The sequence below is a fragment of the Lolium perenne genome, chromosome 1, assembly GCF_019359855.2.
Source record: "Lolium perenne isolate Kyuss_39 chromosome 1, Kyuss_2.0, whole genome shotgun sequence".
Classification (NCBI taxonomy): domain Eukaryota; kingdom Viridiplantae; phylum Streptophyta; class Magnoliopsida; order Poales; family Poaceae; genus Lolium; species Lolium perenne.
In genome coordinates, this window is record NC_067244.2 from 27,479,785 (window position 1) to 27,623,963 (window position 144,179).

Below are 144,179 nucleotides of genomic sequence, written 5' to 3' on the forward strand. Positions count from 1 at the left end.
TCATGGAGGCAGCGATGGCGGTGAAGATGGCGGTGGAGATGGCTCCGGGGGCAATTCCCCGTCCCGGCAGGGTGCCGGAACAGCGACTTCTGTCCCCCGAATTTGACTTTCGCGATGGCGGCGGCTCTGGATGGTTTTCTCTGTTTTCGTCGAACTGGTCGATGTTTTTAGGTCAGGGACGATTATATAGGCGGAGAGTCGGAATCGGAGGGTCAACGAGGCGACGACACCATAGGGGGGCGCGGGCCACCCCCAGGCCGCGCCGGCCTATGGTCTGGTGGGCATGTGGCCCCCCTCTGGCGACTCTCGGGTGTTCTGGATGCTTCCGGGGATTCTAAGATCTTCGGCGTTGATTTCGTCCGATTCCGAGAATATTTCCTTACTAGGATTTCTGAAACCAAAAACAGCAGAAACAAAGAATCGGCCCTTCGGCATCTCGTCAATAGGTTAGTTCCGGAAAACGCATAAATATGACATAAATTATGCATAAAACATGTAGATATCATCAATAATGTGGCATGGAACATAAGAAATTATCGATACGTCGGAGACGTATCACGGCTCTGGATGGTTTCTCGTACCGTGGCTTTTTCGTATCGAAGATTTAGGTCAGGGACCTTTATATAGGCGAAGAGGCGGAGTCGGAAGGCTGACGAGGCGACGACACAGTAGGGGGGCGCGGCCCACCCCCTGGCCGCGCCAGCCTACTGTCTGGTGGGCCTGTGGCCCCCCCTCTGGTGGCTCTCGGGTGTTCTGGAAGCTTCGTGGGATTTTAAGATCTTGGGCGTTGATTTCGTCCAATTCCGAGAATATTTCCTTACTAGGATTTCTGAAACCAAAAACAGCAGAAAACAGGAACTGGCACTTCGGCATCTCGTCAATAGGTTAGTTCCGGAAAACGCATAAAATCATCATAAAGTGTGAACAAAACATGTAGGTATTGTCATAAAACAAGCATGGAACACAAGAAATTATCGATACGTCGGAGACGTATCACTGCTCCACCTTCTTCCTTCTCCCCCGCTCGTGTCGCGATCGATTTCTTCTAGCTGTTTTCCATCGTTTTGGAGCGGGAGCTTCAGATCGGGCCGGCCCCATTCCGGCCATCACCGGCTCCGGCGCTGTCCTGCTGTGCTCGACCATCACCGGCCCCGTCGCTGCCCTCCACCGGCCGACGGTGCCTGCCCCGCCCCTTGGCCGGCCGCCCTGGCCTGCTCTGGCCGCTCCGGCCGCCCTTTGGCCAGGCGCGTCGCGCCCTCCACCGGCCGGCTGTGCCTGCCCGTGTGTCGGCCCGCTCGGGCCGCCCCTTGGTCGGGCTCGCCCCTTGGCCTGCGCCACAGCCTGCTCTGGCCAGCGGCCGATCTGCTCCGGCCGCTCCTTGCTTGCCACGGGCGGGCTCTTCGTAAACCTGCTCGAAAATCTGGCTCTGCCCAGATCCAGATCTTAGGGTTGACCAAAAAAAGGAGAGATGGCATATTCCCCGTCTGGCTATGCAAGTATCCCTCGTTGTCCCGTGATCTTTGATGGTACCAACTATGGAGAGTTTGCTGCCTTTATGCGCATTCACATGCGTGGTCTACAGCTGTGGGGGGTTCTTACTGGCGAGGTCTCTTGTCCGCCGCACCCCACTGCTCTTGTGCCTCCTACTCCGTCGTCCATGCCACAGGACCTTGCTGAGGATGCTACCCAGGATGATCGGGATGTAGCCAAGTCTGCCGAGGCTGCTGCTGATGAGGCATATGAGGAGCAGGTACTTGCCTATTCAGAGGCTATTAGCTCCTACCGTGACAGTTTGGCTACTTTTACTCAGTGGTGTGATGAAGATGCTAGAGCTGCCGCTGTTCTTTCGCAGAGTGTTCAGACACAGTTTGCTTCTGAGTTTATGGGCCTCGCTACTGTTGCTGACATGTGGTCCCATCTTCGCCAGCGCTATCAGCCTTCTGGGGATTCACTGTATTTGTCTGTGTTGCGTCAGGAGCATGATCTTCAGCAGGGTGACTCTACTGTTGATGAGTTCTACACCCAGAGTGCGGCGATTTGGCGCCAGCTTGACTCCCTTCGCAGTGCTGCCTGTGGTACTTGCCAATGTTGCCGGACAGTACGTTCAGATATGGACTTTCAGAAGATCCATGAGTTCCTGTCTCGACTTCGTCCAGAGTTTGAGCCCCGTCGTGCTCAGTTGTTTGCTCGAGCCCGTGTTCCTATCTCAGAGGTGTTGACTGAGCTTCGTGCTGAGGAGACTCATCTGCGCGGTGCTGGACTGCTTGGGACACCTTCTGTTCTTGCTGCTCGAGTTCCCACTGCACCTGCACCACCGCTTCTACCCACACCAGCGACTGCTACTTCTGGAGGATCCCGTCCTTTTTGCGGTGGGGGTCGCCCTCGTCCTCCTCGGTTCTGCACACACTGTCGGCGGTCTGGTCACCTTGAGTCTGACTGCTATCAGAAGCAGCGTGGTGTGCCTCCTCGTGCTCCACCTTCAGCGCTCGTCACCACCGTTTTCACTGAGCAGGATATAGCGAGACTTCAGCGTCTTCTTTCCTCTTCTGGCTCTGCTTCGACAGGTACTGCTGCCTCCGCGGATGTTTCCTCTACTCAGTCAGGTAAATTTTCGTGGGTTCTGGATTCTGGAGCCTCTTTTCACATGTCTCCTGATTCTTCCTCTCTTTCTTCTCTTCGTCCTCTTCCTCTTCCTGTTCGTGTTCTTACTGCCGATGGTACTTCTCTTCCTGTTGTTGGTGATACGTCTCCAACGTATCTATAATTTCTGATGTTCCATGCTTGTTTTATGACAATACCTACATGTTTTATATACACTTTATATCATTTTTATGCATTTTCCGGGACTAACCTATTAACAAGATGCCGAAGCGCCAGTTCCTGTTTTCTGCTGTTTTTGGTTTCAGAAATCCTACACAGGAAATATTCTCGGAATTGGACGAAACAAAAGCCCACGGTCTTATTTTCCACGGAGGCTTCCAGAACACCGAAGAGGAGACGAAGAGGAGCCACGAGGAGGCCACACCCTAGGGGGGCGCAGCCCCACCCCTGGCCGCCCCGCCATATGGGGTGGGCCCCTCGAGACTCCACCGACATCGCCCCTTCGCCTATATATTCCTCCGTCTCCAAAAACCCTAACATAGTCGACGATATTCCACAAAGAGTTCCGTAGCCGCCGCCATCACGAAGACAAGTTTCGAGGGACAGAATCTCTATTCCGGCACGCCGCCGGGACGGGGAAGTGCCCCCGGAATCCATCGACACCACCGCCATCTTCATCGCCGCTGCTGAATCCCATGATGAGGATGGAGTAGTTCTCCCCCAAGGCTGAGGGCTCTACCGGTAGCTTTGTGGTTCATCTCTCTCTCCCATGGTGTGATCTTTATGTGATCATGAGCTTTGTATCACTATTAATCTATGTGCTACTCTAGTGATGTTATTAAAGTAGTCTATTCCTCCTCCATGATGTAAAGTTGACAGTGTGTGCATCATGTAGTACTTGGCGTAGGTTATGATTGTAATCTCTTGAAGATTATGAAGTTAACTATTACTATGATAGTATTGATGTGATCTATTCCCCCTTTCATAGCTATTGGTGACAGTGTGTATGCTATGTTAGTACTCGGTCTAAATTGCAACGGTCTATTATGCACTCTAGAGGTTACTTTAATATGAACTCCGGATTCACTCTCCACGGTGTGATGGTGACAGTGTGCGCATCGTGTGTGATTTCTTTATGATGTTGTGGAGCTTGTTTACTCCGGCTTGAGGTGTGCTTTTGTAGCCCTACACAATGAATGGTGTTTGTTATCCAACAAGAGAGTGTTAGAAAGTAGCATTTATTTATTCAATTATGTGATCATTGTTGAGAGTGTCCACTAGTGAAAGTACGATCCCTAGGCCTTATTTCTAAGCATTGAAACACCATTTCCAACAAGTTCTGCTACATGTTTCCTTGCTTCCATCTTTATTTCAGATTGCAATTACTACTTATAATCATCCATATTACTTGTATTTCACTATCTCTTCGCCGAACTAGTGCACCTATACATCTGACAAGTGTATTAGGTGTGTTGGGGACACAGGAGACTTCTTGTATCTTAATTGCAGGGTTGCTTGAAAGGGATATCTTTGACCTCTACCTCCCTGAATTCGATAAACCTTGGGTGATCCACTTAAGGGAAACTTGTTGTTATTCTACAAACCTCTGCTCTTGGAGGCCCAACACTGTCTACAGGAATAGAAGCGTGCGTAGATATCAAGCTATTTTCTAGCGCCATTTCCGAGGAGGTAAGGTAAAAGTATTCACATCCTCCGACTACTAAGCTATTTCCTAGCACTGTTGCCGGGGTGTGAGTGCTCGAAGTTATTTCCTTTAGATTCTGCAATTGCATCTTTTTGTTTCTTGTTTTTATTTTCACTAGTTAGGCTTAATGGAAAACAACTACAAAATTAGAGATCTTTATGAACTTTATATTGAATTAGGACATGGTGTGTTTGAAGAGAGAACTAAAAAACCCCATGGAACTTTGTTTGCAAAATAGTTGTAGCAATGTTATTAGCATGAACTCTTTGAACACTATTATTGATAATTCTATGGAAGAATTTAAGCTTGGGGAAGCTGGTTGTGATATTTTTAGTCCCCCAAGTTTTAAGGAGAAAATTTTCTTTGATGATACTTTGCCTCCCATTTATGATGATTATAATGATAGTGGTATTTTGGTGCCACCTACTATGGAGGATAAAGTTTATTATGATTATACCATGCCTGCAATTTATGATGATTACAATGATGGTTGTGATAGTTTTACTCCCACTATTACTAATAAAATTGATTATGCTTATGTGGAGAGTAATGATACTTTTATGCATGTGAATAAGAATGCTTTATGTGATAGTTATATTGTTGAGTTTGTTCATGATGCTATTGGAAATTATTATGAGATAGGAAAATATGGTTGTAGAAATTTTCATGGTACTAAAACACCTCTCTACATGCTGAAAGTTTTGAAGTTACTCGTGTTTTATCTTCCTATGCTTGTCACTTTGTTCTTCATGAATTTATTTGTGTACAAGATTCCTTTTCATAGGAAGTGGGTTAGACTTAAAAGTGTTTCTTATTTGCTTTTGATGCTCTCGTTTGCTTCAACTCTTATTTCTTGCGAGAGCATCATTAAAATTACTGAGCCCATCTTAATGGCTATAAAGAAAGCACTTCTTGGGAGATAACCCATGTTTTTATTTTGCTACTGTTTTGTTGTGCCTTGGAAGTTGTTACTACTGTAGCAACCTCTCATTATCTTTATTTTATTGTATTGTTGTGCCAAGTAAAGTCTTTGATAGTAAAGTTGATACTAGATTTGGATTTCTGCGCAGAAACAGATTTTTGGCTGTCACGAATTTGAGTTGATCTCTCTGTAGGAGAGTCTAAAAAATCTGCAAAAATTCATGAGTAATCCTCAGATATGTACGCAACTTTCATTCAATTTGAGCTTCTTCATCTGAGCATGTTAATGCCTCGAAAAAATCATCTTTACGGACTGTTCTGTTTTGACAGATTCTACCTTTTATTTCTCATTGCCTCTTTTACTGTGTTTGAGTGGATTTTTTTGCTCCATTAAATTTCAGTAACCTTGGGTAATGTCCAGAAGTGTTGAGAATGATTGTGTCCTTGCTGAACATGTGAATTTTTGATTATGCACTAGCCCTCTAATGATATTGTTTTGAGTTTGGTGTGAAGGAAGTTTTCAAGGGTCTAGAGAGGAGGATGATATAATGCGATCAACAAGAGTGAAAAGTCTAAGCTTGGGGATGCCCCCGTGGTTCATCCCTGCATATTTCAAGAAGACTCAAGCATCTAAGCTTGGGGATGCCCAAGGCATCCCCTTCTTCCTCAACAACTTATCAGGTCACCTCTAGTGAAACTATATTTTTATTCCGTCACATCTTATGTGCTTTACTTGGAGCGTCTGTGTGCTTTTATTTTCGTTTTGTTCTCTTAATTCTCTGAATAAATCGATCCTATCATGCTTGTCTGGGAGAGAGACACACTCCGCTTTTTCATTTGAACACTTGTGTTCTTCGTTTTACTTTTAATGTTCATGGCAAAAGTTGAAAGCTGCTGCACTTATTGCTATTTGGTTGGAAACAAAAAATGCTTCATGTGGTAATTGGTATATTGTCTTGAATAATTTGATACTTGGCAATTGTTTTCAGCTCTCAAGTAGATCATGTTTAAGCTCTTGCATCATGTGGTTTAAACCTATTAGTGGAGAACTACCGCAGAGCTTGTTGAAATTTGGTTTGCATGATTGGTCTCTCTAAAGTCTAGATATTTTCTGGTAAAAATGTTTGAGCAACAAGGAAGTCAGTGTAGAGTCTTATAATGCTTGCAATATGTTCTTATGTAAGTTTTGCTGTACCGGTTCATACTTGTGTTTGCTTCAAACAACCTTGCTAGCCAAAGCCTTGTACTGAGAGGGAATGCTTCTCGTGCATCCAAAACCTTGAGCCAAAACCTATGCCATTTGTGTCCACCATAACTACCTACTATGTGGTATTTTTCTGCCATTCCAAGTAAATACTTCATGTGCTACCTTTAAACAATTCAAAGCTTTATTACTCCTTATTTGTGTCAATGTTTTATAGCTCATGAGGAAGTATGTGGTAATTTATCTTTCAATCTTGTTGGGCAGACTTTCACCAATGGACTAGTGGCTTCATCCGCTTATCCAATAATTTTGCAAAAAGAGCTGGCAACGGGGTTCCCAGCCCCAATTAATTAACTTTCATTAATAATTCTCTTCACATGTTTTTCCCTGATTCATCAGTAAGCAACTTAATTTTGCAAATAGACACTCCTCCATGGTATGTGAAATGTTGGAAGGCACCCGAGGATTCGGTTAGCCATGGCTTGTGAAAGCAAAAGGTTGGGAGGAGTGTCATCTATAAATAAAACTAAAGTACATGTGTAAACAAAAGAGAAGAGGGATGATAACGTTCTTCATGGGAGCCGCTCTTTGAAAGTCTGTTTGACGAGGGGGTTAGAGTGCCCACTACCATTCATTGACAACAACAAACACCTCTCAAAACTTTACTTTTATGCTCTCTATATGATTTCAAAACTTGAAAAGCTCTAGCACATGATTTAATCCCTGCTTCCCTCTGCGAAGGACCTTTCTTTTACTTTATGTTGAGTCAGTTTACCTACTTCTTCCTATCTTAGAAGCAAATACTTGTGTCAACTGTGTGCATTGATTCTTACATGCTTGCTTATTGCACTCATCATATTACTTTGTGTTGACAATTATCCATGAGATATACATGTTGAAGTTGAAAGCATCTGCTGAAACTTAAATCTTCCTTTGTGTTGCTTCAAAACCTTCTATTAAGAATCTATTGCTTTATGAGTTAACTCTTATGCAAGTCTTATTGATGCTTGTCTTGAAAGTACTATTCATGAAAAGTCTTTGATATATGATTCAGTTGTTTAGTCATTATCTTTACCATTGCTTTGAATCACTTCATTCATCTCATATGCTTTACAATGGTATTGATCAAGATTATGTTGGTAGCATGTCACTTCAGAAATTATTCTTTTTATCGTTTACCTACTCGAGGGCGAGTAGGAACTAAGCTTGGGGATGCTTGATATGTCTCCAACGTATCTATAATTTCTGATGTTCCATGCTAGTTTTATGACAATACCTACATATTTTATATACACTTTATATCATTTTTATGCATTTTTCGGGACTAACCTATTAACAAGATGCCGAAGCGCCAGTTCCTGTTTTCTGCTGTTTTTGGTTTCAGAAATCCTACACAGGAAATATTCTCGGAATTGGACGAAACAAAATCCCACGGTCTTATTTTCCACGGAGGCTTCCAGAACACCGAAGAGGAGACGAAGAGGAGCCACGAGGCGGCCACACCCTAGGGTGGCGCGACCCCACCCCTGGCCGCACCGCCATATGGGGTGGGCCCCTCGGGACTCCACCAACATCGCCCCTTCGCCTATATATTCCTCCGTCTCCGAAAACCCTAACATAGTCGACGATGTTCCACGAAGAGTTCTGTAGCCGCCGCCATCGCGAAGACAAGTTTCGGGGGACAGAATCTCTGTTCCGGCACGCCGCCGAGACGGGGAAGTGCCCACGGAATCCATCTCCACCGACACCACCGCCATCTTCATCGCCGTTGCTGACTCCCATGATGAGGAGGGAGTAGTTCTCCCCCGAGGCTGAGGGCTCTACCGGTAGCTATGTGGTTCATCTCTCTCTCCCATGGTGTGATCTTTATGTGATCATGAGCTTTGTATCACTATTAATCTATGTGCTACTCTAGTGATGTTATTAAAGTAGTCTATTCCTCCTCCATGATGTAAAGTTGACAGTGTGTGCATCATGTAGTACTTGGCGTAGGTTATGATTGTAATCTCTTGAAGATTATGAAGTTAACTTTTACTATATAGTATTGATGTGATCTATTCCCCCTTTCATAGCTATTGGTGACAGTGTGTATGCTATGTTAGTACTCGGTCTAAATTGCAACGGTCTATTATGCACTCTAGAGGTTACTTTAATATGAACTCCGGATTCACTCTCCACAGTGTGATGGTGACAGTGTGCGCATCGTGTGTGATTCCTTTATGATGTTGTGGAGTTTGTTTACTCCGGCTTGAGGTGTGCTTTTGTAGCCCTACACAATGAATGGTGTTTGTTATCCAACAAAAGAGTGTTAGAAAGTAGCATTTATTTATTCAATTATGTGATCATTGTTGAGAGTGTCCACTAGTGAAAGTACGATCCCTAGGCCTTATTTCTAAGCATTGAAACACCGTTTCCAACAAGTTCTGCTACATGTTTGCTTGCTGCCATCTTTATTTCAGATTGCAATTACTACTTATAATCATCCATATTACTTGTATTTAACTATCTCTTCGCCGAACTAGTGCACTTATACATCTGACAAGTGTATTAGGTTTGTTGGGGACACAAGAGACTTCTTGTATCTTAATTGCAGGGTTGCTTGAGAGGGATATCTTTGACCTCTATCTCCCTGAGTTCGATAAACCTTGTGAAAGATCGAGATGTCGCCTAGAGGGGGGGGGGGGTGAATAGGCAATTACAAACTCTTGCGGATTTGTCTTGTATGAATGCGGAATTAAACTATCGTTTAGTTTACAAGCACAAACCCTAAATATGCTAAGCTCAACTAAGTGTAACAATAGCAACTAGAGCTAAGCAAGATAGGCACAAGATATATGTAGCACAAGTGATAGCAAGATATATGTACTTTAAGCACGATGGCTATCACAAGGAAAGAGAGCTCGGGTATAGAAATAACCGAGGCACGCGGAGACGAGGATGTATTCCCGTGTTCCCTTGCTTTGCAACAAGGTACATCACGTTTGGAGGAGTGGAGGTCCCACGAAGGATTCCCCGCGCCACGAAGGCTCACCCTATTCTCCGAACCACACCCACGAAGGATAATGGCCCTTTCCTTATGGTTAGCTTTTCCTCCGCTCCGGAGATGGCAAGCTCCACAACCACTTCACAAGCTCCACGAAGGAGAAGCCCGGGCCTCTTCACAATCTTCTTGAAGAGATCACCGGAGCACCAATCACCAAGCCAACTAGGAGGTCACCCTCCAAGAGTAACAAGCTCACGGTCTCTCACTCGAACAAATCGTGGTGGAGAGCTCAACACTATGCAATGATGCAAAGCAAGAACACCGGAGGTGTTCAAGTCCTTCACACTCAAATCCCACCAAAGCAACGAATGCTAGGATGAGATTGGAGAGGAAGAACAAGGGGGAAAGTCAACCAAAGACTCCAAGATCTAGATCCCAAGAGATTCCCTCACTTAGAGAAGAAACGGTTTGGTGGAAGTGTAGATCTAGATCTCCTCTCTCAAATCCTCAAATATGAGCAAGAATGGTTGGAGGAATCAAGGGGGAGAGCAAGTTCTTCAAATAGTAGCAATGGAGGAGAGAGAATGGGAAGAACTAGTTTGGCTCAAGGTGGAAGAAGCCTATTTATAGCTAAGGGGGAAATAGAACCGTTGGGGGAAAAAACAAGTGAAAAGGGGAAGAAAATCGGGCTGAAAAAGGCTCCAAAAAGCAGCCCAGCCGGCCTGGCAGCCGGCTGACCGGATTCTGCACTGAGGCAGCCGGCGGCCCAGCCGGTCCGGCCGGCCCAGCAGCCGGGCGGGGCGCGTGCTGCGCTGTGCGGCGAATAACTCTCAGACGCGCGCGGAGCGAGCGCTGGGTTGGGCCGCGCGGGCGGAACGGCCCAGCCGGCAGAGCAAGGCGGCCCGCAGCGCGTGGGCGGCGCGAGGGGAGCGGGCAGCAGGCTCCCGGTCCGGCCGGAGCAGTGGCCGGGCAGGCCGGTCGAGGACCGGGCCAGCAGCCGGACTTGGGCCAAAAGGCCCCGGTACACGGCCCGGAAGGCATCAGCCCAAGACCCGGCGCGGACCGGGCAGGCCGGCCGCCGGGCCGGTCAGGCCGGTCGGTCGGCCGGTCCAAACCTTTTCTTTTTCATTTTATATTTTGCTATTTCCTTTTTCTTTAATAACAATTGCTCCCGAACTCCGATTCGAATGAAACCAATTTTGTTTGGAAGATAACAACAAATGCTATCTTATAGAAAGTGAAAACCCAAGAATCTGTAGAAGGGGATTTTATCATGAATATAAAAGGTAGAACCTTATATCATGAATAACCGGTAAAATCACCCAACCTCGAAAACGCAATAGAAGATGCATGTGAACTCCGTTTTCGATGAACTTGGGCTTGTTGTAAAGCTAGCAACAAGCTCAAGAACCTCACACCGAGAAATACCAAGAAGCAATAAGAATGTGCAAAGTATGCAAAGGATTGAGCTCCCTAAGACGATGTGATCAAGTTACCCAACTGAAAGCCCCTCTTAATAGTGCGGCTATCTATCCTATAATCCGGTCTCCCATCAACCACCTCGAGACCGGTAAAAGGAAAACCTATCAAGGTCATACCTTTGCCTTGCGCATCCCGCTTGATCTTGATGATAACACTTCACGCTCCACTCAAGCCGGAATGCATCACTTGATCATTGTCGCTTCGTGTATACTCACAAATGCTCCCCCATACACCATGATGGGAAAGCTCCATTGATGCACATCTTCACATGTCCATCATCACCAAATGGACGGCAAGCTTCAAGTATGTGATCCACTCAAGATGCTCAACTTGAACTTGCCCAACTCAAACTTGTATCTTCTCATGCTCTATCATACTATCTTGAGGTGTATAAAGAATTCTTCACTTGGAATCAAGCTCTCAAGATCTTGATCATTCATTGCTTATCTCATTGGATAGAGCATGGCTAATATTGGGTTCCACATAAGAACACCATCTTCATTTCTTCTTCTTGATCATATCACATATGTATCTTCAAATCGATGATCTTGATGCCAATACACAAGGTATATCTTTATCTTCATGGCATCCATACTTGAATCCAACACATGGAGAACAAGTAGAACCTATGGAATATTCCTTCATATAAACTCAATGAAAACATTAGTCCATAGGGGTTGTCATTGATTACCAAAACCACACATAGGGGCAATATACCCTTACAATCTCCCCCATTTTGGTAATTGATGACAACCACAATAAGAGGGTTTATATAATGAATATTAGAGACAAGTACGCAACTTATCCGAGAATAAGTTGTATACAAGAGGTTGTATTTGATATGGTTAAGTAACACAAAGCTACTAGCCCATCTCAAAACCGACTCTACTCACACAACTACAACAAATGCAAGAGATGTGAGTAGAACCAATATATATAGAGAAAACTCCCCCACAATGTATGCACGTGTGATGAACATGAATTCATTGCATACATTGTCAAGATTAACCTTTGGGATAGTTTCCACTATATATATATAACCATGCAAGACATATAAATATGGAATGCATGAGAGGCAAAACACTTAAGCACAAACCAAACTTAAGTATAAAACCATTCCCTTACACCCTCTAAACTTCTCCCCCATTGGCATCGATTGTCAAAATGGGTGAAAAATTTAGAAGGCCAATATAATGTGAGTTCCTCCCCAAAGTGTGCACTTCTCATAATTTGAGTGGAATCAAATGCACATATCCAATGATGAATACTTGAAGGAAGTCAAACTATATTGAGGATCAAAGATTGCATAAGAATCACATGATGGAGAAAGTTTTCACAAATAAGGCAAGCAATCAAAGATCCAATCGGACAAACAAAGATATCATGATAAGAAGGATATAGTACTCTAAATAAGAAAGCTCCCCAAGGTTCGTGCACAATTTATAATGTTTGCATTTGAATACAATATGCACAAACATGGAATCCTCACTCCCTATATATCATTTAGAACACAACTAAGATAAAGTGAATATGCTTATCAAGAACAACTTGAGTCCAACAATTACGAGATATGAGTGCATGAAGAAAAAATAAACCAAGCACTCATAAATCTTCTTTACCGACAACACTAAAATCAAAAGGATAAGGAGATGGTTGGCAAAGAACAAGGATATCAAGGTGATGGATTAGCGCTCTTATGTATATGAGTTTCTAAAGTGGACAAAGTGATCCATAAAGAAACATGCACACACAAGAGGTTAATAAAGTAAATAAGACAAGATATCCAAGATGAAGTCATAGAATATACCAAAGGATGTTTGCTTAAAAAGCACATATAGCCTATGGCTCCAATTTTCACTTATGGTATATGAATGAGCTTCAACCAAGTAAAATCTCAAAAACATCACAACCATCAATGAGGGAAGTAAAGCTAGTTGGAAAGTTTCGAGAAAGGCAACAAGTGTCATAAATACGGATTTATTTCGCAATTTCATCAATATTGCACATAAGAGTTCTTTGAGGAATTGATATGCAATAAATTGCTAGAGGGCATATTTGGGATAGGTGAATCATAAACATGATATATATATATATATCCCCATCATATGCATCTTCTCAAATTACTCAAGTGTACAATAAGAAGTTTTCTTTAAAAGGATTTTTCAAGAACCTCAATATTTTCGAAATAAAGAATTTCATGCCAAGATGCAACCTACAAGAGGTTGGATGCTATATGAGAATGCATGAATAAGATACTTGTTACCGAGATAGCAATGGCTTGATGTAGTAGATAAGAGTTCATCGATCATCCTAGCTTGACTCCAATTCTCATATGGTGACAACACCTTCCTTATAGATGAGACAAGCTTCCATTGCATCTCCAATGTACCTAAAACATCATTCAAGTACATCTTGGTCCCCAAACTTATTGGGTCCAATATGGTTAGACTAACCACAATATATAGGACACACTCCATATAAACATGTGCATATTTAGATGAAATTTGAATTTCATGCACATCTTAGCCATTTAGGATTTGATGGAGTATATCCTACATAATGGATCAAAAGAAAGCAAGCATGCTATAAGTATAAACAAATTACATATAAGCATGCACCAAAACTTTTAAAGATCCAAGAAAGATATACTTTGGACAAAACACCAAAAGAATTAAATAAGGCATAGAGGTGTTTACAAAACAAATTTGTTGTCCAAATTATATCTAAGAAGCAAATCTCAAAAGATTTGTTCAACAAAGTTCAACAAATGAACTAAGAAGAACCATTGAGCATAAATGATGAAATAAAGCAAACATGCTCAAAGATATATCTCATTCAAGCAAATAGAATATGTAAGAAGGAATGAGATAGCAAACTCCCCAAAAGAGCAAGGTTCAAACAAATAAACCAAACCCTCTACACTTTTCACAATGGCACAATGTACCGTAAGGAAAAGGTTTGTATTTCAAAACAAACACTTGATATGAATCAAGAGAATTTATCAAAAGGTTTTTCAAAGGGACAAGGAAGACACATGGGAGCAACAAAGATTTCTTGAAAATAAAGTAAGGAAATAGGAAGCAATCCAAGATGAAGATGATCCATAAATTCAACCACATACAAGGTTATCAATTGTCAAAGACAATGAGAATATTGGAATTAACTTTCGGTGGTATATAACAAGGATAGTAAGGATCAACTTCACAATAAAAGGCATAGGATAAGTATATAGAATTAAGCACTATGCATGGATGAAGATTCTTGATAGCTTCAATTAGTCAAACAATCACGCACGGCAATGATTAGAATAACTTGAAGCAAATGGTGTCCCAAATAAGATATAGAGATATGTATTTGAGGAAAACCGTACCAAGAATCTCTTACTCAAACAAGAACCAAAAGATGAGCAATAAAAGCTTTTTTTTACTACAAGTGGAGCTTGTTTGAGCAAACATGCCACCTAGGAGCAAGATAATTAAGAGCATCAACTCTAAGTGGCAAAACCTCATATGTTCACATTTTCTAGGCTTGTGATATGTACAAAACATATTACTCCCCCATAATGTGATAAAACATTTCTTCTAAACACGAGGCAACTAAAAATCGATTAGAGATGATTAATGGACATTTAGAATTTGAATTTCTCATGAGTATGACACACCACATAGTGACTAGATAATCTTGCAATATCAATACTAAGTGGTACTACCCATATACACACATTTTATAGAAAGAGAGATGCACAAAGCATATCACTCCCCCAAAATGGGATGCTCCATTAATCACTCAAAGAGAGCCAAATAAGATATCATCAAGATGCATTAGGCTCAAAACAATACATAAGTATATGACGAGTCAAACAAACATACTTGAATACACAAGATAAGCAAGTAAGACACAACACATACATACACATATTTGGTACAAAACCAAACATGCAAAGGGGCAAGTAACTTACAATAAACATGAAGAGTTGAAGTATAAGTTACCGCAAAGAGGAACATTGGATATAAGCTATAGATGATAATCCATACGACTTGACTTGGTAAAAATACAATATATGAAGATCCCTTAATTCTTCATGAAGTAGCCAAATCTCCAATGCCCTCCACATGCACCTATTGATCAAGTTTGAGATTGTTGGTCCCCAACCAAGTTGGGTCCTAAGAGATTAGTCACAATAGGCTTGGCAACCCAAATGGTTCTTTTCTTGAAACCACTTTGAGTTCCAACAAACTTGGCAAACACATTGCCATCCTTATCCTTCCCTAGAGAATAATCATTATCAACAATTATAGGGTTAGATAAGGTACCACCTAAGCAAGAAGAAGCAAAGTGCCCCTTCTCACGACATAAGTAGCAAGTGTTCCCCTTTCTCTTCTTTATTGATTTCTTCTCTTGGGGAACAATATCTTGATTTTTCTTGGGAAGTGCCCTATCTTCAACTTGAGGTCGAGCATGAGCTTGACCTTGACCTTGTGGCCATTTCCCTTGTTGTTTCTCACTCAAGTGCTTCTTCTTCTTCAACGGGCATGATCTAACATGATGCCCTTCAACCTTGCACTTGAAGCAAACCAACTTGGCCGGATTCTTGACTTTGTCTTGGCCCTTCTTCTTGTTTCTCTTGCTCTTGGACTTGTTCTTGTTATTGGACTTGAATCCAAGTCCACTTTTATCATTGGGGGATTGTTGCACACTTAGCATCTTGTCAAGTGCGGATTTCCCTTCATGACGCTTTTCCAAGTCTTTCTTCAAAGAAAGGACTTGAGCCTCGAGCTCTTTTATTTCCTCTACATGGTTAGTAGAAATACAAGTACTAGAGGAAGTAGAAGCTTCATTGTTAGAGCAACAAGGCAAAGTGAGTAATCCAACACAAGGTGTATCACTAGTTTGACTAGATGGATTACAAGGACTAGCACATGGCAATATAACATTTGTAGTATAGATTGTGCTAACATCCATATGAGGCTCACAAGATGTTACCTTAGTGATACTTGCCTCATGAGCTAACTTTAGCCCATCATAGGAAATTAGAAGTTCATCATGAGAGCTTGAGAGCTTTTTATGACTTTCTTCCAATTCCCTATAATTGCTAGTTAGCAACTCAAGTTGAGCCCTTAGCTCAACATTCTCCTTTAAGGTCGATGCTTCACAAGAATTAGAGTTAGTAGCACAAGCATCAACAATAGTTTTCTCATTTTCATGCATATAGGATTCAATTTTTTGTGTAAGCATGAAATTAGCATGCTTCTCATCTTTTAGCTCATGCTTGAGGAGAGTGAATCTCATTTCCCCATTTTCAACATGGGACTCCAACTCCACTATGGTTTCCCTATATTTATTCAAGGTATCCATAGAGTGTTCGAGATAAGCACGAGCTTCTTTATTACCACAAAGAGAAGCATATACCATTGCCATATCATGCACCAAGATATTATGTTCTTCATCATTATCATCATCATCACTCTCATCATTAGAGGGTGTGTTAGGAGTCAAAGTAGGAGATACCTTTGGTCCATTTGCCATAAGGCACATGTGCATACCGGAGGATGAAGATGAAGATATTCTTGAATCCTCATTTGAAATCATATCTTGATCCATAGAGTGTTCGGTTTCCTCTACAATGTTAGTCAACAAGCAACTAGAGGAAATAGAAACATTTTGATTATGGGAGCAAGACAAGGCAAGCATATCCTCATGAGATCTATGTAAGCAATTTACACATGATATGCAAGGACTATCAACACAAGCATGTAGATTATTTTCAATGCAAGATGTGTTTAAGTCCAAAGAGGAAACATTGCAATGAGATAGAGATGAAGAGTCATCACTATTGAGCACAATATCAACATTGCAATTTCCCTCACCACTCACCATATCATTACCTTGTGTCTTGCAACACGTTGGTGAAGTGGAAGAAGATGATATATCATCACGACCGGAGGTGGAAGCAACTTGGAGCTCTTCATGATGTGAAGGGGAAGAGAGCTCCTCGGAGTCACCACCGACCAATTGAGAAGTGGATCCACCAAACATTTCCTTAAGCTTGATCCACATCTCATGAGACGATTTTCGCTTTATATATATCAAGAACCTACGAAAATCGGGTCTCAAAGAGAATAAAAGCTCATTAGATACTTGAGCTTCAAGATGTAAGTTTTTCTCATCCTCTAAAGATAGATTTTGAGAATCCATCGGAGGAGAAAAACCGACATCTAGAAATTGCTCTATATGTGGACACAAGGTCCGAAGCTTACAAAGCAAGCAATTTCTCCACAAAAGATAATTTGTGCCATTAAAGACAATTGTGTCATTGTGCACTATACTAGCCGACATCTTTACTCTCAAGGCGGTGAAGCCTTAAACAAGGAGAGACCTTGCTCGATACCAATTGAAAGATCGAGATGTCGCCTAGAGGGGGGGGTGAATAGGCAATTACAAACTCTTGCGGATTTGTCTTGTATGAATGCGGAATTAAACTATCGTTTAGTTTACAAGCACAAACCCTAAATATGCTAAGCTCAACTAAGTGTAACAATAGCAACTAGAGCTAAGCAAGATAGGCACAAGATATATGTAGCACAAGTGATAGCAAGATATATGTACTTCAAGCACGATGGCTATCACAAGGAAAGAGAGCTCGGGTATAGAAATAACCGAGGCACGCGGAGACGAGGATGTATTCCCGTGTTCCCTTGCTTTGCAACAAGGTACGTCACGTTTGGAGGAGTGGAGGTCCCACGAAGGATTCCCCGCGCCACGAAGGCTCACCCTATTCTCCGAACCACACCCACGAAGGATAATGGCCCTTTCCTTATGGTTAGCTTTTCCTCCGCTCCGGAGATGGCAAGCTCCACAACCACTTCACAAGCTCCACGAAGGAGAAGCCCGGGCCTCTTCACAATCTTCTTGAAGAGATCACCGGAGCACCAATCACCAAGCCAACTAGGAGGTCACCCTCCAAGAGTAACAAGCTCACGGTCTCTAACTCGAACAAATCGTGGTGGAGAGCTCAACACTATGCAATGATGCAAAGCAAGAACACCGGAGGTGTTCAAGTCCTTCACACTCAAATCCCACCAAAGCAACGAATGCTAGGATGAGATTGGAGAGGAAGAACAAGGGGGAAAGTCAACCAAAGACTCCAAGATCTAGATCCCAAGAGATTCCCTCACTTAGAGAAGAAACGGTTTGGTGGAAGTGCAGATCTAGATCTCCTCTCTCAAATCCTCAAATATGAGCAAGAATGGTTGGAGGAATCAAGGGGGAGAGCAAGTTCTTCAAATAGTAGCAATGGAGGAGAGAGAATGGGAAGAACTAGTTTGGCTCAAGGTGGAAGAAGCCTATTTATAGCTAAGGGGGAAATAGAACCGTTGGGGGAAAAAACAAGTGAAAAGGGGAAGAAAATCGGGCTGAAAAAGGCTCCAAAAAGCAGCCCAGCCGGCTGCCAGGCCGGCTGACCGGATTCTGCGCTGAGGCAGCCGGCGGCCCAGCCGGTCCGGCCGGCCCAGCAGCCGGGCGGGGCGCGTGCTGCGCTGTGCGGCGAATAACTCTCAGACGCGCGCGGGCGAGCGCTGGGGTGGGCCGCGCGGGGCGGAACGGCCCAGCCGGCAGAGCAAGGCGGCCCGCAGCGCGTGGGCGGCGCGGAGGGGAGCCAGGCGAGGCTCCCGGTCGGGCCGGAGCCAGTGCTGGGCAGGCCGGTCAGGGACCGGGCCAGCAGCCGGACTTGGGCCAAAAGGCCCCGGTACACGGCCCGGAAGGCATCAGCCCAAGACCCGGCGCGGACCGGGCAGGCCGGCCGCCGGGCCGGTCAGGCCGGTCGGTCGGCCGGTCCAAACCTTTTCTTTTTCATTTTATATTTTGCTATTTCCTTTTTCTTTAATAACAATTGCTCCCGAACTCCGATTCGAATGAAACCAATTTTGTTTGGAAGATAACAACAAATGCTATCTTATAGAAAGTGAAAACCCAAGAATCTGTAGAAGGGGATTTTATCATGAATATAAAAGGTAGAACCTTATATCATGAATAACCGGTAAAATCACCCAACCTCGAAAACGCAATAGAAGATGCATGTGAACTCCGTTTTCGATGAACTTGGGCTTGTTGTAAAGCTAGCAACAAGCTCAAGAACCTCACACCGAGAAATACCAAGAAGCAATAAGAATGTTCAAAGTATGCAAAGGATTGAGCTCCCTAAGACGATGTGATCAAGTTACCCAACCGAAAGCCCCTCTTAATAGTGCGGCTATCTATCCTATAATCCGGTCTCCCATCAACCACCTCGAGACCGGTAAAAGGAAAACCTATCAAGGTCATACCTTTGCCTTGCGCATCCCGCTTGATCTTGATGATAACACTTCACGCTCCACTCAAGCCGGAATGCATCACTTGATCATTGTCGCTTCGTGTATACTCACAAATGCTCCCCCATACACCATGATGGGAAAGCTCCATTGATGCACATCTTCACATGTCCATCATCACCAAATGGACGGCAAGCTTCAAGTATGTGATCCACTCAAGATGCTCAACTTGAACTTGCCCAACTCAAACTTGTATCTTCTCATGCTCTATCATACTATCTTGAGGTGTATAAAGAATTCTTCACTTGGAATCAAGCTCTCAAGATCTTGATCATTCATTGCTTATCTCATTGGATAGAGCATGGCTAATATTGGGTTCCACATAAGAACACCATCTTCATTTCTTCTTCTTGATCATATCACATATGTATCTTCAAATCGATGATCTTGATGCCAATACACAAGGTATATCTTTATCTTCATGGCATCCATACTTGAATCCAACACATGGAGAACAAGTAGAACCTATGGAATATTCCTTCATATAAACTCAATGAAAACATTAGTCCATAGGGGTTGTCATTGATTACCAAAACCACACATAGGGGCAATATACCCTTACACCTTGGGTGATCCACTTAAGGGAAATTTGCTGCTGTTCTACAAACCTCTGCTCTTGGAGGCTCAACACTGTCTACAGGAATAGAAGCGTGCGTAGACATCAGCTGGTCGTGGCACTCTTTCTACTCCCTCCTTTTCCGTTCCTGATGTTTCTCATGTTCCTCGTCTTACCATGAACTTGTTTTCCGTTGCTCAACTTACTGATTCTGGTTGTCGGGTCATTCTTGATGTCGATTCTTGTTCTGTCCAGGACACACACACTCGGGCACTGGTTGGGACTGGCCCTCGGTACCGTGACTCCCGGGGACTTTGGTAGCTTGACTGGATTCATGTTCCTTCTTCCACCACTTCACCGACTATACCACGTGTGCTTGCTGCTTCCACTACCGCCTCCTTTCAGCAGTGGCATCATCGTCTTGGTCATCTTTGTGGTTCTCGCTTGTCGTCTTTACTTCGTCGAGGTCTTCTGGGGCCTGTCTCAGGAGATGTCTCGCTTCAGGGTTGTCATGGCTATAGGCTTGGTAAACAAAATCAGTTACCTTATCCTACTATGTATCTCAGCGTCCCTTTGATTTGGTCCATTCTGATGTATGGGGTCCCGCTCCCTTTGCTTCCAAGGGGGGCCAACGCTACTATATTATTTTTATCGATGATTTCTCTCGCCACACTTGGATCTATTTTATGACTTCTCGCAGCGAGGTTCTCTCGATATACAAGCGTTTTGCTGCCATGGTCCACACTCAGTTTTCCACGCCTATACGTGTCTTTTGGGCTGATTCTGCTGGTGGGTATATCTCCCAGCTGTTGTGTGGTTTTCTTTCTGAGCAGGGCACTCTTGCCCAGTTCTCCTGCCCTGGCGCCCATGCCCAAAATGGCGTGGCTGAGCGCAAGCATCGCCACCTACTTGAGACGGCTCGTGCGATGATGATCGCTGCCTCTCTTCCTCCTAACTTCTAGGCTAAGGCTGTGTCTATTTCCGCCTATCTCATCAACCTTCAGCCCTCCAAAGCCTTGCAGGGTGCTATTCCTCTTGAGCGTCTCACTGGTCACACTCCTGATTACTCGACCCTTCGTCTTTTTGGTTGTGTGTGCTATGTTCTTCTTGCTCCACGCGAACGCACCAAGCTGAGTGCTCAATCTGTTGAGTGTGTCTTCCTTGGCTACAGCCCTGGGCACAAAGGATATAAGTGTCGGGATCCTATTGGTCGTCGGATGCGCATATCTCGGGATGTCACTTTTGATGAGTCTCGTCCTTTCTATCCGCGACCCTCCTCCTCTTCCTTCTCGGTGGATGATATCTCTTTTCTCATGTTCCCTGACTCACCTCCTCCTGTGCCTCCGGTCCCTGCTCCGCCGAGTCTCTCACCACCTTCTCCTCCTCCACCCGCCAGACCTCCCTCTCCTCCCTCACCACCGTCCCCGCCCTCCACACCTTCCTCTCCCATGTCACCTTCCTTGACTACGGTCGTCCCTCCCTACGCTTTTCACTACTCCCGTCGTCCCCGTGAGGATGATGCTGCTTCTCCTGACATGCCCTCTACCTCTGATGCGATGCCCTCTCCGTCCGAGCCGACTCATCATCTTCGTGCTCGTCCTCGTCCTCCTCCTGATCGCTATTCTCCCACTCACTACGGTCTTTCTGCTGCTCTTGAGCCGACCTCTTATCGGGATGCCATTGCTCATCCCGAATGGCAGCTAGCGATGGCTCAGAAGATTGCTGCTCTTGAGCGTACTGGCACTTGGGATGTTGTCACTCCTCCTTCCTCTGTTCGTCCCATCACCTGCAAGTGAGTCTATGATGCGCGTACAGCACGCGTCCGTTGGGAACCCCAAGAGGAAGGTGTGATGCGTACAGCGGCAAGTTTTCCCTAAGTAAGAAACCAAGGTTTATCGAACCAGTAGGAGACAAGAAGCACGTTGAAGGTTGATGGCGGCGGAGTGTAGTGCGGCGCAACACCAGGGATTCCGGCGCCAACGTGGAACCTGCACAACACAACCAAAGTACTTTGTCCCAACGTAACAGTGAGGTTGTCAATCTCACCGGCTTGCTGTAACAAAGGATTAGATGTATAGTGTGGATGATGATGTTTGCAGAGAACAGTAGAACGAGTATTGCAGTAGATTGTATTCGATGTAAAAGAATGGACCGGGGTCCACAGTTCACTAGAGGTGTCTCTCCCATAAGAATAAGCATGTTGGGTGAACAAATTACAGTTGGGCAATTGACAAATAAAGAGGGCATGACCATGCACATACATGTTATGATGAGTATTGTGAGATTTAATTGGGCATTACGACAAAGTACATAGACCGCTATCCAGCATGCATCTATGCCTAAAAAGTCCACCTTCAGGTTATCATCCGAACCCCCTCCAGTATTAAGTTGCAAACAACAGACAATTGCATTAAGTATGGTGCGTAATGTAATCAATAAATATATCCTTAGACATAGCATTGATGTTTTATCCCTAGTGGCAACAACACATCCACAACCTTAGATGTTTCTGTCACTCCCCCAGATTTAATGGAGACATGAACCCACTATCAAGCATAAATACTCCCTCTTGGAGTTACAAGCAAAAACTTGGCCAGAGCCTCTACTAGCAACGGAGAGCATGCAAGATCATAAACAACACATAGATGATAGATTGATAATCAACATAACATAGTATTCATTATTCATCGGATCCCAACAAACGCAACATGTAGCATTACAGATAGATGATCTTGATCATGTTAGGCAGCTCACAAGATCCAACAATGATAGCACAATTAGGAGAAGACGACCATCTAGCTACTGCTATGGACCCATAGTCCAGGGGTGAACTACTCACACATCACTCCGGAGGCGACCATGGTGGTGAAAAGTCCTCCGGGAGATGATTCCCCTCTCCGGCAGGGTGCCGGAGGCGATCTCCTGAATCCCCCGAGATGGGATTGGCGGCAGCGGCGTCTCTGGAAGGTTTTCCGTCTCGTGGCTCTCCGTACTGGAGTTATTCTCGACGAAGGCTTAAGTAGGCGGAAGGGTAGGTCAGGGGGCGCCACGAGGGGCCCACACCACAGGCCAGCGCGACTAGGGCCTGGGCCGCGCCGCCCTGGTGTGTGGCCGCCTCGTCGCCCCACTTCGTTTCCTCTCCGGACTTCTGGAAGCTTCGTGGAAAAATAAGATCCTGGGCGTTGATTTCGTCCAATTCCGAGAATATTTCCTTACTAGGATTTCTGAAACCAAAAACAGCAGAAACAAAGAATCGACTCTTCGGCATCTCGTTAATAGGTTAGTGCCGGAAAATGCATAAATATGACATAAAGTATGTATAAAACATGTGAGTATCATCATAAAAGTAGCATGGAACATAAGAAATTATCGATACATTGGAGACGTATCAGCATCCCCAAGCTTAGTTCCTACTCGTCCCGAGTAGGTAATCGATAACAAAGATAATTTCTGAAGTGACATGCCATCATAATCTTGATCATACTATTGTAAGCACATGTAATGAATGCAGCGATTCGAAACAATGTTAATGCAATGAGTAAACAATTGAATCATATAGCAAAGACTTTTCATGAATAGTACTTTTAAGACAAGCATCAATAAGTCTTGCATAAGAGTTAACTCATAAAGAAATAAATTCAAAGTAAAGGTATTGAAGCAACACAAAGGAAGATTAAGTTTCAGCGGTTGCTTTCAACTTATAACATGTATATCTCATGGATATTGTCAACATAAAGTAATATAATAAGTGCAATATGCAAGTATGTAGGAATCAATGCACAGTTCACACAAGTGTTTGCTTCTTGAGATGGAGAGAAATAGGTGAACTGACTCAACATGAAAGTAGAAGAAAGGCCCTTCGCAGAGGGAAGCATTGATTGCTATGTTTGTGCTAGAGCTTTGGTTTTGAAAACAAGAAACAATTTTGTCAACGGTAGTAATAAAGCATATGTGTCATGTAAATTATATCCTACAAGTTGCAAGCCTCATGCATAGTATACCAATAGTGCCCGCACCTTGTCCTAATTAGCTCGGATTACCTGGATTATCATCGCAATATATATGTTTTAACCAAGTGTCACAAAGGGGTACCTCTATGCCGCCTGTACAAAGGTCTAAGGAGAAAGCTCGCATTGGATTTCTCGCTTTTGATTATTCTCAACTTAGACATCCATACCGGGACAACATAGACAACAGATAATGGACTCCTCTTTAATGCATAAGCATTTAGCAACAATTAATATTCTCATAAGAGATTGAGGATAGTTGTCCAAAACTGAAACTTCCACCATGGATCATGGCTTTAGTTAGCGGCCCAATGTTCTTCTCTAACAATATGCATACTCAAACCATTCAACTCATGGTAAATCGCCCTTACTTCAGACAAGACGAACATGCATAGCAACTCACATGATATTCAACAAAGTGTTGATGGCGTCCCCAGGAACATGGTTATCGCACAACAAGCAACTTAATAAGAGATAAGATGCATAAGTACATATTCAATACCACAATAGTTTTTAGGCTATTTGTCCCATGAGCTATATATTGCAAAGATGAAGAATGGAAATTTTAAAGGTAGCACTCAAGCAATTTACTTTGGAATGGCGGAGGAATACCATGTAGTAGGTAGGTATGGTGGACACAAGTGGCATAGTGTTTAGCTCAAGGATTTTGGATGCATGAGAAGTATTCCCTCTCGATACAAGGCTTAGGCTAGCAAGGTTGTTTAAAACAAACACAAGTATGAACCGGTACAGCAAAACTCACATGAAAGACATATTGTAAGCATTATAAGACTCTACACCGTCTTCCTTGTTGTTCGACCCTTACTAGAAATTATCTAGACCTTAGAGAGACCAATCATGCAAACCAAATTTTAGCAAGCTCTATGTATTTCTTCATTAATAGGTACAAAGTATATGATGCAAGAGCTTAAACATGAGCACAACAATTGCCAAGTATCACATTATTCAAGTTGTTATACCAATTACCACATGTAGCATTTCCCGTTTCCAACCATATAACAATTTAACGAAGCAGTTCAACCTTCGCCATGAATATTATGAGTAAAGCCTAAGGACATATTTTTCCATATGCAACAGCGGAGCGTGTCTCTCTCCCACACAATGAGTGCTAGGATCCAACTTTATTCAAACAAAACAAAAAAAAAAAACATACAGACGCTCCAAGCAAAGTACATAAGATGTGATGGAATAAAAATATAGTTTCACTAGAGGAACCGAATAATGTTGTCGATGAAGAAGGGGATGCCTTGGGCATGCCCAAGCTTAGATGCTTGAGTCTTCTTGAAATATGCAGGGATGAACCACCGGGGCATCCCCAAGCTTAGAGCTTTCACTCTCCTTGATCATATTGTATCATCCTCCTCTCTTGATCCTTGAAAACTTCCTCCACACCAAACTCAAACAACTCATTAGAGGGTTAGTGCATAATCAAAATTCACATGTTCAGAGGTGACATAATCATTCTTAACACTTCTGGACATTGCACAAAGCTACTGAAAGTTAATGGAATAGAAAAATCTATCAAGCATAGCAAAACAGGCAATGCGAAATAAAAGGCAGAATGTGTCAAAACAGAACAGTCCGTAAAGACGAATTTCTAAGAGGCACCAGACTTGCTCAAATGAAAATGCTCAAATTGAATGAAAGTTGCGTACATATCTGAGGATCACTCACGTAAATTTTCAGAATTTTCTGAGTTACCTACAGAGAATTCTGCCCAGATTCGTGACAGCAAGAAATCTGTTTCTGCGCAGTAATCCAAATCTAGTATGAACCTTACTATCAAAGACTTTACTTGGCACAACAATGCAAAAAAATTAAGATAAGGAGAGGTTGCTACAGTAGTAGCAACTTCCAAAACTCAAATATAAAACAAAGGTGCAGTAGTAAAATCATGGGTTGTCTCCCATAAACGCTTTTCTTTAACGCCTTTCAGCTAGGCGCAGAAAGTGTGCATCAAGTGTTATCAAGAGATGATGCATCTACAGCGGAGTTTGGAGTTTTCTCAACCATGCATTGTATTTTGCATATGTAAGTTTCAGAGGCTCCCTTTTTATTAGTCTTAGGCTTGCTATTCTCATCAAACAAATTTTCAGGGACAAGCCAAGCATAATTATCATCTAGCGCTTCATGTATTCCTAGGAGCTTGCAAGGTATTGGTGCTTTAATCTCCCCACCATCATTAACATTATTAGTATACCTTATTCTATCCATGTCCATCTTTTCAAGTGTTCTTTTAAAATCGGTGAACATACCAAGCCTCTTATGCTTAATGAAAACTTTTCTAGTTTCTCTAGCTATATCTTTAAATTCCCTATCAAGGACTTTTAAAAAAATCTCTCTTTTCTCCCCTCTCCATATCAGAAAGTGTAAGAAACATGTGTTGTATCATGGGGTTGAGACTAAAAAATCTAGTTTTCAACAGGTGTACTAAACAGGCAGAGGCACTTTCATAAGTAGGAGCAGCTTTTAATAATGGTATATCTTCAAAATCTTCATCCATGCTAACATGGGTGAAAAATGCTTCTATATTATCTCTTCCAATTATAGACCCATCTCCTACATATATATCTTTTAAAATAAAATTAGGAGGAAACATGATGAAATAAGTAAAATAAATGCAAGTAACTAATTTTTTTGTGTTTTTAATATGGAGAATGCAAACAAGACAGTAAATAAAGTAAAGCTAGAAACTAATTTTTTTTGTGTTTTGATATAATGCAGCAAACAAAGTAGTAAATAAACAAAGCAAGACAAAAACAAAGTAAAGAGATTGGAAGTGGAGACTCCCCTTGCAGCGTGTCTTGATCTCCCCGGCAACGGCGCCAGAAAATAGTCTTGATGCGCGTACAACACGCGTCCGTTGGGAACCCCAAGAGGAAGGTGTGATGCGTACAGCGGCAAGTTTTCCCTCAGTAAGAAACCAAGGTTTATCGAACCAGTAGGAGCCAAGAAGCACGTTGAAGGTTGATGGCGGCGGAGTGTAGTGCGGTGCAACACCAGGGATTCCGGCGCCAACGTGGAACATGCACAACACAACCAAAGTACTTTGTCCCAACGTAACAGTGAGGTTGTCAATCTCACCGGCTTGCTGTAACAAAGGATTAGATGTATAGTGTGGATGATGATGTTTGCAGAGAACAGTAGAACGAGTATTGCAGTAGATTGTATTCGATGTAAAAGAATGGACCGGGGTCCACAGTTCACTAGAGGTGTCTCTCCCATAAGAATAACCATGTTGAGTGAACAAATTACAGTTGGGCAATTGACAAATAAAGAGGGCATGACCATGCACATACATGTTATGATGAGTATTGTGAGATTTAATTGGGCATTACGACAAAGTACATAGACCGCTATCCAGCATGCATCTATGCCTAAAAAGTCCACCTTCAGGTTATCATCCGAACCCCCTCCAGTATTAAGTTGCAAACAACAGACAATTGCATTAAGTATGGTGCGTAATGTAATCAATAAATATATCCTTAGACATAGCATTGATGTTTTATCCCTAGTGGCAACAGCACATCCACAACCTTAGAGGTTTCTGTCACTCCCCCAGATTTAATGGAAACATGAACCCACTATCAAGCATAAATACTCCCTCTTGGAGTTACAAGCAAAAACTTGGCCAGAGCCTCTACTAGCAACGGAGAGCATGCAAGATCATAAACAACACATAGATGATAGATTGATAATCAACATAACATAGTATTCATTATTCATCGGATCCCAACAAACGCAACATGTAGCATTATAGATAGATGATCTTGATCATGTTAGGCAGCTCACAAGATCCAACAATGATAGCACAATTAGGAGAAGACGACCATCTAGCTACTGCTATGGACCCATAGTCCAGGGGTGAACTACTCACACATCACTCTGGAGGCGACCATGGCGGTGAAGAGTCCTCCGGGAGATGATTCCCCTCTCCGGCAGGGTGCCGGAGGCGATCTCCTGAATCCCCCGAGATGGGATTGGCGGCGGCGGCGTCTCTGGAAGGTTTTCCGTCTCGTGGCTCTCCGTACTGGAGTTATTCTCGACGAAGGCTTAAGTAGGCGGAAGGGTAGGTCAGGGGGCGCCACGAGGGGCCCACACCACAGGCCGGCGTGGCCAGGGCCTGGGCCGCGTCGCCCTGGTGTGTGGCCGCCTCGTTGCCCCACTTCGTTTCCTCTCCGGACTTCTGGAAGCTACATGGAAAAATAAGATCCTGGGCGTTGATTTCGTCCAATTCCGAGAATATTTTCTTACTAGGATTTCTGAAACCAAAAACAGCAGAAAACAGCAACTGGCTCTTCGGCATCTCGTTAATAGGTTAGTGCCGGAAAATGCATAAATATGACATAAAGTATGTATAAAACATGTGAGTATCATCATAAAAGTAGCATGGAACATAAGAAATTATCGATACGTTGGAGACGTATCAGTCTACAAGATCAAGACTCGCTCCGATGGTTCTCTTGAGCGCTACAAGGCTCGACTTGTCGCTCGCGGCTTTCAGCAGGAGAATGGCCGTGACTATGACGATACCTTTGCTCCAGTGGCTCTCATGACCACTGTTCGTACTCTTCTTGCCGTTGCTTATGTTCGTCACTGGTCTGTCTGTCAGCTTGATGTGCAGAATGCTTTTCTTAACGGTGAGTTGACTGAGGAGGTATACATGCAGCCACCTCCTGGCTACTCTGTTCCCGATGGCATGGTCTGTCGTCTCCGGCGCTCTCTCTATGGCCTTAAGCAAGCCCCTCGCGCCTGGTTTCAGCGTTTTGCCTCTGTGGTCACCGCTGCTGGTTTCATACCTAGCGCACATGACCCTGCGCTCTTTGTCCACACGTCCTCTCGTGGTCGGACTCTGCTTCTTCTTTATGTTGATGACATGATCATCACATGCGACGACCCTGAGTACATTGCCTTTGTCAAGGCCCGTCTTCGCGATCAGTTTCTCATGACTGATCTTGGTCCTCTACGCTACTTTCTTGGGCTTGAGGTTTTCTCTACCTCCGATGGCTTCTATATCTCCCAGGAAAAGTATATTCAGGACCTTCTCACTCGTGCCGCTCTTAGTGATGAGCGCATTGTCGAGACTCCTATGGAGCTCAATGTCCGCCTCCATTCCACTAATGGTGATCCTCTTCCGGACCCGACTTGCTATCGTCACCTGGTTGGGAGTCTTGTCTACCTTGCTGTCACACGTCCTGACATCTCCTGCCCAGTCCATATTCTGAGTCAGTTTATGGCTGCCCCCACTAGTGTCCACTATAGTCATCTTCTTCGTGTCCTTCGCTATCTTCATGGCACTATCTCCCGTCGGCTTTTCTTTCCTCGCTCCAGCTCCTTACAGCTCCAGACCTACTCAGATGCTACCTGGGCTAGTGATCCAGAGGATCGCAAGTCTCTCTGCCTACTGTGTCTTTCTTGGTGGCTCTCTCATTGCTTGGAAGACCAAGAAGCAGGTTGCAGTCTCTCGTTCGAGTGTTGATGCTGAGTTGCGAGCGATGGCTCTCTTGACGGTTGAGGTGACTTGGTTACGCTGGTTACTTGCGGACTTTGGTGTTTCTGCTGACGCTCCGACTCCGCTCTTATCGGACAGTACTGGTGCCATCAGCATTGCGCGAGATCTGCTGAAGCATGAGCTCACTAAACACATCGGTGTTGATGCCTTTTATGTGCGTCCTGTTGTGCAGCATCAGGTTAAGGCTCTTCATTATGTGCCTTCAGAGCTTCAACTTACTTCTTCATGAAGGCACAGACTAGAGCACATCATGGTTTCTTTCTCTCCAAACTCAGTGTTGTTGACCCACCATGAGTTTGAAGGGGGGTGTTAGAGTTGTATAGTTCCTTTTCTGTTATTCCCCAGTGTATGAGGGGCTTACCTACACATTGTCACACATGTACATGTACTGGCCTATGGCCCTCTGTGAATACTAGTTGCTCATTCATAACAAATGTTACCTAAGAGCATGCACAACCATGGTAAGAAAATATACAGGCGTCTACCTTCACCTAGACAAACCACCAATTAAGCTACCCAATGCAAAAGAGGGCGTCTATTTTTTTTCTACCATATTTTTCTCTTTCCTAGGAAGATGTCTAGGTACTTGACTTCTTTAAATATCCTTTCTCTTTCTTCCCTCTCAAGACATCACTTTATAAATAAGTTGATTGGTGTTGGATACGAGTAAAATATTTTATGACTATAGTGATGCAAAAGGAAGATTGTCTAGATTGTGGCATAGACTTTGGCATATCATGTTGGATGTTATTCTTGTCATATGCTTAGTATTTATTATTGTATCATGACTTGTTTCAAATGTCCGAGAGTGCATAATGTGTCATTGTAAGAATCATGTGTTGTTTCCATCATAAAAGCATAATATTGTAGTATTCTCCTTTGATGCTTTATTGGGTTGACTTGGCGCATGCTTATACCATGTTATGACTATAACCAGTTAACTAAAGCCTCTATGATCATTTAGTTTTTAATTTGTAATATCACTTTATGTTTTTGATTGATAATGTTTTGTCGCTATGCATGATTATGACCATTTTTGCTCTCTTAGTTGGTCGCTCCTAGTCTTTTTCCTAGCCTTTGCATGTGCTGAGTATGAACTCTACTCGTGCATCCAACCACCATAAACCAAAGTTTGCCAATTGTGTCCACCATATCTACCTAGTAGCATTATTTCTATTCCAAGTAATTTATCATGTTTTTATTTATCTTCCAAATTAAATTTTCGCATGAGAAAATTAGTCAGTAAAACTCTCACGAACTTGATGGCACATTTACTTTCTTGCACTTAGAAATTTGATCATTGGGCCTATCTTATGAAGTTTATGTGTTTGCAAATTGCGAGTTGGGAGTTAGTATAACCATGCTTTCATAGGGAACACTTTCGACATTGTACTTATATTTAGTTGATGTCATGTTCTTTTATTTATGGATGCCTAGCGGTGCAAAATAAAATGGAAACTTATAAGGTCATGGAGTTTGTATATGAGTTAGGGAAACACCTAGGCCGGTAATCTAAGCCATGCATCATTTATGGTGGAAATTTACAGCTAAGCCATAGTGAGCATTCTATGAAGCATTTGCAATAAAAAGTTATACTCATAGTAAATAAAAAATTGCTGAGATGTCATTGTCTATTTGTCTTATCATTTTGGTATGGGAATGCTCCCATATCATGGGGCAAGAGGTACCCCGTTGGCGGTTATCAATGATACATGTATACTTACAATGAGAAGAACTTATTTAAGACCTAAGTTGAGTAGCATGACATTTAGGTACTCGCATTCAAGGGGCATGAGATTTTTCAACTTGTGATTTGCAAGCATATAGCTCATTTTTGACTCACATTAACTTTAACCATTCAAGATGCTTATGATAGGGGCAATGAGAGCTCAAAGCTAATAAGTACCATACTTTTTGGAAGGTTTATAAAATTTGTTTATCTTGCTTACTCTGCAAAGAGCCTCTCTTTTACTATTATGTTGAGTCTTCATCTTCTACTTTATGCACAAATTAAGAGAGCAAAGTTATCATTCTTAGTGCAATGTGCATAGTCCCAAAATTATTATTGATTGATTCGTGATTGTGACTATTACTAGTTCTTAAATTACTTGTATCTAGTCACCCTCTGAACTTTAAAGGTGTCCTAGCATGTATGTTTTGCTATTCCATAAAGCACATGTTGAGTACCACTTTGTTATGTTTACTCTATGCTCATAAACAGACAGTTGCATTCAATGCACTATTATTCATGATCCTTTGTTTGAGTTACTCTTCATATTATAACATAGTTGCTAAGTTCTATTGAATTATATCTATCATGCCTATGTTTAGAGTACTTTGATGCCAACTCACAATGCTTTACATCCTCGATCAAGATTGTGTTGGCTTCATGTCATCTCAAAAATTATTTTGTTATCACTTACCTACTCGAGGACGAGCAGGAGTTAAGCTTGGGGATGCTTGATACGTCTCAAACGTATCTATAATTTTTTATGCTCCATGCTTGTTTTACATCAACTCATATATGTTTTGCTCATACTTCGTTGCACTTTTATATGATTTCCGTTACTAACCTAGTAACAAGATGTCACAGTGCCAGTTCCCTATTTTCTGCTATTTTTGTATTTCATAAAAGTTGTACATGAAATATTCTCGGAATCGGAGAAAACAAAAGCTGAAGTCAATATTTTACCGAAACAAAGACGAAGTCCAGAGGGGGGTCGAAGAGGCGCCACAGGGCGGCCAGACCACCCCATGGCGCGGCCTAGGTGTGGCCCGCGCCTAGGGGTGGTGTGGGCCCCCATGCACCCCACCGACATAAATCCTCCGCCTATTTATACATCTTCTCGGGGAAACCCTGTATACCCGAGCCTCCATCCACGAAAAGTTCCGTCGCGGCCGCCATCGCAGAACCCATCTCGGGGGTTCTGAAGCTCTTCACGGCACCCTACCGGAGGGGGAAATCATCACCGGAGGCATCTACATCACCATGCCCGCCTTCGTAGTGATGCGTGAGTAGTTCATCCCTGGACTATGGCTCCATAGCAGTAGCTAGATGGTTGTCTTCTCCAATTTGTGCTTCATGTATAGATCTTGTTTGCTGCCCTACGTGATCAAGACCATCCTTATGTGATCCTACATGTTGTGTTTGTTGGGATCCGATGAATATTGTATATTATGTTGATGTCGATTATATATTTATGTCATATGTTATTGGTGATCTTGCATGCTCTCCGTTGCTAGTGGATACTCTGGCCAAGTAGATTCTTGTGACTCCAAGAGGGGGTATTTATGCTCGATAGTAGGTTCATGCCTCTAGTTTTCTCGGAGAGTGACAATAACTTCTAAGATTATAGATGTGTTGTTGCTAATAGGGATAAAACAACAGTGTTTTTTCTGAGGGTAATTCTATTGTTTACTTTACACACATTGCTTAATGCGATAATCTGTTGCTTGCAACTTAATACTGAAAGGGGTTCGAACGATAACCAAAAGGTGGATTATTTGTCATAGACGCAGTTGATTACGGTCTATCTATTATGTTGTAATGCCCAATCAAATCTCATAGTAATCATCTTGTCATGTATGGTCGATATTCTATCAATTGCCCAGCTGTAATTTATTCACCCAACATGCTATTTATCTTCATGGAGAGATACCTCTAGTGAACCGTGGACCCCGGTCCATTTTCATTTACACTGATAAATTCATCTGCTGCAATCCTGTTCTGTTTACTTTCTGCAAACATCTCTTTCCACTCGATACGTTTAATCCTTTATGTTTAGTAAACCGGTGAGATTGACAACCACACTGTAAGTTGGGGCAAAGTACTTTGGTTGTGTTGTGTGCAGGTTCCACATTGTTGCTGATGCCGGTAGTGCACCCTGATACGTCCAAAACGTATCTACTTTCCCGAACACTTTTGCTATTGTTTTGCCTCTAATTTGTGTATTTTGGATGCAACTAACACGGACTAACGCTGTTTTCAGCAGAACTGCTCTGGTGTCTCGTTTTTGTGCAGAAATCCAACTTTCAGGAAAATCCTCGGAATTTATGCAGAAGGCCCTATTTTCCCAGAATATTGACGGAGCCAGAAGGACAAATCAGGTGGAGGCCTGAGGGCCCCACACCATAGGGCGGCGCGGCCCAGGAGGGGCCCGCGCGGCCCTGTGGTGTGCCCCCCTCGGCCGGCCTCCGACGCCCTCCTTCGGACTATATATTGTCTTCGACCTAAAAACGCACGGAGAGAAGTCGAAGTCGCCAGAAAGCCTCCAGAACGCCGCCACATCGCGAAACTCCGTCTCGGGAGCCAGAAGTCTCCGTTCTGGCACTCCACCGGGACGGGGAATTGGAGGAGATCATCGCCATCATCACCGCCGACGCCTCTCCATCAACCAGCCATGCTTCCCCCATCCATGTGTGAGTAATTCCCCCGCTGTAGGCCGAAGGGGATGGTAGGGATTGGATGAGATTGGTCATGTAATAGCATAAGATTGTTAGGGCATAGTGCCTAGTGTCCGTAATTGGTACTTTGATGATATTGTTGCAACTTGCTATGCTTAATGCTTGTCACTAGGGCCCGAGTGCCATGATCTCAGATCTGAACATGTTATTGTTTCATCAAGATATTCATTGTTTATGGTCTTACCTGCAAGTTGTATACACATGTCGCTGTCCGGAACCAATGGCCCCGAAGTGACAAGAATCGGGACAACCGGAGGGGATGGTAGTGACGTGAGGATCACATGTGTTCACGGAGTGTTAATGCTTTGCTCCGGTACTCTATTAAAAGGAGTACCTTAATATCCAGTAGATTCCCTTGAGGCCCGGCTGCCACCGGCTGGTAGGACAAAAGATGTTGTGCAAGTTTCTCATTGCGAGCACGTACGACTATAATTGGAACACATGCCTATTGATTGCTTTGTACTTGGACACCGTTTTATTATTATCTGCAAATGCCCTGCTATGATTGTTACATGAGTTTCTCTCATCCATGCAACGCCCGTCATCCGTCCCCGTGCCTACAGTATTTTAATCCTGCTGTTTGCTATAATCACTACTGCTGTCTCTGTTACTCTACTGCTGTTATTTCACTACTGCTACTGCTATAAAACTGTTACTACTGATAAACTCTTGCGAGCAAGTCTGTTTCCAGGTGCAGCTGAATTGACAACTCCGCTGTTAAGGCCTCCAAGTATTCTTTGTCTCCCCTTGTGTCAAATCAATAAATTGGAATTTACTTTCCGCGAAGACTGCTGCGATCCCCTATACTTGTGGGTTATCACACCCTGCCACTAGTCAGCTAGCAACACCTTCAGAAGTCACTCCTTTCTCATACTGGTCGATTAAACCTTGATTTCTTACTGAGGGAAAACTTGCTTCTGTGCTCATCACACCTTCATCTTTGGGTTTCCCAACCGCTTCCACAATAACCGCCACCAAGATTGTCTGGCGCCATCATCGGAGCACCATCAACCCCCAAGTGCAGGGGATCACCGCAGTACAATTTGATAAGTATTTGAGTTTCGACCCACGAGGAGTTGAAGGTAAACTATATATTCTCTAAAGCCCTATAACCCACTTATATGGCCGTTTATGCAAAGCTAGAAATTATAAGGTGTGTGTGTGTGAAGTGATTTTTACTATGAAACTACAAGTGCTGAAATTAAAATGCAAATAATAATACTAATGCAAGAAAAGTAAAGTGCATATGACATGAAGTGAGGTGAAGTGGAGTGGAGTAACTCGAGGGAGTAATTGTTCTAGCAAATTGCTACTTTATTTGTGTGGTTATCATAATTAGTGAAGCATAAAGATAATCTTTTTGTAGTTTCTTCTAGAGAGGAGCCATAGATAGGTGTAGCCATGGATATGCGCAGATACACCCATAGTGATTCATCCTAAGGCCATAGGTATGAGCAAACATAGGAACTATTAAGACATAAAGTCCAACCACCGATGTAAGTTTAAATGTCCCCATAGTTATACCCCAGTTTGATTAACCATGGTAATACTACATACATATTTAAGAATTGGGACATGGTTTCTGTCAGGCTCTAGCTGTCCCTCTGATGACCCACAAGTATAGGGGGTGTATCGTAGTATCTTCGATAAATAAGAGTGTCGAAGCCAACGAGGAGCAGAAGGTGTTGACAAGCAGTTTCGATGAAGGATTCACTGTAAATGCTCACAGACAAGTATTCAGGGGGTTTTGATGTAGCAGTTGAATAAAGTACGAGTAAGTAAAGTGCGAGAGTAACAATTGCAGCGAGTGGCCCAATCCTTTTTAGCACAAAGGACAAGCCGGTTTGTTTACTTATAATGACCAAACGTTCTCGAGGACACACGGGATTTTAGTCTAGTGCTTTCGCTACATACGGCTAATTAATCTTCATTGTTTTGATAAGTGTTGTGTGGGTGAACCTGTGCTAATGTACCGCCCTTCCTAGGACTAATACATACTTGTGATTATACCCCTTGCAAGCATCCGCAACTACAAGAAAGTAATTAAGATAAATCTAACCACAGCCTTAAACTCTGAGATCCTGCTATCCCTCCTGCATCGATATACCAACGGGGGCTTAGGTTTCTGTCACTCCGGCAACCCCGCAATCGGCAAACGAGTACAAGATGCATTCCCCTAGGCCCATAAAGGTGAAGTGTCGTGTAGTCGACATTCACACGACACCACTAGAAGAATGACACCACAACTTAAATATCATAACATTGAATATTACTCAACCATACTTCACTACTAACATTTAGACTTCACCCATGTCCTCAAGAACTAAACGAACTACTCACGAGACATCATATGGAACATGATCAGAGGTGATATGATGACAAATAACAATCTGAACATAAACCTTGGTTCAACGGTTTCACTCAATAGCATCAATAACAAGTAGAAATCAATACCGGGAGAGTTTCCCCTATCAAACAATCAAGATCAAACCCAAATTGCTACGGCGGTGACGATGTGCAGCGGTGGAGACGGCGGTGATGATGGTGGAGATGATGATGATGGTGATGGAGATGATGTCCAGCTCGATGACGGTGACGATGGCGTCGATTTCCCCCTCCGGGAGGGAATTTCCCCGGCGGATCTCAGCCGCCGGAGAGCTCTTTTCTCTCTGGTGTTCTCCGCCCCGCAGAGGCGGCTGTAACTCTTCGCGAGGTACCCTCTGTGGCTTAGGTCTTCGGGACGAAGGATTTCGCGAAGAAAAGGAGGCGAGAGGGGCTGTGGGCCCCCCTCCTCACTGGGCGGCGCGGCCAGGCCATGGGCCGCGCCGGCCTATGGTCTGGGCCCACCTCGGGTCCCCACGGCTCCCCCTTCTGGCTTCCATCGTCATCTGGAAAAAATAGGATTTTTGGTATAATTTCCATCAGCTGTTGATCTTCCGAAATATTGCATTCTGACGGTGCTTTTTCCAGCAGAATCCTGGCTCCGGTGCTCGATCCTCCAATAATTATGAAAAATGCAAAATAGATGAAATAACATAAGTATTATGTCCAAATATGAAATATATCAATGAATAACAGCAAATTATGATACAAAATAGTGATGCAAATTGGACGTATCACCCTCCTCCTATCATCATGCAACGGTGAAAACCTTATGCATCCCCCAACATATGTGTGCACTCATATATCAGTACAAAAAATCATCATAGAAGATAACAAATACTTATATGCAACCATCACAAAGTATCTCATAATTTCTAAGAACAAGTCACTAATCAACAAAGAAAAGGAAGTACAATACATCATGGGAAAACGATAGATTGCCTCACACATCATGTTTGCCAAGAGATCACAAGGGGTAGATGGAGATGGTGCTGCTGTAGATGGCGATGAAGATGATGAGAGATGCCGATGATGCCCACACCGGAGAGGGGGGGGGGGGGGGTGGAGTCCACCGGAGGCGATTCCGGTAGCGTTTCCCCCCCTCCGATCTCCGTCGGCGGCAGCCTGCTGACTCTTTGTTTATGTGTTTTTGATCTCTTCCACTATCGCACCGACGAAACCCCGGAGGGTCGTATATATAGTGGGTTTTAGGGCAAAACAATTCGGTTCGCGAAAGATTGAGGCGAAATGGACGCTCGAGGTGAGAAAGAGGCCTGGTGGTGCGCCCAAAGGGGGTGGGCGCGCCACTGGCTCTCTTTCTGAGCATGTTAATTAACCTCCTAGTGGCCCACTTCAGCTTATTTTGTTCGCCTCGAAATTTTTGAAGTGTGGCCCCTGACCTTGCTCTTTTTGGAGTCACATAGCTCATGTAATGTCAAAAACACTAAAAAGAGGCGTTTTCTGCCAAACAGAATTAGAAACGAAGGAGGGAGGATTGTTTAGAAATATCCTAAATCGTCATAAAACATGAGAATAACATTATATAAGATGCAAGTATGTGGTAATATGTTGCAATAAAGTACAAAGTTCATGTATGCATTTTACATGCATCACTTGTTCGACGGGCATGGGAAGCTATACCTGCACACCGGGTAGGACAAGTTCGCCCCGCACCCACAACCTCGAGGCCGGCTGCCTGCTCACCTTCCTCTACGAAGGCGACGACGCGATGATCGTTAAGATGTTCGACAAGGCATCCTGCCGCAGGAACTACCACATCGACAGTCTGGTGGCGAGGACACCGACATTGTAGCGAAGATGGCCAGACCAATTAAAGTTACTAGTGTAGGTTTTTGGATGTTCTTCTGCAAATGCGAAAAAGACTGGACACACGAAGCCGCCAACTAGATTTTCTAGTTTGGGCATCTAAGAGCATCTCCAGTCGCGTTCCCCAAATGACGTTTGGGGGACGGTGGACAAGAAAAGGAGAAAAACGCGTTCCAGTCGCGTCCCCCAAAGCTAAATAGCGCCTCATTTTATGTCCGGCGTCCCCGGTGGAGATCCCAAACGTGCCCCAAATCATCTGTGCCGGACATTTTTTGAGGGACGCGACTGGAGATACTCTAAGAGCATGTCTAACAGGCCCCTTACTTTTCTGCCCCGTATAACGCTCGAATTTCGCCCCGTATAAAAAAAATGGTCGATCAGACACCGCTCCGTCTAGCAGAACCCGTATTTGACTTCGTATATTTGAAAAATTTAAAACCCCGGGAAACTTTCATTCATAGTTCGTCGATCATACATAGAAATCGACGTACCTACATACATACAAAATGCGCGATCGGATCGCGACTTCTAGTCGGAGAGGTAGACGATGGTCGCCGCCTGCGCCTCCTGCACGGCGGCGATGGCCGCCTGCGCCTGCGCCTCCTGCACGGCGGCGATGGCCGCCTGCGCCTGCGCCTCCTGCACGGCGGCGATGGCCGCCGCCCTTTCTTCCTCCTCCGCCATGTCCTTCTCGGCGGCGTCCTTGAGGGAGTCTTGAATCGCCTTCAAGAAGGCGGGGTCCTCGTCTTCGTCCTCCTCCTCGCCGGCGAGCGGGGCACCTCCGCCGCTGGTGCTCCCGATGGTCGCCCTCCACGCCTCGCTCACCCGGCGTTGGCGCTCCCACTCGGCGAGCCACGCCGAGAACTTCGGGCCGCTCATCGGCTTGAGCGGCGGGTCCTCGTGGTACCAGCGGCCGCCCCGCGCGAAGTCGATGAGCTTGTCCGGGACGTACGCGGCGCCGTCGTACTTGCAGGCCACGCGACGGCTGCCGGCGGCGGATCTTTTGCAAAAAAGCCGCCACGCTTCCTCCACGGTGTCCGGCGAGCGGGATCGCTTCGATCCGCTCGCCGGCGAGGCGCTACTGCGGCGGCGGGAGTCCATGCAGGATTTGGGGTGGAATGCGGCGCGGGGGAGCGACTAATTGCTCGCCGGAGCAGGAGGAGGAGGCGGCGGCGCACGGCGGAGCTAGGGTTGCGAGAACCCCTCACTCGCACCTGCGCCCACTATAAGTACGGGGCGACGGGGCCGATTTCCTGGGCCCCGTATTCCGCCGAAACGGGCCGGCCCGAATACGGGGCCTGCTAGACGCCCAAAATCGCTCCGGTCCCGTATCCCGCCGGAATTTTACGGGGTGGGCGGGTTATACGGGGCCTGTTAGACATGCTCTAAGAGTGAACTTCTTCGCAGCGAAGAAGACGAGGGCCAAACATGCACAAGTTAGATTTCCTCATTGTATAATGTTTCAACCATGTTTCAAACTATGTAATATTTTGTGTAATGTTTTTATCTATATTTAAATTAAAAAAGGGAAAAAAATAGGTAAATAAATTATGTGTCGAGCAGCTGGGAGCATCCCAGCCGCAAAAGGACTCATGTCGTAAAAAATGGCCATTTCCTTTTTTTATCGGAAACCCGAGGCAGCCGGTCCGTCGCTTTCGACGTTGCATTTTCGTCGACCCGTTCCCTCGTCCGAGCCTGGTGTCTGTCCACTATGACTAGTCTCACAGGTGAGAGTTAGACATTGTGATACTGATAGCCGCGCCCCCCAAGCCCCAACCTTTTAGCAGTGTTGCTCCGACCGGCGAGCCGCCGGTTTTTCCATCGCTCGCCTGGTTCACCTCCACCTCCGCGAGGCAGTCTCCGTGGGCGGGTGCCGGGAGTAGATCGGAGTTCGCCTTGCTCGTGGGACCGTCGTGGGACGGGAGAAGGCTGTTGCGGACGCAGACGGTGGATAAAATGGGGGATTCCATCTTCGACATGCAGGCGGTACCCTCCTCGCTCGTTGAGCTCCAACCTTTCCTGCGCGTCGCCAAGGAGGTCGAGCCCGGCAACTCCCGCGTCGCCTACCTCTGTATGTAAACCGAGTCCCTTTCGTCCTCCAGTCTCCCGGTCCAACACCGATTTCTTTTGGCAACCGCAGCTTATTACGCATCTCTTTGATGTATTCGTCCAGGTCGCTTCTACGCCTACGACATGGCGCATCGGCTCGATCCGATCTCCAGCGGCCTTGGAGTTCGGCAGTTTAAGGACGACCTACTGCAAAGTCTGCAGAGGGTAAAACTACTCCACCCGCGCTCGCGTACACACACCAAACGTACTGTATTTCTTTAGGGAGGATATGAGCTTTTTAGTTGACTTGTGGAGGTTTCTGCCTCCGCCCCCCTTTCCATCCCATTAGGACAATGATCTTGCATTAAAATCGAGGAAGGAGAAGAGTGATGCGCAAGAGATGCAGCTGTTCTATCTTCATTACTGTGATAAGTTCATCCACACGCTCCAGAATGGAGTTGATAAGACTAACCAGTGAGAAGCAGTTCCTAAGCCTAGTTATGTTACGTTAACTGCTGTTTATCCTGTTGATGAGCAATCAAGTAGGAATGATCTGTACTTGATTGCTTTGTTCCTCTCTGATGACAATGTTTCTGTTTGTTCAGTGCTCAGCTCGCTAAACTGAATCAGACCGTGGATGTCTTGTTTGGGGTTGTGAGAGCCATTAATAGGCCCCTAAATGTTGAATACGATCAGGCGGTACGCAATTGTGGACTATTCTTGTTTTGGAGATACTATTCTTTGCTTTCTTTGTCCATCGTGAAATAACATATTTTTAATTGTTTATGTTACACAGGTTTTCGAAATGCACAACAACATTGAGGAAAAGAGAAAACTGTATGATCTTGATATTATCCCCCCGGTTGATCCTGAAAATACTGGTCAGGCTAGTGCACAACAGTTTTTCACCTATCCAGGGCCATCGATTAGCAGAGGCGAGGTGGGCACACACATAGGACTCCCAAACAATTTGGGCCCTAAATCCTAATTAACTGTAATAAAGTATTTTACCTCCTATTTTTTTTTGCTTGGTTACGGAATTTAATTCAATGCTGGAACACTACCATGGATGGGATCAAGAACGATGGAAAGCTGAACTGATGGATGGGGCTATTGTCCATGGCCTTGGGAACTTGGGGCTGATGAATTGGATCGTAGGTTGTAGGAATGGTTGATAGGAGGGGAAGGCTTAAGCTCCCATCGTGCTAGGCCAGATTGGCGCCAAAGGACAGCATCGTGAAGAGAGAATTTAGAGGGATCGAGATAGGGTGGTCGGTAATTTCTACTTGTTTCTTCATCGGCTTATACACCAACAAATTTGAGGGTTAAAGAAATTACCTTGAAAGTCAAGGAAACCACCAGTATCTAAACTAAATCATATCTTTGTAACACAGAAGGATGAACAAACAAGCATTATTTTAGGGTGTACTGAAATAATATCTTCTGTTGTTTTCACCTTTTCAAAAGATGTAGTGAACACAGCCTTTAATGCAGGCTCAACGGGACAATGTTTTTATTATGGGGACTCCAGAGGAGATAGCTGACTCTGAAAGGTGGGATCAATTTTCAACATCAGTCTACAATGGGTTAATTTTCAGGGACAGGTATCGTGCACTCACATCTGTTTTCTACTGAATGCACGTGATTTATCCAAAATATATAGTGGCTTCGCAAATGCGTCCTACTGACACTTACTTTTTAGTCACATTTGTCTTGACTAGCAATTTCAATCATGATCCACATGTAAAAAGTGTTGGCCTAAATGATGAGCTTAGATCTCCCTTGCTAGTTTGGCCTTCTTATTCTTTTTTCTGTGAGCCTTGGCTCGTTCCTTCTTTTTTGTAGTGTCCTGTAAATATTTTTGTATACCATCAGAGCTTCTCCTACTGTTTTCGGTCAAATTATTTTGTCACATGGCTTATTTTTGTAGCAGTTGATTACATGAATGATGTTCTCGCTTTGGGCCTTAAATCATATTTGCTAAAAAATTGTGCAATTTTGACATTTTCCTGCCAGCTGAGCCATGCATTCTTTATAATCTTTAGAGCTCCTAAATTTATCTTACTGCATGACTGTCTTGGATTCAAATGGATAGAGACTCTGCAGTTTAAGTCAGGACTCAGCAGTAATAGCTCTATCGATGACTGCTTTCACATGTGCATTTGAGTATAAAATCACTGCCCGAAGACTGAACTCCAAACGTCCACAGCTTCTTCTAACATCACATATGGAAAATGCACCCACCTCACGGGTTATGGTGCAGCTGCACCATGTTATTAAAAAAATCTTTCTCTATGGGCTTACCTGATGATATAGCTATTAGTACAAATATGTTTTATGCAATAGACATTGATCTTCAATTTTTTTTACACTAGACTACTTTTTAGTTTGCTGTACAATTTCCATCCTTCATGGGAACAATACACTGTAAGCTAAGAAGAATTGTAGCAAATGTCATTGTTTACCCTATGTGAATGGAATATTGCTTAGGAAGCAAATTACTCACATTGGTCTAACTTAGAAAGTGCATGTTTTGATTAGGATGGACATAAAATGTATGCCAGCTAATGTACTGGATCAAATGGTACACGACATAAGTGCGGAGCCGATAAGTATACCACTAGCACTTCTACAGGACATCACAGAAAATTTTGCTGATGAGCGAAAAATTGGTCAAGGTGGATTTGGAGTCGTTTACAAGGTAATATTTTTAAAAACCTTCATTCTATATATTTTCATCATATTAGAGCTAACCTTGATCTAAGAGCTAATGATTGTGCTAACAAGACAAGTTAACCAGGGAGTTCTTCCAAATGGGTGTGTTGCTGTGAAGAAGCTTTTGAACAGCAAGACCATCGATGATGTGCTATTTTATCGTGAGACCAATTTTCTGATGAGTGTCAAGCACCAAAATATAGTACGGTTTCTAGGTTACTGTGCTAATACAGAGAATATAGCCATTAAAGTGGACGGATCAGGAAAATGTGGGAATTATATGTATCCCGAGTTGAGAGAAAGATTGCTCTGTTTTGAGTATGTCAGTAAAGGGAGCCTTCACAATCATCTTACTGGTACAACAATGTGCTATATGATCCAGTTTCTTTTTCTTTATTTGATTATTTTCCTTTTGTGCTTCTGCTTTGAAGTTTCATGGTCGATTAATCATAAGGAACATACTGGATAAAAGGAACTGATCTGCCCAATTCAGCATGCACAAATGAAAGGTTGAAGATTCCACGCTTCCCTAATATTTCTTCAATTCTGCAGATGAATTAAGAGGACTTGAATGGCATATACGTTATCAAATAATTAAGGGAATCTGTGAAGGCTTACAATATCTTCACAAGGAAAAGGATATTGTTCATATGGATCTTAAACCTGACAACATACTGATGGATGATTTAATGATTCCAAAAATTACAGACTTTGGTATATCAAAACACCTTGATGGAATATCACAAGCTGTTACTAAAGGACATCATATGTCGCTGTAAGTTATGCATCTAGACATTGAGACTAATTATTTCTGCAGGGTATTTAGAGCCCACTGTCTCTTTTTTGCCCCTGATACATCCAACTTTCATGATTTCATGCAGAGGATATTGTGCTCCGGAATACCTACACCGTGGCCAGGTGTCATTTAAGTCAGACATATTTAGTTTAGGTGTTATAATTATAGATCTGGTGACTGGACGTAAGGAGGATCCTGATATTAAAAATGTAAGAATGATTTAACCCGGATATCCAGATTTTCCTCACTTGCACCAACTTTGGATTTTAGTTATTTTTTAAAACTGCATTTACATGGGACTACTTCCTAAACTCTTAAAGGTTATAATGGCCAAATTGGTCCCTTCAGTTTACTTCAATTGGTTTTTCAGTTTCAAAATAGAGTGTCACTAGAAATGGACCAAATAGTCCTGTTAAGTTTGCAAATGTCCCTTAGTCATTGATGCTTACTTGAATTTAATTATGAGCTTGATATTTGAGAGCCGATGTGGATTATGTGCTTTTCACCAGGCATGCACATTGTTTGGACCAAATATTTCAGCCTAACTCTAAATCACATTTTTTTGAAATATTAGGTACTTAGAAGATGGAGGTACAGGTGGAATAGATCAGCCAAGTATCCAACATTGGGATACCAGCAAGTTACTAAATGCATAGAAATTGCACTACGCTGCGTGTCCCATGACCCGAAAGAACGACCTTATATATCAGATATAATACGTGAGCTCAATGAAATGGAGAGTACAGATGAGCACATCAACAGTGCTAATGAATTTAGTTTTAGCCTGGTAAGCTAGTAAAATCATTTGGTATTAGCTTAGACAAATATTCATCAGATTCCCCAATCTTTTCTTGCAGATAAGTCCTTACCCCTGGGAGCTGCTTGACATTGATCCGCTGGAACTGCATTTCCCATTTGAGGCAGAGAAGCAGATACCATGCTCACTTCAACTAAGCAACCCGAGGGATGATTACATTGCCTTCTACATCCAAACGTCAAGTAGGCAGTACTGCATAGAGCCGAACAAAGGAATTGTACTGCCCCAATCCAAGAGCAATGTCATCATAACATTGCAAGCACAGAAGGAGCCACGTCATTTGATGTACAAGGATGACTTCCTCGTTCGGTGCATAGTGGTGAATGATGATCTCAGAGCTGAGAACATCACTAAAGACATGTTTGATGAAAAGTCAAGTGAAATGGTTGATAATGTGAATTTGACAGTGTGCGACGAGCTCCCGCCCCCCTCCTCCTGTGTCGCTGCTTGACCTGGCCGCTCTCCAGATCAGCACTAGAGGTGTACCAACAAGTCACTAAAAGACGTTGCATTGCTGCGCCTGTCCACTTCGAGAGTGTAATGATCGATCTTTTCTTGTAAATATATAGAGACACAAAAAACATAAGTAGAATTCGTAGGAACTGCTCCCCACATTGGCGTACGTTGCAGCATCTGTTCATGGAACTTTCGCCCAGCAACATTTGCTGGGGTTTATTCATGTACTATCAGTGGAAAATGTGTTACATGGATGTTCATAAACAACTGAAGGTTTAAATAATCGTAGTTCATCTCACCAGGGAGGCGGTGTTTTGGTTTCATATATAGGTGTAGACCATTATAAAAGAAATTCATAAGAACGCATTTTAAAATATCATAAAATTCCGGGAAAAAATACGCGTGTACACCCGGATGTTCTATGTTCAGACACAAAGTTTCATGGAAAATATATTTTATAGCCTGCGTAGAAAAGACAACCAGTGGATGGACTGTTCTTCCTGCTTGGTAGAAAGGACATCATCTCCTAAGAGCATCTCCACTCGTCCCCGAACAGGCCTCCGGCGAGCTTTTTTTACATCCGGACGGCGTAAATCGGTCCAGTCGCGCCCCCGGTTCCTCGTTTTCGTCCGGATTTGGCCCTTCATCCATCCGGCGAGCCCACGCCATCTCCGGTCCCCCGGGGCGCGCTCGGGGACTCCGGACGAAAGATTTTGGCGCGAAACGTCGTGTGGACCCGCGTAGTCGGCGACTGGAAAACCAAATCCTGTCGATTTTCCCTCCAATTTGCTTGCATATCCCCATTCCCTCCAATTTGCTTGCATATCTCCATTCTCTCCCGCCGAAATTGGCCATTCTCCTCGTCTTCCAGCTCCAGTTCCCGGCGGCATCTTCTCGTCCACCACCACTCTCCTCCTCGTCTTCTCGTCCACCACAATGCCGCCGAAGGCGCCGGCGAGGAAGATGCGGGCGAAGAAGACGAAGCCGCCGAGCATGTCGAACGCCGAGTGGGCGGCGGACGAGAAACGGCGCGAGGTGGAAACAAGCGGCATGGCGGAGAGGGTGAAAAGAGCCGCCGCCAAGAGGGTGGCGGCGGCGGCCCAGGACGAACAAGCGAGGATGATCAGCATGGCAATGAGCGGCGGCGGCATGTTCCCCGGCCAATGGCCGATTCCCCGTCATCCTTCTCCCCTTCGCCGTACTCGCCGTCGCCGACTGCCGTGTTCCAAGAGGGCGCCTACGTCCAAACGTCCAGGTCCACGCCGTCGCCGCCCGAGCTTGACGTCGGTGGCGGCGGCCAGTTCGAGGGCACCTCGCCGGCCCTGCGATGAGGGCCGCTCCCGTTCGGTGCGACGGCGGCGCCGAACGAAGAGGAGATCCACGAGATGATCAGCTCCGGCTCCATGGCCGCCGCTGCGAGCCCGGGGTTCTTCATGGCCGCCGCCGCTGCGTGCCCGGGGTTCTTCACGCAAGAGGAGGCGAGGGCGACGGCAGCTGTGGCGGCGCGCAACGAGCATCGGGAGGATGTTGCCGACGGAAGCCAAGCCGTCGAAGAAGAAGACGAGGAAGAAGAAGAGCCAACACAAGCCGACGCCAACCTGTCGAAGGGGAAGAAGAAGAGGAAGAAGGACTCGCCGCCTGCCGAACCGCGTATCAAATGGACGCCGAAGGAAGAGGAGTGCCTCGCCGAAGCTTGGATGGCCGTGTCCACGAACGGCATAATCGAGGCCAATCAGTCGTTTGACACATACTGGCTTCGAGTGAGGCAGGCGTACGAGGAGCGCAAACTCGTCGATCCCTACTTCAACAAGACGAACATGAACGTGTACCGGGGAGACAAGGCAATGGCCACCCATTGGGGGGATCATGCAGACGGCGTGCAACAAATGGCACGGCATACAGGAGGAGGTCCACAAACGGCCGATCAGCGGCCAGGACTTGGAGCAAAAGGTATGCTCCGTCGACCCTGCATCACCGAGGTACATCGTCGTTAGCTGACCCGTATCGTCGTGCTCTTTTTTCCCCAGCTGCGCCGAGCTTTGGACATGTACACGGACGACACCGGCCTGCAGTTCAAGTTCCTCAACGTCTACGCCCGCCTCGAGAACTGCGAGAAGTGGAAGGAAACTCGCACGACCCTCTCGAAGAGCAAGACCGAGCAGTACAACCCCGCCGCTCCGGCGGCTTGCGCGGCGGAAGGGCGCCCTGAACTCGGCTAGAAGAAGCTCAAAGAGCTCAAACGGACGAACAATCCCGCCGACAGGATGCAGGAGTCGATCGACAAGTGCTGGGCCGACTTGAGGTCGCACGCCGACGGGAGGAACGACAAGTTCGACGGCAGGTGGCGGGAGATGCTCGCCAACCAAGGCGTCCGGATCGCCCTGCTGAAGACGACGACGGCGGCGAAGAAGAGGAATACAGACTTGGCGTTCCTGATGGGCGGCGGCGACATGGAACTGATGGACGAGGAGACGAGGAATTGGTACCAGGGCCACCGCAGCGACATCCTCCGAGCCACTCCGGCCAGTCCTTCGTCGTCTCCGCCGGCTCCTACCTCGGCTTCCTCACCATCTACCTCGTCGACTGCGGCTGCTTCGACGTCCACTGCCGCTGCTTCCTCGTCGGCCGCCGCAGCCGCTTCGGCCACGGCGTGTGAGGAAACTGGTCCGTCGGACACCGCCGTGCCGGCCGGGACTGCCGACGAGCCTGTCTCCGTGTAATTTCCCTCCGATCGCCGATCTGTGGCTGATCCTTTTGCTCCTTTTGCCGATCAACTGGCCGTACTTGTAGCGCGGGACGGCGATTTCTTTGAATTTAAACTATGTCCGCTGAACTCCAGGTGGACGACTGGAAATACGGTACTCCACGACTTAATTTCGTCCGCTGCTCCATCGCCGCCAGCAATGGAGGCAATGTCCGAGCAGGAGCGGAGGGACGAGCTCTTCGGCGCCGCCTGCGACGGCAACGTCCGCCTCCTCAAGAGTAAGCGGCCTCTCCCTCCATCTCACACTTCGGGTTTGGCGGCCGCCGGTGGTTCCTACCTGACTTGACTGACCTGACTCGGTGTGCGTGCGCCAAGAGATGGCGCGGGCGCTGAACTCGCGTTCTTGGCGGCGATGGTGGACGACGACGGCGACACCCTTCTGCAGATGGCTGCTACACATGGCCGGACGGACGTCCTGAGGTACCTCGTCGAGGACCTCCTCCTCGACGTCAACCAGCCCAACAGCATAGGTTCGATTCATTCCCCTTCCGCTCGATTCTCCATCTCCTCGGTTTAAAACTCTTCTGTGCTGGCTACAGCTTAATTAGGAGCAAGGGTTAGCTCCTCCAGCTCTGAAAGTCGTACCTTTTGGCTCCAAAATTGATGCCGTATGCTGTTCGCATCTCCAATCAAGATGTAAACATAGCTGAGAAAAAGTTAACATTTGCATCCTACCATGCCTAGAAATTAGTCTATGCACCGTATCAGTTACTATATCGATTTTCTCAGGACATGTTGGCGCCTTGTTTGCTCTTTTCTGCTAACATATGGCATATGGAAAGTCGTTTCAAGCTGCATTAGGATTAGTGGGAGTCCTGTTTCCACAGTTTGTTCTATTATCAGCAAATGACCAGATGTCATGTCCCTGAATGAACTTTTCTTGTCTTGTTCAAGCTGGGGACTGGACATTGGTTGGTGTGTGGGTTCACTGACCTCATGATTTCTGTTGTTGCTGCTGCAGGTGATACCCCGCTATGTTATTCTGCTTTTGCTAGGAAAGCTGCTGCTACGAAATATCTTCTTGCTCACGGCGCTGATCCGTTGGTTGGTAAAAACTTTTTACCTCTCCATGGTGCTGCATGCCAAGGTCTCTTCCTCTCTCAGAACCTATATGTTTGGTAACAATACATTTGCCACATATTGGATTGAATACAAAGTCATTTTTGACTCCACATTGCTTAGATATAAGCATCAGGTCCTATAATACCAATGATAGATCTCCAAGGGGGGAAAGAACCAGAGAGGCAGTCCGGAGATGCGATTCTATTCTTTGATGGGCCTTCAACCTTCTTGCTGTCTTTTCCTTCAGTACTCTGTCAGCCTGTTGCCATGGCTACCATGGCCTGATAGCAGACCTCAAATTTACGCTTAGGGTGACCCCTATCTGCAGTCACATCCTGCAATATGTTATTGAAATTCTCTCACTTTGATAGTTGGTTGTGTAAAATTTAGAAATTCCCGTAGAATTCCAATGAGGTAAGCATCCTATTATTCATTGCTTCTCTATTCGTTGATAATCTGGGGACAAGGCTTTTAACACGGAGCCCAGAAGTTAGCAGGCGTTCCAGTCCAACAATTTGTAATACAACCTCTGTTCCATAATAAATGTCTCAGATTTATCTAGATACACATGTATTAACGCGTCTAGGTACATGCGTATCTAGACAAATCTGCGACATTTATTATGGAACGCAGGGAGTATTATTTTTGTCTTCCTAGATAAACAATTAGTGCAGTAGATCGGTGGTCCAAGTTTCCGCATCGGTTCTGTTTCTCAATTGATTGTTTCCTTAAGATCTGGTTGCAAGCCTTTCTTTATTTTAAAGACTTAGCCCAAGGAGTATAGCAAGCAGGAAACACACCATCGCGACTTCATGTTGTGTAGGTTTTCAAACCTTTGCTTTTGGCATCGTGATAGTGGACTACCATGGGACCTCTATTTGTCAACCTTTTTAGTTCAGCATATCTCGCCATATGTTCCTATGTTGCTCCCATGTATAATGATTTGGATGATGGAAAAAGAAACATCGTCAAGTTTTTGGAGAAGAACTTCGAGGTTTGGAATATAGACATATTATTTCCAATTCTTTGTTATTGGCGGTGTTGATTGTAAACTTGTACGATTTAAACAGATGGATTTTGCTACTCCCAAGGTAATGTAAAATTAAGTCTCAGTCCGACCACCTTCGTAAGTTTGGTTCTGGGTAGGATCACTGGCAACCGAAGGTTACTGGGCTGTTCATGTTAGAAACACCAAAACCTGCTCTGGAGTTCATTTTTATTGCAGATGTATTGCCAAAGACAACTGCATGCTGGAAAACATTGTGGTCTCATGAATTCCTCTTGAAACTTCCTTTTCCAGGACATTGTGATGTTGTAGAATTGCTGCTTTCAAGGGGAATTGATGTGGATTTAGATTCTGCTCGTGGCACTCCATTACAGGTAGCTGCTATGAAGAAACAACATGGCACGATGAAGATTTTGTTGGAGCACCATGCAAATGTAAGACATCGGTTTCTTGGTTCTCTCACTGGCTGTGCAAAAGAAAAATACTGCGTTGTTGTGTCTGTTTTGGAAAGAATATCCTGTTTGGGACTAGAACACATTGAAAAACCTTCTGGCCGGTGGTACATGTTCTCTATCTGAACTAAATTATGTTGTTTGAAGCAGCAAGTTTGCAACATTGACAGTACTAGGTTCTTTGAAGTTAATTTTTTCTCAGTTTCTTACAAGTGCATGTTATGTATAACTTTCTGTAGACATATTAGTTTTTGTCTCCTTCAGACATGAACAATTGGAAACACTATGAACTGATTATATATATCATTGCATTCCACAAAAGAAATTTTCCATTGACCCTTTTTCTTTGACAAGTGTAAGGGATTGATTCTTCCACTTTCCACAGCCTAACAATGCCAAAGTATCTCTTACCCCATTACGCTGGGTCATACATGATCCTGTGCCATCTAAATCGTTGCGATGCATGAAGCTACTGATTAAGGTCCGTACTCTTCCTATGGAGATTTCTCAACTGTAGTTTGTATATGCAGCTTCAGTTTCTTTGTGTGTACCTATTTTGTGGATGATTTATCAAGCACTAACTCAAATTTTCAAATATTTATTCATTTACACAGGCTGGTGCTGATGTGAATTTTGTTGACAGCAATGGTTTCACTACCGTGATATATGCAGCAAAACTTGGCTCACCTGCCCTCATGAAGTGCTTACTAGATGCTGGTGCTAACCCCAATATTCCAGATGAAGTGAGTTTTATTGTTGTTCTCTGTTGTTGTAACTTGTAATGACCTACATTTAATGCATACACTCTGTTTGTTAGTTAGCTGAATATTATTTCTTTATGTTTTTTTTTTATCCCTTGAGAGTAAATTGCAGAATGTGACATCTCGTCTGTTAAACTATGAATCATGAAAATCTCTAGTTTCTTCATAGCCTTGCCAAAGAAACTCAAAATGCTACTTATGTAAGGGTTTCCTTTGCCCCTTTCGGGTTCCTTTAATTCACAGGATAGGAAAAGCATAGTAGTAGGAATCATATGGGATTGGGATACCCAGTCTACTTGCATCCTATGATAAGAGGAATTCTCTTTGATTGCGGTGAAGGAATGTTCTATGAGGTCTGGCCTAATGCTATTTTCCTTTAAAATTTATATTGCAAGATTCCTATGGGATTAGTTCCTATGAGATATGATCCCATGAATCTAACAGCTTCCCCAGTAAAGTTTCCATAGGATCTCAACCCTACACAAATCCCGTGAAAATTCCATGAATCATAGGAGCCCTGCATGTATATTTTTGTGTTAATATCACCTTTGTCCTATTCTGTTTTGACAAGTTTATGCAATACAATAAGCATAGTAGTTGAAGCTTTGTTTATTACTGTTATAGGACTTAACCTAACCTATGTCTTACAAGTTCAGTTAGGAAGGATGAAAAGACTGTTACATCATTTTTCCTTGCATTTTGAATCTCCGTGCATTACATCTTGCTGTTTGGTTGAGATTATGATAATCCACCACAACGCCAAACTGAGCATTAGACTTTGTTTTCCGATTATTAATGAGGAAAGTTTTTTTTCCAATATATTTGTATTTATATCGGGAATGATTACTTATAAAGTCAACCATTTCTGCTACTCGTGCAGTTTGGTAGAATGCCTATTGAGTATGCTGCCTATTATAGCAAAAGGGACATGGTTGAAGTGTTATTCCCTTCAACTTCTCCTATTTCAACGCTGCCAGAATGGAGTATAGATGGAATTATTTATCATGTGAAATCCTTTGGTTTGAAGCCAATGGTATGAGTTTTCTTCTATGCTCACTTCCATGTATTATCTATCTGTCATTATCATTCTCATGTTCTGTTCTTCTGCACTTTTTCTTAATAACTTAGATTAGATTTTTTTAAAAAATTATTCCAGTTTCCAAACAAAATATGCCAATCATACATTTGGTGCCTTCCATCACTATACTAGCAAACTTTAGTCTTCGGGATGACCCTTTGTGTCACTAGTATTCTGCTAGACTGAACAAGTTATCTTGGATGCTATTGTGCCAATTTGTACTGTACTTGTTTTTTTTTCCAGACATTAGTTTTTAATGAAAACAATTCACTCTCTAGCTGTACAATATAACACAATTTTTTTTTATACGTGTTTGTGATTAATAAGGCTATGGAAGCTGAAACTTTCAAATCTGTACGTTCCATGTCTTGCATGCTATTTCTACATATTCAGTCTAACCAGAACTCTTTTGTGGTCAGGATAAACAAAAGTGTGAAATGAGAATAAGAGAACTGAAACAGCAAGCCTCAGAGGCTTTTAAGAGAGAGGAATACATTATAACGGGACATCTGTATACTTGTGTAAGTCCTAGGACATATCTTTATTGTGTGAGCGACTGGGAGATGTTTTCCATATTTGTAAACATTTAACCTGCGCCATCACTATATTTTGTTGACACCTTAGATAGGCTTCATATAATGGTACCTCTTTCTGGCAAAACTTGTGTTGTTAGATACTTCAGTTATTTCATTTAAGATATACAAAAAGATAGCCTCTGTTTGGCAGTGAAGTTTTTCAGAAACCTAAGTATTTTATAACCAAAGTATTTCCATTCCTAGGCAATAAATAATTCAGTTATGGAAAAAGAGGCCCCATCCTACTTTTCTAATAGTGCAAAATACTACAGTTTTTGCTAATACCATGGTATATAGTACTGCAGTTTTTGTTAAAGCCAAACAACACCTCGAAGTATTGAAAACCATATTTTCAGAAACCATAGTATTCTTAGAATACTTAAAAAAACTTTGCTACCAAACACCCTTGGTAATGTTTGATCATTATCATCCCTTGGATGACATCTATTATAGCTAGTAAATAGATCGATACCCCTCCATTTCAAAATAGTTACTTCCTCTCATCCATAATAAGTGTTGGGGTCTCAGTTCAAATTAGCTCAACTTTGAACTAAACTTCCGACAGTTATTATGGATGGGAGGAGTAATATTTTTTATATTTTGAGCACCAAAATCTCATAATATATACTATATTAGTGAAGATATTTGCGGAGCATTTTTTCTCAACATATCTAATTGTATGGTCAATGAAGATGATTTTTTATGTGCTACTGATTCCATGGTAAATTTCTACAGACTGAACAAATAGAATAATAAAAAATGGTGATATTTCTGAAATGCATACAGAATTTTGCTGCAGTGGTTATACTATTGTTTCTACTTAGTGTTCTTTTTGTTCAGCTAAAAATTATTTTCTTTTTGTTGGTTGAAGGGTGGCCTATGGTATTTTTACCAACATAGTTTTTGCTGATTGGGATGCAAGTTGACCTTCGTGATTATGGTAGCTGCAGAATGTGCCAATTAAAATGTGAACGCTAAAAATTCATGTGAACCGTGAACAGTATCAAATGTCTGCAGGAATTTTGTTTTCGAACCATGGTTTGATTTTACTTTAAACTACGAAACTTTAACCCTAGATTCAACCCATACAAAAATCTGACTGTTATTAAACCATCCTACCCGCTTAGTAATTACGAGGTATTTTAACATTAGCAGTTGTGTTCAGAAGACCGAGGAACAGAGTACTGTTATACACAAGTTTTTACCTCGATATTTATCTTTTTTTTTTTTGAACAACTTGAGGCGCCGGAGGCGCCAAAGTTTCATTCAACTCATAGACATTGTACAGCATGAATTACAAGATTTGACATCTGCATTTGTTGCACTGCATGCAGAAAGGGGCAATCTATAGATCTATGAGCTGAAGAAGAGCAACTAAAGATCGGCTGTGACAAATTCTGTCTAAGAGCCTGATGTGCACAATTATGAGCTACTCCATTGATATCTCTTTTAATATGGTAAACTGCAGTCGTAGAGTATCTGATTAGATTTCTGTAATCTGCTATGATCCTTCTGATCTCCCAGGGTACCTGTTCAAGAGAAGTTGACTGTGTAGCTGCTGAAGAGGCAAGGGTGCTGTTGTCCGTTAGGAAAGTATGACCCTGGAGTTGAAGAGCTAAAGCAATTCTAGCTGCAACCAGCAATGCTTCCGCTTCAGCTTGAAGGACCGAAGGTGCCATGGGTGTTGAAGCTTGAATCATGATCATCCCTGATCGGCTGATTTCCTGAATCTGAATGAATACACCAATTCCAGTGACCGAAGAAAGTCCTGGAGCTTTCTTAGTTTTCCATGCCGCGTCTGAGAAGACTTTTGTTCCTTTAATCATCAAGTCCGTCTTGAGAGTCCGACCATGTAGAGGCAGCTGACTTCCTGTAACCTGTGTATTACCTTGTACGTCCTGAAGAACAATCTTATTGGTCTGCACATTCTTGTTCATATTTGTAACCTGCTCAATATTACTCAATTCCAAGTTATGATTTAAAGCATTTGCCATGTGCTGAATTTGAGCCGGATGAAGTTGTTGCCTATTAAAAAGGTGATCATTTCTAGATTTCCATAAACACCACATGAAGGTTAAGACATTAGGAAGAGTGGCATTCGGGTGGTTCATATTTATCAGTTTGGAGATTATATCTGTGAGAGAGTGAGCATTTATGATAAGCATATCAACTCTTATGAACCAAGGATTTGAAAACCAAGCAGCCCTGGCATAATTGCAAGTAAAGAAAAGATGGCAATCTGTCTCCTCTAAATTACATATGCAGCACAATTTGCTTATATGTTTAGAATACTTACCTGCTCGTGTCCCTGTAGGAAGGGCCTTTCGAAGAAATCTCCAACCGAAAGCTTGAATCCTTGGTAAGATTTGCTTGCTCTGCCATATCTTCTTTAATAATTGAACTGTAGCTTGGTCTACTTCTCTTGGCTTCGGCTCACCATTTTCCTGCAAATTTTGAAGACAAGCCTTATATGCACTTTTAGTGTTGCATTTACCTGTGGGAGTGAGTTTCCAGCAAAGCATGTCTTCATCCGACGTGGGAATAATAGGAGTGGATTTTATAATTTCAGCTGTGGGATTTTGGAAAAGAGTGTCGATTAGCTGAGTGTTCCAAGTTTGTTCATTGGGAAGCCAGAGATCTTTGACTTGAGCTGGATAGGAATAATTTGATGGCTGAATGATGAGAGTGTCATACAGGTTGGCCCAATCATTGCACCAAGGTGTGCTCCAAATAGACATATGACCTTTGGTGATCTGGTAGAACGAATGTGTTTTTAGAATCGGGAGCATCTTGAGAATGGAGGCCCAGAAGGCAGATTTAGGAGCATTGGAATTTGGGCGCCAAACAGAGGAGTTTGGGAAATATTTTGATTTAAGAACGGAGTGAAGAAAATCATTGGGTTGTTCCGCAATCCTCCAGGCAGCCATAAGGATAAGAGCTTGATTCATGGCTTGCAAGTTTCGTATACCTAAGCCTCCTTCATTCTTTGGAGAGCAGATGTCCTTCCAAGCTCTGAGACAAAGAGATCTAGAACCTGTTTCTTCCCTAACTCGATATTTATCAACTTGTCCAAAACATTTGCTTGTGGTTTTTGTACAGAAATCTCTATGCCAATTAATATGACATGCCTGAGCGGTATCCTGATCGGTACTGTGTTGTAGGTAGTGCTAAAAACTATATGTGATTGGTGTACAGGCAATGGAATTTGAATGTAGTCCAGATGATTATGCAACCCTATTGGCAAACAGGAGTCTCTGCATGCTGCGCATGGGAGAGAACAAAAGAGCTGCTCTCTCTCGGGAGTGGTGTTTTGGAACATGGGTGCATATGCTCCCTATATTTTGAAATTCATCTTACTTATATTTTAAATTTCAAAAAAATTAAAACAAAAAATTCATACGTACATCTTTATGTGCTACGCGCTCACAAAATCGTTTCATAAAAAATCGACTTATCATGTGACGTATGTAAAAAAGATAAAATTTAGTGCTAAAAATAATGCTTTTCACAAGATAAAGTTTCTCCTTTTTACATAGACCATAAAAAATATTAGTTTTTCGTGAAACTTGGCAAATGCACATGCATTATGGAGATGTACATGTAGAATTTTTTATCCAAATTTTTTGACATTTCAAAATATGCTTTTTTGGTAGAGGGAGCATACGCACCCGGGAGCCGAATTGAATTTCCGCTCTCTCTCATGCTACCCAGTGCAGAATGGTGCGACCTTTTTGGCCAAAAGCCTGCTACCGACAAGGGGCAGCTTATATGGCACTGAAGGTAAAAAGAACCCAGTAATTTTTTTTCATGCATCCCTGATCAAGCGATCACAGAACTGATCATCTGCTGGTGCCTACCGATAGGAATATTTTTTTCCAAGCGACCCACATGGGGATCGATTTTCATTACCATGAGATAACGAAAAACATCAAGTATCACAGCATAGCAAGCGAGAGAAAGGGGGGAGGGGGGCGCCGCCTATTGCTAACGTTTAGGAGAGTTATATTACAGGACCAGATGATCAAAAAGCAAGGAACTATCCCAGGAGCACCAGATATCGTCAGAAGCTACTGTTTTTCCGCCATCCACCACGAACCAAACAATGACAAGGTTGTGAGATCTTTTTTCAGCTTCCAGCATCATCTGTTTCCATCTCATTTTCTTCAGGATCATCAGTCGCAGCGGCAGTGATTGCTAGAGTTCCTCGCCCAGTCCTTCCAGAAGCCGAGGAGGCAGTAGCCGTCGTAGTCGCAGCAGTCGCCAAACGAAGCAGATTGTCAGCTCCAGCCTTGATATTCCTCTCATCAACATCATTATGCAGGCCTGCCCAATAGTTCATGAAAACAACAGATAAGCTAATTAATTCGCTAGGGGATCTAATCAGCTTCCTATCAAAGCATGCTCTGTTGCGAAGCTTCCATATTGCCCATCATATGGCTGCTAAGCCGGCAATCTGGACATTCCTACTGGCAGGAACAATTTGTGGAAACCACTCAAAGAACTGAGTAAAACTTCCAGGCCTGTTGCTTGCCCCAATGGCCATAGCAACTGTGCTCCAAACATATTTTGCTGCAACACATTCAAAGAAAAGATGAGGTATACTCTCATCCCGATGACAAAATTGACAGGAGGCACTCCCAGTCCAGTTTCTCTTCAATAAGTTATCTTTTGTAGCAATTGCATTGTGCCAGATTAGCCACAGCCCAAATTTTGATTTTCAAAGGAATTTTGCTTTTCCACAGGTGTTTGAAGGATCTGTCCATCCCATATCTGCGCAGATGATTGTACATAGATTTCACAGAATAAATCCCATTTTTTGTCCATTTCCAAACAGGTTTATCTTTTTCCTGGGATAAATTGGTCTGCCTCACTATTCCCAACAAACCATGTACCTGAGCAGCCAACTCTGGAGACAAATATCTTCTGAAAGAGAAATTCCACCCATTGACAGCAGCATCAGCCACTGTAATATCTTGTTCATTACAAATATTGAAAATTTCTGGGAAGGATTCTCTTAAGGGTGCATTTCCACACCAAGCATCTTGCCAGAAACTTGTTAATCTCCCATTCCCCACTTTCATCCTTCTGCCAGACAGATATAAATCTTTGATTTTCTGCATATCAATCCACAATGGGGAGTCTCCTGGCCTTTTCTTTGAATAGAACACACCAGCACCTCTGAGATATTTTCTACACATAAAATCATTCCAAGGACTAGTAGAGGATTCTGAAGGGGTTCGTTGCATAGAAAACAAAAAATTTCCTACCGCAAAGCGAATAAAACCAACAGATCTAATCTATGGAACACCCAAGATCCAATCTACTAGATCTAAGCAACGAGATGGAGATGAGACTAACCCTCGAAGATTCCAAAGCCTACGAGATTAATCTCGTTGTTGATGTAGACGATCGTCCCCGGTGCTGCAATCCGGCAGCACTTCCGTACTCGGTCGCGCGTACGGTGTCGATGAAGCTCCTTCCTCTCCCGTTCCAGCGGGCAGCGGAGGTGTGGTAGATCTCCTCCAACTTCCAGCAGCACGACGGCGTGGTGGTGGTGGTGGAGGAAGAAAACTGCAGGGCTTCGCCTAAGCCCGGACAGCGTATGGTGGAGGGAGAGGCGGCCAGAGGAGGAGGCAATGATGGGGTGGTGTGGCCGGCCACCCCCTCCCCTCTTTATATAGGGGGCTGGCCGGCCAAGGTGGCCCCCTTTCCCATCTAGGGTTAGGGGGCGGCGGCCAAAGGGGGGAGAGGGGCTTTCCCCTCCCCCAAGTTGATCCCCCTAGGAAACCCTAGGGGGTTGGCCGGCCTGGGCCTTGGGGGGCATGTGCCCCTGGCCCATTAGGCTAGGGAGCATCCCCTCGGCCCATGCTAGGCCTCCTAGGTCGTGGGCCCCATGGTGGACCCTTCCGGAACCTTCTAGAACCTTCCAGTCAACCACCGGAAAAATCCCGAACATTTTCGAAACCCAGAAATCAACTTCCCTTATATGAATCTTATTCTCCGGACCATTCCGGACCTCCTCGTGACATCCTGGATCACATCCGAGACTCCGAAATAACTTCGTCTCCATACCATATTCAAATCTACTTATGCGACATCGAACCTTAAGCGCGTCACCCTACGGTTCGCGAACTATGCAGACATGGTCGAGACTCCTCTCCGAGCAATAACCAATAGCGGGATCTGGAGATCCATAATGGCTCCCACATATTCAACGATGACTTAGTGATCGATTGAACCTTTTACATACGATGCCAATTCCCTTTATCTCGCGATATTTTACTTGTCCGAGGTTTGATCATCGGTATCTCCATACCTTGTTCAACCTCGTTACCGACAAGTACTCTTTACTCGTACCGTGGTATGTGATCTCTTATGAACTATTCATATGCTTGCAAGCTAATCAGATGACATTCCACCGAGAGGGCCCAGAGTATATCTATCCGTCATCGGGATGGACAAATCCCACTGTTGATCCATATGCCTCAACTTACACTTTCCAGATACTTAATCCCACCTTTATTGCCACCCATTTACGCAATGGCGTTTGATGTAATCAAAGTACCCTTTCGATGTAAGTGATTTACATGATCTCATGGTCGAAGGATTAAGACAACTATGTATTGAAAGCTTATAGCAAATGAACTTAATGACTTGATCTTATGCTACGCTCATTTGGGTGTGTGTCCATTACATCATTCAACTAATGACATAACCTTGTTATTAATAACATCCAATGTTCATGATCACGAAACCATGATCATCTATTAATCAACAAGCTAGTTATACAAGAGGCTTACTAGGGACTCCTTGTTGTTTACATAACACACATGTATCAATGTTTCGGTTAATACAATTATAGCATGGTATATAAACATTTATCATAAACACAAAGATATTATAATAACCATTTTATTATTGCCTCTTGGGCATATCTCCAACAGTCTCCCACTTGCACTAGAGTCAATAATCTAGATTACATTGTAAGATACCTAACACCCATAGCATTCTGGTGTTGGTCATGTTTTGCCCTAGGGAGAGCTTTAGTCAACGGATCTGCAACATTCAGATCTGTGTGTACTTTGCAAATCTCTACTTCACCATCTTCGATGTACTCGCGAATCGAATGAAAACGTAGCTTGATATGCTTCAGCTTCTTGTGTGACCTTGGTTCCTTTGCATTGGCGATGGCACCCGTGTTGTCACAATAAATGACTAACGGGTCCAATGCACTAGGAACCACACCAAGCTCAACAATGAACCTCTTCATCCATACCGCTTCGATGAAGCCTCCGAAGCCGCTATATATTCAGATTCCCGTTGAAGATTTCGCCACCGTGCACCGCTTGGAACTGCTCCAGCCATCGCGCACCATTCAATATAAACACATACCCAGACTGAGACTTAGAGTCATCAGGATCAGTGTTCCAACTTGCATCGGTGTAACTGGTTACAACGAGCTCTTGGTCACCGCCATAACAAAGAAACATATCCTTAGTTCTTTTCAAGTACTTCAGGATATTCTTGACCGCTGTCCAGTGTTCCATTCCTGGATCACTTTGATATCTGCTGGTCAAGCTAACAGCATGTGCGATATCCGGTCTAGTACACAGCATGGCATACATGATAGAGCCTACTGCTGAGGCATAGGGGATCTTACTCATCCTCTCTCTATCTTCTGCCGTAGCCGGACCTTGAGTCTTACTCAAGACCTTACCTGGCAGCATAGGCAAGAACCCTTTCTTGCTTTCATCCATTCTAAACTTCTTTAGAATCTTGTCCAGGTATGTACTCTGCGAAAGCCCTATTAAGCGTCTTGATCTATCTCTATAAATCTTGATGCCTAAAATGTACGCTGCTTCACCAAGGTCTTTCATTGAAAAACACTTATTCAAATAACCTTTAACACTGCTTAATAGTTCTATATCATTCCCAATTAATAATATGTCATCTACATATAATATCAGGAACGCTACAGAGCTCCCACTCACTTTCTTGTAAATACAGGCCTCACCATGAGTCCGTATAAAACCGAAGTCTTTGATCACCCTATCAAAGCGTAGGTTCCAACTCCGGGATGCTTGCTTCAGTCCATAAATGGAACGCTGAAGCTTGCATACCTTGTCAGCATTTTTAGGATCGACAAAACTTTTGGGTTGTACCATATACAACTCTTCCTCAATGTCACCATTAAGGAACGCCGTTTTGACATCCATCTGCCAAATCTCATAATCGAAAAATGCGGCTATTGCTAACAAAATCCTCACAGACTTTAGCTTCACTACAGGTGAGAAAGTCTCATCGTAGTCAACTCCTTGAATTTGTCGGAAACCCTTTGCGACAAGTCGAGCTTTATAGACAGTAATATTACCATCAGCATCTGTTTTTCTCTTGAAGATCCATTTATTCTCAACAGCCTTGCGGCTGTCAGGTAAGTCTACCAAAGTCCATACTTTGTTATCATACATGGATCCCATTTCGGATTTCATGGCTTCTTGCCATTTGTTGGAATCTGGGCTCACCATTGCTTCTTCATACGTCGCAGGGTCCTCATCATTGTTGTCCACAATCATGACATTTAGACAGGGATCATACCAATCAGGAGTGGTACGCTCCCTCGTCGATCTACGAGGTTCAGTAGCTTCCTCGTTCGAAGTTTCATGATCATCATCATTTGCTTCCTCTCCTATCGGCGCAGGCTGTACAGGAACATCTTCCGGTACTACGCTACTCTGATCAATGAGAGAAGGTTCATTAACCTCGTCGAGTTCTACTTTTCTTCCAGTCACTTCTTTCGTGAGAAACTCCTTCTCAAGGAAGGATCCGTTCTTGGCAACAAAGATTTTGCCTTCGGATCTGTGATAGAAAGTATACCCAATTGTTTCTTTAGGGTATCCTATGAAGACGCATTTCTCCGCTTTGGGTTCTACCTTGTCAGGTTGTAACTTCTTTACATAAGCTTCGCAACCCCAAACTTTAAGGAACGACAGCTTAGGTTTCTTCCCAAACCATAATTCATACGGTGTCGTTTCAACGGATTTAGATGGTGCCCTATTTAAAGTGAATGCGGCTGTCTCTAATGCATAACCCCAAAACGATAACGGCAAATCAGTAAGAGACATCATAGAACGAACCATATCTAAGAGAGTTCGATTACGACGTTCAGACACACCATTGCGCTGTGGTGTTCCCGGCGGTGTCAACTATGAAAGTATTCCGCATTTCTTTAAATGCATGCCAAACTCATAACTCAGATATTCGCCTCCGCGATCAGAACGCAGAAACTTAATCTTCTTGTTACGTTGATTTTCTACTTCACTTTGGAATTCCTTAAACTTCTCGAAAGTTTCGGACTTATGTTTCATAAAGTAGATATACCCATATCTACTCAGATCATCCGTGAAGGTTAGAACATAACGATAACCACCGCGCGATGCTACACTCATTGGTCCGCACACATCGGTATGTATGATTTCCAATAAGTCTGTAGCTCGCTCCATTGTACCAGAAAATGGAGTCTTAGTCATTTTTCCCATTAGACATGCTTCGCATCTATCAAGTGACTCAAAGTCAAGTGACTCAAGAAGTCCATCGGAATGGAGTTTCTTCATGCGCTTCACTCCGATGTGACCAAGACGACAGTGCCACATATAAGTAGGGTTATCATTTAATTTAATTCGCTTAGCATCAATGTTATGAACATGTGTATCACTACTATCGAGACTTAACAAGAATAAACCATTCATCTCAGGTGCATGGCCATAAAAGACATTACTCATATAAATCGAACAACCATTATTCTCTGACTTAAACGAATAACCGTCTTGCATTAAACAAGATCCAGATATAATGTTCATGCTCAACGCAGGTACCAAATAACAATTATTGAGGTTTAAAACTAATCCCGAAGGTAGATGTAGGGGGAGCGTGCCGACGGCGATCACATCGACCTTGGATCCATTTCCAACGCGCATCGTCACCTCGTCCCTCGCCAGGCTTCGTCTATTCCGCAGTTCCTGTTTCGAGTTACAAATGTGAGCAACCGAACCAGTATCAAATACCCAGGCACTGCTATGAGAGCCAGTAAGATAGACATCTATAACATGTATATCAAATATACCTTTCTTTTTGATGAGGCCGCTCTTCAGATCAGCCAAGTATTTGGAGCAATTACGCTTCCAGTGCCCCTTCTCCTTGCAGTAAAAGCACACAGTATCAGGCTTAGGGCCAGCCTTGGGCTTCTCCGGAGGCGCAGCAACTTTCTTGCCACCCTTCTTGAAGTTGCCCTTGTTGTTAGGCTTGCCCTGCTTCTTGAAACTGGTGGTCTTGTTGACCATCAACACTTGGTTCTCTTTCTTTATTTCAACCTCAGCAGCTTTCAGCATGGAGAAGAGTTCAGGTAACTCCTTGTTCATGTTCTGCATGTTGTAGTTCATCACGAAGTTCTTGTAACTAGGTGGCAGTGATTGGAGGACACGATTAATCCCCAGCTTGTTAGGAATCACTATTCCCAAGTCACTGAGTTTCTTCGCATGCCCGGACATAGCGAGCATGTGCTCACTGACGGAGCTGCCATCTTCCATCATGCAACTGAAGAAGTGTTTCGATGCTTCATAGCATTCCACGGCCGCATGAGTTTCGAAAATAGTCTTTAACTCTTTCATCATCTCAAACGGGTCGTGGTGCTCAAAACGTTTTTGAAGATCGGCTTCCAGACTGCACAGGATGGCACACTGAACTTGAGAGTACCGAATTTTCCGAGTCTCGTAAACATTCTTTACTTCATCGGATTCAGTTTCTGCAGGTGGGGCACCCAGCGGTGCATCGAGCACATATTGCAGGTTTCCACCAGCGAGGAAAATCCTCACATGACGGAACCAGTCGGTGAAGTTGCTACCGTCGCTCTTGAGCTTTTCTTTCTCTAGGAATTGGTTAAAACTGATGGAGGGGGACGCCATGATCTACAACATATTTGCAAAGAGTTTAGACTAAGTTTATGATAAATTGAGTTCAGTTTTAATTCTTAAATTAACTAGGTGAACTCCCACTTAAAACAACATCCCTCACATTGTCTTAGTGATTACACGAACCAAATCCACTACACCAAGTCCGATCTTCACGAGAAAAGATGTAGCTTCAAAGGCGAACACTCAAAGTGTTCATCATATCATTCATATGACTCATGCTCTACCTTTCGGTATCCCGTGTTCCGAGACCATGTCTGTACATGCTAGGCTCGTCAAGGCAACCTTAGTATCCGCGTGTGCAAAAACTGGCTTGCACCCGTTGTATGCACATGTAGAGTCTATCACACCCGATCATCACGAGATGCTTCGAAATGACAAGTCTTAGCAACGGTGCATACTAAGGATGAACACTTTATTATCTTGATATTTAGTGAGAGGGATCATCTTATAATGCTACCGTCGCGATCTAAGCAAAATAAGATGCATAAAAGGATTAACATCACATGCAATTCATAATGTGTGATATGATATGGCCTTTCTTCTTGTGCTTTTGATCTTCATCTCCAAAGCACGGACATGATCTCCATCATCACCAGCAAGGCGTCAAGGTCAGTGGCGCCGCTTCATGGTTGTCCATCACTTATAGCTACTATAACAACTACTTGAAATAAAGCTATTACATGATGAATAGACACGCAGGTCTTTAACAAAAATTAAAGACAACCATTAGGCTCCTGCCGGTTGCCATAATACAATAATGAACATCTCATACATCAAATATAATCATCATCACATTATGGCCATATCACATCACCAAACCCTGCAAAAACAAGTTAGACGCCTCTAATTTGGTTTGCATATTTTACGTGGTTTAGGGTTTTCGAGTAAGATCCAATCTACCTACGAACATGAACCACAACGGTGATACTAGTGTTGACAATAGAAGTGCAAATTGCAATCTTCACTATGGTGGGAGAGACAGACACCCGCAAAGCCACTTATGCAATACAAGTTGCATGTCAAGCGTGGAGCAAGTCTCATGAGACGCGGTCATGTAAAGTTAGCCCGGGCCGCTTCATCCCACCATCCCGCAAGAAGCAAAGTACACAAACTAAAGCAACAAAAGCATCACCGCCCACAAAACCATTGTGTTCTACTCGTGCAATAGATCTATACAAAGACATGGCTCTGATACCACTGAAGGGGTTCGTTGCATAGAAAACAAAAATTTTCCTACCGCAAAGCGAATAAAACCAACAGATCTAATCTATGGAACACCCAAGATCCAATCTACTAGATCTAAGCAACGAGATGGAGATGAGACTAACCCTCGAAGATTCCAAAGCCTACGAGATTAATCTCGTTGTTGATGTAGACGATCGTCCCCGGTGCTGCAATCCGGCAGCACTTCCGTACTCGGTCGCGCGTACGGTGTCGATGAAGCTCCTTCCTCTCCCGTTCCAGCGGGCAGCGGAGGTGTGGTAGATCTCCTCCAACTTCCAGCAGCACGACGGCGTGGTGGTGGTGGTGGAGGAAGAAAACTGCAGGGCTTCGCCTAAGCCCGGACAGCGTATGGTGGAGGGAGAGGCGGCCAGAGGAGGAGGCAATGATGGGGTGGTGTGGCCGGCCACCCCCTCCCCTCTTTATATAGGGGGCTGGCCGGCCAAGGTGGCCCCCTTTCCCATCTAGGGTTAGGGGGGCGGCGGCCAAAGGGGGGAGAGGGGCTTTCCCCTCCCCCAAGTTGATCCCCCCTAGGAAACCCTAGGGGGTTGGCCGGCCTGGGCCTTGGGGGGCATGTGCCCCTGGCCCATTAGGCCAGGGAGCATCCCCTCGGCCCATGCTAGGCCTCCTAGGTCGTGGGCCCCATGGTGGACCCTTCCGGAACCTTCTAGAACCTTCCAGTCAACCACCGGAAAAATCCCGAACATTTCCGAAACCCAGAAATCAACTTCCCTTATATGAATCTTATTCTCCGGACCATTCCGGACCTCCTCGTGACATCCTGGATCACATCCGAGACTCCGAAATAACTTCGTCTCCATACCATATTCAAATCTACTTATGCGACATCGAACCTTAAGCGCGTCACCCTACGGTTCGCGAACTATGCAGACATGGTCGAGACTCCTCTCCGAGCAATAACCAGTAGCGGGATCTGGAGATCCATAATGGCTCCCACATATTCAACGATGACTTAGTGATCGATTGAACCTTTTACATACGATGCCAATTCCCTTTGTCTCGCGATATTTTACTTGTCCGAGGTTTGATCATCGGTATCTCCATACCTTGTTCAACCTCGTTACCGACAAGTACTCTTTACTCGTACCGTGGTATGTGATCTCTTATGAACTATTCATATGCTTGCAAGCTAATCAGATGACATTCCACCGAGAGGGCCCAGAGTATATCTATCCGTCATCGGGATGGACAAATCCCACTGTTGATCCATATGCCTCAACTTACACTTTCCAGATACTTAATCCCACCTTTATTGCCACCCATTTACGCAATGGCGTTTGATGTAATCAAAGTACCCTTTCGATGTAAGTGATTTACATGATCTCATGGTCGAAGGATTAAGATAACTATGTATTGAAAGCTTATAGCAAATGAACTTAATGACTTGATCTTATGCTACGCTCATTTGGGTGTGTGTCCATTACATCATTCAACTAATGACATAACCTTGTTATTAATAACATCCAATGTTCATGATCACGAAACCATGATCATCTATTAATCAACAAGCTAGTTATACAAGAGGCTTACTAGGGACTCCTTGTTGTTTACATAACACACATGTATCAATGTTTCGGTTAATACAATTATAGCATGGTATATAAACATTTATCATAAACACAAAGATATTATAATAACCATTTTATTATTGCCTCTTGGGCATATCTCCAACAGATTCAACTTTCCACCACCACTTGCACATAAGACTGATGTTGAATTTTGCAAGATCTTTCAAGCCCAAGCCACCTTTTTTCTTTGGCTTACAAATCCATCTCCATTTGATGAAATGATATTTCCTCTTATCAGCACTACCAGCCCAAAAGAAAGATCTAATAGGTTTATCCATCTCTTCTATAGTTGTTTTGTGTAACAATCTCATTGACATCTGATAAACCCCTGTGCTAGATAGGCAAGCACCAATCTTGACCAACCTTCCTCCAATTGACATATTATTTCCTACCCATGCACACATTTTCTTCTTTGTCTTGTCCCCTAAGAAGCTCATATCTGTAACAGTGGGTCTTCTGGCACTAATGGGAGTGCCTAAATACTTTATTGGCCAAGTACCACTTCTACAATTGAACAAATCTGAGTAAATCTGACTCTTGTTCTCATCATGAAGGATCAGCATAACTTCACTTTTTTCAAAGTTTATTTTCAAGCCAGACATTGCTTCAAACAAATATAACAGTAGTTTGAGGTTTCTAGCTTGTTCCAAATCATCTTGAATCAACAAAATTGTATCATCAGCATATTGCAACATAGCAATCCCTCCAGGAACAATATTATCAGCCAATCCTGTTACAAGCTCATTTTGTTGTGCTACAGAAACCATCTTTGCAAGGCTATTAGCTGCCATATTAAAGAGGAATGGAGCAAAAGGATCACCTTGTCTGACACCTTTATGACTGCCAAAATATGGTCCCACCTTATCATTAACTTTGACACTGAGAGTACCTTCAGCTACTGCCTTTTTTATCCATACTAGCCAATTTTCACTGAAACCTTTCTGTCTACAACAATCCAACAGAAACTCCCAGTTTACTTTGTCATATGCCTTTTCAAAATCAATTTTCAGGACAACACCCTGTTGCTTTCTGAATTTTGCCTCTCTCAAGACTTCTTGCAGAAGAGCAACCCCATCAGTAATGAACCTCCCTTTTATGAATGCTGTCTGGCAAGGATGTATTACTTTATTCATAATTGGGATTGCTCTAATAGTCAACACTTTTGTGAAAATCTTAAAGAGAACTTGCAGAAGACAAATGGGTCTGTATTTCTGAATTCTGTCTGCATCTGGCCCTTTTGGTATAAGAGTGATGATACCATAATTAATTCTTTTCAAGTCAATAGCATGTCTGTGGAAATCATTGAAGGCTGTCACTACATCCATTTTGATAATATCCCAACATTCCTTATAAAATTCAGCAGGAATTCCATCAGGTCCAGCTGCTTTGTTGTTTTCCATCAGACCTATAGCATTTTTTATTTTTTCCTTATAAGAGTGATGATACCGATAGGAATATGAGAAAGCATGTGACTCTTTTGCTGATGGCTTGAAGCTTGAACCTACAAATACTGATATTGCGAATGCTTTAAGGTAAGTGGTCCATGTTTTGATGATGTGAAAAGTTTCATGCTGTCTTCTGCTTCATATGTTCAGTAAAAGGACAAATCGTTTCACACATGTATCTACATCGTTCTAGAGTGTATGCGATTCTTTTTCCTCTCTGCGTGGGCAATTGTTTAGTGGAAGATGGCCTCCATCTCCAGACGAGGACCACATGGATACAGTCATCCAGGGTCTGTTGCGTTCGTTTAGCTAGAAGTAGGTTTGATTTCTTCAACTGCAGTAAATTTCTTTTTCGAGAATTTCATTGAAAGGGAAGAGTTTGTTTACACGCCTCCTAGGGTGTACCTCCCAGTCTACACATCCTAGGAGTAATTTTTTGTTTTCACTGGGAAAGAGCGCCTAGATTTGATTTCTCTAGTGCATGTGTTTGTTGTGATCAATCTTTCATGGCAAGGAGGCTGTACACATATTTCTGCTAATATTTTTCAAAATAATTTTGGTTTCAGGGAAGCCCGCGAGGCTTTGAAGAATGCTCGTTGCTCTGAAAAGTAATTGACGTAGCTGCATTTCTGCTGACAGACTTAACTGGAGAAGTAGAGTCTCTGTTTTGTTGGTCGAGCCAGGATAACTCTAATGTAAAAACTGCTAGCAAGAATGCATATCTTTTGTGCTTTTGTATACATCATTTCGTATTTTAACATGTCAGGGTTCACAGAACTGCAGTATCTTGTTTCTGTGTCGAAAATCCTTACCGTCCACAAAGCACTGAGCTGGTTATTGATACGGATGTTGAATCGTTTGAGGCGTCGCCTAAGATTAAGCAACGAAATGAAACATGGGGAGTTATGCTGAAAATAGATACCGACTCGCTGTTCCTGAAGCATGCGCTCGCCATCAAGGGCGCCTGGGCTTGAGACACAAGGTGGCGATGAGCATCCAGTAAGGAGACATGATCGACTCTACGCATACTTCGTAGGGCAATGAACCTTCCATTTGTCCACCAGTCAAGGGAATGGATACTAATACGGTGCATGCTTTTTCTACAGTAATCAAGGCAATGATAAGATTGCTCTATCATTGAGAATTTTGGTTGAACTTTCTACTGTTGTGATGGGCCCTGCAGCTTCCGGCGAGTTGCCGCTACAGGGATTGGTTCCGATAGGCATGCATGCGATACTTGCACATTAACTTGGACTCTGGATCGGACGCATGCAGTTGGCTAAGCTGGACGTAGACATGATATGCATAAGCATAAGTAGATTTTTTTACCTCTGTTTCGAAATGTAAGACGAAGGTAGTAATACTTATATTTTAAAATGAAGGAAGTAATACTTATATATGCAATACATAATAAATAATAATGAGCTGTGACTAGACATAAAACGTTGCCAAAATGCACACTCTTACTGCACAACAGTACACGTTACATATTGTTGTATTACTCACTTAAATTGTCATGAAAGTACAATCAATTTGTATGGACTCCTCAGCCATCTCCGACAGGCGATACCAGCAAGAGAGGCTTCGGTTTGGCCCGGAGTCGCAAAGGTGACTCTCAAGTTTCTGTAGAGAGGAGAGGGGGAAGTGAAGAGATAAATGAGAGCCAAACCGAACACTCTATACCACTATACCAGATACTTTTGTGAAATCCGGACAAGATTTGAAGACATGAGATGCTCTTAGATGGAATCCTTGCGCTTTAGAGGTCACCACTAAACCTAAAAAAGCCGGCTAGAGCCCACATTTCCCTCTCGGTTACTGCAATGATTATCACAAGATTATATTTGTTAAGCATGACGCCTTTTATAAACTGTTTCAGCATAATGTTACCTAATGGTAAGAAAATACACATGCGTCTACCTTCACCTAGACAAACACCAATTAAGCTACCCAATGCAAAAGAGGGCGTCTATTTTTTTCTACCATTTTTTTCTTTCCAAGGCACATGTCTAGCTACTTGACTTCTTTAAATATCCTTTCTCTTTCTTCCCTCTCAAGACATCACTTTGTAGATAGAGTCATGGATACTTTTGAGGCTACCACCAAAGCTAAAAAAACTTGCTAGGGCGGAAAGTGTCTTTGGCACATGAGCACCAACGCTTTTGTTTTCTAAAAATCATATTTTTGAATTCCAAAAAAAATGATATTAAATACCCACATACATATATTCTGAAGATACGGTATGAATTTTGGAGAAAATATGTTGTATTTTGAGCTATACGAAAGAGACAAATTTCTGACAAATATCTGCCCCTATACGTAGCCACAAATTTGTTTTTTTCTTGTAGCTCAAAATACAATGCAATTTCTAACGAAATTTTTCACGAGTATTCAGGACATATATGTATTCACGGAATAAATGTGACAATTTTTTAAAACGCAGATATGCAAATTTAAAATATTTTGAAAGCCAGGAGCATAATTCTGCTTTAAATCTACAAGTAGTCATGTGCACCAAATCTGCTTCCTTGCTACGGCCCCATTTTCACCCTCGCATAATTCTTGCAAGTACGCTAAAAATGACGCTAACAACATAATAAACATTTTGTACAGTGAATAGTCCTTGGACCCCAACATATATGTGGATTCTAAGGCCACCACTAAACCTATAAAGTTTTGGTAGGGCCTGTTTTGCTCCTCACTCTTAATTCTTGCAAGGATTATTACAAGATTATATTTTAAACATGAGGATTTTAAATAAGTTGGCATAGTAAAGAGATACTTGGTGATTTCAGTGTCCGCTTACAGAAAGAAAAAGGGAAGAGAGAAGTAAAAAATAGTGGACGTGACAATCTGCAATTACCTTGCACGAGAATGGAAACCTTGCACATGGCAGGTGAGAGAAGAGACGGGTGGAAAAAACAGAGTGACGGACGGAGAGAGAGGAGAGGAGAGAAAAGTGAGGGGCTAGTCTCGGGTGCCTCCTTCCACTTCGATAAAAACCCCATTCTCCTCGCACCTCCAGGACCCCAATCGTCGTCTACAGAGGAAGCCATTGTGAGGTACGCTCAATCTGCTTCCAAATCCAGGTCTCTCTCTGCCTTAGCTTCTTCCTGCTAGTCGGAAATCCGTCTCTTTGCCGCGGATCGCGCACTACTGTTCTTCAGTTCTTTTTCTAGAGTAGAGGGTTTTCACTTTTCAGACTTCCGGGATGTTTTCTTCATGAAACAGGGTTTCAGCCTTTCAGGGTTTTCCAGTGCAAGTTCTTGGCTTTCTTTCGTAATTGATCCGAGGGGTAAAGCTATTAGCATTTCTAATCGACATGTCTGTGGAGTGTGATTTACTTGTTCTCTCCTTTATTTTCACGGGTACAATTTTCATATGCGTGGTAAATTATTTTGACCAAGTTTGGCTCTAGCTTTAAAGATCCTGTATGTTCGCTTCCCTGCTTTCTGGCATGATAATTAGTTCTAGATCTGCCTGGTAATTAGTATTTCATATGACATGTGCTACCTTTCTCTGATATGTATGATCTATCTTTTGTTAGGGTGTATAATTTCACTTGTAGAGCAGAGAAGAGGAAGGGGCGGATCTATGGGCAACTGCAGGAGTACATGTACGTATGTCTGGTCAATTCTGACGTTCAGATTGTGTCTTTTATAAACAAACATCAGATGCAATTTAGAACATTAATCGCTTGGAAAAAGTCAAGGTGAATATGCAATCCTAGCTCCGAACTGAAGAAGCGCTTGCCTTCACCATCATGTCAATGACTCAGCAAGATGTCCAGTTAGTTATGTGTTGAATATAACATTCCTTCTGTAGAAACTGAAAGCTGTTGGTCTCGATGTCTAATTCATGAGAAGCAATAGTACAAGATATTGATACATAAGGCTCTTGTGCCTTGTTCTACCCCTGATTGATGACATGACTATTGACTAACTATCCTAACCAATCAGGGGCCACTTATCACAAATAATGGTACTCAAGATTTTGATTCATATAGTCAGAGCATAGAAAACATCTGTGTTATTGTCTCTTTTTCGGGTGTCCAATAGTCAATATATTTGCCTTTTTATTTGCAACTACAACATGCACATGAAATTTGCTCATTGCACATTATCTCTTTTTTGTTTTGTAATTTTTGAATTATTGCACTTGTACAAATTTCAGCTCGTGTGCTTCCAGTGAAGACACATGTTCCAGATTTTGAATGGAAGATTGAGGACTTCTCATCGCTACTTGAGACGGGGGCCAAGTCTGCAACATCTGGTCCTTTTCACTGTTCTGGGTATAACTGGTATGCGCTGAGTCAGCAACATCTGACAAACATGTTTCTGTGAAGTCAAATTAGCAATGAAAATCTTATAAACAAACATGTATATGCTGAATCTAAATAGGATGCATGTAGTGATGAAATTAGGCTTCATTCTAACTTCAGTTATGAATTCTAGACTGACTTCATTTTCTGCTTATTTACCAGGCACCTCCAAGTGAGTCCAATGCATACAAAACCTGGTGCTAAAACTGCATATGTTGCTCTTTGTGTTTATATGCAACGATCAACAAGGTTGGAGCAAGGGCACTCGGTGCATGCAGTGTTTGAGTTGTCAATATACAACCATTCTAATGGAATGTATTGTGGATGCAAAGGTAGTCTCATGAATATTGCGTTTCACGCACATCCATCCTATTACAGCTTGGAGTCGATAGTTCCTCGTGTGCTATAAGTTTGAGCTAGAAGCTCCATCATTACAAGTCAATATCTATAATAGAAAATTTAATACGATCAAATGTTTTCCCATTACCAAATCAAGTTAGTCTTGTGCCTGTCAAATTAAAGACTCTACATTCTAACAACATTCTGGAGTCCATATACATGTTCTCTTTTAATTGAGTGAATTCCACTTTTTACCCTATAATTATGCATTTGTGACACATATTAACCCATTTAGTAGAACGTTTAACAAAATATAACATTTAGGAGACCTTGAATACAGTTTAACCTTAGTTTCACATTTTGCTTGTTATTGTTAGATGGGACATGCATGATATGTCTATGTAACGGGATAAAATATGTAAATATCGGAGGGCATCATCAAGGATTATGTCCAGAATTCTTTTATACATGTGTTCCATTCCTCGTCAATGTTTTGATATTTTTTTATCCCGGCCATCACCTGACACCTTACCCAATGAATACGCATCAGAAATTTAGGGTCCAAAACTTATAAAAACGGTAATCTACGCGATTTTTCATTTGACAGGGTAATTAGTGTCACAAAAACCAAAATAGTGGGTAAAAAGTGGAATTCACTCCTTTTAATTTGATAATCATTATTCAGGTGGAATTCACTACTTTTATCTCTACTTTCATGTTTAACTGGGCTGAAAGGTTCTTATATATTATTTGGACATTTGCATCTTACAAGTTCCTCTGCTTAATCTAATATTTTAACCTTTGCGTAAATGCAGCTAGCCACACCTTTGAGTTCAAGAATTTCACCTCGAACAAGCACTGCTTGATTCCTCTTCAGGAGCTACTGAAATCATCTGCTTTTCTAGTTGATGATAGCTGTGTCTTTGGTTTAGAGATATTAAAAATTGATGCGTTTTCTCCTGAAAAGAGGGCTGTTGTGGTTCAGAAGAAGGCTACCACAGTTGAGAATTTCTTTATCCAGAAGAAGGGATACCTGGAAGGAACATACACTTGGACCATAAACAATTTCCTTGAACTGGACCATGAGCAATCATTTTTCTGTTCTCGTACATTTGAAGTTGGCGGACATAAATGGTATTCACCTGTTACCTAAGTAACAAATGATATAGATAATATGCACGTGTTATCCGTTAAATTACCATACCAAGTTACTTCACTAGCTTCATAGTGGCCAGAAGTTTTCTTTTATTGCTTTCTGCCAATGGACATTCCAACGGTCCATGGTCACTACATATACTCCAACTGGAAATTAAGCAAGATGTCTAAGGCTCTAAGCATGGAACCGAAGAACTCTGCTTCTAGTATATTTCACATTCCAATCTCAATGGAAAATGTTTTTGTAATCATCTATTTACTATAAAATTATGAAAAGATATTGTAACATTGTAGTACTAAATCTATGTTAACAATTTGATGGTCATATGTTGTACTGTTGAGGATAAAAAACAGAGGAAGTTCCAGAATTTTTTCATTTATATTTGGTACCACTCATTCTTCTTGAATGTACGGCATACTCACTGCAGTTCTGTTTTTTTTTTTTTTTTGAGGAACACAGTACAAACGCAGACGCTCACATACACGCGCATACACTCACCCCTATGAACGCACACACGCACACCCTACCCCTATGAGCACCTTCGAAAGACTGAGCCGGCGGATTGGATCTTGAAATTGACGAAGTCACCACAGGCGCCTCGCTGTCGACGGGAACGTCGCCTCCCACTGAATGAATATTCCGCCTTTATGAGACACACAGATGTCAAACCTGGGGTTTGAACTCTGATGGGCTGGGGATACAACCATCCTCCTAACCACCCAACCTCAGGTTGGTTCTCGCAGTTCTGTTTTCTAATAGGCTTTGTTACCATTGTTATCTCACAGTATTGTGCCCAAAGTTAATGGGTGTACCTGGTTACACGCAACTAAGCTCAATCAAGTTTCTGATTTCAATAACTAAATACATTCTTGAAATACATATTTCTCCCGGATACACATATATATTTGAACTGTCACTTCCCATTTTTGTCAACAGGTACGTCGAAATGTCTCCATGTCGTGGCAAGTACAGCACTGATTGCGTTTCCTTGTACTTATACATGGATGCTTCCAAAGAGACCCCTTTGAAGTCCGGAATGGTGGTACAAGCGACTCTTTCCATCCTGGACCAAAATAATGGGGAATACTTCACTGGAACTACAGGTTCAGCTATTGCTACTATAAGTCCTATGCTGTGAATCCACCAGCTTGTGTTTGTAACCTCCTTACTGCAGTTGATCTTACTTTTATGGTGATCGCAGGTCTCAGGGTCTTTAGTGGTCCATACGGCTGGGGATGGCCTTACTTCGTTGGACTCAAGGAACTCAAGGACCCGTCTCGAGGATATCTTGTGGGATCGAAATGCGTTATAAGGGCAGATCTCACTATCGTTGGGTCATCTACTGATGGAAAGATGTAGCTCATGGCCTGATGAAGATATAATGCCCTTTCATCCAACTAGCTACAATTATATTATACTATATGAGATAATGTTGTGGTAGCGGTACTAAGAACTTGTGGGATGATTAGTATTGACCTGGATTTCAGATGTGAGACTTTATTTCTAGTATTTGAGGTAAATATATATTGACATAAATGTGATTTGGGAAGTGCTTCCATATGTATTGAGGATGCAAACCTATGTCAGTTAGCATGTCTCGCTAGCTACATGCATGTTGCCTTCAGCTCAATCGTGTTATCTCTTACTTGGATCAGTCGACCATGCTCTAAATTAATGTATCAAGAAGTTGATGTAAATCACTTCTCATCTACTAACTATGTTTCATAATATAAGACGTTTTGGAAAACTAATTTAGTTTGCCAAAACATCTTACCTTAAGGAACAAAGTTAATACTATTTCTTAAGTACTTCCGCCGTTGTCCGCCTGTGCCTTTGCAAGTGCTGCATGTACAACAACTGCAACCTGAACTCTGAGGCCATGCGTATTTTCACGTGAATTGTTACATTGTATCATCGATAGAAGGAATGGGTATCACGAATTCTGACCATTAGGTGCATCGACAGAAGGAACAGGTATCACGAATTCTGACCATTAGGTGTTTTATCTTTTGTCACAATGGCTTAGTTTTCTTGTGAAATGGTTCAGCTTCAACAAACAGTTACCTAAAATGGCACTAGGTTGATCTTGCTCAGGCAAATCAGTTTCAACAAACAAAAATGCCAATGGATCAGGTTGAGGGACCTCAGCCGCTGCATCATTTCTTTTTTGTTTTGTAGAATGACTCTATGGTTTTATCTTGAACCATTTTCACCTAAAATTTCTTGTTTCTGATAAAAGGCATCTAGTGCCTGGCTTTAAACTAATATAAATCCAACCATTTTCACCTAAAATTAAATTTGCAAACAATAGTTGGTCTATTTTCTGTTAAATAAGCAGTTCAATTAGTGTGTACCAAAATAAAATCGAAATCTGCAACCGGCTTACAACATGGTGTGGTACTCTGTCACTGTCTTATGTTCATTCAATTCATCAATTGGAATCAGTCTATGAAACTAAGGTGCTCTTTTTGGGGTTTACATCAACGCATGGCAACATAGTAGTACTAGCCGTTCGGGCCGCGCCGCGCGCTGCATAATGGTGCTTCCGACGGAGGAGCACTTTTGTCGCCCGAGCATGCGCGGCAAAATAGCGTTTTCGGCGGGGCAACTTTCACGCCAATGCGCGGTATCGATTTACAGCGTGTTGCAAACTACATATAGCGCGCCGATTTTTGGAACTTTTATTGGAGATACCATGCCTCCCTCCCCACGACTGCCGCCTCTTCCGCTAGCATCCTGTCGTTGATTTCTTTGCCATAAATCGGTGTTGTTTGGTCCCAACCGGGGACTGAACCGAAATGTCGGTGGACCATGTCACGGCCAAAGGGGCAGTGGAAGCCTGCAAGTGTAGATGTTTCTGGAATCATGTGGAGAAACAGAGATGTTACTGTAGCTGCGAATCCCAGTGTTCTGGGCCGTTTGATGGTACCCGATCAACGGTAGAAATTGTGTTATGCTGATTGGATTCAAACTTTCAAAATTGATACACTATATAGGAGTATAGAAATACGATTGAATAACTCAAATCAACGTTTCCTATGTAAGTACATACCTTGTTCAATTTGACACTCCCACAACTTGCCGCCACTAAAGATCGATCATCCGTGAATCTAACAATTTTGATCGGACACGCGAGATGTATTTTCAGAGCAGAACATGAGCACGGTGAAGTAGATCGGCTTATCAACCCTCGCGGGTCACGGCTTTGGTGGAGTAGAATATTAGATCGCTCGATTGGGATAGTTTTTTTTTTTTTTGACAACTCACATGCCTTTAATCAACTAGAGTTATAGCTTAGAGGCATGTTCAAACAAGGGGAGGTTCTAAGAGCATCCCTACTCGTTGGCGCTCCCCACGCCCAAATCCGGACGAAACAACCGCCGGATTAGACGAAATTAAGTCGTGGGGAGTACCGTATTTCCAGTCGTCCACCCGGAGTTCGGCGGATAGAGTTTAAATTCAAACAAATCGCCGTCCCGCGCTACAAGTACGGCCAGTTGATCGGCAAAAGAAGCAAAAAGATCAGCCACAGATCGGCGATCGGAGGGAAATTACACGGAGACAGGCTCGTCGGCAGTCCCGGCCGGCACGGCGGTGTCGGCTGCGGCGGCCGACGAGGAAGCAGCGGCAGTGGACGTCGAAGCAGCCGCAGTCGACGAGGTAGATGGTGAGGTAGACGAGGTAGGAGCCGGCGGAGACGACGAAGGACTGGCCGGAGGGGCTCGGAGGATGTCGCTGCGGTGGGCCTGGTACCAATTTCTCGTCTCCTCGTCCATCAGTTCCATGTCGCCGCCGCCCATCAGGAACGCCAAGTCTGTGTTCCTCTTCTTCGCCGCCGCCGTCGTCTTCAGCAGGGCGATCCGGACGCCTTGATTGGCGAGCATCTCCCGCCACCTGCCGTCGAACTTGTCGTTCCTCCCGTCGGCGTGCGACCTCAAGTCGGCCCAGCACTTGTCGATCGACGCCTGCATCCTGTCGGCGGGATTGTCCGTCCGTTTGAGCTCTTTCAGCTTCTTCTGGCCGAGTTCAGGGCGCCCTTCCGCCGCGCAAGCCGCCGGAGCGTCGGGGTTGTACTGCTCGGTCTTGCTCTTCGAGAGGGACGTGCGAGTTTCCTTCCACTTCTCGCAGTTCTCGAGACGGGCGTAGACGTTGAGGAACTTGAACTGCAGGCCGGTGTCGTCCGTGTACATGTCCAGAGCTCGGCGCAGCTGGGGAAAAAAGAGCACGGCGATACGGGTCAGCTCGGCGCAGCTGGGGAAAACAAGAGCACGGTGATGCAGGGTCGACGGAGCATACCTTTTGCTCCAAGTCCTGGCCGCTGATCGGCTGTTTGCGGACCTCCTCCTGTATGCCGTGCCATTTGTTGCACGCCGTCTGCATGAGCCCCCAATGGGTGGCCATTGCCTTGTCTCCCCGGTACACGTTCATGTTTGTCTTGTTGAAGTAGGGATCGACGAGTTTGCGCTCCTCGTACGCCTGCCTCACTCGAAGCCAGTATGTGTCGAACGACTGGTTGGCCCCGATTATGCCGTTCGTCGACACGGTCATCCAAGCTTCGGCGAGTCACTCCTCTTCCTTCGGCGTCCATTTGATACGCGGTTCGGCAGGCGGCGAGCTCTTCTTCCTCTTCTTCTTCCCCTTCGACAGGTTGGCGTCGGCTTGTGTTGGCTCTTCTTCTTCCTTGTCTTCTTCTTCGACGGCTTGGCTTCCGTCGGCAACATCCTCTAGATGCTCGTTGCGCGCCGCCACAGCTGCCGTCGCCCTCGCCTCCTCTTGCGTGAAGAACCCCGGGCACTCAGCGGCGGCGGCCATGAAGAACCCCGGGCTCGCAGCGGCGGCCATGGAGCCGGAGGTGATCATCTCGTGGATCTCCTCTTCGTTCGGCGCCGCCGTCGCACCGAACGGGAGCGGCCCTCGTCGCAGGGCCGGCGAGGTGCCCTCGAACTGGCCGCCGCCGCCGACGTCAAGCTCGGGCGGCGACGTCGTGGACCTGGACGGTTGGACGTAGGCGCCCTCTTGGAACACGGCAGTCGGCGACGGCGATTACAGCGAAGGGGAGAAGGACGACGGGGAACTGGTTGTACCTTGCGTCGACCATTGGCCGGGGAACATGCCGCCGCCGCCGCCGCTCATTGCCATGCTGATCATCCTCGCTTGTTCGTCCTGGGCCGCCGCCGCCGCCCTCTTGGCGGCGGCTCTTTTCACCCTCTCCGCCCTGCCGCTTGTTTCCACCTCGCGCCGTTTCTCGTCCGCCGCCCACTCGGCGTTCGACATGGTCGCCGGCTTTGTCTTCTTCGCCCGCATCTTCCTCGCCGGCGCCGTCGGCGGCATTGTGGTGGACGAGAAGACGAGGAGGAGAGTGGTGGTGGACGAGAAGACGCCGCCGGGAACTGGAGCTGGAAGACGAGGAGAATGGCTAATTCGGCGGGAGAGAATGGGGATATGCAAGCAAATTGGAGGGAAAATCGACAGGATTTGGTTTTCCAGTCGCCGACTACGCGGGTCCACACGACGTTTCCCGCCAAAATCTTTCGTCCGAAGTCCCCGAGCGCGCCCCGGGGGACCGGGGATGGCGTGGGCTCGCCGGATGGATGAAGGGCCAAATCCGGACGAAAACGAGGAACCGGGGGCGCGACTGGACCGATTTACGCCGTCCGGATGTAAAAAAGGCTCGCCGGGGGCCTGTTCGGGGGACGAGTGGAGATGCTCTAAGAGCCACACATGTTTACCTAATGGCAGCGATGAACCAAATCTTGCCAGCCTATGGGCTTGTTGATTCGTTTCCCTCCGTTGGTGAAAGAAGGTTACATCACCCTTTTGTCGACACTCGGGGCTTTGGTGGAGTAGAATAGTATTAGATTTCTGGATCGGGATAGTTAAGAAAGATGCCTAACTCTTCTGTTGGGCCACGGGAGTTAGAAAATCGGGCAGAAAATCTGGATGGTTGTTGGGCCACGGGACTTACAAACTCGGGACTAGGCCCACATGAAGTTGCTGGGGATTTGGGAGATGCATTGCTGATCGGCCATTGACGGGCATGTCCCTTGTTCAGGCTGGGTAGTGCCCACTCTCTGTCCAAGCTATGCATATTAATGAAAACTGCACGAAAGATCTAATAAACAAATAAATAAAACTGCACGAAAATGTACTATAAGCATTTCCCATAGTTTGTCTTAACTGGAAGAATGCACGAAATTACCTTTTTTTTTCAGGTACGCAAGAAATGTACCGATGGATTCACTGAATGTGTACAGGTGACTCTGAAGTGCCATTGTGCTAAGTGAAGACGGCCTAGTTTCATATTTAGTAGGACCAAAACAAAAGTTCATGGCGGCTTAAGTGGCTCTTACAACTGACTAGGGACATCAGAACTTGAGCAGACAAAGTTGGTACACAGCCAGTGGCTTCTCATGCTGTGTCGTGGGAGCTGAATGCTTCCAAAGCAGATATCAAGTTTATATAGCTACTCGTACGTATCGGTAGAGCTGTCGTCTGACAGTTATGTCGTGTTATATATTAGACTACCAAGCAGTACTAGTGGCGAGTTTAATCATGCTTCTGTACGAACTTTTTTGCTTTTGGACTAGTAGTACCAGACTACCAACCATTTTTCTTGCTCTAACTTGGAGTTGTACTTGATCGACTTGAAAAATAGGTTGATGTGTGGACCATGAAAAAACCTTCCCAACTGCTGAATCAGGTTGAGTAAAATACTGTAGCAGATCCTCTGGGAGTCTGGGCTATCTTATGTTTGCCAAGTTACGAGACGCACACACTCGGCCAAAAAAAAAAACTACGTTTTCCACTGGTGTTTTTTTTTCGAAATGGGGAAATATCGTCCCATCTTCTGCATCCTTTTTTTATTAAATTATTAATAACATATTACAAGAGCAATACAAAAGATCAAACTCGAAGCCACCTCGCTAAACCTACAAAGGGATGAAGGGGGTGACAATTCACCAGCTCACATCAACCAAAAACCAAATGACTTCCCAGGCCACCCAATAGCAGATGAGAAGCACATCCAGTCAAGCAGAGCATACGCCAACGCACACGCCATAGAAGTTGCTACCGCCGTCTTCCTCAACTCCATCTTCAAGAGAGATCATCGCATTGACCATGCCAGGCCTGTCATCGATGCCGCCACAGCGCCAGACGACTCCACCATCCTGCGCGAGTCCATCACACTGCATCCGTCCCGAGACACCACTGCACCATGCCACGGCGACACGACGACGCCGACACAGCAAAAGCACACCGCTCCACCTCAGCACCACCGCCATCCGTTGTCTGCTCCAAAAACGATGCCCCCCAACAGGGAGAACGGCGTTGCCCACTGCCATCGTCCGATCCGGGAGACCCGGGTCTAGGGTTTTCCCTGGAGCAGCCCAGGCGAAGAACGCAGACTGCAGAGACAATGCATTCAACAAGGTAACGACGAAACACGCCGCCATCATCCGCCATGACCGAAGTCCGGGCCGGCTTTCACCGGCAGCTGCGCCTCGCCATCGGGAGCTAGGCGACGGAACGCGAGGTCCGCCACGGCTAGCCACACAACTAGCCGATCTCCTCCGGCGAGAGAGAAGACCACCACTGTGGTGCCACGGTCAGCGGCACCAGACGCCCGCCACTTGCCACCAGGTCGACGCCGTCCCCGCCATCCAGGGCCGCCGCCCTTGGTGCCGTGGTCCCAGACCTTGACGAGGAGCAGTACGAGATCCGTCCCCATCACCACTTGCCCGGCGATACCGAGGCGAGGACGGAAGGAGAGGACCGCGCCGCCAGGTTCCGGGGCCGCGCCGCCGCCCCCATCACCGCCCGTCCGTCGGCGAGGAAGTGAGGAGAGGCCGCGCCACCAGAAACCAGGGACACGCCGCCGCCGCCATCGCCGCCCGCCCGGCGAGAGGGCTGCGCCGCCATCATCCTCCAAGGGCTGGGGCCACCCCCCCAGTGCGGAGGCGAGCCTCCATCCGCCGCACCAGGGGTCCACGCGAGTATCCCTGCCGCCCCCATCACCGGCCGCGCCCTGCTTCGCCGGCGGCGGCCTCCGGGGACGACGAGGAGGGAGGGAGGGGGAGGGGAAGACGGCGGCGGTGGGGGCTAGGGTTCCGCCCCGAGTCGCCCTGGAGGGGAACGACCGCGTGTGAACGTAATATATATCCTGCAATCAGAACAAGTGTTTCAGTCAATGTAGTACGTAGGTCTCTCTCCACCTTCCAGGTCTACATGTTCTAAATAAACAGCTACAGTATGCAGTTGGTATAACAGTCATGGCGCAATTTTCTTGATCTGACTAGGTAGCTGATGTGTGTGCGTATGTATGTGATAGCATCTTCCTTGGTCGTTCCAAGTCAGAATATACATCAAGTCAAGTCAGTTGCTTGTAGAATTTGGACAGTATACGTCGTTGCTGATCATTTATTCGGCGTTTATCTAATTATCAGATATAACCTTATGTTTTCGGTGGAGAGAAAGAAGACTAACGTGTTGAACTGTTGGGTACCTGATTCAAGTTCTGAGTGCTCTCATCGAAAACCAACCCTGCCTGACTTAATCTACAGCCTCTCAGAAAACAAAAACATGTAGCATATATTTCAATTTATTCAGCCGCGGACTAGCTAGGTATCGTTTTTTTTTTCGAGGAAGACCAGATGTCGTTGAATCGGCCCCAGAAGAGGTATACCAGAGGTCGAAACACTAAAAAAAACTCACCGGCAAGACTGCGATACACAAAGTTCAAAGACAGCGAGACAAGGCGGAGTGGAATAATGTCAGCGACAAGCTGAACCACATTTTCCGCTTGTGTAAGGAGTAGGAGGAGCAAGGAGGAAGGACAGGCTGCCATAGTGATTTTTTTCCTGTATCCAAATCCAACCAGGAACGGAGCAGGGTGGTAGTATGTACGCGTAAATAGAGACATACCTAGTGAGACAGTCAAAAATATATAATGATGCGTACCACCGATATAATTTCTTACTGTACAACCTGCAGAAATTTCCACGAAAGTACACTCAACTCGTACGGACAACACTACGCGTTAGCATGCATGGTAACCTACTGCAAGAGGTAGAACCGGATGATGGGACAATCTCTATTTTATTATTTTCCAGCCCATGCGAACTCAATATACAATTTAGCGATAAAGAATCCAAATTTACATGTAAGCTCACTATTACAATACCAACATACTGTACGGACTAAATACAGTGTATATATTCACAAAATCAAGCAGTACCAAATACATACAAACTACTAACATGCCGTAAATTAAGCCATATTTCATTTGCACATCTTAACTATACTTATAACTCCTGCTACTAGAGACAGAGTATGCTAATCTAGCTTCACATCCTTCTCCATCAGTTCATATATACGACATAATTAATAAATTTCTCGATCCATCATCCTGGATTCACAGCTTAGAAGGATCTGGAGCCTTGCCTGACAAAAATAAAATATCAGCATGTCAGGTTTTGCCCGTGCCACACGCACAAGATGAACTTTGTTACTGTTTATAAATAGTTCGTATACCTAGGTCGATTACTTGCTTTTCTTTTTGCTGCTTGATATGGGCTGTGTGGCATGACTTGTCGTCGCTTTAGCTGTACCTGCTTGACAAGAGAGAAAAACTTTTAGAGAGTCCACTGATTATTTGGTCAATTCAAGAGAAAGTGCAACATAAATCTTTTAGAGAACAGGGACATAAAGGTTGATCAAAAAGTAAGGCTTGCATGCACTCGAAGATCCAGTAGTATATACAGTAAGCTCGAGTGATGGAGTCTACTCACCAGTAGAAGATGCCTCTTTATGTCGGCGATTGTCCAAGCTTGATTGCTTGGTGCTCATCGCTGCATGGAGATTCAGAAGATATAAATTTAATTGGTAAACGAATGGGATTAGGATGTACTCGGAGCTCGCGAGTGAAGACGCATGACCAGTTGAGACTGGTACTAACCAGAACTAGACGATGCATGTTTCGGAGGATCTTGTGTAGCAACATTAGGTCTACGGCTACCTGGATTAGTCTGCTGTTGAGGCACATACTTAGCACTGAGCGCTGCATAAACATGAGAGAGATATAAATCAGTTAGTCAGTAGCATGCATGCAGTATGCTATGAGCCTATGATAACTACTGAAGGTTAACTATATTACCGTTCGCCTTGGACGGCATCTTCTTTTGTGTCTGGAGTCTTGAGGAGGCCTTGTTCCTCTTGATGAAATTTGAGCGATTGATGACTGTTGATGCATGGCCGAATGCTGCTTATATAGTCTAACCCATGGCATAATCATAGAAATTGCACCTAATTAATTAGGACGATCGAGTCATCTCCTTAGAAAATACCAAGTATTATTCTATGCTATTCACAGTGTACTTAGTTGCATTGATATGTACATACCTCCTATCTAATCGGTGCAAAAGTCAATGATTCTTCAGTTTGACCCTATTGGCAAAATTACCGGAATTAGACCGATAATTATTTCAAAGTTCACAAATATGTATCTGTTGTTTTTTCTTTCAACTAGCAAGGTGGCCCTCGCAAATGAGAGGGCACTATCTTTAGTGTGTCAAAAAATTGTTGATGATTTTTCTGCAATTTTAGTTAATTGTGGTAAGTGATCATATATAATATAGGTTCTTAATCTAAGAAAAAAGAAATTTGGTAGGTAATGATTTAATTTTTGTAACATTTGGATTTCTAAGGGCTTAATATTCAAATCTACTACCATACTTACAATTTCTTCTGTCAAAAATGAAGAGAGTCATCTAAAAAATTCGTTCTCCCCGGTTTCTTTTGACTTCTATTAGACATTGAGAGGTGAATTTATACTTTCAATTTATATTAACCAAACATACAACAAAATCTTAAAAAATAAATCACTTATCTGACTTCAAGCTTTGATTTGGCAATATTCATATGAAAAAATAGTTGAACACTTTGGCAAGAAGTACATGGTTCAATGTGTGTATCCGCCGGTTGCGGAAGGTTTGAACGGTATGTCTATTTTTGGGAATTAATGTGTTGGTTGTTTAGCATATCCCACGCACAATACTTGATGATTTATTTCATGGGAAATGATTGGACGCATAACTTGTATAGAGATTTTTCTCCTCGTTGATATTAAAAACAAATATGTTTGTACGCGAGAGGAGAGAGATGACATGCGTGCAGTCGGACATTAGTGGTGACGAGTGGCAGCGTGATCACCGTCCGCGATATGTATGCAAAATGGTTGTCGACCGGACACGTTGTGCCACCGGATATTCACAGTGATGAGCGGTAGCATGGTCGCCGCCCACCAATCTATATGTAAGATGGCGGTTGGTTGGACGCGCAGGGGCAAGCCTACCTAGCTAGCAGTAGCAGGTCCTTATATGCATGGACGTGTAGCTAGTTGTGCCCTTGGGCAGCCGGATAGATCGAATCTGATGCTTCCGTACCAAGCTAGCAAAATGTGCTACTCTAATTAAATCACCATGCCAACATGTTGATGGAGTATTTAATCTGTGGGTGCAAGCACGTATCATGCCAACAACGATCAAGTCACCTGTGGGATTGGCCAGCAACAAAGAACCCTCACGCTCACGGCACTCCGTGCTAGGAGGCAGGACGAACGTATTGGCTTATTTTGCGAATCGTGAGTGAATACTGTCCAACCATGAACATATATTAGACCTAGCTCAGATACACTTGTGCCGAAATATGTCGTTGAGGTCACACATGGTTATTCTTGCTAGTAAGATGGAGTTGGCCTGATACTATTGGTCACTGAAATCTCAGCCTTTATGTTCGTCTTTTTTTATTAACGTACTTTGAAATTACACGGTATATTAACTTGACACACAACTCCATATATTATATGATTTTAATTTTCTGGTTAAATCATAGCAACCAATTATAAATCGGACTAATTTGGATGATGTGGACTAATGTGGCGCCTGAAAAGAGGATGTCATAGGATGATGTGGACTAAATTGGTCTAGTGCATGAATGTATTGGAGTTGGAAACCAATTAAATTTAACGTTATTTTTCAAACATGGAATTGCTAGTTTTAAAAAATAGAGTTGGAGACTAATAAAATTAATCACGTGCATGTATAGTAATGCTTCTGGATATTTTTTTTATTTTTATTTAGTGTGGACAGAGATATTCGTGTGATACGATTTCAAACGTATCTATAGTTTTTATGCTCCATGTTTGTTTTACACCAATTTATACATGTTTTGTTTACACTTCGTTTCGCTTTTATACATTTTCTGGAACTAACCTATTGATAAGATGCCACAGTGCCACTTCCCTGTTTTCTATTGTTTATGTATTTCATAAAAGTTGTAAAGGAAATATTTTCGGAATTAGACGAAACAAAAGGGAAAGTTCCTATTTTACCGAAACGAAAACGTAGTCCAGAGGAGAGCCGGAGGGGCGCCACAGGGCGGCCACGCTGCACCTGGGCACGGCCCTATCCCTTGTCGCACCTGGGGGTGGTGTGCCCCCCCAGACACCCCATCGACATCTCTGCTTTGCCTATTTATTAACGATCTCGGGAAAAACCTAAACACCCGAGTCTCCATCCACGAAAAGTTCCGTCGCGACCGCCATCGCGGACCCTAGGTCGGGAGGGTTCCGAACCTCTTCCCAGCACCCTGCCGGAGGGGAGATCATCACCGGAGGGCTCTACATCGCCATGCCCGCCTTCGAAGTGATGCGTGAATAGTTCACCCTAGACTATAGGTCCATATCAGTAGCTAGATAGTTGTCTTCTCCAATTTGTGCCTCATGTTTAGATCTTGTGAGCTACCTATCATAATCAAGATCATCCTTATGTAATGCTACATGTTGTGTTTGCTGGGATCCGATGAATATTGAATACTATGTTGAGATCGATTATATACTTGCCATATGTTATTTGTGATCTTGCATGCTCTCCGTTGCTAGTAGATGCTCTGGCCAAGTATGTACTTGTGACTCCAAGAGGGAGTATTTATGCTCGATAGTGGGTTCATGCCTCTAGTAATCTGGAAGAGTGACAATAAATTTTAAGGTTGTAGATGTGTTGTTGCTACTAGGGAGAGAACAACAATGCTTTGTCTAAGGATAACTCTATTGTTTACTTTACACACATTGGTTAATGTGATAATCTGTCGCTTGCAACTTAATACTGAAAGGGGTGCGGATGCTAGCCGGAAGGTGGATTATTAGTCATAGATGCAGTTGGATTACGGTCTATGTATTTGATGTAATGCTCAAACGAATCTCATAATCATATTATCATGTATGGTCTTTATTTTGTCAATTGCCCAGCTGTAATTAGTTCATCCAACATGCTATTTATCTTTATGGAGAGACACCTCTAGTGAACTGTGGACCCCGGTCCTTTTCTTTACACTGATAAAATTATCATGTTCTGTTTACTTACGGTAAGCACTGTTCTCTTTAATTCCACTGCAAATGAACATCTCTTTTCATACTATATGGTTAATCTTTTGTTTTCAGCAAAACCGATGAGATAGACAACCTCATTGTAAGTTGGGGTAAAGTATTTTGGTTGTGTTGTGTGCAGGTTTCACATTCTTGCCGACGCCGGTAGTGCGCCCTACCACAAGTCAGCTAGCAACACATTCAGAAGTCATTCCTTTCTCCTAAGTCCTACCGGTCGATTAAACTTTGGTTTCTTACTGAGGGAAAACTTGCTACTGTGCTCATCATACCTTCCTCTTAGGGTTCCCCAACAGTGTGCATCTGCGCAACATCAAGCTCTTTTTCTGGCGCCGTTGCCGGGGAGAAAGAGGATTTCTGCAAGGGGAGACTCTCGTCTCCAATCTCTTTACTTTGTTCTTGTTTTTCTTACTTTACTTCACTTCCTGACAACTTTTGACATGTCACACCTGACAAGGTATTAACTTGTCAATGCCTACAGGTTGTAGACTAGGGTTTCGCGGAAAGTAGAGGGCAAGTAGATCTCGAAGGTTTCAGCCGAAAATGTGCTTGACTATGAAAAACTAGGGTGTATGTTGACAATGATTCGATCCTTTCTTTCTCCCTCGGCTCCCCTTTATATAGGAGGTGGAGCCGAGGTTTTCGTATCGTACAAGTTACAAAGTCCGGGAGACTTATTCGAGTCTTTTCCGTATTGATACAAGTCTTATTCCTAATATATCTCTGTTTCCCATATTGATGCTTATTGGGCTTCCGAGCTTCACAATCTTCGGGTTGTGGGCCTTCAATTATCCTCGGGTACCTTATTCGGCAGGCCCATCTGGGATGCCTATGTCAGTAGCCCTCGAGATTTTGCTTGAATCGTAGAGTCAAGTAAAATCTCCATTGTAAAAACAATCCATAAGTTCTATGAATCTTTTTAATATTTTGCTCGAAGTATTTATATCTTGTACAGGGATAACGGTAGATGGGGCTTGTTCATCTGACGGATCAGGTACTAGTTAACTGCTCTTGTACAATCCCGCAAAAACCTACTTCAAGGTCAAGTCCCTGGACTCGACCTTGGGATACTGGCTTAATTCGACATGCGCCGCTTCAGGTCTTACCATATGCCGAATTCCAGTTGAATTTTTATCGAGTACCTAACACATCCGCTAGGATTTTCTTCGCGTCTGTTGACACGGATAAAGTAGTAGAGCGCATTTGGATGCGATACCACGCCGCACAGGACGGATCCCGGGGACTTACCTTCGTAAAATATTACGGCATTCCGAGATTTTATCGCGACAGACGCACTTTGAGAATATATTGTCTAGTGCCTTTGACGGCTGCTGGAATGGTATATTTATTCGAGTCATATGATGACATAATATCTTGACCTCCCGATCGGAGTACATAAAGAGTTATGTATAACTCGAAAATGTACGACGATACTTCTTTCTCATATTTCATCGGGTGTGCGGCCAGCGCTCCCGATGGGAGTAGCCCCCGAGGCTACAACCAAGTGCTTGTACTTGGTTATAGGCTCAACTTATATTGTCTTATCGCTATTTTGTTAACCGTCCTTTCTTCTTTTTTTACTTGCTTCTCCCTTTCTTTTTCATTTTATTGGGTGGGCGACCAGCGCTCCCGATGGGTGTAGCCCTCGAGGCTACGGCCAAGTGTTTGCACTTGGTTGTAGGCTCAACCTTTGCTATTTTTCACCAACTCTATTTTTTCTTTGTCACCTTGTCCTCTTATCAGAAGTATGAACAATACTTCTGATAAGAGTAGCCCCCAAGCATATGAACAAATGCTTGTATTTGATTACAGGCTCCCAAAGTTTCTCTGTTGGAACACTCGAGATTTTCCTGTCGCTATATTTGATAGAAGCACTCGAAGTTTTCTTTGGAATGACATCAGTGCTGACGATAGCCACGATTGCCTCCTTGGGAAACCACGACTCCTGTCACTTCTCTGAAACATGGGTCCAAAGTTCTGCACCATTGACACATTGCGCAAGTGGAGGACACACGTCCTCCGTAATTTCCGGCACACGCTCAGTAACTTCAACCAATAATTTTGAGGTGATAAGACCAGTTTACCCCTTGAAACACGTGTAAGGCTAAAAACACTTCATCTTTTCATCCAACGACGCAGTGGGTCAGCTTCCTGTTATAAAATTACCTCATCATCCTCATTCCCCCCCTTCGCCGCGCCGCACATCTGATTCTCTCTCTCTCTCCGCCATTGCTAGCCCTTGAGATCGCTGCGCAACTTGCTTCTCTCATCTTGCACCCACGCCAAAGCTCTCCGCTATGGCTCCTCCTCGCACCAAGCTGCTGAAGCACAGGGCGCCCGGTATCGATGCGCCGGCGAAGGCGCAAGTTTCGGGATGAGAGTGGTCCAGGATCACCAACCAAGATCAGAAGATGTTGAAGAAGCTTGGACTGCTGAAGAAGAAGGAGTCTCTGATCTTTCCTGGCGACGAACGCTTCCCCCATCCTCCTATCGGATTCCGGGTAACTTTCATCGACTTCCTAATCCGTGGCCTCTCCACTCCTTGTAACATCCCAAATTTCAATAAAAGGAAGAAGAAGAATTCCAGAGATCCAAATTTTAGAACCAACAAAAACTTTTATTTACATATAGTGCCATGCATAGGACTTGTGCATTTTGAGTGATATGCCATGATGATTGTTATTGTGTTTATGTGCTAAACCCTAAAACCCTAAAGTGATCAAGTGAAGATCACAAACCAAATAAAATAAAAAGGGAAAGAAACCAAATAATAAAACCCTAAAACCCTCACATATGGTTTAGGCCATTTTTGCAAATCTTTACCCTAGACCAATTTGACCTTCACCATTAGTTGTAATATGTTACTAAACACTTATTACAACTTTTGGAATCAAAGGAACACAAATCAAATCAAATCCAAACTCAAATTGTGGTCACATAGAATAATGGTCAATTCTGCCATTTATATTCTGGTCACTAATTTGAGCCCCTGGTTTTCAAGTTTTTCAAACTAAACTTTCCAAATTCTTTGCACCTCATCTAAGAGCAAATCAAGGTGAACAACTTTTGTAAAGACCACCATACCAAAGTCATCTTGGATCAAAAACTAGGCTCATGCAAAGTTGAGACTTTTTATCAAGTGCAACATTCTCACACTTTGCATTTTGGCATTTCTTTTATTTTTTGAAATTCCACCACCACTTGTGAATGTCTCTGGTCATTTGCAACTTATCCAAATGAACCATTTTCAAATTTTGGAACCACCTGAGCTCAACCAAATTTGGCAAAATTTGCAAAATTTAAATAGGATCAAATCTTCAACACTATTTCAAATAGTGTTTTGGCCAACCCTACTGCCCCACTCGACCCTACCTTGTTCCCTTGTCCCCTCTCTCTCTCTCTCTCTCTCTCTCTCTCTCTCTTAACCAGCATAGCAAGCCTAGGAGGAACCCTAGCAAGCCATGGACATGGCCATGCTGGCCATGTGCCACATGTCGAGCTCCCCCTCTCTCCCTTCTTCCCCAACCACGGCCACCACGCCACAGAGCACCACCTCGCCTCCCTACCTCATCCTATGCCCGCCATTCTCGAGGAGGACGGCGACCATCGCCGGAAAAAGCGCGCCCAGAACGGCCCAGGATGCCGCTGGCGTCGCACGTGTGCACGCCGCGGGCACCACTGGACACGCGCCGCGCCACCACCCTGCGCCTCGCCTGGACCACCGCTCGACGAGTTGAGCATCGCCGCACACGCACGACGTCGCCAGACACACGCTCGACCACGACCCGTGACCGCCGCCGCCGAAGACGACGACACGATCCCGCCGCCAGACATCGCCATGCCCCGACCAGGTTGGGCACCGCCTGGGCTAGCTAGCGCCGCCTATCGGACCGCCATGAAGTGTAGAACAGTGTGCCGCCCTCGCCTAGCCCAATAGCTCGTCGGAGAACCCGCGCCGCGGTTGACTTTGCTGCAGCGCCACGGTCACTCGCTCGCCTATAAAAGGAGAGCTCCATTCACCGATCTGAGCACACCAGCACCTTCCCCTCTTCCCCCTCGACCGCCTGAGCAACTCCACCGTCGAAATTAGCCACCGTAGCTCGCCAATCGCCACCTCACTGCCGCACGCCACCGCGGAAGCTTGTCGCCAATTGAAGCCGCCCCAGGACGTGCCGCTGCTACCAGTAGGATCGCCGTCGTCTACACCTTCACCGAGCACACTGCCCACCGTCGCTGGAGCCACGGTGAGCTCTCCGACCCCCTACTGCCGCCGCGCCAGTGCGAGCTTCTCGCCGGCGATGACGATGACCCTGGACCGTTAGATCCCCCTCTAATCCAACGTCCCACGTCGCCCGTACCGATTCGGGATTTATGAGCCACTGACGGGTGGAGCCCACCGTCAGACAGCCCACGCGTGCGTGGACGCGTGGTGGGCTGGACTTGGGCTGTTCTAATTCGTTTCGGCCCGTTAGCTTTTCCCGCCGGCCCTTTTATTTCAAATTTGCTTTTTTCAGAATTGGTTTGAATTCAATACTGGACCTGTGTTTGAAATTGAATAGTTTCAAATTGGCTGGGCCAAATTTAGCAAACTTTATATGGTTGGAAAGCTACTGAAAAGATATACAACACTACACTGGTCTCAATGTGAGATTCTTTGTATAATTAATGTGACAAAAAGAACAAGTCAGGGACTTTTTCACATTCAAATAAATCTTAAAAATCAACCAAAAGTTCTATTAAGTTGTTTTCAACTCTCATAGCTCACATTTCACTTACAATAATTGTTTCTGCAAAAACATGGCATGGTTACTTTGAGTGATCATGGCCTATTTTAAATAAAGGACTATATGACTAGTTTAGTTAAGTGATATTGTCCAAAACTATTATGCAAATCATATGAAGTGTTTTACTTCATTTAAATCTTGTCCCAAGTAATTTCATATGAAGTTATGACCCTGGTCTAAATACTCTCACATGAAATACTTGGTGATATTAAATCATAATTAGCATTGTTAAATAGTATGAGGTATTCTACCTCATTTAAATCATTTTCCCAAATGATGATGATGAATGGTTGACTTAGGTCAACATGATTTCATGAATGATTGTTTGAGGAAGTTAAATCTTAAGAAGATTCAATGAGAGGAAATTATTTTCCTGAAGAACTAAATGGAAACTATCATTTACATATGTAATGAAAGGAAATTATTTATCTCTTAAGAAGTAAAACAAAGTCAACACACATGCTAGTAAGTGTGGAATGTTAGCATAGTGGTGTGAACCTTTTTTGTGTGCTTAGTATAGCTCTTGAACTTGTTGAGTGATTATACCTCGTATTCGAATTTAGACGCTAGCACCGGAGAATACCAGGAAGAAGAAGGATTCTACCAAGAGGAGGAATGTGGGGACCTCGGACTAGCTGTCCAAAATCCCTGTTATGTATACAGTTCACGATCCCATGATCAGTGCGCCGTGAACACATAACCGAACTGATATCAAATTGCACCATCCATTACAAAGCGGAATAAGAAAAATTACAACATGGTCACATGACCAATACTTACATAATAGCCTCGAAGGGCCTAAACTAAACATCAGAGTAGCATCATCACTTCAGCAGCGCAGTACCCAAGTCATCTGCCATAACCCTACAGGCAACTGACTGGGAAGACGTTCCTAGCTCGCATAGACGTCGCCAACTCCTTCTTCATCCATCATGTTCCTCCAAGTCTGGCCAGGTAAATAGCCAGGGACAAAGCCGTGAGTACATTTGGAATTGTACTCGCAAACCATCAAGAAGGTACTTTGCAAGAGTGCAAGATAACAAATGCTAATCTAAGATGACAAGAGGGAAGAGCTAATTTCACAAGTGGAAATAGCAGGGGGAAGAGAATCAGTTTCTCTTGTGGATATAGCATGCCGCCATCTCAATTGATGGGGACGCTAAGGAAGTTCAATGACATATCTATATCTTTGTTAAAGAAGATACTTCAAAGAGTTCTACAACATAAAACACTAGGAAGGGAGTAACCCAGTTTATTTCCTTTCCGACCATCTCCATATGGTCAACCCAACCATCCTAGTACCCTTCCGGTACTCCAAAAACAAGTTCCTTTTTCCTTTGGTAAACACTTTCTCAAACAAAACTCATCAGGCTAAGCAACAGCCATTTCAACCGTCCATGACCGCGGACACGGCTATTCGAATAGATTTGACTCTGCAGAGTTTGCACACTTTCCCCACAAGATCCGCGAGTTCATCATGTGGGCATCATCCCTGCATATCAACTATGCCATGACAAAAACTCGGACATAGCCTTTCGCCTATTCGTCTTAGCACGGGATCCTACCCTATGGAGTATGTACCTCCCCGGCACCGTGGAAGCTCACCTCACTTTGAGCGTGGCTCCACCGCCAAGCCAGGAGACCCATAGTGTCTTCCGGACGGGTCAGCCCCGAAGGCCTCCCGTTATACTATTGTCTCCACCAACGACAATCCGGATTCAGGGGTAACCTTACCCTTATATAGTTGTGCGGTGTCCCATGTTAAGAAGAACAAACTACGAGCTAAGCCCCGTCCCACCCCAGGGTAATGTGGTTGCGCGGGTTAATTATCACGGGTGAATACTTAGGCGCCAAAGTTTTCGAAAACAAGATTTTCTTTTCAACCATCTTTGCCAAGATCCTTTCCTTTCATAAACACACGCTTGGGTAAGTCCAACTCACACAAGGTTTTCAAAAATTCTTTTCAACAAGGTATTTTTCCAAGGGGGTTCCCAACCTATGGTTTTATGAAGGAACTAAGAGTCACAATGACATGATGCTAGCCATCATACCACAAGGGGATGATAATTGAGGTGTTAAGGGGATCATACATACTTAGGATAAGCATGTATAGGGACAACATAAGGAGGATTATTCTTTCAGATTTGTGGTGCTAAGAAAATACAACTTAGATAGTGGAGTAACACTATGAAACATACTCTCCAATGGGTACACGGCATACTCCTCTCAAGTTGAGAATACACCAAGATCATGGCATTGATAACTCTATACTACAAAAGTGGTGGGTGTGGTGTAAGTCATTATCTTGAGATGGAACATGCTCAAGTCGAGCATACAGGATAACCAAGAGGAATAGCACGGCCATGATACCATGCATCCCATAATCATAAAGACAATAGTGGAGTATCACCACTAGGGAGTACCCCACTAGCAACCATACATAGATGACAATAATAAAGAGAACAACACACATAGAATCAAGGTGCTTTGGATATCAACAAATGACATCCAACTAGACACCGAATCAGAGATCAAAAGATGGCTTTCCTTGGCTTATTTGTCCATGTACTTCTTCAAATCCATCAATATAAGAATTCCAACAATATAAATAATCTTCTCATCCGATTCCACTTCTTCTTCTTCTCCGGAAGTGTTCGCATCTATCGCCGGAAAATATAAAAGGAACACAATCAATCACATTGCATCAAGAAGACAACATTCAACAATCAACAACTAACCATGCATCCAAGGTATAACATACTAAGGGCCTATAGATACCACAAAACAAGTTTAAGAGTTTTAATTTAGAAAACCCCATTTATTTACCTAGTAAAGGTATGAGTGCATCATAACTTAGCAATTGCCTCTCTCGGTTATCACCATGGTATAAACCAAATATCCCCTGGTAGATAACATCATAAAGATGACAAGTGCATTAGTTTGGCATCAAAAACATTCACATTATAATTTGAAACATTTTTGGAAAAGCGGGCAATCATTCTCCCTATTTTAAAAAGCTTACATAACACTACACAAGAATAGGAGCAAATGATATGCCCCACCATTTGAAGACTTAAGCAAAACAAAAGAGCTAATGCTAAAAGGCAGAGGTTTTGTTTTGCAAGCATAAAACAAAGGTTGCCCATTTCTAATAAAAAGAGTTGGTCAAGGGTTTTAAATAAACCAACAAGTTTTGCTTCAACAATGCATGTCACACATAAACATTACTAACAGCAACTATTATGTATGAACAGAGACTAATAATATTTTTCCTAGATAGCCAGTACTAATACAAGACTAACCCAATTGGAATCACCCAAAAGGTTAATCCTACTATTTTAGGAATTTCTTTGAATCTGACTGTACAGAAAACAAGATCTGTAAGCCATAAATTGTAGAAAAATCCTAAAAATATGGGACCACCGGCATTTGAATTTTATTTAAACAGAGATGCATACACAATTGGATTTGGGTTCAAAATGTTTCTGAAACTCTCACAAATGGATTGACAAGTTTACTGCATATCTGTACCATTTGCTTTCTCACTGGAGTTACAGAATAGATAAAGGTTTGGAACTTGTTTGAGAAGATTAAGAAAACATTCAGTAGTCCTACAAAATTGGAATCACTCAATTAGGTTCAAAAATTGATTTTTGGTGATTTAAAAGCTAACAGCCATGTCTGCAGAATACACAGAACAAGTTTAATTCACCACAAATCGTACACAACTCATAAAAATATGAGGTCTGCTGCATCTGAAAGGTATTGAGAAGCTGGTTCTCACCCAACTGGTTTCATTCAAAAATTCGTTTCCAAGCTCCTGGTTTAATTTGACAAAGTCAGATCTGATCAGATCTTGATCTGTGAACCATTTCAGTTTCATGAGGTCAATCGAAGTGAAACCACCGCCAAAATGAAGGTATTGAAGAGGGCTTTCACCTACAGTTGAGTTTGTTCAAAAAGGTTTTGTAAAACGGAACAAATCTAACAAACAGTGAATCTGCATGTTTACAGAACTTTATTTACCATGCAAAATACGTAACGAATTTGAGGATGAGACCAACGCCAAGTTGTAGATATTTTCAATACCTATCTGCGTAGCTTTGAATCACTCGATTTGGGTCTGAACACGAGTTTTGGCGGAGTTTACAAAATCGTACCAGAATCTGAAACAGCAAGATTACAGAAATTACAGCAAGGTTTTGGACGAACTTTGCTCAAGAAATTCAGATCTGAGGATAACTCAACCTTCTCCATGCTTGGACCAACATGCACCTGCATCAAGATCCAATCTTAGCAATGGAGGAAGAAGAAGAGAAGATTGAACCATCAAGGGTTGGGGAGAAGATGGAGAGGGAGGCTCTCATGGTGAGGGGAAGCTTGAGGGAGGAGGGAGCTTCATCTTGGTGAGTTTTCCATGGCCATGGCCGGCCATGGGAGCAAGGGGCAGCAGCAATTTCGTGGGTGGAGGTAGGAGGATAGTGTGAGGGAGTGGAGAGAGCAAAAATGAGAGCAAAGGGGGAGGTGGCCGGCCAGGGGGGGGGGGGGGGGGGTTATAGAGGGAGGGAGTGATGGCAGCCCCTTATTTGATTGGCCAAGGTGGGTGGCTGCCCATTTATTTATTGGGGTAGTTGGGAGGCAAGGCTTGCAAGAGAAGAAAATGAGGAGGAGGGGCTGGCCGAATTTCAAGTCATGGCCGGCTCCTTTCTTGTCATGAGCAAGTGAGAAATGTGAGAGAGATGCACAACATCAATGTGTATAGACCAAAGCATGATGTTGAGGAGATAAAGTCAATGAGTGACTTTGATGATGATAAAATAGGAGTAGATACATATAGATAAAAAGAAGGGTGAGAGTGATATGAGCTATGAGAATAATCTCCACCACTTTGGTTGAGACCACTCATGAAGAAGATAGTTCCCAAAGTAAAGTTGATGGATAAGAGTTTCCATTTGAATTCAAAATTGAAAAGATTAGGGTTGACCACATGCAGCAATGCATGAGCATGTCAAGGTAGATGGGATGGTGATGGTGGCTTAGTCAATGATAGATCAAGATTAAGAGAGATGGTGAGTGAAGTATTCATATACTCACAAGGATGAATATATTGACATAACTCACCAATTCATGAGGTCAAGTGATGATGGGAAAGAATAGAGAATTGAGATGGGCATGATGAAATATAAGTTGCTCTACAAATGAGAGGTCAATTGGGAGTGGTTTGAAAGTATCAAATGATCATCCATTTGATCAAAAATTGGAGGATGGAGGGGATACAATGTGATGGATCAGAGATGTGCATAAGATGTGCAAGAGTTGTCATTTGAAATAGAACTTGTTTGAAAAGTATTTGAAACACCTCAATTGTCTAGGGACAATGGGGAATGAACTCAAGTGGAATGAAGTTTGAAAGTGTTGAGATAAAACTAGTGGGAACATAGGGGTTCAAAATATTCTACTTACTTTCTCTAGTAAAGTAGAGTTTTTCAACAATGTAAAAAAATAAGCAAGAGGGAAAGCAAGAAATGGTGTAGGTACCATAAACAAGCTTTTTGTTAAAAAGAAAGCCAAATAGAGAGTAAAAGTTTTTCAGAAATCAGTACGGGGTAGAAACGGGATGGAAAACAAAATCCATTTCAGTTCCTTGTTTTCTTTGAAGAAATATTTTGAGAAGCTTTAATAAAACTAGAAGTAGTTTTGTGGTCAAAACCAGAGAAGGAAAAACAATAGGGTTTTTGAGAAAGAAAACTTATCTTAGGGAGAAGTGTTCTCAAGGATAGATGGTGGCTACAAAATGTACCCATCATTTCCACTCTTGATTTTGTGAAGATTAAACTTGAATAAAAACAAGAGGTAAAAGTGAAGCAGGTGATCTAGAGTTGAAACATTGGATATGGTAAGAGATCAAGTTGAGTATAGGAGTTATAAGGATAGACTGAGACATGCAAGGTGTGGAGGTTGAAGAGGGTGTTGCATAGATGAGATCCATGCATTGAAGTCAACAATAACAGTGGTGGGTGCTTAGAGATCAATTGCCAAAGTCTGGACATTTCAAGCCTGTCAACACAGATGGTCGACATGGCCTCAAAACCATCAAGGATGAGTGGGTATAAGAGAGGGATGTAGCTAGGGGTAGATGATCCCAAGTTTTGAATTAAGGATGATTGAGCTATCTCATACCACCAAGAGAAAAATCAAGATGGCGCACTCATGTTGCCATGAGGAGAAGAGTTTGATGTAAAAAAAAGGAAAACAACTTTTCCTAGGACACACATGTGTTTTATTAGGTGAGTTGTTTGTTTTACCACTAGAGGTGTTGTTCTTTGAGGTAGCTCAAGACAAAACTCAACAAGCAAAACAAGACAATACATCTACCAACAGATCAAAGCAATTCATCTCAACAAACAGATCAAGGTAATTCATCTAATTAGCTTAAAGAAAAAGTTTTTGTTCCCCCTAATTCTTGCAATAAGGACAATTAGTCAAGGTTGCAAAAGTTGGGGTGTTACAGATCTTCCACCCTTAAAATAATCTCGTCCCGAGATTAGTGAGCGCAGAACTAGTGGGGTTTTAAGGCTTAACGAAAGTTAGACTCCATGCTTCTGTCGGCGTGCCGTTGTTCAGAGGGTCGCAACTTCAGCTTCTCAGAGACATGATGGATTCTTGCCGATAGCGAGCTTCACGGAGAGGTTGACTACTCCAGGCCGGTGTTGGATCTGTAGCTTCTTCATGATCCTAGCAGAGGTTCAAGACTGTGAGAGGGTTAGTGCACCCCAACGGTGCTTTAGCAGGGTTGAAAACTTTTTAGGGTTAGCTCCAACTTTTAGTGGAAGACGAAGTCTTCCACCCTTAAGATTGTTCAGCGGGGTTCCTGAAATCATAGAGCCTCAGCCACGGGTCTTGTCGGGCGCTTTTTGGAGAAGTCATTGATCTCTCGTCTTGAGTCAACACCTTCAGAGGGTGTTGTGTAGTCCACGGCTTCAAAAGGGGTTAGTGCATCCCACGTTTCCAACGGTGTGTTAGAAAGGTTTAAAATGTTAGGGTTAGCTCTAACTTTTAGTGGAAGACGAAGTCTTCCACCCTTAAGATTTTTCATCGGGCTTTCAGAAAAACTTAGAGCTTCTGCCTTGCGGTCCTGTCGGGGGCTTCTGAAGAAGTTGTTGATCTTCCTTGTTCAGTTGAAGAATCTTCGGGGGCGACGTGCAGACCACATCTTCAAGAGGCACTCACGTGTTAACTAAACCATATGGGGCGCGCGGTGAGTTAGTAAGTTAATGAAACGCCTGGTTGGTATCCATATGAAGCAGCAACAGAGGTCGTCGAAGACAATCTTCATCTTGCGGGTCGGTGCTGACTTATACCTGTTGGTGAGCGGGTAAGTTGCACCTAATCTTGAGTTCTTGAGGTATCTTCAGGAGTCTTCACTTGATGAGGACCAGATGAACCATGTGATGTAGCTTGGTTTGGACGCTATTGTTCGCTCAGCTTGCTATACGGCGTGTTAGAGGGTAGTTTTCAAAAAGATACCCCCGAGGTTAGTGCGGTTATGCTCTAAGGTTAGTCCAAATTAGTATGTCTTCTCGCCGAGGTGCAGTCATTCTTGAAGGTAGGGCTTCTTCTTTCCTGCCATAGTGGAGATGCTCCAGCTGATCTTGAAAGTAGTCGGCGTAGATAGGGGTCTGATTTAGTTTCCCTGACGGCTGAAAAATAACTGCTAACGGGTTTAGAGTTAGAGTCTTTCGTTAATCTACCCAACTAACTAGCAGTTAGCAATACAATGGCGAGACAAACTTTAATCCTATCATTGCCGGTGACGCCCATACAACCATAACCAGAAACAAAATACCACTAACAGAGGCTACTGGTATTTTTCCTAGATGCACAGTAACAAAACAAGATCAACACAATTGGAATCATTCAAAAATATTTATTTTTCAGTTTTTGAGACTCAAAATACTAACCAGAAACAGTGATCAAGTTTTATTTATTAAAAATCGCACAAAAATCCTAAAAATACAAGGTCAGTGGCATCTGAAAGATAATTTCATACTGGTTCTAGTGCAATTGGAATCACATCAATCGGAGCTACCAAACTATTTTTATTAGCAAAACAGTACACTGGCAGATTTCCATTTTTAATTTCTGTTTTATAAATTTTAGACAATTAAAAAGGGTGGGAACGTCTAAATAGCAAGGCATACATGCACACAGCAAACAGATACAAACACTCAAGGCAGCACACTAGGGAGCTACAAGCAATCACCAAACCAGACATGGTACTCTAAGTACCCAGAAATTCCTAATGCGCGGGGGTAGCTCAATCAAAGCGATTGAGTTTGTCCTATCCATCCTATAGATTTGGGGGCTGGTCACATATGTTTCCATCTTTATTTTGCTCTTATGGACTCCAACATGGATTTTCGGGGCAGTTGGTTGCGAAGCAGGCCTGGTGTTCGGTCTTCTATGTTGAGGCGGAGGAGAAAACTGCGTAGTCTTCTTGCTCAACATCCCGGGGATGTGAGGTCTTCGAAGAGGTAGTTTTTGAGGTGCTCCCGAAGTCGAGATCTTGTCGTGGCTGGCCTAAAAATTACTAGTCAAGAAACTGAGGACTTGATCCCTGACGACTGCAAAAAGTGCGAGTCCATGGAGGAAGAAGGTCAGCTCCTTGACGGGCTTTGGTGACAACCAAAGGCATGATCTTATTATCCCTTTATTTGCAGGACTAAGTCGGCGTCCGATCTTCAATAGTTGTCATTAGAGATACGTGAGACTTCATAAAAGGTTGATCCATCTTCGACTTCGAGTCTTCGGTCTGAGTTGGGGACATCGTCCAACATGTAGGTTTGAAGTGGATGAGACAGTAGAGCAAGAAATTTCAAACCTTTTTATAAAGCGGAGAGATAAGAATTTAGAAGCTTTGAATAAATAAGATGAGTAGAAGCTATACTTCCGACTAAAGAAACAATTTGTTTCATAAATAGTTTTTCCCAAGTAATTGTTTTCCTAACTAACGTCCATGCTAACTAAGGTCTCCTACAGTCAGGATAGCTCTGATACCAGCTCTGTGGGGACCCCGGACTAGCTGTCCAAAATCCCTGTTATGTATACAGTTCACGATCCCATGATCAGTGCGCCGTGAACACATAACCGAACTGATATCAAACTACACCATCCATTACAAAGCGGAATAAGAAAAATTACAACATGGTCACATGACCAATACTTACATAATAGCCTCGAAGGGCCTAAACTAAACATCAGAGTAGCATCATCACTTCAGCAGCGCAGTACCCAAGTCATCTGCCATAACCCTACAGGCAACTGACTGGGAAGACGTTCCTAGCTCGCATAGACGTCGCCAACTCCTTCTTCATCCATCATGTTCCTCCAAGTCTGGCCAGGTAAATAGCCAGGGACAAAGCCGTGAGTACATTTGGAATTGTACTCGCAAACCATCAAGAAGGTACTTTGCAAGAGTGCAAGATAACAAATGCTAATCTAAGATGACAAGAGGGAAGAGCTAATTTCACAAGTGGAAATAGCAGGGGGAAGAGAATCAGTTTCTCTTGTGGATATAGCATGCCGCCATCTCAATTGATGGGGACGCTAAGGAAGTTCAATGACATATCTATATCTTTGTTAAAGAAGATACTTCAAAAGAGTTCTACAACATAAAACACTAGGAAGGGAGTAACCCAGTTTATTTCCTTTCCGACCATCTCCATATGGTCAACCCAACCATCCTAGTACCCTTCCGGTACTCCAAAAACAAGTTCCTTTTTCCTTTGGTAAACACTTTCTCAAACAAAACTCATCAGGCTAAGCAACAGCCATTTCAACCGTCCATGACCGCGGACACGGCTATTCGAATAGATTTGACTCTGCAGAGTTTGCACACTTTCCCCACAAGATCCGCGAGTTCATCATGTGGGCATCATCCCTGCATATCAACTATGCCATGACAAAAACTCGGACATAGCCTTTCGCCTATTCGTCTTAGCACGGGATCCTACCCTATGGAGTATGTACCTCCCCGGCACCGTGGCAGCTCACCTCACTTTGAGCGTGGCTCCACCGCCAAGCCAGGAGACCCATAGTGTCTTCCGGACGGGTCAGCCCCGAAGGCCTCCCGTTATACTATTGTCTCCACCAACGACAATCCGGATTCAGGGGTAACCTTACCCTTATATAGTTGTGCGGTGTCCCATGTTAAGAAGAACAAACTACGAGCTAAGCCCCGTCCCACCCCAGGGTAATGTGGTTGCGCGGGTTAATTGTCACGGGTGAATACTTAGGCACCAAAGTTTTCGAAAACAAGATTTTCTTTTCAACCATCTTTGCCAAGATCCTTTCCTTTCATAAACACACGCTTGGGTAAGTCCAACTCACTCAAGGTTTTCAAAAATTCTTTTCAACAAGGTATTTTTCCAAGGGGGTTCCCAACCTATGGTTTTATGAAGGAACTAAGAGTCACAATGACATGATGCTAGCCATCATACCACAAGGGGATGATAATTGAGGTGTTAAGGGGATCATACATACTTAGGATAAGCATGTATAGGGACAACATAAGGAGGATTATTCTTTCAGATTTGTGGTGCTAAGAAAATACAACTTAGATAGTGGAGTAACACTATCAAACATACTCTCCAATGGGTACACGGCATACTCCTCTCAAGTTGAGAATACACCAAGATCATGGCATTGATAACTCTATACTACAAAAGTGGTGGGTGTGGTGTAAGTCATTATCTTGAGATGGAACATGCTCAAGTCGAGCATACATGATAACCAAGAGGAATAGCACGGCCATGATACCATGCATCCCATAATCATAAAGACAATAGTGGAGTATCACCACTAGGGAGTACCCCACTAGCAACCATACATAGATGACAATAATAAAGAGAACAACACACATAGAATAAAGGTGCTTTGGATATCAACAAATGACATCCAACTAGACACCGAATCAGAGATCAAAAGATGGCTTGCCTTGGCTTATTTGTCCATGTACTTCTTCAACTCCATCAATATAAGAATTCCAACAATATAAATAATCTTCTCATCCGATTCCACTTCTTCTTCTTCTCCGGAAGTGTTCGCATCTATCACCGGAAAATATAAAAGGAACACAATAAATCACATTGCATCAAGAAGACAACATTCAACAATCAACAACTAACCATGCATCCAAGGTATAACATACTAAGGGCCTATAGATACCACAAAACAAGTTTAAGAGTTTTAATTTAGAAAACCCCATTTATTTACGTAGTAAAGGTATGAGTGCATCACAACTTAGCAATTGCCTCTCTCGGTTATCACCATGGTATAAACCAAATATCCCCTGGTAGATAACATCATAAAGATGACATGTGCATTAGTTTGGCATCAAAAACATTCACATTATAATTTGAAACATTTTTGGAAAAGCGGGCAATCATTCTCCATATTTTAAAAAGCTTACATAACACTACACAAGAATAGGAGCAAATGATATGCCCCACCATTTGAAGACTTAAGCAAAACAAAAGAGCTAATGCTAAAAGGCAGAGGTTTTGTTTTGCAAGCATAAAACAAAGGTTGCTCATTTCTAATAAAAAGAGTTGGTCAAGGGTTTTAAATAAACCAACAAATTTTGCTTCAACAATGCATGTCACACATAAACATTACTAACAGCAACTATTATGTATGAACAGAGACTAATAATATTTTTCCTAGATAGCCAGTACTAATACAAGACTAACCCAATTGGAATCACCCAAAAAGGTTAATCCTACTATTTTAGGAATTTCTTTGAATCTGACTGTACAGAAAACAAGATCTGTAAGCCATAAATTGTAGAAAAATCCTAAAAATATGGGACCACCGGCATTTGAAAGATATTTAAACAGAGATGCATACACAATTGGATTTGGGTTCAAAATGTTTCTGAAACTCTCACAAATGGATTGACAAGTTTACTGCATGCCTGTACCATTTGCTTTCTCACTGGAGTTACAGAACAGATAAAGGTTTGGAACTTGTTTGAGAAGATTAAGAAAACATTCAGTATTCCTACAGAATTGGAATCACTCAATTAGGTTCAAAAATTGATTTTTGGTGATTTAAAAGCTAACAGCCATGTCTGCAGAACACACAGAACAAGTTCAATTCACCACAAATTGTACACAACTCATAAAAATATGAGGTCTGCTGCATCTGAAAGGTATTGAGAAGCTGGTTCTTACCCAACTGGTTTCATTCAAAAATTCGTTCCCAAGCTCCTGGTTTAATTCGACAAAGTCAGATCTGACCAGATCTTGATCTGTAAACCATTTCAGTTTCAGGAGGTCAATCGAAGTGAAACCACCGCCAAAATGAAGGTATTGAAGAGGGATTTCACCTACAGTTGAGTTTGTTCAAAAAGGTTTTGTAAAACGGAACAAATCTAACAAACAGTGAATCTGCATGTTTACAGAACTTTATTTACCATGCAGAATCCGTAACGAATTTGAGGATGAGACCAACGCCAAGTTGTAGATATTTTCAATACCTATCTGCGTAGCTTTGAATCACTCGATTTGGATCTGCACACGATTTTTGGCGGATTTTACAAAATCGTACCAGAATCTGAAACAGCAAGATTACAGAAATTACTGCAAGGTTTTGGACGAACTTTGCTCAAGAACTTCAGATCTGAGGATAGCTCAACCTTCTCCATGCTTGGACCAACATGCACCTGCATCAAGATCCAATCTTAGCAATGGAGGAAGAAGAAGAGAAGATTGAACCATCAAGGGTTGGGGAGAAGATGGAGAGGGAGGCTCTCATGGTGAGGGGAAGCTTGAGGGAGGAGGGAGCTTCATCTTGGTGAGTTTTCCATGGCCATGGCCGGCCATGGGAGCAAGGGGCAGCAGCAATTTCGTGGGTGGAGGTAGGAGAAGAGTGTGAGGGAGTGGAGAGAGCAAAAATGAGAGCAAAGGGGGAGGTGGCCGGCCAAGGGGGGGGGGGGGGGGGTTTATAGAGGGAGGGAGTGATGGCAGCCCCTTATTTGATTGGCCAAGGTGGGTGGCTGCCCATTTATTTGTTGGGGTAGTTGGGAGGCAAGGCTTGCAAGAGAAGAAAATGAGGAGGAGGGGCTGGCCGAATTTCAAGTCATGGCCGGCTCCTTTCTTGTCATGAGCAAGTGAGAAATGTGAGAGAGATGCACAATATCAATGTGTATAGACCAAAGCATGATGTTGAGGAGATAAAGTCAATGAGTGACTTTGATGATGATAAAATAGGAGTAGATACATATAGATAAAAAGAAGGGTGAGAGTGATATGAGCTATGAGAATAATCTCCACCACTTTGGTTGAGACCACTCATGAAGAAGATAGTTCCCAAAGTAAAGTTGATGGATAAGAGTTTCCATTTGAATTCAAAATTGAAAAGATTGGGGTTGACCACATGCAGCAATGCATGAGCATGTCAAGGTAGATGGGATGGTGATGGTGGCTTAGTCAATGATAGATCAAGATTAAGAGAGATGGTGAGTGAAGTATTCATATACTCACAAGGATGAATATATTGACATAACTCACCAATTCATGAGGTCAAGTGATGATGGGAAAGAATAGAGGATTGAGATGGGCATGATGAAATATAAGTTGCTCTACAAATGAGAGGTCAATTGGGAGTGGTTTGAAAGTATCAAATGATCATCCATTTGATCAAAAATTGGAGGATGGAGGGGATACAATGTGATGGATCAGAGATGTGCATAAGATGTGCAAGAGTTGTCATTTGAAATAGAACTTGTTTGAAAAGTATTTGAAACACCTCAATTGTCTAGGGACAATGGGGAATGAACTCAAGTGGAATGAAGTTTGAAAGTGTTGAGATAAAACTAGTGGGAACATAGGGGTTCAAAATATTCTACTTACTTTCTCTAGTAAAGTAGAGTTTTTCAACAATGTAAAAAAATAAGCAAGAGGGAAAGCAAGAAATGGTGTAGGTACCATAAACAAGCTTTTTGTTAAAAAGAAAGACAAATAGAGATTAAAAGTTTTTCCGAAATCAGTACGGGGTAGAAACGGGATGGAAAACAAAATTCATTTCAGTTCCTTGTTTTCTTTGAAGAAATATTTTGAGAAGCTTTAATAAAACTAGAAGTAGTTTTGTGGTCAAAACCAGAGAAGGAAAAACAATAGGGTTTTTGAGAAAGAAAACTTATCTTAGGGAGAAGTGTTCTCAAGGGTAGATGGTGGCTACAAAATGTACCCATAATTTCCACTCTTGATTTTGTGAAGATTAAACTTGAATAAAAACAAGAGGTAAAAGTGAAGCAGGTGATCTAGAGTTGAAACATTGGATATGGTAAGAGATCAAGTTGAGTATAGGAGTTGCAAGGATAGACTAAGACATGCAAGGTGTGGAGGTTGAAGAGGGTGTTGCATAGATGAGATCCATGCATTGAAGTCAACAATAACAGTGGTGGGTGCTTAGAGATCAATTGCCAAAGTCTGGACATTTCAAGCCTGTCAACACAGATGGTCGACATGGCCTCAAAACCATCAAGGATGAGTGGGTATAAGAGAGGGGTGTAGCTAGGGGTAGATGATCCCAAGTTTTGAATTAAGGATGATTGAGCTATCTCATACCACCAAGAGAAAAATCAAGATGGCGCACTCATGTTGCCATGAGGAGAAGAGTTTGATGTAAAAAAGGAAAACAACTTTTCCTAGGACACACATGTGTTTTATTAGGTGAGTTGTTTGTTTTACCACTAGAGGTGTTGTTCTTTGAGGTAGCTCAAGACAAAACTCAACAAGCAAAACAAGACAATACATCTACCAACAGATCAAAGCAATTCATCTCAACAAACAGATCAAGGTAATTCATCTAATTAGCTTAAAGAAAAAGTTTTTGTTCCCCCTAATTCTTGCAATAAGGACAATTAGTCAAGGTTGCAAAAGTCTGGGTGTTACAAGGAAGAGGAGAACTTTGACCACTACCAAGGCAAGCTAATATTCTTGCAAAGTGCAAAGCCCCTTTGGGGCAAGGCACCATTAGTCTTACCTTACTTACAACAAGCCTATCCCAAGTTTTTACCTTACAAGTTTTTACTTGATTTATTAAAGAGTTACTTTTATAGTTAACTTTGGTCTAAGTTAAGTGCTTTACTAGAGTAGCAAAGTTAGCATCTAGGATGGCCAAGCAACATAGCACCCCTCATGATTAGTGCTAGTGCTAATAACTAAAAATGACTACTGTAGATGGGAACTTGTGACTTGAATTGATTTTGAAACCTTGGAATGATGAGTCATTCCATTGAATGATTTTGAAGGTGAGTATGACTTGGAGAAGATGGTGATTTTTGATTAAAAACTGATTGGTTTGGATGCGATACGTACCTTTCCAATTTTTGAGTACCCCCACAATACCTGATTATGGGTAGGGCTTAACTGGAAATTTATACATCTTAGTATGGGTTCCCTCTGAACAAGCATCATAGGGGTTATGCCGAGGCTGCCTCCGTGGTTGAGAAATGATGTGAATTGAGGTGAATTGTACGGCCAAGCCCTGTGCAGTTCCCAGGTTGACAGTTGGTCTTCACTGGGAGGCCAAGCTCATGGGGAGAGGTGCCTATACTAGGATTTTTAAGTGAAATGTTATGGTTGATGATCCGCGTACTGAGTTACGATGATTCGGGGTTATCCCGACGGATGAAATCAAATGTTGTGGCACAAGTGTGCAACCTCTGCAGAGTGTAAACCTATTCGAATAGCCGTGTCCACGGTTACGGACGGTTGGAAAGGCCATACAGTTTCCGGTGTCAGATTCTTGAAAATGTTGGTGAAAGGAATGTTGATTGGTGACTTGTTTTTGAATCACAACTGAGTTGTGGGAATGACACTAATGTTCCCACTTGAGTTAGTTAGCACATGAATAAGTCTTTTATCAAATACTTGTGAACTAAAATTGGCTTTATGCAAAAGAAACTAGAGCTTAGCACCCCTTACTAGAATTGATAGTACTTACACTAGTATTAGTTTGCGAGTACTTAAAGTACTCACGGCTGTGTCCCTGGCTATTCAAATGGCCAGAGTATGAAGATGAACAGAACTACCAAGGAGATGACCAGCAGGACGCCTACGACAACTAGGAGTCTTCTGACGCCAAGCGTTGGCCTGTGGACTAGAGAGTCCCCTTTATTTACGCTTCCGCTATGAACTTGTGTTTGTTCGTTGATCAATAGATCAACTATTTGTGTAATATGGATCATGTGATCTGAAGTTGTAAGACAATATGGTTTGTAATGAATGATGACTATGATATTCGACTATTGTGCCTGGCAACAACAATATTTCTGGGATTGCGATGAATGACATAATAGGCATCTAGACTTAAAAATCCGGGTGTTGACAAGTTGGTATCAGAGCCATTGTTTGACCTTAGAAGACCCTAGTTAGAATGGACGTTCAGAAAAACTTAACTTTGAAATCAAATGAAGAGAATATTTATGAAAATTTATTCACACTCTTGTCTTTGAGATCCTTTCAAAAATTGATGAATCATGCTCTTTCTTATTTGAATCTACCTAAAATTTTGCCACACTTGTTCACTCTCTAACTTATCCATTTCGCTTTCAGATGGAGCCGAATGAACCCATCAACACCAAGTTCTACCAGCTTGGGAACAGAGGAGACCTGGTGTCCGAGAGGGATCTGAATGCCCTGTCGGACTTTCTGGAGCGCCCTCACCCCGAGTTCCACGGAATCGAGGTGAACGACCAGCCTGGAGGGGAGCTTCAGTGGATCATCACCGCTGACTTGAGGGGCAAGATGGAGCCTCCCACCTTGGAGAGGATCCTCTTCTCCTTCCGCGAGAGCAACTGGCTCGACGGACTTGCACGTGCCCTTCAGGAGGCACTTGCTCGTCTATGCGGGCAGAACGTGGTGCGCATCCTCGAGTTCCCATGGAACTGCAGTCCCACCCCGAGTTGAGGCACCATGCTGAGCACCTCGACTTCATGCTGTACCAGACACAGAAGGATCTGGACGCCTCCCGCGCTTACGCCAACCAGACCCACGCTCACATCACCGAGCAGGGTGAGGCGATCAAGCTACTCGCCCGTGACCGCAAGACACTCCGCCAGCAGCGTGCCAAGAAGGACGCTACTATTGTGCGCCTTCGCGCCAAGATAGCATCCTTGGAGGCCACTGTCAAGGCCCAGGAGGACCAGCTCAGAGAGATGGAGGATGATGATGGAGGTATAGACCTTCAGGGAGGAGGAGCCTTCCTGAGTGACGACGACGACTTTGAGGAGGACGAGTTCACCGAGGAGGAGGACTACGAGTTCCTGGAGGCCGGACCCGACGACTTCGTCCAGATAGATGTCGATGACGAGGAGTAGTTGCACTTGATCACTTATGTAGGTGTGAGTTGTATCCCGTCCGTTGTATCGTAGCATGAGAAATGGTTCTTAAAACCATGGGAAGTGTTAGTTTGTAATGTGTGATGTTGAATGAATGAATGTTTGTGTTTGTCATCAAAAGAATTCAGGTTTTCAAGTTTTAAACTTACCCAAAAACAAGCCATAGCAATTTCCCTCTTATCTCATGATCTTCTCAATGTTCAGATGGCCCCTCCAGCCCGCGGTGCAAATCAGGATGCCATGATGCAACTGCTTCAAACCCTCATGGAAGAGAGGGAGAATGACAGAGCTGAACGCCAAGCCAACATCGCAGCACTACAAAATCTTGCCAACCAAGGCCATGGCAATCATGACCACCCCAGATCCAAGCTCAAGAACTTCCAGAACACCAATCCTCCGGTGTTTAGCAAGACCGAGGAACCCCTCGACGCCGACGACTGGCTCAAGACTATGGAGAACAACTTAGAAGTGGCGGGAGTTGAAGCCGCCGAGAAGGTTTTGTTCGCAACCCATTACCTTGCCGGACCAGCCCGAGCCTGGTGGACTAGCACCCGTGCCATGAACGGAGGTCAAGTCATGACTTGGGCAGATTTCAAGCTCAAGTTCAACAAGTACCATGTGCCCCCGGGTCTTATCAAGAAGATGAGGGATGAGTTCCGCGAACTCAAGGAAGGACGCATGACGGTGGTAGAATACCGCGACAGGTTCCTTACCCTGTCAAGGTACGCCCCCGACGAGACCGACACCACCGAGAAGAGGCAGGAGAGATTCCTGAACAGACTGCATGACGAGATGCAGACTGTCCTCGTCAACATCCCCTTCACCGACCTTGAAGCCTTAATGGATTCCGCTATCTAGATGGAAGGCAAGTTGAACCAAGCCAACGAGAACCGCAAACGCCGCATGATGCACCAGAGTGGGCCCAGCAACGCCCCGAAGTATCGCCCCAGCTCAAGCGGAGGTTTCACCCCAAGGAACAACAACAAGCCCCAGATGCAGACTTCACGCCCGGGTTATCAGAACCGGAGTGGAGGAAACTCCAGGCCAGGAGGCCACCACAACAACAACAACTACAACAACAACAGCAACTTCAACCGCGCTCCGCCCAGAGCCTCGAACAACAACAACAACAACAACACCAACACTGCCCCCAGAACCGGAAGCAACGCCATCCCCGTCGCCCCCAAGGACAAGTCCACCATCACTTGTTATGAGTGTGGTGTGGTGGGACACTACTCCAACGAGTGCCCCAAGAGGTTAGCCAAGAATGCCGCCAACACCGCTGCACCTGCTCAGCAGCAACGCCGCGTCTCCACCAGCAAAAAGTTTGCCCCAACAACCCCAATAACCGCAACGGCCGTCTCTTCCACATGAACGCCGAAGAAGCCCAGGAAGCACCAGATGTTGTATTGGGTATGTTTTCTGTCAACTCCGTACCTACCAGAGTGTTGTTTGATTCAGGAGCATCGCATTCATTTGTCACTGAAGACTTTGCATGCACCAGTAAAATCCAACCTATCAGTTTGAAGCATGTCATGATAGTTCAAAATCCCGGATCAACCACCAAAGCTAGAAAATTTTGCAAAAATGTACCCATCAAAATCCATGAAGTAGATTTTTATGCCAATCTGATTATTCTGGGAACCAAAGGTTTGGAAGTCGTACTAGGAATGGACTGGATGTCCAAGCACCATGGATTGATTGACTGTGCTAAGAAAGCCATCACCATGACTAGTAGCACCGGTATCCTAGTAGAACATATATCTGAAAGATTGCCCAGAAAGTTCACCTGCAACCAAAGTGTAGCCAAGCCAACTCTGGATCAAATCAGGGTCGTTTGTCGATACCCTGATGTGTTTCCGGATGATCTACCTGGTATGCCCCCTGATCGGGATATCGAGTTCATCATCGAGTTAATCCCTGGAACTGGACCTATAGCCCAGAGAGCCTATAGCATGAACCCAACAGAGCTTGTGGAGCTGAAGAAGCAAATTGATGATATGTTAGCCAAAGGTCTGATTCAACCTAGTGCATCCCCTTGGAGATCACCTGTTTTGTTTGTGGACAAGAAGGATGGTTCCACTCGTTTATGTACGGATTACCGTAAGCTTAACGATGTCACCATCAAGAACAAGTACCCCCTACCCAAGATAGAAGACCTGTTCGATCAGTTGACCGGTGCCAAAGTGTTCTCTAAGATTGATCTTAGGACTGGTTATCATTAGCTGAAGATTCGAGCCACCGATATTCCAAAGACTGCCTTTACCACCAGATATGGATTGTATGAGTACAATGTCATGTCGTTCGGATTAACCAATGCCCCAGCTTATTTCATGAACCTCATGAATAAGATCTTCATGATCTTTTTGGACAAGTTTGTCGTTGTCTTCATCGACGACATCCTTATCTACTCCAAATCCGAAGAGGAACATGAACAACATTTGGAGACTGTCCTAGAAACCCTTAGACACCACCAGTTGTATGCCAAGTTCAGCAAATGCGAGTTTTGGTTGAAGGAAGTAGGATTCCTGGGACATATCTTGTCTGCAGGAGGAACTGCCGTAGATCCCGCCAAGATCAAAACTGTTACAGAAGGGCAAGCCCCAACCACCCAGACCGAGGTCCGCACTTTTCTTGGATTAGCCGGATATTACCGCAGATTTGTAGAAGGCTTTTCGAGCATTGCTCGACCAATGACACAATTGTTGAAGAAGGACAAGAAGTTTGAATGGATTGATAAATGTGAAGAGAGTTTTCAGCAACTCAAGAGTAGATTGACCTCAGCCCCAATCCTGATCATGCCAGACATCACCAAGCCCTTTGACGTCTATTGCGACGCCTCCAAGATTGGTCTTGGATGTGTGCTTATGCAAGAAGGTAAGGTGATATCATATCTGTCAAGACAGCTGAAGCAACATGAGCAGAACTATCCAACCCATGATTTAAAGCTTGCAGCCGTAGTCCTAGCCTTGAAAGTTTGGCGTCATTACCTCATGGGTAATCGATGCGAGATCTACGCCGACCACAAGAGCCTGAAATATATCTTTACCCAGAAGGATCTGAATATGAGGCAGCGCAGATGGATAGAATTGATCAAGGATTACGACATGGAAATTCACTACCACCCCGGCAAGGCCAATGTGGTAGCGGATGCCTTGAGCAGACTGCCGTGTCAGTTGAACTCCATGATCGCAATCGAGCAGCCCAGCCTGTTTCATAAGTTTGAACAGTTTAGACTTGAACTTGTTAGCGAAGGATTCCTAGCCAGCATAGAGCTTCAACCCACCTTGATTAGCCAAATCAAGGAAGCCCAGAAAGGAAACACTAGCATCGACGGAATCAAGAACCAGATAGCCGCAGGAAAAGCACCAGGATTCACCGTAGATGAAGCCGGAGTTCTTTGGTACAAAGGACGCCTATGTGTGCCAGCAGATTCGGAACTGAAGCAAGTCATCCTAAAAGAAGCCCATGACACCCTTTACTCAATCCATCCCGGAGGTACAAAGATGTATCAGGACTTGAAGGAGCAATTCTGGTGGCATGGAATGAAGCGAGAAATCGGAAGCTACATCGCCAAGTGTGACATCTGTCAACGAGTGAAGGCGGAACATCAGCGACCCACAGGATTGCTGTAGCCACTGCTGATTCCAGAATGGAAGTGGGACTCGGTAGGAATGGACTTTATCACAGGTTTGCCTAAGTCCAGCAAAGGAAATGATTCATCTTCCAGTGCCTTTCTCGAAGTTTCTTCGTCATATTTTGCGACTCTTGGAGAATTATGCTCTATTTCTATCGGGAGTACCGCCTCAGCTCTGTGGACCAAAAAGAACGGAGTTTCCTGAGTTGCTGTATTGGGTGTTGTTCGTACGCTCCATAACACGCTGGGTAACTCATCAATCCAAGTGTGTCGCGCTTTTTTCAATGGTGTTAGCAGCCGCTTCTTAATGCCATTGCAGATGATACCGTTTTCTTTCTCGACTTGGCCATTGGTTTGCGGGTGCGCCACTGATGCAAAATGTAATTTAATGCCTACTTCTGCGCAGTACTCCTTGAATTCTCTAGAGGTGAAATTGTTGCCATTGTCCGTAACTATGCTATTAGGGACGCCAAATCGAAAAACTATCCCCTTAACATAGTTTACCGCAGATGTTGCGTCTTCCGAAGTTACTGGTACTGCCTCTATCCACTTGGTAAATTTGTCGACATCTACGAGTAAATACACATGTCCTCCTGGCCAGGACTTGTGTAACTTCCCCACCATATCAAGCCCCCATTGCGCGAAAGGCCACGCCAATGGTATTGGCATTAGCTCTGCTGCCGGTGAATGAGGTTTAGCCGCAAATCTCTGACACGCATTGCACGTGCGTACTATATCTTTTGCATCTTCGACTGTTGTCAGCCAATAAAATCCTGCTCGAAAAGCTTTGGCTGCTATTGCTCGACTGCTTGCGTGGTGACCACATATTCCCTCATGTATATCTTTCAGTATAACTCGCCCTTCTTAGGGTGTTACGCACCTTTACAATGCTCCTGAGATGCTCCGTTTGTATAACTCTCCCTTGACCACGGTGAACGCCTTGGATCGTCAAACGACTCGCCGTTCTTCTATCGGATCTTCGGGGATCTCTTTCCTTGTGATGTATGCCACGTAAACCTGCATCCATGGAACTTGTATCATCATAACTTCTTCTATTTCCTCTTCATCTTCCGATGCGTTTGTTTCTTGAGCTGCTGGAGCCCCCAAGCCTTCGTTGACCTTTTCTTTTTTCTTCGGCTGCTTCAGTGCTTTCTTCACCTTGGTTGATCTCTCACTTATCTCCTCCCAGAAAATGCCAGGTGGTATTGGCAAGCATTGCGAGCCGATGTTTTCCAAAACATCGGCTTCATCGTTGCTAAGCCCGCTGATACGTCTCAAACGTATCTATAATTTCTTATGTTCCATGCTACTTTTATGATGATACTCACATGTTTTATACACATTATATGTCATTATTATGCATTTTACGGCACTAACTGATACGGTGGATCCTAGCCTATCCACCTAGATTGATGCCCGATCTTTCACAGCGAGAACCTGGGGTAGAGAATCCTCCCAACAACGCGATGAACGCAACCTGGAGAAGAGGGAACGAATCCAGCAAGCAACGGATTGATGAACGATACGCCTCAAACCAAGAGCTAGACAATCCTTGATGAACACAAGAACCTTCGCAGCGGATAATATAGATAAACGGCAGTGCCGTACCCCTGGAGGGATGATACACGTGAACACACGCAATGGGGAAAACCCTAATCTTTTAGACTAAACTTCAACTTAGCTAAACCCTAGCCGCGCCATCTCCTTATATGAGGGGGAGAGCTGGCCGGCCGGCCCCCCTTATTGGGCCTAACCTAGTTCGACTTGGACAGGCCCAAGTCAAACAGACTCTATTAAAACCCTAGATGGCCCACAGCATGACCTGGCTACATTATTATCTCCTAATAACAAGATTATAATAAACTACTGGTACAACCTTAGACCCAAATATCATATCAATGGCTGTCCTAGAGTACCAGGCCCGGATATCCATATCACTAACCTATTAACGAGACGCCGAAGAGCCAGTTGCTGTTTTCTGTTGTTTTTGGTTTCAGAAATCCTAGTAAAGAAATATTCTCGGAATTGGACGAAATCAACGCCCAGGTTCCTATTTTTCCCGGAAGCATCCAGAACACCCGAGAGCCGCCAGAGGGGAGCCCTGGTGGGCCCACACCTGTGGCCGGCGCGGCCAGGGGGGGGGGGGCGCCGCCTGGGTGTGTGGGCCCCCCAGAAGCCTCCTGACGCCTCCCTTCCGCCTACTTAAAGCCTCCGTCGGGAAACCCCCAGTACCGAGAGCCATGATACGAGAAAACCTACTGAGACGCCGCCGGCGCCAATCCCATCTCGGGGGATTCTGGAGAACACCTCCGGCACCCTGCCGGAGAGGGGAATCATCTCCCGGAGGACTCTACACCGCCATGGTCGCCTCTGGATTGATGAGTGAGTAGTTCACCCCTGGACTATGGGTCCATAGCAGTAGCTAGATGGTTGTCTTCTCCCCGTTGTGCTTCATTGTCTGATCTTGTGAGCTGCCTATCATGATCAAGATCATCTATTTGTAATGCTACATGTGTGTTTGTTGGGATCCGATGAATAGAGAATACTATGTTATGTTGATTATCAATCTATCTATGTGTTGTTTATGATCTTGCATGCTCTCCATTGCTAGTAGAGGCTCTGGCCAAGTCATTGCTTGTAACTCCAAGAGGGAGTATTTATGCTCGATAGTGGGTTCATGTCTCCGTGAATCTGGGGGAGTGACAGCAACCTCTAAGATTATGGATGTGCTGTTGCCACTAGGGATAAAACATTGATACTATGTTCGAGGATATAGTTATTGATTACATTACGCACCATACTTAATGCAATTGTCTGTTGTTTACAACTTAATACCGGAAGGGGTTCGGATGATAACCTGAAAGTGGACTTTTTAGGCATAGATGCATGCTGGATAGCGGTCTATGTACTTTGTCGTAATGCCCAATTAAATCTCACAATACTCATCATGTCATGTATGTGCATTGTCATGCCCTCTCTATTTGTCAATTGCCCAACTGCAATTTGTTTACCCAATATGCTATTTCTTATGGGAGAGACACCTCTAGTGAACTGTGGACCCCGGTCCATTCTTTTACATCGAATACAATCTACTGCAATACTGTTTTACTATTTTCTGCAAACAATCATCATCCACACTATACATCTAATCCTTTGTTACAACAAGCCGGTGAGATTGACAACCTCACTGTTTCGTTGGGGCAAAGTACTTTGTTTGTGTTGTGCAGGTTCCACGTTGGCGCCGGAATCCCTGGTGTTGCGCTGCACTACACTCCGTCACCAACAACCTTCAACGTGCTTCTTGACTCCTACTGGTTCGATAAACCTTGGTTTCTTACTGAGGGAAAACTTGCTGCTGTACGACATCATACCTTCCTCTTGGGGTTCCCAACGGACGAGTGCTTTACCGTCACAAGGAAGCTACGACTCCACGTCAACAGCATCTCTTTTTCTGGCGCCGTTGCCGGGGAGATCAAGACACGCTGCAAGGGGAGTCTCCACATCCCAATCTCTTTACTTTGTTTTTGTCTTGCTTTATTTTATTTACTACTTTGTTCACTGCACTATATCAAAATACAAAAAAATTAGTTGCTAGTTTTACTTTATTTGCTATCTTGTTTGCTATATCAAAAATACAAAAAAATTAGTTACTTGCATTTACTTTGTCTAGTTTACTTTATTTACTATTGCTAAAATGGCCACTCCTGAAAATACTAAGTTGTGTGACTTCACAACCACAAATAATAATGATTTCTTATGCACACCTATTGCTCCACCTGCTACTACAGCAGAATTCTTTGAAATTAAACCTGCTTTACTGAATCTTGTTATGCGAGAGCAATTTTCTGGTGTTAGTTCTGATGATGCTGCTGCCCATCTCAATAATTTTGTTGAAATTTGTGAAATACAAAAGTATAAAGATGTAGATGGTGACATAATAAAATTAAAATTGTTCCCTTTCTCATTAAGAGGAAGAGCTAAAGATTGGTTGCTATCTCTGCCTAAGAATAGTATTGATTCATGGACTAAATGCAAGGATGCTTTTATTGGTAGATATTATCCCCCTGCTAAAATTATATCTTTGAGGAGTAGCATAATGAATTTTAAACAATTAGATACTGAGCATGTTGCACAAGCATGGGAAAGAATGAAATCTTTGGTTAAAAATTGCCCAACCCATGGACTGACTACTTGGATGATCATCCAAACCTTTTATGCAAGACTGAATTTTTCTTTGCGGAACCTATTGGATTCAGCTGCTGGAGGTACCTTTATGTCCATCACTCTTGGTGAAGCAACAAAGCTTCTTGATAATATGATGATTAATTACTCTGAATGGCACACGGAAAGATCTCCACAAGGTAAGAAGGTAAATTCTGTCGAAGAAACCTCTTCCTTGAGTGATAAGATTGATGCTATTATGTCTATGCTTGTGAATGATAGGACGAATATTGATCCTAATAATGTTCCGTTAGCTTCATTGGTTGCTCAAAAAGAACATGTTGATGTGAATTTCATTAAAAATAACAATTATAATAATTCTAGGCCATATCCTGCTAATGGTAACTCTTATGGTAGATATGCTTCACCTAATGAGGAAAAGATGTTAGAAATTGAAAGATCCACCAAGAACTTTATGCAATCACAATATGAGCAAAATAAATTGTTTACTAAAACTATGAATGAGCAATCTACCTTGTTGAAGAATATAGGAAATCAACTTGAAAATCTGAATATGGAGATCTCTGGGTTGCAAACTAAACTTGCAAATGCTGAAACCCGAATCTCATACATGTCTGCGTCACAATCTTCTTTAATTAATGGCCCGCGCAAATTGCGCGGCTAGCAATGCGAGATGATTTGAATCTTCGTATGTAATGTATTTATGTTCTTCTTGATTCCATTTTGAAACATTTTAAGAGAAAGTTAGTGACAATATATAAATTAATTTTTTACTCCATATACAAAGCTTCCCAACTACGTACTCGTTTCAATGTGGGTGATAAAATAATTTCTTCCATCTTTGGAAACATAGCCAAAGATCGGTGATGTACCAGATAATTTTTTTGGTTACACCTGCTACTGATTAGGCTCTTTTTGATGAAAAATGTTAATTGTAATATTTCTAACTGAATTTATCATGATGATAGAAAGGACAGGAAGCAAGATATATGAGTTTGACTTTCCCCATGTAATCATTTTCCTTATTTGTGCGAGAGGTCGGTGCGAATAGGCCTATAAATTATTGTTTAATTTGCTAATGATCTACACGACCAGATAAAAGGCAAGAAGTAAATGACCTGACATGTGCCCACATGATTTTACTGAATTCCACAAACGATTATGGAACAGAATCTGAAACCTACAAAAATGAAAAAGAGATGAAATAGTATAAATAAATAAAGTGGTATTTACGTGAACTGAGGAAGTAAGCTTTAATTGTTTCAAGCATAGATGGTAAAGAGAGAAGCAGATATTTGTTGTCCTGCAAAAAAGATTGGTCATAGTTTCCACTTAGCCATCTTGCGAGCAAGGGATATTAATGTGCAAACATACTAACAAAAAAGATAATTAGAGAATTTATGGCACCATCAGTCGAGTCATCTGAAAATAAAATAATATCTAATGTGTACACTAAGAACCTTCAGATTAGACTCAGTGGTGAATTTGTTTACCTTTTATGTTCTGACGCATGGTGTAAGGTGCTTCCTACCCAACTCACCGGACCGTATGACTCCTATGAGTAATAAATCAGATAGAAACTAATAGTAAAACAGATGGTATTCTTTCAATTATATTGTAATGTGCTCCCCATCTTGAGGTGGCACAAATGTGAACATATCAACATCATGCTTTCATCATGCATGCCCGCAAGTAAAAAAGCAGTGGCTGCAGCCCATCACGGTATTCTAGTTATCCTCAACCTATGATTATATGTACCTGTATATGATTACTTGTTCGGCCCGATCTTGTTATTCCGTTCCTCTGCATGGTATCATACACCAGGTTATCAACACGATCCAACCCCTGCTTCTGCGCCAGTCATCCATGACGTCCGAATCCTAGTTCAGCTACAACCTCTTCGCTGACGGCCGTGGAGCGTCTTCTCTTATCATCATGATCTATCTGCTCCACCTCAAAATCTTTGGGTCCACGTCTCGGTCACACTGCAGTTCTCGCCGAGGATAATGTCACCACCTGGTCCATGTTCTTCGCCATCCTATACCGGCAGTCCGGCATCTGCGACCAGTTCGATGACACCATGGACGATCGTCTCATCTTCGTCTTGACGATACCAAGTGAACCCATATCAACACGTTCGTTGTTTCCATGATTTACACCATGGTCTACGCCGAGCTGCTGCATGATCATGCTCCGGCGGGACGACATCGATCCCACGTCTAGAAGGCCATCTGCACAATCTTCCTCTTCAACCGGAACCAAGCCGTCCACGCGCTCTAGGAATTTCACGGGCTGTTCCAGGGTGACAGCACTACCCAAACCTGCAGCCGTTTAAAGATCTGCAGCGGCACACTGCTGGCTGTGGCCTATCTGATCTCCGGCCGTCTACAATGACAGTTCGGTGGTAGCATAGGGGAAGAATTAAGATGCATAATCTCTTCCGTGAAGGTAATTTTTGCTTGGAATATGTTTTCCTTTTCCTGATTGAGCAGTTTGTAGACGTCAGGAAGAGACATATTGTATACGCGCAAACCAAAATCAACACGGCTGCAGATCAGACATTAGGATGTTTATTTGAAGAACCCAGAAATTGAGCTTACCTGCATCCATCGAGGAGTACATGGATCACTTGGTGTGCCAAGGGGAACAACTTCTGTTCCTCAGTGGTGTTGTTGTCATGTCATCGTCCATGGCATCGATGGACTGGTTCCAACGCACGTGGGGTGCCCATATTCATTAGAAATTTCTCAAACATTATCTCTTATGCTATCTTGTATCTTATTCTCTCTTAGGACAATAATGTGATATGTGTATTACTGAAATGAATTTGCACATTATGTGCATGCCACTAAATTATTTAGGATGCAAGTGAAATTGACCACATTCTAGCTTCGAAGTCATTTCGTATATAAATAGAAGTTTTAATTTGTATGTGAAACTTACCTATCAACTTCAATGGAGATTTTGTAAATTCAAGGTGGTACTTTATCTGCCCAATAAGTTGCACCTGCAAAGAATTATTAAGATATTATTTTTTTGGTAAATATTAGTACACTAAATCTCGACAATATAAATCTGAATGGAGATTTTACAGTGCAAATGTGACCAACCCTTCCCTGAGTATATATTCTCTTTGTCTGATGCATAAGAATCTTCCGAGTTCTATTCCTTATATTCCATGAAGAGAATATTATTTTAGGAATCAAGCCTTGCTCACCTTGTAAGGGAACATCATGTATAATGAAATATAATTTAATGTTCCCGTATTTATACCTATATTTGTAGCTACCATACACTATGCTGGTTTTTTTTGTTTTTTTGTGTGCGCAAATTACTTGCCCTCAAGTCAACTATTATACTGATACTATTTAGTTAGCGACTATGTTATCATTGCAGCATCTAAAAATGAGTGACAGGTTAAGCAATAAGAAAGAAAATATGTTTGTTTCAGAAAAGAAAGCAGACCATTAGTGTACTGAAACTTGTTTACCAAGTCACATACTCCCTCCGGTTCATATTAATTGACTCTAATATAGATGTATCTAGACACATTTTAGTTCTAGATACATCCATATTGAAGTCAATTAATATGAATCGGAGGGAGTAGAAATAATAGATCTTCACAATTTTTCCTGAACATGAGACATCGATCTGGTAGACTCACACTTATACTGATTGTTCCTAAACTTCTAACAAATTATTCTTAATCAAGTGGAATATAATAATATATATGAAAAAAGTCCAATGGTTTGCTCCATGTAAAAAATACGCATATTACTTCACCACAAAACGATCCGAAGCAAGCATCCATCATCCATGTCCTATCTTGAAATTTATAACACATGCATATGTCTCACAAACGCTTATAAGCAGGCTAGCAGGTACAATCATATTAACGTGGTTTTAATCAACATACCAGACAGCAGCTTGTAAAGCAGTTTGTTTCATCGTCCTCCTCATGCTGGTCAAGACCACAATCATGTCAACCACGTACTATTACTTCGCTGCTTCGTGCCGTACCGATTGATCAATAGTGCTCCATCTTGGTGCTTGCGGGTCCCTGCCAGAATTGTCAATAGCTCTATAGCAAATCCAATTTATTGACCGGAGCTAGGGACTCCTGATTGCATGACCGCTAACCATGCGCCGCGCGCGGCATGCAGCGCATGCCGTCATGGTCAGCCTGCCAGAAGGGACTCGTGAGTGAAGCTGGAAGTCTGGGCCTAGGAGGTCCCGGCCACAATTGTCAATAGTGACATGTAGCCCTTCTTCTGATAGATATGAGCTGTGATCACGCTAAGCAGACCACCTAATTAAGCCATGCACCCGCACCTCCTCCAGCACCACACGAAATCGCAAGCGGAAACCTACATCAGGAAGTTGCCCAGAGATCAAGGGGAGCCAACAAATAGCGGCTAACTGGTCCGCGATTCCGACGCGAATCTGATGGAGCTCGGAGCGGGGAAACGGACCATACCTACAGCGGTGTGGGTGATCGGCGGGGGCTGGCAGCGGTCGCCTGGGCGAGTCCGAGGGCGAGGGCGTGGGCATGGCGGATTTGGCGGCTGGGATGGGTGGATTTCGCATCTGCGATTGGCCGAGCTCGAGAAAGGGAAGATTTTCTTAGGTTACCTAATTGATCATTAACAGACCCCTTTATCTTAGCATTACGTTTTCTCATTAATCTAAACCGTTGTTTGTTTATGCTTATTTTAAGTTTAATCCGAGCCGTTAAATATTTGTTGTTTTAATTATATAATAGATGGCTGCTAAATCTGAGGATATAGATAATAAAATTGTTACTACAGCAAATGCAATCCAAGTTAGAATTAATGAGAATATAAGATTAATGGCTGAACTGCATGCTAGGTGGGAAAGAGAAGAAAATGAAAAACTAGCTAAAGAGAATAATATAGCTAAAGTTTGGACTATTACCACCACTAGCAATGCTAATGCTACACATGTTGCTGCACCTCCTACTATCAATGGTAAAATAATTGGTGTTAGCAATGTTTCCACTTCTAATGCAAAGCGCGAAAAACTGACTGAAACTGCTAAAACTGCTGAAACTGCCTGTGATAAAACTGCTGAAATTTTTTCCAACATTGGGGACAATGATCCCATTGCTTTAGATCATAATGGTTTAGATTTTGATGATTGTCATATCTCTGAAGTTATAAAGTTCTTACAAAAACTTGCTAAAAGTCCTAATGCTAGTGCTATAAATTTGGCTTTCACGAAACATATTACAAATGCTCTCATAAAAGCTAGAGAAGAGAAACTAGAACGCGAAACTTCTATTCCTAGGAAGCTAGAGGATGGTTGGGAGCCCATCATTAAGATGTAGGTCAAGGAATTTGGTTGTAATGCTTTATGTGATCTTGGTGCAAGTATTTCTGTTATGCCTAAGAAAATTTATGATATGCTTGACTTGCCAACATTGAAAAACTGTTATTTGGATGTTAATCTTGCTGATAACTCTATGAAGAAACCTTTGGGGAGAGTTGATAATGTTCGCATTACCATTAACAATAACCTTGTCCCCGTTGATTTTGTTGTCTTGGATATTGAATGCAATGCATCTTGTCCCATTATATTGGGAAGACCTTTTCTTCGAACTGTTGGTGCTACCATTGATATGAAGGAAGATAATATTAAATATCAATTTCATCTCAAGAAAGGTATGGAACACTTCCCTAGAAAGAGAATGAAGTTACCTTATGATTCTATTATTAGAACAAATTATGATGTTGATGCTTCGTCTCTTGATAATACTTGATACACACTTTCTGCGCCTAGCTGAAAGGCGTTAAAGAAAAGCGCTTATGGGAGACAACCCATGTTTTTACTACAGTATTTTTGTTTTATATTTGTGTCTTGGAAGTTGTTTACTACTGTAGCAACCTCTCCTTATCTTAGTTTTATTGCACTGTTGTGCCAAGTAAAGTCTCTAATAAAAGTATGATACTAGATTTGGATTACTGCGCAGAAACAGTTTTCTTTGCTGTCACGAATCTGGGGCTAATTCTCTGTAGGAAACTCAGAAAATTATGCCAATTTACGTGAGTGATTCTCAGATACGTACGCAACTTTCATTAGTTTTAAGTTTTTTCATTTGAGCAAGTCTGGTGCCTGTTAGAAATTCGTCTTTATGAACTGTTCTGTTTTTGACAGATTCTGCCTTTTATTTTGCATTGCCTGTTTTATCATGCTTGATGGATCTCTTTATTCCATTGACTTTCAGTAGCTTTGTGCAATGTCCAGAAGTATAAAGAATGATTGTGTCACCTCTGAATATGTGAATTTTAATTGTGCACTAACCCTCTAATGAGTTGCTTTGAGTTTGGTGTGGAGGAAGTTTTCGAGGATCAAGAGAGGAGGATGATATACACCATGATCAAGGAGAGTGAAAGCTCTAAGCTTGGGGATGCCCCGGTGGTTCACCCCAGCATATATCAAGAAGACTCAAGCGTCTAAGCTTGGGGATGCCCAAGGCATCCCCTTCTTCATCGACAACATTATCAGGTTCCTCCCCTGAAACTATATTTTTATTCCGTCACATCTTATGTACTTTGCTTGGAGCGTCTGCTTGTTTTTGTTTTTGTTTTGTTTGAATAAAATGGATCCTAGCATTCATTGTATGGGAGAGAGACACGCTCCGCTGTTGCATATGGACACATATGTCCTTAGGCTTTACTCATAGTATTCATGGCGAAGTTTCTTCTTCGTTAAATTGTTATATGGTTGGAATTGGAAAATGATATATGTGGTAATTGGTATAACATCTTGAATAATGTGATACTTGGCAATTGTTGTGCTCATGTTTAAGCTCTTGCATCATAGGCTTTGCACCCATTAATGAAGAAATACATAGAGCATGCTAAAATTTGATTTGCATGTTTGGTTTCTCTAAGGTCTAGATAATTTCTAGTATTGAGTTTGAACAACAAGGAAGACGGTATAGAGTCTTATAATGTTTACAATATGTCTTTTATGTAAGTTTTGCTGTACCGGTTCATCCTTGTGTTTGTTTCAAATAACTTTGCTAGCCTAAACCTTGTATCGAGAGGGAATACTTCTCATGCATCCAAAATCCTTGAGCCAACCACTATGCCATTTGTGTCCACCATACCTACCTACCACATGGTATTTCTCCGCCATTCCAAAGTATATTGCTTGAGTGCTACCTTTAAAATTTCCATTCTTTACCTTTACAATATATAGCTCATGGGACAAATAGCTTAAAAACTATTGTGGTATTGAATATGTACTTATGCACTTTATCTCTTATTAAGTTGCTTGTTGTGCGATAACCATGTTTCTGGGGACGCCATCAACTATTTCTTTGTTGAATATCATGTGAGTTGCTATGCATGTCCGTCTTGTCTGAAGTAAGAGAGATCTACCACCTTATGGTTAAGCATGCATATTGTTAGAGAAGAACATTGGGCCGCTAACTAAAGCCATGAATCATGGTGGAAGTTTCAGTTTTGGACATATATCCTCAATCTCATATGAGAACATTAACTGTTGCTACATGCTTATGCATTAAAGAGGAGTCCATTATCTGTTGTCTATGTTGTCTCGGTATGGATGTCTAAGTTGAGAATAATCAAAAGCGAGAAATCCAATGCGAACTTTCTCGTTAGACCTTTGTACAGGCGGCATAGAGGTACCCCATTGTGACACTTGGTTAAAACATGTGTATTGCAATGATCCGGTAGTCCAAGCTAATTAGGACAAGGTGCGGGCACTATTAGTATACTATGCATGAGGCTTGCAACTTGTAAGATATAATTTACATAACTCATATGCTTTATTACTACCGTTGACAAAATTGTTTCTTGTTTTCAAAATAAAAGCTCTAGCACAAATATAGCAATCGATGCTTTCCTCTTTGAAGGACCTTTCTTTTACTTTTATGTTGAGTCAGTTCACCTATTTCTCTCTATCTTAAGAAGCAAACACTTGTGTGAACTGTGCATTGATTCCTACATACTTGCATATTGCACTTGTTATATTACTCTATGTTGACAATATCCATGAGATATAGATGTTACAAGTTGAAAGCAACCGCTGAAACTTTATCTTCCTTTGTGTTGCTTCAATACTTTCTACTTTGAATTACTGCTTTATGAGTTAACTCTTATGCAAGACTTATTGATGCTTGTCTTTAAGTACTATTCATGAAAAGTCTTTGCTTTATGATTCAGTTGTTTACTCATGTCATTTACCATTGTTTTGATCGCTGCATTCATTACATGTGCTTACAATAGTATGATCAAGATTATGTTGGTAGCATTGTCACTAAGAAATTATCTTTGTTATCGTTTACCTACTCGGGACGAGTAGGAACTAAGCTTGGGGATGCTTGATACGTCTCAAACGTATCAATAATTTCTTATGTTCCATGCTACTTTTATGATGATACTCACATGTTTTATACACATTATATGTCATTATTATGCATTTTCCGGCACTAACCTATTAACGAGATGCCGAAGAGCCAGTTGCTGTTTTCTGCTGTTTTTGGTTTCAGAAATCCTAGTAAAGAAATATTCTCGGAATTGGACGAAATCAACGCCCAGGTTCCTATTTTTCCCGGAAGCATCCAGAACACCCGAGAGCCGCCAGAGGGGAGCCCTGGTGGGCCCACACCTGTGGCCGGCGCGGCCAGCGGGGGGGCCGCGCCGCCTGGGTGTGTGGGCCCCCCAGAAGCCTCCTGACGCCTCCCTTCCGCCTACTTAAAGCCTCCGTCGCGAAACCCCCAGTACCGAGAGCCACGATACGAGAAAACCTACTGAGACGCCGCCGCCGCCAATCCCATCTCGGGGGATTCTGGAGAACACCTCCGGCACCCTGCCGGAGAGGGGAATCATCTCCCGGGGGACTCTACACCGCCATGGTCGCCTCCGGATTGATGAGTGAGTAGTTCACCCCTGGACTATGGGTCCATAGCAGTAGCTAGATGGTTGTCTTCTCCCCGTTGTGCTTCATTGTCTGATCTTGTGAGCTGCCTATCATGATCAAGATCATCTATTTGTAATGCTACATGTGTGTTTGTTGGGATCCGATGAATAGAGAATACTATGTTATGTTGATTATCAATCTATCTATGTGTTGTTTATGATCTTGCATGCTCTCCGTTGCTAGTAGAGGCTCTGGCCAAGTCATTGCTTGTAACTCCAAGAGGGAGTATTTATGCTCGATAGTGGGTTCATGTCTCCGTGAATCTGGGGGAGTGACAGCAACCTCTAAGATTATGGATGTGCTGTTGCCACTAGGGATAAAACATTGATACTATGTTCGAGGATATAGTTATTGATTACATTACGCACCGTACTTAATGCAATTGTCTGTTGTTTACAACTTAATACCGGAAGGGGTTCGGATGATAACCTGAAAGTGGACTTTTTAGGCATAGATGCATGCTGGATAGCGGTCTATGTACTTTGTCGTAATGCCCAATTAAATCTCACAATACTCGTCATGTCATGTATGTGCATTGTCATGCCCTCTCTATTTGTCAATTGCCCAACTGTAATTTGTTTACCCAATATGCTATTTCTTATGGGAGAGACACCTCTAGTGAACTGTGGACCCCGGTCCATTCTTTTACATCGAATACAATCTCTGCAATCGTTTTACTATTTTCTGCAAACAATCATCATCCACACTATACATCTAATCCTTTGTTACAGCAAGCCGGTGAGATTGACAACCTCACTGTTTCGTTGGGGCAAAGTACTTTGTTTGTGTTGTGCAGGTTCCACGTTGGCGCCGGAATCCCTGGTGTTGCGCCGCACTACACTCCGTCACCAACAACCTTCAACGTGCTTCTTGACTCCTACTGGTTCGATAAACCTTGGTTTCTTACTGAGGGAAAACTTGCTGCTGTACGACATCATACCTTCCTCTTGGGGTTCCCAACGGACGAGTGCTTTACCGTCACAAGGAAGCTACGACTCCACGTCAACAGCACCCGCTGATGTGATTGACTTCGCAGCCATCAAAGAGTTTCTCGAGTTCATTGTACACCTTGCTATCATCCTATCATTGACTGCATCGCACTTGTTCATCACCTGTTGAGCCACCAGCTGGGAGTCGCCGAAGATTTTTAATCGAGTTGCGCCACATGCCTTTGCCATCTTCATCCCGTGTATGAGGGCTTCATATTCTGCTTCGTTATTGGATGCGTTGGGGAACGTCATCCGCAGTATATATTTCATTTTGTCGCCTTGAGGTGATACAAGTATCACGCCTGCTCCAGCTCCTTCCAATCTCTTGGACCCATCAAAGTTCATATTCCAGGTACTCGACAGATCTGGGGGTCCCGTATTTTGTAATTCCATCCATTCCGCGAGAAAGTCCGGCAGAATCTGTGACTTGATCGCCTTTCGTTTTTCATATGTGATGTCTCGAGGGGAGAGCTCAATTCCCCAAAGGGAGACGCGTCCCGTGGCTTCTGGATTGTTTAGGATATTCGAGAGAGGCGCCTCATTGACTACTATTATCGGGTGCGCCGAAAAATAGTGCCGTAACTTTCTTGCTATTGTGAATACTCCATATGCAAGTTTCTGATAATGCGGGTAACGTTGCTTGGATGGTGATGGTACCTCGCTGATGAAGTATACTGGCCGTTAAACTCCATGAATCTTCCCTTCTTCTTCTCGTTCCACCACGAGGAATGTGCTGACCACCTGAGGTGTGGCCGCGATGTATAACAGGAGGGGTTCTATTTCTTTCGGAGCCACCAACACTGGAGGTGTCGAGATTGTACCGTTAAGATGCTCAAAAGCTTTGTCTGCTTATTCGTTCCACTCGAACTTTTCTCCTTGCTTGATGAGCGCGTAAAAGGGCAACACTTTTTCTCCTAACCTGGCGACAAACCTACTTAAAGCTGCGACACGGCCCATCAGCTGCTGTATCTCCTTGAGCTTGGTTGGTTTCCTCATCATCACGATGGCCTGTATCTTCTCGGGGTTTGCCTCGATTCCTCTGGCTGACACCAAGTACCCGAGGAGTTCTCCCGCGGGAACACCAAAGGAGCATTTCTTCGGATTCAACTTGAGGCAAAATTTGTCGAGATTGTCGAAGGTTTCTCTATGGTCATCGATCAGAGATGACCCTTGCTTTGTTGTTATTACGACGTCGTCGATCTACACTTGAACGTTCTTGCCAATCTGCGTGGCAAGACACTTCTGCATCATCCTCAGATAGGTAGCTCCCGCGTTTTTCAACCCGAAGGGCATTGTTCTGTAGCAAAACACGCCATAAGGGTTTATAAAAGCTGTTTGACTTCATCTTCTTCTTTTAAGCGGATCTGGTTGTAACAAGAATACGCATCCAGGAAGGAAAGACGTTCGCATCCTGCTGTGGAGTCGATAATTTGATCGATCCTCGGGAGGGGAAGTGATCCTTTGGATAATGTTTATAGAGACACGTGAAGTCAACGCACATGCGAAGGACATCAGTGTGTTTCTTCGGGACCAACACTGGGTTAGCGACCCATGTGGCCTTGGTATGTTGTTTGTTGGGGGGATGACCCCTGGTATGCCAAAGGCATGCCAAACCGGATGGTTTGAGCCATCAAAGTACCGGTTTAAAGGTTATTCCGGAAGGTTTTGAGCTGACAAAGTAAAACATACCGGTATCCCAGGAAGGGTATACCGAAACCAGCTAAGAAGCTACCGGAGCACCGGTACAAGCTGCACTGTGGCACGTCGGCCAAGCTGGTCAAAGATTCTCTAAGGAGCTAGAGGACAAAGATGAGCGAAACACTTCAGCTTTAACCGAAGCCCTGACACCAAAAGCAGAGGATGACGTAAAAGGTACCGGAGGACGTCAGCCTCCCTGATTAAAGATACCGGCGCCGCCATTAGTAGCTAAAGTAGCTTTATAAAGTAGTTTGTCCAGTCAAAGATGCCATTAGGGTTTCCTGGGGGTTTCTTCCCCTGTAAGCTACCCTCTCCCCTATATAAGGAGAGGGGGCACCCCCATTACGCAGGCAGGTATGCACGTAGGTAAGCAAGGAGCACGGAGAGTTGTAATCAGAAACCTATAACTCCGTTTGAGCAAGGAATAGAAAGATCTGAGGAGGAAATCACCCCACTATTCTTCTTCTTCTTCCTCGAACCAAGGCCCTGTTCTTGAGAAACTCATCCGGAAATCCATCCACCTTTACCAAAACCCTCCCCCGAATCCTCTAGCGCACATTCGGCCCCAACTCAAGCCATCCCATGGCATCTGTCTGTTCACCACGACGACAGTTGGCGCCCACCATGGGGCCAGCAGCTGCGCTTGCTGGAGTTCATATTCGGGCGGGCCTCCTCACCATCGACGGCGAGCGTGTCGTCACCGCGCTCGTCGACAACGTCTTCTTCATGAACTTCCTCAACGACAACACGGGCTTGTTGCCTGCCAAATCCCATAGGCGAGCTTGGCGACGATCAACACCGTAGAGCCGGGAGGCTCCCAGGACTGCGGTTGGCCCTGGTCCCTCGGGCGACGGCCCGCAATGCCTTCTGGCACACGTCCCAGCTAAATGCAAGGGCGTGCCACCTGACCTATACCTGGTCAGGGAGGTGTTGGATTGCTTCAATTAGTTTCCTGCATGGCAAGACACGTAAACATTAAATACGAGCCCCGATCGGCTCTTAAGTTGTTCTGTGGATCGGCTCAAAGAGCCGATTGTCCCATGGTTCGTATTAGATTTGCAATAAACATGGGAATCTTGCTTAGTCAATATCAAGATGGACCAATCTACAACAGTTTAGGGTTTTCACCGCATAACCGGAACATCCTACGCGTAATTGGGCCTAGCAGACACGTAAGATAATAGGAAAGCTAGTCCTAAAGAGGCCTAAAAACCAACATGAAGTCAATCCCCGGAACAATCCCTCTAGGCACAGCAAAACTACATCTTATGTGCTACCGGATCGTCCAACCCGTTTGTAAGGCCTAACTATACGGATATTAAACCAATCCTTGAAGGACAAGGAACAACTATAACAAATCAGATCTATCGAGCAAAGACTAAGAAAGAAGCTACCCTTACACCTAAGATAGGCGTAAGGGTAGCTAGACGTTGAAGGGTAGCATAGCTAAACATGATATCAGAAAAGCATCTATATCAACCCTAAAACATCTAATGATAAAGACGTTGCTCGCCATCAAAAGCGCTTCAGTACGAGCAACATCACGTAACGAATAAACAGATACTGCCTAGATCGTAAGATACGATCTAGGCAGCATGACGCTTACCCGGGAGAAAACCCTCGAAACAAGGGGTGGCAATGCGCCTAGATTGATTTGTTGTGAACGTGTTCGTCCTCCTTCTCAATATCCCTAGATACATATTTATAGTCCGTAGACTTTCTAACGTGGGAACAATCCCAACCGTGCACGAGCTAAACTCGAGCTCTTTATTCCTAACCGACACGTATCCTACTAGTTTACATATACACGGGCCACTTGGCCCAAAAATACTTGCACGAGGCCGATTCGCACCCGTTTTACATCCATGGCTTCCAAGCCCATTTAAATTGCGGCCCACCTCTTGATCCGGTTAAATTCTGGTGATAACACATGCCCCCCTGGTTTTGGCAATGGTAATTCCAAAACCACTCCAAATTTCCCTTCGTTGGGTCATGTCGTGGCAGGGCAGAACCGTCGCAGAATCTTCATCATGACGCCTTGCCTTCTCAACTTCTCTGCACGATTTGACAGTTCTGGGGCACCACCTCCTCGAAAACTGCTGTGGCATTAACCCAGCCAATATCCCTTTATTTAACCACACCGAATAGCCTACTTCTTCATCTCCTTGCTCTGCACCAGCCATCGGCCCAAAAAACCCCTTTTCCCTCTGCAACCATGTCTTCCTCCTCTTCTTCCTCCGCCTCATCAGGACTCTCCTTCCAGTCCTCTTCTTCCTCCTCCCGCGCGCCCACGCCGGAATGGGATCAGACGGCGGCGCACAACATCCAGGCCCCAGAGGAATGGGAGCAAGAGTCCCACGACTCCTCCATCTGGTCCGAGGATAGAAAATCCTTGACCGACGGAGAGGACAACCTCCAATTCCTCGTCGATGGGGAGTTGGAGATGGCGAGCGAGGACGATCGTTTCTCCTGGGACGACTTCACCTCCTACGACGAGGAGGACGAAGAGGAGGAAGATGACGACGACTCCCTCGAGGACTACCCTCCAGCGAAGCGCTTCCGCGTCGGGTCGTACGACGACACCGACGAAGACGACGACGAGGAGGAGTACGGAGCCCCCGCCAAGGGCTACAGCAGCGACGAGGAGCCCGCCGGCAGTAGTGCCGACGAGAGCTTTGCCGACGACGACGAGGATGATGACGGCCTGTAGATTAGACCCTACTAGTATATGGCTAGTAGTAGCAGTAGTAATCTGGTCAATAGACCTTTCTTTTGTTCTTCCTCCCCCGAGCAATCGGCTCTTTCTTTGTAAGAAATTCCTCCTATCAATGAAGAAAATGTTCCTATTGATTTTGCGTTCACACCAATTTCGCCGATTGCTAAGGTAAGTTAATGCGCAGAGAGCCGATGGCAGCGCATCGGCTTTTCCTTATACAACGCAATCCAGTCCAAATTGCCGATTCAGTTGCCTATTCTCACGATAATTGTAATCTCCGTCTGAGCAAATAAACTCAAATCCCTCAAATCATCGTTCGAACAGGTCCAATTCATGAACATGCCAACCTCAAACCTCTGGCCCGAAGATAATCTGTTGCTTGTATCGGCTATCACTTGTGTAAAATTTTTTTTTACTGGCCGATTTCATGATCGGCCTCCATATCTCACTGTCCATCATCCCACATGCTTGGGAAATACTTCTTGAGATGCTGCCCATTGACAGCTACTGGGAACTTAACCCCGTCCAACTGCTCAAACATGTATGCATTACCCTTCAAGACCTGGTCGACTCTGTACGGACCGTGCCAATTAGGAGACCATTTACCATATGCTTTGTCCTTAGTCCCTAACGGCAACACAACTTCCCATACTAGTTCACCAACTTGAAACTCCTTTGGTCTCACCTTCTTGTTGTATGCACGAGCCACCTTGGCCTTATTCTCTTTAATCTTCTCCAATGACCAAAGTCTAAGTTCCGTCAGATCCTCAATACTATCACTCATTAGGGCCGCATATTCTTCAGATGTTAGATCACTCTGAAACGTAACACGCCTCGATCCAGCCGTAATTTCCCAAGGCAATACGGCTTCTTGCCCATAAACCAGCTGATATGGCGAAGTTTTTATAGCTCCATGACATGACATACGATAAGCCCACAAAGCTTCTGACAATACTTCGTGCCAACGTCTAGGATGTTCGTCAACTTTTCTTTTAATCAGCTTGATGAGGCTCTGGTTGGACGCTTCAGCCTGCCCATTTGCTTGAGCATAGTACGGAGACGATCGGATTAACTTAATTCCCATGTCATCACAGAATTTTCTGAACTCTTTAGAAATGAAAACCGAACCTCCATCGGTCGTAATAGTCTGGGGAATCCCGAACCTATGAATGACATGCTCCTTAACAAAATTGATAACATCTTCTGATTTTACCTTTTTCATCGGGACGGCCTCCACCCATTTGGTGAAGTAATCTGTGATAGCCAGAATCCATTCGTGGCCTTTGCTTGACGCAGGATGGATTTTGCCGATCATATCCATGCCCCATCCTCGGAATGGCCAAGGTTTGATGATAGGGTTCATTGCTGATGCGGGCACCATCTGAATTTTTCCAAACATCTGGCATGCTTGGCAACCTTTATAGTATGTGAAGCAGTCCTCAAGCATAGTGGGCCAATAAAACCCTGACCGCCTGATCAGCCACTTCATCTTATGAGCCGATTGGTGGGTACCGCAAGCTCCTTCATGTACTTCGTGCAAAAGCCGATTCGACTCGGCTGTTCCCAAACATTTGAGAAGCAGTCCTTCCAGAGTCCGGTAAAACATATCATCTCCTATGAGGACATACTTCATGGCTTTGTACCTTATCCGTTTAGGTGCCCCCCGAGCCGGATCTTTCAAGTAATTGAAGATATCGGCTCTCCAGTCATCTGGTTCCAAGGCATATATCTGGACATCGGCTCCTTCTGCGACGTCCTTGTAGCCTGATGCCGTCTGGGCCAGATCGTTGGCCTCAGTATTTTGTGACCTCGGGATCCAACTGAAGTTTATATACCTGAATTGTGTCATCAGCTCGCGGCATTGCATCCATAGTGGGAAGAGCGACTCGCTCTCGCATTTATATTCCTCTGTGAGCTGGGAAATTACCAACTTGGAATCTCCAAAAACTTCGACTGCCTCTGCACCGGCTTCTATAAGCAACTCCATGCCCTTGTACATTGCTTCATACTCAGCGACATTATTGGTGCAAGGGGTGGGTAACCTGATGGAGAAGGAATATGTTGCCCCCCGAGGCGACACAAGCAGAATCCCGATGCCACAACCATCCTCACAAACCGATCCATCGAAGAACATGGCCCATGCACGTACCGACAGCGTTGCAATGTCCGTGTTGATTCGCTCAGCAATAAGATCGGCTAGCGCTTGTCCCTTGACTTCCTTCGCTGGCTGATACCGGAGATCGAATTCCGATAGCGCAAACATCCACTTGCCAAGTCGGCCTTTCAACACAGGAGCCGACAGCATATGTTTGACCACATCTGATTTGCAGATGATGATGATTTCCGCGGTGAGCAGGATGTGTCGAAGCTTGGTGCAGGTAAAGAATAAGCAAAGGCACAACTTTTCGACCACAGGGTACCTAGTCTCTGCATCCAACATCCTTCTGCTAAGGTAAAACACGACTCTTTCCAGACCATCATAAACTTGAACCACCACTGAAGCAATGGAGGTGTCAGCAACTGACAAATAAATGTAGAATGGCCTGTCCTGCTGGGACGGAACTAACGCAGGCGGCTTTGATAGATACTCTTTGATGTCGTCGAAAGCTTGCTGTTGCTCTGCCCCCCAGCGAAATTCTTCATCGGCTTTAATCTTCACCAACCCCATGAACGGCTCGATTCGCCCTGATAAGTTGGAGATGAATCTTCTGACAAAGTTAATTTTACCGATGAGACACTGCAGTTCCTTCTTTGTAGTAGGCGGCTTCATTGTGCGCACCGCCTCCTGACTCTTCAGGCCGATCTCGATTCCACGTTCATGAACTAAGAATCCCAGGAATTGACCGGCCGTTACACCAAAGGCACACTTCTTTGGATTCATCCTTAGTCCGAACTTCCTAGTTTGGTCCAAAACACGTCGCACATCTTCCAAGTGTCCTTCTACCGAGACCGATTTGACTACCACGTCGTCGATGTATATCTCTACCAATTTGCCAATCAGGTCATGGAAGATGTAGTTCATGGCTCGTTGATATGTTGCGCCGGCATTTTTCAATCCGAATGTCATGACCACGTACTCGAACAAGCCCACTGCACCTGGTACTCTGAATGCGGTCTTGTTTATGTCCTCTGGAGCCATGAAAATCTGGTTGTAGCCGGCGTTGCCATCCATGAAACTTAATACTTTATGACCAGCAGCAGCGTTGATCAAAGTTTCTGCTACCGGCATTGGATACTCATCCTTTGGAGTGGCTCTGTTGAGATCTCGAAAATCTATGGTGACGCGCATTCGGCCATCCTTCTTCTCCACAGGCACGACGCTGGAAATCCAATCGGCATACTGCATGGCCTGATGAACCCTGCAGCCAACATCTTCTCGATCTCTTTCTTGACTGCTTCTAAAACTTCGGCCTTCATTTGTCGTGCTCGCTGCTGGAACGGCCGAAATCCTTTCTTGAGTGGGAGCCGATGCTCGACGATACTCCTGTCTAACCCGGGCATCTCCGTGTAATCCCAGGCAAAACAATCTGGGTACTCTTTCAACAGAGCTATCATCAGACTCCTCAGATGTGGATCCAACTTCTTGCTGATAAATGTTGGCCGTGGCTTATCCCCAGGACCAATGTCGATCTCTTCTAGCTCGTCAGCTGATGTAAACCCATACCCTAGCTTTCCATCACCTGTAAGATCAATGTTGAACACAGGCGAAAGATATGATGAGGGTAATATGGGCCGATTGCCTGAATCGGCCTCCTTTTTGATTGCATTGTTCAACAGAGGTTTACAACTTAGTTTTATTTTTTGGGGCCGATCGCAGGGATCGGCCTTGCTACAACCTTGTGATTTTGGTGTGGTTACGCTGCCAGGCCAGTGGATAAGACCAGCCTCACCCCGTTTTTTGTAACCTCAATGCGCTCGCAGTCATTCAAATCGACTCCAGAGAGTGGCTCCTGACCGTCCGCGTCCCAGATGTTCATGCTGGCTGTTGATACTTCAATCGAATCATCGGCGTGGACGACTTCTACTTCATCTCCATCCCACTGTATCAAGCATTGGTGCATCGTGGATGGAATGCAGCAGTTGGCGTGGATCCAGTCTCTCCCTAGCAAGACATCATAGGTGCTTTTACCGTCGACGATGAAGAACGACGTAGGGATAGTTTTCTGGCCCACAGTTAGGTCTACGCTCAGAACGCCTTGAGCGTCTGACGCTTGGCCGTTGAAATCGCTTAACGTGATGTTGGTCTTGATCAGATCCGAGTTGAAGTGTCCCAAACGCCGCAGCATGGAGTATGGCATGATGTTGACTGCCGCTCCTGTGTCAACCAGCATCCTGCCGACGGGCTGCCCATTGATATATCCTTTTAGGTACAGGGCCTTCATATGTTTGTAGCTTTTCTCCCGTGGCTTTTCAAAAATGATTGGTCGTGGGCCGAAGTCGAACTGCGCTATCGGCACCTCTTCGTTCCTTGGAGCGCAGAACTCTGAGGGAAGCATGAACACCATATTGGTGCCAGCCGATGCCTTCACATCGGCTTTCGTCTGTTTGGGGCGCCATTCCTTCTTCGATGGTCGATCTTCTGCGTCTAAGGTTTGCTGGATCTTCTCGGCCAGATCGGGCCGTGCCTTCCTTAATGTGTGCAGGTACTGCGCCTTAGCTTCTTCCAAGCTACGCAGTCGCTGGACCCTTCGTTTCTGGGAGTGGCTAAGTCCGTCTGGGCACCACCTTGGCCGATGGTATCGGTCTTCTTCCTCGTCTTCTGATTCCTCAAGATCTTCCTCCTGAGGTGGCTCTGCTCGCCTGTTACGGGAGGGGAGTGGCCCTAGACGTTTGAACACCGACACGTCGCCAGTGTCTCTCCTTTTCTGCCTACACTCTGGGCAATTGTCGATTATGGGCAATCGGCTCATCCCTGAATCCCAGCAATGTTTGAAGAAAGGGCAGTCCCAATGCCTGTCCATGTCCCTCTGTTCTCGTGACTTCTCCCTCGTGCGACGCTCGTATCTTTCGTCGTCCCGATCGTGCCGACGCATTCTTCTGTCGTCGACGTCAGACCGATGATACTCCTGGTCATCGCTGTCATACCGCCGATGTTGGTCATACTGGCGTCCGTACTTGTTAAGGAGATGGTCTGAGAGTGGCCGCTGGTAGCGCACACTCCTGACTTGCTTTTCAGTGATGTACTTTTTATCGTCACGTTGAAGCCGATCGCTTGAACCGGCCTCCTCTTTGTCCTTGCCACTAGCGTGACCGCTTTCTTCTTTGTCTTTGCCATAGCGGTACATGGACCCTGCCATGTTGACATCGAACGAAAGGTCTAGCCGACGCCTTGCGGATCAGCTAAGTTCCACCATGTTGACGCCAGGGAACGGCTGCGTGTCTACCTTCATGGCGTACTGACCGAAAATCAGACGGCCTTGTTCTATCGCCATTTGAATCTGTTGACGCAACACCTTGCATTCGCTGGTGACATGGGTGAACGAGTGGTGCCACTTGCAGTATGGTTTTCCGTTTAGCTCTTGCGTCGTAGGGATCTTGTGGCCTTCGGGCAACTTCAGCTGTTTCCCTTTGAGCAGCAGGTCAAAAATCTGTTCAGCTTTGCTCACATCGAAGTCAAATCCCTTCGCTGGTCCTTGTGGTTTTACCCATGTACAAGTCACGGGGGATGCCCCCCGAGCCCATTCAGCTACGGCGACCTCCTGGTCTTCTGCAGAGTCTTCCAGTTCATCCGCCTTGACCAAGGCTACTGGGCGTTTGAACTTGTCCTGGTACAACTCCGGGTGACGCTGCTCATATGCTGTCAACTTCTGAGCCAATTGCGCCAGCGAGTTGTATTCTACTTGAAACACCAAATCCTTGAATGGTGCTACGAGGCCATGTACTGCCAGCTCGACTGCTTCTTTTTCAGTTATACGAGCCGAATAACATCGGTTCTTGACAGTCCTAAAACGCTGGATATACTCAGACACCGTTTCTCCGCGCCTCTGCCGTACTAGGGCCAGGTCGGCAATGCCAGCTTCGGTAGTTTCTGTTTGATACTGTATGTAAAACTGTTCCTCTAGCTGTTTCCATGTCCGGATGGAATCCGGCGGCAATGAGGTGTACCAACCGAAAGCTGGTCCTGTGGGAGATTGCGCAAAGAATCTCACGCGCAGTTGGTCCGACGCTGAGATCATGCCCAACTGTGCTAAATATCGGCTGATATGTTCGATTGAGCTGGATCCTTCTGATCCACTGAACTTTGAGAGCTCAGGGAGCCGATATTTGGGTGGCAGTGGAATGAGATCATAGTCATCAGGATACGGCTTGGAATAGCCGATTGCTTTCCTCTTCGGCAGTAAGCCGAACTGGTCTCTCAAGATTATGCTGACCTGCTCCACTGTACTAGCTGCAGGAGCTGTGCTGTTATGACTTGTTGCAGTGGCATATTTAGCTAGCCACGCCTGCTTTTCTGCATCTGCTCCAGGAACCACATCTAGTGCCCCAGAAACTCCTCCTGTTGGAACCTGGTTTGTGCGCACGAGGGAATTAGAATCCGGCACGTACGAGCACACATATCCATGTGGGATCTCCTTGGGTGGCTCAAACAGGAACTGGTAGTCGCCAGGATCGCCTCCAATTTTGTAGACGACGTACGCCGGCGAAGCCGGCGGTTCTGGGGCTGTCAGTGCGAAGGGTAGCGGTGGTCTGGTGTGTAAAGGGATCTCTCCTTGGTGAGTACCTAGGGTAGGCCCCGATGGGGAATACTGATGTCTCATGATCTCCTGGACCACGCGAACCGCGACGCGCTCGAAGGCATTTACCAAACTCTCAGAATGGCGGTGTACAGAGTGAGCCACCATGTAGTTAACTTCCTGGCGCAGGGCTCTAGTGCGTTCCTCTGAAGGGGTGGAGAGATCTACTTGATCGAGGGCACCCTCGGCTGTAAAACCTCTCCACCGGACGCCATGCGAACGGGTCTTGCTGAAAGAGCCGATGAGATCGGCTTCGAAGAGAGCCTTGAGCTCATCGTACTTCCTCTTGTGCTCGTCAGGCAGCTCGGCGTACGTGACTGGGTCGTCAGCTACCTCAGCTGTAGACATCGACATGTTTGCTGAAGACTGTCCCATCGGGCGTGCCAGAATGTGTTGCCTGCCAAAACCCACCGGCGAGCTTGGCGACGATCAACACCGTAGAGCCGGGAGGCTCCCAGGACTGCGGTTGGCCCTGGTCCCTCGGGCGACCGCCCGCAATGCCTTCTGGCACACGTCCCAGCTAAATGCAAGGGCGTGCCACCTGACCTATACCTGGTCAGGGAGGTGTTGGATTGCTTCAATTAGTTTCCTGCATGGCAAGACACGTAAACATTAAATACGAGCCCCGATCGGCTCTTAAGTTGTTCTGTGGATCGGCTCAAAGAGCCGATTGTCCCATGGTTCATATTAGATTTGCAATAAACATGGGAATCTTGCTTAGTCAATATCAAGATGGACCAATCTACGACAGTTTAGGGTTTTCACCGCATAACCGGAACATCCTACGCGTAATTAGGCCTAGCAGACACGTAAGATAATAGGAAAGCTAGTCCTAAAGAGGCCTAAAAACCAACATGAAGTCGATCCCCGGAACAATCCCTCTAGGCACAGCAAAACTACATCTTATGCGCTACCGGATCGTCCAACCCGTTTGTAAGGCCTAACTATACGGATATTAAACCAATCCTTGAAGGACAAGGAACAACTATAACAGATCAGATCTATCGAGCAAAGACTAAGCAAGAAGCTACCCTTACACCTAAGATAGGCGTAAGGGTAGCTAGACGTTGAAGGGTAGCATAGCTAAACATGATATCAGAAAAGCATCTATATCAACCCTAAAACATCTAATGATAAAAACGTTGCTCGCCATCAAAAGCGCTTCAGTACGAGCAACATCACGTAACGAATAAACAGATACTGCCTAGATCGTAAGATACGATCTAGGTAGCATGACGCTTACCCGGGAGAAAACCCTCGAAACAAGGGGTGGCGATGCGCCTAGATTGATTTGTTGTGAATGTGTTCGTCCTCCTTCTCAATATCCCTAGATACATATTTATAGTCCGTAGACTTTCTAACGTGGGAACAATCCCAACCGTGCACGAGCTAAACTCGAGCTCTTTATTCCTAACCGACACGTATCCTACTAGTTTACATATACATGGGCCACTTGGCCCAAAAATACTTGCACGAGGCCGATTCGCACCCGTTTTACATCCATGGCTTCCAAGCCCATTTAAATTGCGGCCCACCTCTTGATCCGGTTAAATTCTGGTGATAACAGGGCTACTTCGCCAACGGCGGTAAGTACCCCAAGAGGAGGAACATCATCGAGTTTGGGAGTTTCCGCGTCTACTACGACACCGTCCCCGAGCGCCAGTGCCTCTCGCCGGTGCTGGTGGCTCCGGACCCGCCAAGATCTGCGCTTCCCAGCAGCCACGCCGCCGGCAGCGTCGAGGTGCTGGTGGTTGGCGCGGCTGACGCCGGCAAGGGAGCTGCGGCGGAAGGCGCTGGACAGACGAAGTCCATGTGCACGGCCAAGCCGCCGATCGAGCGCGACCAGGTGGCTCCGGGTACATCTGCAGTGCCACCGGAAACTCCTCTCCAAGCGGCCATGAATGTGCTGGCAACGCCCATCGCGCAGAACATCGACCCGGTAGCGGCTCAGGCGGAGCTGAAGGCGCAGCACCAGAAGTTGCTCTCCGGCGGCGCGGACATCATCCGGGCGCAGCGCGAGCTGAACCTAACCTTGCGTGAGTACAACGCTGCCCATGGCTTTGCTTCTGTTAGCGCTCATCCGGCTAGGCAACCGGAAAACAGGCTTAGAGCTCGCAATCTAGATCAGGATTTGCGTAAGGAAGTTCTTACCGGAAAAAACGTTTCGGCATCTTTGAGCATCGTAAAAAAACCCAAATACAGTAGCCCGGATAAAACCTTAAAAGCTGCTAGGGCTGCAGTAGAGTTGTGTGACTCGCTTACCGGAGATGCATTGGCAAAACAGCAAGATCGTGTTAGAGAGTTGCTCGATATGATTGAGCAGCAAAACGCTGAGCAGCAAGCTAAGATAAACAAGGCTGCAGCTTCGAAATCTGTGCATTCAACAAAGAATGCCGGAAGCAAGTCCCATGGGCAGGCATCGTCCCCCCATCTGGACAAAAGAAAAGAAAAAGTGAATGCGCAGCAAATGACTGTGTACGATCCGGTGCTTGCCGGAAAACAACAAGCCGGGCGGTATGAGGCCGGTAGAAAAAACCAAGGGGCAACAGGCGTTTATGCCGGAAAAGCTTACGCCGGAAAAGATTATGCCGAAAACGGCTATAGAGAGGAAAGTGGGCAAAATTTTCGCGCTCCAAGAGCAGCGTACGTGGAGGAAGAAATGCTTCCGCCAAGGTACCGGCAGGCAAGAGCCGCGGTACCAGAAAGATACGATGAGGCTGACTCAGCAACTGAAAGAATTGCGGCCTATCGGAGTCCTCTGGGAAACCGGTTAGGAGAAAGATGCCTACCAGACCGGGATGCGAGGCACAGGCTGGATAGGGTGTACTTGTCAGAAATGGTTGACGCAGAAGGTCCTCCGGGTCCCAAATGTTTTGGCCCAAGGATCATGAAAGAGGAACCACCGGTTCGCAACTTCACGTTGCCCCGTGATACAAAAACGTATGATGGCACCACTAAGCCGGAAGATTGGCTTGCGGACTACGCAACCGCAGTTTATGTTGCCGGTGGCGGAGGAACTGTCAGTGGTGGAGGAAACCGGCGTTGGGCCGTAAGAATTGTACCATCTTTCCTGGTAGGACCGGCACGTATTTGGCTTAATAACCTGCCGGCAGGAAACATAAATGGCTGGCTAGATTTTGAGGAAGCTTTTGTGAGTAACTTCAGCAGTACTTACCGGAGGCCAAACAGGCCGCAGCAGCTCGCCTTGTGCGTGCAACGCTCCAACGAAACAGACTGGGATTACCTGACCCGGTGGAATTCCACAAGAAACTCCTGTGAAGGGGTGATCGAGGCTCAAGCCATTGCTTGGTTTTGCAATGGGTGTAGAAGAGGTTCACCGCTGTGGCAAAAGCTACAGAGAAACATGCCAACAACTTTGGCAGAAATGATACGTGTGGCAGATAGCTACGCATTGGGAGACCCAATGCAACCGGCAGTACAAGCTGAGCCGGAACAGGTAAACCAGCCTCAGCAGCGCCAAGAGCAATACCGGGATAACCGGCAAAACAAACGAAGAGAAGATTTTCCGGATTGAATGTATGGTCTGCAACAAGTAGCCGCGGTGCAGGAAAATTCCGGCCCCAGCGGAAGCCAGAGGCAAAAAACCGGATCGCAGCCGTGGGTGGGTCCTAAAAAACAATGGGTTGAAAAGAAGCCGTGGAAAAATGATGAGAGGTACACCGTGGAATCCGCTATGGATCAGCCATGCCGGTGGCACACACCAAACCCCGGAAGGCCTGCGAACCATTTGACAAAAGATTGTACTTGGACCAAGAGATTGATGGGCTAAGGCACAACGAAAGATGCCGGGAGACTACCACCACCACCCCCGCTTACCAGGCCAAACGCCATACCGGTACAGCCTCAGCCAAACCGGCAGCCGCAACAGCAAGTTCATCAGGTGGGAGAAGGCAATGGCCAACCACCTCCGCCGGCACCCCTAGGCCGGAACATTTACCAGGATCCAGATTTGTGCTGTGTTCGTTACTGAGCCAACAGACAAGCAAAGCCTGCGATGCCGTTCCATGGAAGTAAACGCGGTAATGCCGGCGGTACCAAAGTACATGTTGTGGTCTGATCAAGAAATCAGCTGGACGTTCAAAGATTACCCCAAGATAATGCCAAATCCGGGTGGCTATGCACTTGTGGTAGACCCTATCATGCATGGGCTAACAACTCGTGTCAAGTTCAGAAAAGTGCTGATAGACAATGGGAGCAGCATAAACATCATGTACCGGCACACTATGCGTACGATTGGAATAACTGAAAACATGCTGCAACCAACGCACACAACTTTCCACGGAATCGTTCCGGGGCTGTCCTGCTCACCCATGGGAAAAATCCGGGTGGATGTGTCCTTCGGTGGACGTGACAATTGCCGGGTGGAAAACCTTCTGTTCGAAGTGGTGGACCTAGACAGTCCTTATCATGCACTGTTGGGGAGACCGGCATTGGCAGCTTTTATGGCCTCAACTCACACGGAGTATCTCAAGATGAAGATGCCGGCACCTCGTGGACCCTTGACCGTGGTGGGAAACTACAAGATCTCACTGGAAACCGCTTCCGCCGGATCAAATCTGGCCGAATCGCTGGTGATCGCAGAGGAAAAGAAAAGAATGCAAACCGCGGTTGCGCTGGCTCAGTCCTCACAGTTGAGTCTAGCGGCAATGAGTGGAAACTTGGGCACACCGGCATTCAAGTCAACCAACGAAACAAAAGACATTGTGCTAGACCTAGCTTACCCTGAGCGTACCGTTCGTATCGGTGCCGGCCTCAGTGAGGCATAGGAAAGCGCGCTCACCGGCTTCCTCCGTGAGAATCAGAATATCTTTGCCTGGTCTACTAATGACTTGCTAGGTGTTCCGAGTGAGCTGGCTGAGCACTGCTTGAATGTCCGGAAGGATGTGAGGCCGGTAAGACAGCCTTTACGCCGGTTCGCTGAAGACAGAAGAAAAATCATCGGGGAAGAAGTAACAAAGTTACTGGTTGCCGGTTTCGTCGTGGAGGTATTACACACCGAGTGGCTAGCTAATCCGGTGCTGGTCGAGAAGAAAAAAGAAGAGAACCTTGAAGCAAAAGCTCCAAAGGTGTGGCGCATGTGCATCGACTACACCAACCTGAACAAGGCTTGCCCGAAAGACCCTTTCCCTTTACCCCGGATCGATCAAGTGATTGATTCCACTGCTGGTTGTGAACTGTTGTCTTTTCTGGATGCTTATTCCAGTTTCCACAAGATTCCCCTGAAAAAGGAGGACCAAATAAAGACTGCATTTATTACCCTGCACGGGGCTTATTGCTATGTCACTATGCCATTCGGTTTGCGCAACGCTGGTGCAACGTACCAGCGCTGTATGCAAAAGTGTTTGTATGACCAAATTGGAAAAAACGTGCAAGTCTATGTGGACGACGTCGTGATAAAAACTAAGGTCAAGGAAACCTTGATCGATGATCTGAGGCAAACGTTTGATAACCTAAGAAGGTTCCGGATGAAACTCAACCCGGCGAAATGTACCTTCGGTGTCCCAGCCGGCAAATTAGTTGGTTTTCTCGTATCAAGCCGGGGAATAGAGGTTAATCCGGTAAAGATCCGGACCATTGAAAGAATGACCATACCGCACGATCTCAAAGATGTGCAAAAGTTTACCGGAAGCTTGGCATCGCTAAGCCGGTTCATAAGCAGGTTGGGAGAAAAAGCTCTGCCTCTCTATGCTTTGATGAAAAAATCCGATACCTTTGTCTGGACCCCTCAGGCAGACGCAGCATTCAAAGAGCTAAAAACAATGCTAGCCACTGCGCCCATATTGGCTTCGCCTTTGGAAAGGGAGCCCATGTTGTTGTACATAGCAGCAACAAACCGGGTCGTGAGTGTTGTGGTTGTGGTTGAAAGAGAAGAGGAAGGTAAAGCCGTGCAGCGACCGGTATACTGCCTGAGCGAGGTGCTCTCCCTCTCAAAACAAAACTACCCTCACTTCCAAAAAATGACTTATGGCGTGTTCATGGCCGCCACAAAGCTCAAGCATTACT

At 44.3% G+C, this 144,179-nt stretch overlaps 3 protein-coding genes and 2 long non-coding RNA genes across 7 annotated transcripts; 3 read left to right on the plus strand and 2 right to left on the minus strand.

The window, feature by feature from the left end:
* Window positions 1-39,757: 39,757 nt before the first annotated feature.
* LOC127329201 (uncharacterized) lies at window positions 39,758-45,165 on the plus strand. The gene is made up of 12 exons (XM_051355740.2): window positions 39,758-40,102; window positions 40,205-40,305; window positions 40,430-40,554; window positions 40,686-40,779; window positions 40,877-41,020; window positions 41,575-41,684; window positions 42,622-42,781; window positions 42,881-43,151; window positions 43,348-43,570; window positions 43,677-43,800; window positions 44,166-44,378; window positions 44,449-45,165. Exons 1-12 carry the CDS (start codon window positions 39,988-39,990, stop codon window positions 44,857-44,859), a joined length of 2,091 nt encoding a protein of 696 aa, XP_051211700.2. The 5' UTR covers window positions 39,758-39,987; the 3' UTR covers window positions 44,860-45,165.
* A 2,505-nt stretch (window positions 45,166-47,670) lies between these two features.
* Window positions 47,671-68,640, plus strand: LOC127329209 (uncharacterized). Its single transcript, XM_051355748.1, has 12 exons — window positions 47,671-47,846; window positions 47,944-48,098; window positions 48,590-48,715; window positions 49,991-50,130; window positions 50,534-50,629; window positions 50,763-50,891; window positions 51,790-51,942; window positions 52,407-52,508; window positions 55,758-55,867; window positions 56,255-56,342; window positions 67,792-67,871; window positions 68,351-68,640. Exons 1-12 carry the CDS (start codon window positions 47,686-47,688, stop codon window positions 68,394-68,396), a joined length of 1,386 nt encoding a protein of 461 aa, XP_051211708.1. The 5' UTR covers window positions 47,671-47,685; the 3' UTR covers window positions 68,397-68,640.
* Window positions 68,641-70,709: 2,069 nt separating this feature from the next.
* LOC127344751 (uncharacterized) lies at window positions 70,710-75,230 on the plus strand. 2 transcript variants are annotated; one of them, XM_051371093.1, is made up of 7 exons: window positions 70,710-70,873; window positions 71,331-71,400; window positions 71,958-72,084; window positions 72,268-72,437; window positions 73,260-73,578; window positions 74,537-74,703; window positions 74,802-75,230. In XM_051371093.1, the coding sequence occupies exons 2-7, from the start codon at window positions 71,379-71,381 to the stop codon at window positions 74,957-74,959; spliced, it is 963 nt and encodes a 320-aa protein (XP_051227053.1). In that variant the 5' UTR covers window positions 70,710-70,873; window positions 71,331-71,378; the 3' UTR covers window positions 74,960-75,230. The 2 variants fall into 2 exon arrangements, with proteins under 2 accessions (XP_051227053.1, XP_051227050.1); XM_051371090.2 differs by having other exon boundaries at window positions 70,710-70,846; window positions 71,332-71,400.
* Window positions 75,231-93,099: 17,869 nt separating this feature from the next.
* LOC139836152 (uncharacterized) lies at window positions 93,100-96,328 on the minus strand. The gene is made up of 4 exons (XR_011752530.1): window positions 96,071-96,328; window positions 95,607-95,988; window positions 94,649-94,724; window positions 93,100-94,482 (listed from the first exon to the last, which is right to left on the minus strand). It is a non-coding gene; the product is annotated as an uncharacterized lncRNA (long non-coding RNA).
* Window positions 96,329-102,822: 6,494 nt separating this feature from the next.
* LOC127344775 (uncharacterized) lies at window positions 102,823-104,776 on the minus strand. Of its 2 annotated transcripts, none has more exons than XR_007878217.2 (5): window positions 104,484-104,776; window positions 104,298-104,394; window positions 104,056-104,132; window positions 103,097-103,172; window positions 102,823-102,930 (listed from the first exon to the last, which is right to left on the minus strand). It is a non-coding gene; the product is annotated as an uncharacterized lncRNA (long non-coding RNA). The 2 variants fall into 2 exon arrangements; XR_007878216.2 differs by having other exon boundaries at window positions 104,056-104,210.
* Between the last annotated feature and the right edge of the window lie 39,403 nt (window positions 104,777-144,179).

Bases quoted from the DNA above. Each gene is read 5' to 3' on its own strand.
- LOC127329209 (XM_051355748.1), top strand. From the start codon at position 47,686: ATGTCCGCTGAACTCCAGGTGGACGACTGGAAATACGGTACTCCACGA. The intron at 50,892-51,789 runs GTGAGTTTTATT...CTACTCGTGCAG, and splicing joins ACCCCAATATTCCAGATGAA to TTTGGTAGAATGCCTATTGA. The intron at 52,509-55,757 runs GTAAGTCCTAGG...ATTGGTGTACAG, and splicing joins CGGGACATCTGTATACTTGT to GCAATGGAATTTGAATGTAG.
- LOC127344751 (XM_051371093.1), top strand. From the start codon at position 71,379: ATGGGCAACTGCAGGAGTACAT. The intron at 72,085-72,267 runs GTATGCGCTGAG...CTTATTTACCAG, and splicing joins CACTGTTCTGGGTATAACTG to GCACCTCCAAGTGAGTCCAA. The intron at 72,438-73,259 runs GTAGTCTCATGA...GCGTAAATGCAG, and splicing joins AATGTATTGTGGATGCAAAG to CTAGCCACACCTTTGAGTTC.
- LOC127329201 (XM_051355740.2), top strand. From the start codon at position 39,988: ATGGGGGATTCCATCTTCGACATGCAGGCGGTACCCTCCTCGCTCGTT. The intron at 40,555-40,685 runs GTGAGAAGCAGT...CTGTTTGTTCAG, and splicing joins GGAGTTGATAAGACTAACCA to TGCTCAGCTCGCTAAACTGA. The intron at 42,782-42,880 runs GTAATATTTTTA...CAAGTTAACCAG, and splicing joins GATTTGGAGTCGTTTACAAG to GGAGTTCTTCCAAATGGGTG.